We start from the raw sequence: 144,179 nt of genomic DNA on the forward strand, positions 1-144,179 counted from the left end.
TTTATAAAATGAGTGTTTCTTATACCTGTTAGCAGCTGTTCAGGAATAAGCACACTAAGCCCTTAGTACTTTTCTGCCTATCTTTATCAGTCTACCAAGATGAAGAAGGCAGGGAGTAAGGCATGTGGTCGTGGGCGTGGGCGTGGAGTTTCTGCAGGGAGAGGACGTGAGGATTCTGTGCCTGCAGGGAGAGGACGTGGGGATTCTGTGCCTGCTGCAGGCACCAGTGACTCAGCATCCCCCAGTTTTACCAGGGAACAGTCCTTTATGCGCAGCATTGTAGGAGCTAGCCGTACCCCACTGCTGCGCGAGGACCAAATTGAATCCGTTGTCGGATGGATGGCAGCTAACGCATCAACTTCAATTAGTTCCAGATCCTCTCAGGTCCTGAGCACTGAAGAGCACCCATCTGTCTCTTCACCACCTGCCAAATTGCCCAGGCAGTCAGAGAGCCCTGGACAGGAGCCATCTCTACTTCTGTTCTCTGAATCTCTTGGCTTGGAAAGAGGGGGCCAGCCAAGCAGAATTCTAGAATTTGAAGTAGAGGTAGTATGCAGTGATGCGCAACCGTTTTGTCTCTCTGAATCTGAAGAGGCGGGTGGGCCAGTGCCTATGGTCAGCAGCACACCTCAGTACGCATCTGATGATGAGACTCAGGTGCCACTTTCTGGTGCGTACTGTGCTGTCGAGACTACCCAGGAGAAGCAGTTGTTTGAAGAGGGTGGTGTAGATGATGAGGTCCTTGACCCATCATGGCGTGAGGGACAGGAAGGTGGTGGGAGCAGCTCTGAGGAAGAGATTCCCCGAACGGCCCAAAAAGGAGGGAGAGGGAGGGGGCAGACTTGGTTGCCTGTAGCCTCCACTTCGGCACCCATTAGGAGCATGGCTCTTCCAAAATCCAAAGCGGGCGCTCCCAAGACTTGCAGTGCCTGGTCCTTTTTTGACACAGTTGCAGATGACATTTGCTTTGTCAAATGCAAGCTGTGTAATCAGAAGGTGAAAAGAGGGAAAAGTGTCAGCAACCTCAATACCACAAATATGTGGAAACATGTGCGGACCAAGCACGTGGTGGAGTTACAAAGACACACTGAAGACCTAGGCCAACCTACAGCGCCACCTACCACCTCTTCAGCTCGTGTTGTAGCCTCTTCCTCCAGCTCACACACAGCTGGTTCGGCTTCCTCACAGGATCGCCATGGAAGAATTTCTGGCACTGTTGTACAGAGACACAATGTAATTCCACCCACAGCACCACTTTCCTAGTCATCCTCACACTCCCAGGCCAGTCTACAGCCATCGTTAGCACAGGCATGGGAGAAAAGGCGCCCATACTCGGCAAACCACCCCCGAGCACAGGCTCTGAATGCTGGCATTGCTAAACTACTGGCCCTTGAAATGCTATCATTCAGGCTGGTGGAGACTGACACATTCCGTAACTTTATGGCATTGGCAGTCCCACAATACAACGTGCCCAGCCGCTTTTATTTCAGCAGGCAAGCCGTCCCTGCCCTGCAACATCATGTGGAGGGAAAAATTAAACATGCGCTACAAAACGCCGTCAGTAGCAAGGTCCACCTGACCACCGATGCGTGGACCAGTAAGCATGGACAGGGACGATACCTTTCCCTCACTGCCCATTGGGTAAATGTTGTGGAGCCGGGTACAAATCTTGAGAGTGGCGCTGTACGTGTTCTGCCAACTCCAAGGATTGCAGGAATCCAGTCTGTACACATTGACTCCTCCTCATACTCCAGTTCCTCTGAATCAGCGCTGCAGGAGCCGTCACGGTCTACCTCCACATCGACCCGTGAACGGTTACCTGTTATGATGACCGATATGAGCACAGCCGTGGCCAAACGTCAACAGGCCGTATTAAAATTAATTTCTTTGGGGAATCGAAGCCACACAGCGCAGGAGCTCTGGAATGCCATCAAGCAGCAGAGCGACGTGTGGTTTGTGCCAGCGAATCTCCAGCCAGGCATGGTAGTGTGTGACAATGGCCGAAATCTGGTGGCAGCTCTGGGCCTAGGCAACCTCACTCACATCCCATGTCTGGCACATGTGCTCAACTTGGTCGTGCAGAGTTTTTTGAGGGACTATCCGGATCTTGATGCACTGCTTCACAAGGTCCGCATAGAGTGTGCTCACTTGCGGCGTTCCAGCAATGCAAGATCACGCATTGCAGCTCTGCAGCGCCGATTACGTCTTCCGAAACATCGCATCATATGTGACCTACCCACCAGGTGGAATTCAACGTTACATATGTTGGAGAGGTTGTCTGAGCAGCAGGCAGCAGTAATGGAGTACCAGCTGCAGCAGGCGCAAACAAGTCGCAGTGCGCGCCGTTCACACTTCACCACCACTGAGTGGGCCTCTATGAAGGACATTTGCCACGTTTTGCGTGCCTTCAATTATTCCACGCGGATGGCGAGTGCAGATGATGCACTAGTCAGCATGACTATCCCCCTTATCTGCCTGCTTGAAAAAACACTGCAAGCACTAAGGGACGAGGTTTTGGAAGAGGTGGAGGATGAGGAGTCACAAATGGCATCTGCTTCTCTACAGTCTGCGCAACGTGGTTCCTCAGAAAGGCCTAGGCAGGGGACACTTTGTGAGGAGGATGAGGAGGAGTCAATGGATGAGGAAGACATCTGTCCAGAGGAGGGAGGTACACAATGCTCTAGTAGTCAGTATCTAGAGCGAGGGTGGGGTGATGCAGAGCAGGCAGAGATCACGCCTCAAGCAGGGGACAGCGTTTCTTGGCCAGTTGGCAGTCTGCAGCACATGGTTGATTTCATGCTGCAGTGCCTGAGAAATGACCGCCGCAACGCCCACATTCTCAACACGGCTGATTATTGGGTGTCCACCCTCCTAGATCCTCGCTACCGGGACAACTTACAAAGCCTCATAACACCGTTGAACCGGGAGCGTAAAATGCGGGAGTACCAAGACGCACTGGTGCATTCCATCATGTTCTCCATTCCAACCGAGAGCAGTGCTGCTAGTGCTTTACAAAGCAGCTCAGTGCGTCGAGGCAGTGGAGGAAGCTCTGCACAAAGAGGGAGCAGAAGCAGCGCCTCAGCACAAGGCAAGACCAGTATGGCCGAAATGTGGCAAAGTTTTGTGTCCCCGCCGCCACAAATGTCTACACCATCACAGACGGCTCCAGTCAGCAGGAGGCAACGTTTCCGTCAGATGGTGACAGACTACATGTCTTGCCCTCTTAGTGTACTCCCAGACGGCTCTTCTCCCTTCAAGTTTTGGGTCTGTAAGCTGGATACATGGCCAGAGCTTAGTCATTATGCATTGGAGGTGCTAGCTTGCCCTGCTGCTAGTGTATTATCGGAACGCGTCTTTAGTGCCGCAGGTGGTGTACTAACAGACCGTCGCATGCGACTATCCTCCGATAACGTTGACCGGCTTACTTTTCTCAAAATGAACAAGGCCTGGATCTCTCATGAATTTGCTAGTCCTCTTCCAGAATAAATAATTGGTTGGCAACAGTATCCAGGTCTCCTGTTCTGTTCATGTTTCTACCACCTGAACTGTAAACCCTGAGCTCCAACACCGCCAGTTGGCGCTCGGAAGTGCCGTCTGCACAGTCAACACTTGCTGCCGTGTTATTGGGGTTCAGTAACGTCAGCTGTTCCCCTGCTGTGCGGACGGCAATTTCTCTTGCTCTGTCCACATTCTCACTACTACAGATTTGAAAGTTTCTCCAATTACACCTCTGGCTCCTCTGTTTTCAGCATTATCCCTGAGCTCCAACACCGCCAGTTGGCGCTCGGAAGTGCCGTCTGCACAGTCAACACTTGCTGCCGTGTTATTGGGGTTCAGTAACGTCAGCTGTTCCCCTGCTGTGCGGACGGCAATTTCTCCTGCTCTGTCCACATTCTCACTACTACAGATTTGAAAGTTTCTCCAATTACACCTTTGGCTCCTCTGTTTTCAGTATTATTCCTGAGCTCCAACACCGCCAGTTGGCGCTCGGAAGTGCCGTCTGCACAGTCAACGCTTGCTGCCGTGTTATTGGGGTTCAGTAACGTCAGCTGATCCCCAGCTGTGTGTCCGGCAAATTCTCCTGCTTTGTCCACATCCACTGTACTACGGATTTAAAACCTCCTCCAAATACACCTCTGGCTCCTCCGTTTTTAGTATTTACCCTGGGCTCCAATACCGCTAGTTGCTGCTCAGAAGTGCTGTCTGCACAGTCAACGCTTGCTCCAGTGTTATTGGGGTTCAGTAACGTCAGCTGATCCCCAGCTGTGTGTCCGGCAAATTCTCCTGCTTTGTCCACATCCACTGTACTACGGATTTAAAACCTCCTCCAAATACACCTCTGGCTCCTCCGTTTTTAGTATTTACCCTGGGCTCCAATACCGCTAGTTGCTGCTCAGAAGTGCTGTCTGCACAGTCAACGCTTGCTCCAGTGTTATTGGGGTTCAGTAACGTCAGCTGATCCCCAGCTGTGTGTCCGGCAAATTCTCCTGCTTTGTCCACATCCACTGTACTACGGATTTAAAACTTGCTCCAATTACACCTCTGGCTCCACTCTGTTTTTAGTATTTACCCTGGGTTCCAGCACCGCCAGCTGGTTCTCGGTAGTTCCATTTGCTCTTGTACCTTCTACTACCCATCCGGGTTCCAGTACCGTCAGCTGGTTCTCGGCAGTGACTTTGGCACGGGTACTCACTCCTGCCCAGCCTGGTTCCAGCACGCCAGCTGTTTCCGGGTAGTGTCAACGTCACTTTGCCTCCAATGCGTTGTCCTGTCGTGTTGCGGTCGTGTTAGCCGACTCTATGGTGCCTGCAGTTTAGGTGACTCCTATGTGGGCTGCGGGATCTGGCAATGAAGGCTGGTTCCATAGTGCCAATAGGACAAGCACCCTCTGTAGGACTGTGGGTTTTGGTAACTGCGGCCGGCTCGCGGCCTTGAACTTTTTTTTACATGGGTACCTTCTGCTACCCATCCGGGTTCCAGTACCGTCAGCTGGTTCTCGGCAGTGCCTTTGGATTAGGTGCCTCCTTCTCGGTATCCAAGTTCCACCAACGTCTGCTGGTCCTTGGTAGTGCTTTCTGGCACAGGTACCTCCTACTTAGTAACCGAGTTCCAGTACCGTCAGCTGGTCTTCGGCAGTTCCATTGGCTCTTGTACCTTCTGCTACCCATCCGGGTTCCAGTACCGTCAGCTGGTTCTCGGTAGTTCCTCAGCTTTCTTGTACCTTCTGCTACATTTCCAAGTTCAAGCTTTTTGAAATGGTTCTTGGTAATCACTCTAGATCTCCCTGACGAGGACCCTGAAGACGAGGACCCCGAAGACCAACCCTAAGAAGACGAGGACCCCGAAGATGACGACCCTGAATACGAGGACCCTGAAGACCACCCCGAAGAAGACGAGGACCCTGAAGACCACCCCGAAGAAGACGATGACCCTGAAGACCACCCCGAAGAAGACGAGGACCCCGAAGACGAGGACCCAGAAGACCAACCCGAAGAAGACGAGGACCCCGAAGACGAGGACCCCCGAAGACGACGACCCTGAATACGAGGACCCTGAAGACCAACCCTAAGAAGACGAGGACCCCGAAGACGACGACCCTGAATACGAGGACCCTGAAGACCACCCCGAAGAAGACGAGGACCCTGAAGACCACCCCGAAGAAGACGAGGACCCTGAAGACCACCCCGAAGAAGACGAGGACCCTGAAGACCACCCCAAAGAAGACGAGGACCCCGAAGATGAGGACCCAGAAGACCAACCCGAAGACGAGGACCCCGAAGACGAGGACCCCCGAAGACGACGACCCTGAAGACCACCCCGAAGAAGACCAAGAAGATGACCCTGAAGAAGTTGACCAAGAGGACAAAGAAGAGAAGACAAGCACCAAGATACAGAAAAACAAGAGACAGAAAGCCAAGAAGCAGAAATACAAGAAGCTGCATAAGACTAAAAATCAGAGCAAAAGATAATATCTAAATTATAAGCAGAAGATGACTAAGCAGTGTATGGGGGTGAGTCCGTTCCTCCTCGTGGTGCCCCTGGAAAAGACCTGCTGCTGCAGGCCAAACTGAACGCGGACAAATCCTGTTGTAAATCTTTTGTGACGGGCAGAACGAAAGGTGTAATGTCCAACCTTTTATAGATAACAACTACAGGAATGCCTGCCACAAATAAGAATATGATGAAGAAGAAGAAGATGAAGAAGTAGAATATGAAGAATGTAAAAAAAAAGAATAATACGAAGAAGGTGAAGAAGAAGAAGATGAAGAAGGTGAAGAAGAAGTGGATGAAAAAGATGCTGAAGATGATGAAAGAGAAAGTGTGGGAGAAGTAAAAAAGAAGGTGAAGAGCATGGAAGTAGTGAAACATAAATATATAAAAATACTTAACATAGTCAATATTTCCGTAACTCAGAACGTCTTAAAAAAATATATTAATTCCTGCTATTCCATTTGATTGGGCTAAACCTCTAGGCCTTTATTGTCTCCCCCACCTCCCCCAATACATTCTACATTATTCTTAGTTGTTTTCCTTCATGTAGAATTAACCTACAAGGAAAGAAAGGGTTTATTTTCATTCCGATATTTCTGTCCCATTGACTTGCATTGGTTTCCGGTATCGGAATCGGCGATATCCGATACTTTTTCGGTATCGGTCCGATCCAATCCGATCTGATATTTCCCGATATCGGAAGGTATCGCTCAACACTTCTTCGTATTATTCTTTTTTTTTACATTCTTCATATTCTACTTCATCTTCTTCATCTTCTTCTTCATCATATTCTTATTTGTGGCAGGCATTCCTGTAGTTGTTATCTATATAAGGTTGGACATTACACCTTTCGTTCTGCCCGTCACAAAAGATTTACAACAGGATTTGTCCGCGTTCAGTTTGGCCTGCAGCAGCAGGTCTTTTCCAGGGGCACCACGAGGAGGAACGGACTCACCCCCATACACTGCTTAGTCATCTTCTGCTTATAATTTAGATATTATCTTTTGCTCTGATTTTTAGTCTTATGCTTAATGTTCTTCCGCTTTTTGTTCTGAAGCTTCTTGTATTTCTGCTTCTTGGCTTTCTGTCTCTTGTTCTTCTGTATCTTGGTGCTTGTCTTCTCTTCTTTGTCCTCTTGGTCAACTTCTTCAGGGTCATCTTCTTGGTCTTCTTCGGGGTGGTCTTCAGGGTCGTCGTCTTCGGGGGTCCTCGTCTTCGGGGTCCTCGTCTTCTTCGGGTTGGTCTTCTGGGTCCTCGTCTTCGGGGTTCTCGTCTTCTTCGGGGTGGTCTTCAGGGTCCTCGTCTTCTTCGGGGTGGTCTTCAGGGTCCTCGTCTTCTTCGGGGTGGTCTTCAGGGTCCTCGTATTCAGGGTCGTCGTCTTCGGGGTCCTCGTCTTCTTAGGGTTGGTCTTCAGGGTCCTCGTATTCAGGGTCGTCGTCTTCGGGGGTCCTCGTCTTCGGGGTCCTCGTCTTCTTCGGGTTGGTCTTCTGGGTCCTCATCTTCGGTGTCCTTGTCTTCTTCGGGGTGGTCTTCAGGGTCCTCGTCTTCTTCGGGGTGGTTTTCAGGGTCCTCGTCTTCTTCGGGGTGGTCTTCAGGGTCCTCGTATTCAGGGTCGTCGTCTTCGGGGTCCTCGTCTTCTTAGGGTTGGTCTTCGGGGTCCTCGTCTTCAGGGTCCTCGTCAGGGAGATCTAGAGTGATTACCAAGAACCATTTCAAAAAGCTTGAACTTGGAAATGTAGCAGAAGGTACAAGAAAGCTGAGGAACTACCGAGAACCAGCTGACGGTACTGGAACCCGGATGGGTAGCAGAAGGTACAAGAGCCAATGGAACTGCCGAAGACCAGCTGACGGTACTGGAACTCGGTTACTAAGCAGGAGGTACCTGTGCCAGAAAGCACTACCAAGGACCAGCAGACGTTGGTGGAACTTGGATACCGAGAAGGAGGCACCTAATCCAAAGGCACTGCCGAGAACCAGCTGACGGTACTGGAACCCGGATGGGTAGCAGAAGGTACCCATGTAAAAAAAGTTCAAGGCCGCGAGCCGGCCGCAGTTACCAAAACCCACAGTCCTACAAGGGGTGCTTGTCCTATTGGCACTATGGAACCAGCCTTCATTGCCAGATCCCGCAGCCCACATAGGAGTCACCTAAACTGCAGGCACCATAGAGTCGGCTAACCCGACCGCAACACGACAGGACAACGCATTGGAGGCAAAGTGACGTTGACACTACCCGGAAACAGCTGGCGTGCTGGAACCAGGCTGGGCAGGAGGGAGTACCCGTGCCAAAGTCACTGCCGAGAACCAGCTGACGGTACTGGAACCCGGATGGGTAGCAGAAGGTACAAGAGCCAATGGAACTGCCGAAGACCAGCTGACGGTACTGGAACTCGGTTACTAAGCAGGAGGTACCTGTGCCAGAAAGCACTACCAAGGACCAGCAGACGTTGGTGGAACTTGGATACCGAGAAGGAGGCACCTAATCCAAAGGCACTGCCGAGAACCAGCTGACGGTACTGGAACCCGGATGGGTAGCAGAAGGTACCCATGTAAAAAAAAGTTCAAGGCCGCGAGCCGGCCGCAGTTACCAAAACCCACAGTCCTACAGGGGGTGCTTGTCCTATTGGCACTATGGAACCAGCCTTCATTGCCAGATCCCGCAGCCCACATAGGAGTCACCTAAACTGCAGGCACCATAGAGTCGGCTAACCCGACCGCAACACGACAGGACAACGCATTGGAGGCAAAGTGACGTTGACACTACCCGGAAACAGCTGGCGTGCTGGAACCAGGCTGGGCAGGAGGGAGTACCCATGCCAAAGTCACTGCCGAGAACCAGCTGACGGTACTGGAACCCGGATGGGTAGTAGAAGGTACAAGAGCAAATGGAACTACCGAGAACCCAGGGTAAATACTAAAAACAGAGTGGAGCCAGAGGTGTAATTGGAGCAAGTTTTAAATCCGTAGTACAGTGGATGTGGACAAAGCAGGAGAATTTGCCGGACACACAGCTGGGAATCAGCTGACGTTACTGAACCCCAATAACACTGGAGCAAGCGTTGACTGTGCAGACAGCACTTCTGAGCAGCAACTAGCGGTATTGGAGCCCAGGGTAAATACTAAAAACGGAGGAGCCAGAGTTGTATTTGGAGGAGGTTTTAAATCCGTAGTACAGTGGATGTGGACAAAGCAGGAAAATTTGCCGGACACACAGCTGGGGATCAGCTGACGTTACTGAACCCCAATAACACGGCAGCAAGCGTTGACTGTGCAGACGGCACTTCCGAGCGCCAACTGGCGGTGTTGGAGCTCAGGGATAATACTGAAAACAGAGGAGCCAGAGGTGTAATTGGAGAAACTTTCAAATCTGTAGTAGTGAGAATGTGGACAGAGCAGGAGAAATTGCCGTCCGCACAGCAGGGGAACAGCTGACGTTACTGAACCCCAATAACACGGCAGCAAGTGTTGACTGTGCAGACGGCACTTCCGAGCGCCAACTGGCGGTGTTGGAGCTCAGGGATTACAGTTCAGGTGGTAGAAACATGAACAGAACAGGAGACCTGGATACTGTTGCCAACCAATTATTTATTCTGGAAGAGGACTGGCAAATTCATGAGAGATCCAGGCCTTGTTCATTTTGAGAAAAGTAAGCCGGTCAACGTTATCGGAGGATAGTCGCATGCGACGGTCTGTTAGTACACCACCTGCGGCACTAAAGACGCGTTCCGATAATACACTAGCAGCAGGGCAAGCTAGCACCTCCAATGCATACTGACTAAGCTCTGGCCATGTATCCAGCTTACAGACCCAAAACTTGAAGGGAGAAGAGCCGTCTGGGAGTACACTAAGAGGGCCAGTAGTTTAGCAATGCCAGCATTCAGAGCCTGTGCTCGGGGGTGGTTTGCCGAGTATGGGCGCCTTTTCTCCCATGCCTGTGCTAACGATGGCTGTAGACTGGCCTGGGAGTGTGAGGATGACTGGGAAAGTGGTGCTGTGGGTGGAACTACACTGTGTCTCTGTACAACAGTGCAAGAGATTCTTCCATGGCGATCCTGTGAGGAAGCCGAACCAGCTGTGTGTGAGCTGGAGGAAGAGGCTACAACACGAGCTGAAGAGGTGGTAGGTGGCGCTGTAGGTTGGCCTAGGTCTTCAGTGTGTTTTTGTAACTCCACCACGTGCTTGGTCCGCACATGTTTCCACATATTTGTGGTATTGAGGTTGCTGACACTTTTCCCTCTTTTCACCTTCTGATTACACAGCTTGCATTTGACAAAGCAAATGTCATCTGCAACTGTGTCAAAAAAGGACCAGGCACTGCAAGTCTTGGGAGCGCCCGCTTTGGATTTTGGAAGAGCCATGCTCCTAATGGGTGCCGAAGTGGAGGCTACAGGCAACCAAGTCTGCCCCCTCCCTCTCCCTCCTTTTTGGGCCGTTCGGGGAATCTCTTCCTCAGAGCTGCTCCCACCACCTTCCTGTCCCTCACGCCATGATGGGTCAAGGACCTCATCATCTACACCACCCTCTTCAAACAACTGCTTCTCCTGGGTAGTCTCGACAGCACAGTACGCACCAGAAAGTGGCACCTGAGTCTCATCATCAGATGCGTACTGAGGTGTGCTGCTGACCATAGGCACTGGCCCACCCGCCTCTTCAGATTCAGAGAGACAAAACGGTTGCGCATCACTGCATACTACCTCTTCTTCAAATTCTAGAATTCTGCTTGGCTGGCCCCCTCTTTCCAAGCCAAGAGATTCAGAGAACAGAAGTAGAGATGGCTCCTGTCCAGGGCTCTCTGACTGCCTGGGCAATTTGGCAGGTGGTGAAGAGACAGATGGGTGCTCTTCAGTGCTCAGGACCTGAGAGGATCTGCAACTAATTGAAGTCGATGCGTTAGCTGCCATCCATCCGACAACGGCTTCAATTTGGTCCTCGCGCAGCAGTGGGGTACGGCTAGCTCCTACAAAGCAGCGCATAAAGGACTGTTCCCTGGTAAAACTGGGGGATGCTGAGTCACTGGTGCCCGCAGCAGGCACAGAATCCCCACGTCCTCTCCCTGCAGGCACAGAATCCTCACGTCCTCTCCCTGCAGAAACTCCACGCCCACGCCCACGCCCACGACCACATGCCTTACTCCCTGCCTTCTTCATCTTGGTAGACTGATAAAGATAGGCAGAAAAGTACTAAGGGCTTAGTGTGCTTATTCCTGAACAGCTGCTAACAGGTATAAGAAGCACTCATTTTATAAAGTGTGGACTAGACTTTAATATGAGCTAATGTGGCCTACACAACTGTAAAGTGGAGTGTTTGGTGAACTTTATTTTTTTTTTGTCACAAAAAGACACTGGATGTGCCTAAAGATGTAATAACGATAGTATCACAAACTTTTTGTAGCTATTACAATGTAGGAAGGTAACCTACAATGCAATAGATGAGGCTACAAAAAATAGGCTAATACTAATCTGGCTGGGGCTGCAGGGCCCAATGCTGCAGAAAGGCTCCTCTAACTACTCCTATATAGTGTGTTTGGAAGCAATTTAGCTGAATACGGATGTAACCACCACACTAATAGGAGATATCAGGAAAAATTATGAATTGGCAAAAAAGGACAATGTATGAGGCAGTGACACACACTGAGTGCACTACAACCAGACGTGGCTGAAGCACACACTACAGGGTGAGCTGCACTCACAAACAGAGACCTTGCAGACAGCGGTGAACAGCACAGAGAACTGTGCACTAGCACTGCAAGGCACAGCGATTTATAAAGTAGCTTGGGTAAAGCAGAATAGACCAAATAGGTAGCTAAAACTGTCCCTCAGAACAACAGCGTCCTATCCCTAACTGAATTCACAGCAGAGTGAGCTCAAAATGGCGGCGGCGGCTTTTATAGTGCATCATGACATCATTTCAGCAGCCAATCACAGCCATGCCATTAGTTAAGATGCCTACATGCCTAACCGGATGTGCCCACACTTCTTAGGATCCTCATTGGCTGAATAAAATGAAAATGTCTCATTGCATTATGGGAACTTCCGATTCCGGTATACGATATTGCAAAAGTATCGGAATTAAGTATCGGAATTCCGATACCGTGAATATCGGCCGATACCCGATAATTCAGTATCGGAATGCTCAACACTACCCGTGACCTGTCCATAGGACATAGAGTATCCTGGTATGAGGAAAGCAAGTGTAGAAGTAATAATGGGAAGCCCTTGTTTCTTGTTATAAACTGAACCATAAACCAAAGTCTGTAGTGACCTCCTGCTGCAAGACAGTAGAGCTGTAGACGTTACTAAGGAGTCAATGGGCTGAGACTGGACTGCCACAAGAATCGCACACGAATTATGACAAGTACAAGTTTTAGAGAAGAGTAATTGTGTTGTTTCTGCTCTCAGTAAGATGCTTCACTTTAATCTTGGGCTTGAACTGTATTGGCCACATGGTAGTCAGGAAGCACACCGCAGGATGACACAAGTCTTGGTGGGATGTGCTATATGTTTCTACATCCACAAGACATGGACAGTAAGGAGGGATGAGATAAGTAGCAGTCTGACAGTTGTGAGGACATTTAGTAGATGCATTGTATACAAGAGGCTGGTGCAAATCTATAATCTTCTCCACTGTGGACAGAAGGTTGCGCTTCTAAGACTCAAAGCAGCACAAAGAGTCAGGTGAGAACCATCCGAAATCCCAGGAAACTAGTGGTCGGGTGCTCTGCCCTCTGTGCCGGTATAGTGACTGAGATAAATCAAAATTTTGGATCTGTTTATATATTTAGGTTCAAGTCTAACAAAGTGTGAGAGTAACTACTAAGCACATATCATAAAGTCACAGTAAATGATAAGCGTGTGCCTCTGCGTGCACCAAAACCCAAAACCCCAAGACAAGACTAAGCATCTTGTGCCTTTGTATGTACAAAAAAAACCACTATGCTTGTTGTGCCATTGTGTGCACTGGAAACCGCTAAGCGTGTTGTGCCATTGTGTGCACTGGAAACCACTAAGCGTGTTGCGCCATTGTGTGCACTGGAAACCGCTAAGCGTGTTGTGCCATTGTGTGCACTGGAAACCGCTAAGCGTGTTGCGCCATTGTGTGCACTGGAAACCGCTAAGCGTGTTGTGCCATTGTGTGCACTGGAAACCGCTAAGCGTGTTGTGCCATTGTGTGCACTGGAAACCGCTAAGCGTGTTGCGCCATTGTGTGCACTGGAAACCGCTAAGCGTGTTGTGCCATTGTGTGCACTGGAAACCACTAAGCGTGTTGCGCCATTGTGTGCACTGGAAACCGCTAAGCGTGTTGTGCCATTGTGTGCACTGGAAACCGCTAAGCGTGTTGTGCCATTGTGTGCACTGGAAACCACTAAGCGTGTTGCGCCATTGTGTGCACTGGAAACCGCTAAGCGTGTTGCGCCATTGTGTGCACTGGAAACTGCTAAGCGTGTTGCGCCATTGTGTGCACTGGAAACCGCTAAGCGTGTTGTGCCATTGTGTGCACTGGAAACCGCTAAGCGTGTTGTGCCATTGTGTGCACTGGAAACCGCTAAGCGTGTTGTGCCATTGTGTGCTCTGGAAACCACTAAGCGTGTTGCGCCATTGTGTGCACTGGAAACCGCTAAGCGTGTTGCGCCATTGTGTGCACTGGAAACCGCTAAGCGTGTTGTGCCATTGTGTGCACTGGAAACCGCTAAGTGTGTTGTGCCATTGTGTGCTCTGGAAACCGCTAAGCGTGTTGTGCCATTGTGTGCACTGGAAACCGCTAAACGTGTTGTGCCATTGTGTGCACTGGAAACCACTAAGCGTGTTGTGCCATTGTGTGCACTGGAAACCACTAAGTGTGTTGTGCCATTGTGTGCACTGGAAACCACTAAGCGTGTTGCGCCATTGTGTGCACTGGAAACCGCTAAGCGTGTTCTGCCATTGTGTGCACTGGAAACCGCTAAGCGTGTTGCGCCATTGTGTGCACTGGAAACCGCTAAGCGTGTTGTGCCATTGTGTGCACTGGAAACCACTAAGCGTGTTGTGCCATTGTGTGCACTGGAAACCGCTAAGCGTGTTCAGCCATTGTGTGCACTGGAAACCGCTAAGCGTGTTGTGCCATTGTGTGCACTGGAAACCGCTAAGCGTGTTGTGCCATTGTGTGCACTGGAAACCGCTAAGCGTGTTGTGCCATTGTGTGCTCTGGAAACCGCTAAGCGTGTTGTGCCATTGTGTGCACTGGAAACCGCTAAGCGTGTTGCGCCATTGTGTGCACTGGAAACCGCTAAGCGTGTTGTGCCATTGTGTGCACTGGAAACCACTAAGCGTGTTGCGCCATTGTGTGCACTGGAAACCGCTAAGCGTGTTGTGCCATTGTGTGCACTGGAAACCGCTAAGCGTGTTGTGCCATTGTGTGCACTGGAAACCGCTAAGCGTGTTGTGCCATTGTGTGCACTGGAAACCGCTAAGCGTGTTGTGCCATTATGTGCTCTGGAAACCGCTAAGCGTGTTGTGCCATTGTGTGCACTGGAAACCGCTAAGCGTGTTGTGCCATTGTGTGCACTGGAAACCACTAAGCGTGTTGTGCTATTGTGTGCACTGGAAACCTGTTAGAACCTTGCTGTTAGGTTTTTTTTCCTTTGCTGGTCACATGACCTTGTTGGCCTATTTAATCCTGCTCCGCCCTTCTGGCTTTGCTGGACTTCATTGTATATCTACTTTCTAGCTAGCCTGTGCTCTGTATCTAACTCTGTTAGTTTGCTTGGTCTACGGACCTCTATGTTCTATCTATTTTGTTTGTTCGTCTGTCTGCTACTATTTCTGTTAGGAGGTGTCCCATATTCCTCCCAGTCCTTAGTACTTGTAGGGATTCCCTCCTCACATCTATAGGTCTCCGTACAGACTAGATTAGGACTTTAGCAGGTCTGATCGCAGGATCAGGTTCCCTGTTACATCGTAGGGATTCAGCTGAGTCTTATAGTAGGGACAGATCTCCTCTCTTTCCTTAGCTTTGGTAGCAGAACATAACAGTAAGTCCAGCCTGCAAATTCTCTAAGGAAAGATTTTTTTTTTTTTTTTGTTCCATCATGGTGTCGGTTCAGGATTTGGCTAAACACCTGCAGGGACTCTCTCTGGAAGTGGCCGAGCTCCGTCAGCACGTGAGTAACTGTCCTGGAGCATATTTCTTGGAGCCTAAGGTATGTTTGCCGGATTTATTTTTTGGTGAACATCGAGAATTTTTTTCATTTAAAAATGCTTGCTTATTGTATTTTCGTTTGAGACCCAAGTCCTCTGGGGATGAATCCCAGCGCGTAGGGTTCATAATGTCACTTTTGCGCAAAGAGCCTCAGGAGTGGGCCTTTTCTTTGCAACCTAGTGATACATGCTTCAGATCAGTGGATAGTTTTTTTTCTGCTTTAGGACTATTATATGATGATCCTGACCGTGTGGCATCAGCTGAGACTGAGTTAAGACGTTTAAAACAAGGATCAGGTAATGTCGAAAAATATTGTACTCATTTTCGTCGTTGGTCCACTCAAACAGGGTGGAACGATTCTGCTCTGAAAAGTCTATTTCTTGCTGGGCTCAGTGAAAGGGTTAAAGACCTGCTAATTGCTTATCCTACACCTGAGGATTTGCAACAGGCTATGCAATTAGCTATACGGGTGGATAGAAGACTGCGTGCTAGGGTTAATGAGAGCAAATCCTCTGCTATGTCAGTTTCTGGTTATGATAATGTGTGTACTAACAGTGGTGAACCGATGGAGATTGGATCGGTGGCACCTCGCTCTCAAGAAAAAGACCGTCGTTTTTCAGAAGGCTTGTGTTTCTATTGCGGAAAATCTGGTCATTTGATTAAAGGCTGTGAGCTTCGTATGAAGAAAGAAAAAAAAAATGGTCAGTCACGCCCGTATTGCCTGTTTAAATTCCAAGGGTATATTTTTAGCTGCTTCCACGATTGCTCAGGAAAAATTAATGGAATTTCGGGTGTTTGTTGATTGCGGGTCTACACTGAATGTAATTGATGGGGGATTCGTGGAAAAACTCAATTTAAAACCTGAACCTTTATCATCCCCCATTGCTGTGGTTTCTGTGGATGGCTCCCCTTTGAAGAATATTACTCTCAAGGTCAGTGAATTTCCTCTCACTATTAATGGTGTTCACCATGAGAAATTGGATTTGGTAGTGTTGAATAACTTGCCTTCTCCAGTAATATTGGGTTTGCCCTGGTTAAAATTTCACAATCCTGTACTGGATTGGTCTACCAGTGAAATTAAATCCTGGAGCCATAAATGTTATGACAAGTGTTGTAACGGGCGTATTGCAGCTTTGGATAGGGGAGAATTGCCTGTTCCTATTCAGGATTTTTGGAGAGTTTTTTCTGAGAAGGAATCGCAGGTTTTGCCTCCCCATAGAGACTATGATTGTTCTATTGAATTTGTCCCTGGAGCGACTCTTCCTAAAAGTCGTTTATTTAACCTTACCATTCCTGAGAGGAAGGCTTTGGAGGAATACATACAGACAAGTTTGGCCGCCGGTCACATTAGGCCCTCTAAGTCTCCTGTGGCGGTTGGATTTTTTTTTGTAAAAAAAAAGGACGGTGGTTTACGTCCTTGTCTGGATTTTCGTGAGATTAACAAAATTACGGTACGCAATCCTTACCCACTGCCATTGATTCCTGATCTGTTTAACCAGTTATTGGGGGCCAAGTGGTTCTCTAAAATTGACCTTAAGGGGGCATACAATCTGTTGCGCATGAAGGAGGGTGATGAATGGAAGACTGCTTTTAACACTCCTGTGGGTCATTTTGAGAATCTGGTTATGCCTTTTGGTCTCACTAATGCTCCTGCATTTTTTCAGAATCTGATTAATGACATCCTTAGACCTTTGATCGGTAAAAATGTAGTTGTGTATTTGGATGACATTTTGATTTATTCGCCAGATCTGGAGTCTCATTGGCGGAGCGTGCGTGAGGTATTACAGTTATTAATGGACAATTCGCTTTTTGCTAAGCTGGAGAAATGTGAGTTCGCTGTACAGAGAATTAGTTTTTTGGGCTACATTATCTCCAGCAAAGGTTTTGAGATGGATCCGGTTAAGGTTCAGGCTGTGCAGGAATGGCCTAGGCCTATTGGTTTGAAATCGATACAGAGGTTTTTGGGTTTCGCCAATTACTACAGAAAATTCATAAAAAATTTTTCTAGTATTGTCAAACCTCTGACTGATCTCACCAGGAAAGGTGCTGATGCGGTTCAGTGGTCTTCTGAGGCCATTGAAGCTTTTGTGTATCTCAAGGAGAGGTTCACCTCTGCTCCCATCCTTATGCAGCCTGATGTTACTAGGCCGTTTTTGGTTGAGGTTGATGCTTCCTCTGTGGGGGTTGGCGCAGTATTGTCTCAGGATAACGGGGATGGATTACATCCCTGTGCCTTTTTTTCAAAAAAATTTTCGGAGACTGAACTGAATTACGATATTGGTAATCGGGAATTATTGGCTATTAAACTCGCATTTGAACACTGGCGCCACTTCTTGGAAGGTGCGGAATTTCCCGTTCAGGTTCTTACGGATCATAAAAATCTGATATATCTTGATGCTGCCAAGCGCCTGAATGCCCGTCAGGCTAGGTGGGCACTGTTTTTCTCGCGGTTTAATTTCTCCGTTACTTACATCCCTGGTACTAAGAATGTTAAGGCGGATGCCTTGTCTCGCAGTTTTTCTCCCATAGTCGGTGCTGAGAAAGAGGAAAACATTTTACAAGAAGGTGTTGTGATAGCTGCTTTAGACTCCGTTTTGGAAGATGAGATTCTTAAAGCACAGGAGAATGCCCCATCTAACACTCCTCATGGGAGGTTGTTTGTGCCTGGGACCTTTAGGAGAGATTTGTTTGTTGAGTGTCACGAATCTCGGTTGGCAGGTCATCCCGGAATCTCTGAGACCAAGAGACTGGTGGGTCGCAGTTTTTGGTGGCCTGGATGGCAGAAGGAAGTCATTAAGTGGGTGCGCCAATGTACTATATGTGCTAGATCTAAGTCCTCACATACTCCTGCTGCGGGGTTGCTTTGTCCTTTGGAGGTCCCCAGTGCTCCTTGGACACATTTGGCTATGGACTTTATAACTGACCTTCCCTCCTCTGAGGGTTTTACTGTCATCTGGGTGGTCGTGGACCGTTTTAGCAAGATGTGTCACTTGGTTCCCTTCGTCAAACTGCCCTGCGCTAAAACTCTCGCTAAGGCCTTTGTCAAGGAAATTGTCAGACTTCATGGCGTTCCTACTGACATTGTTTCTGATAGGGGTCCTCAGTTCGTGGCTCGTTTTTGGCGTGCCTTTTGTGACAGGTTGGGAATTCATTTGTCGTTTTCGTCCGGATATCATCCTGAATCTAATGGCCAGACAGAAAGGAAAAACCAGGATGTTGAGCAGTTCTTGCGTTGTTTTGTGGCAGACAATCAAGAGGGGTGGTCTGAGTTTCTGCCACTTGCCGAATTTGCTCTGAACAATCATACATCTTCTTCTGCTGGTTGTTCGCCTTTTTTTTGTTGTTCTGGGAGACATCCGTCGTTTGGGTCGTTCTCCAAGTTGGGATCTGCCGTGCCTGAGGAGGAGAATTTTTCCGGTGATTTGGAAAGAGTTTGGACGGATGTGCGTGGTAATCTTCAGGAGGCCAACAGAAAATCTAAAGACTACTTTGATAGGAAACGACAGGAGGTTTTGTTCGCTGTTGGTGACATGGTTTGGTTGTCCTCTAGGAATCTGCGGTTGAGGATTCCTTCTAAGAAATTGGGTCCCAAGTTTGTAGGGCCCTTTAAGGTGCTTCAGGTTGTCAACCAATCTGCTGTTAGGTTGGAGGTTCCTACCTCCTGGAGAATTAATCCGGTCTTTCATGTCTCTCTGTTAAAAAAAGCTGTTGTGTCGGATGGTGACGCCTCTGCCTCTGTTCCTCCGGTGGTGGAGGACGGGGAATATGAAATTTCTCGCATCCTTGACTCTAGACGGTATAGAGGTAGTTTGCAGTATCTTGTGGCCTGGAAAGGTTTCGGACCCGAGGATAACTCTTGGGTGAGGTCAGATGATGTTTCCGCGTCCAGACTTATCAGAGCGTTTCACAGGAGATTTCCTGATAAGCCTGGTCCTAGGGGATCCGGAGGATCCTCTTAGAAGGGGGGGTACTGTTAGAACCTTGCTGTTAGGTTTTTTTTCCTTTGCTGGTCACATGACCTTGTTGGCCTATTTAATCCTGCTCCGCCCTTCTGGCTTTGCTGGACTTCATTGTATATCTACTTTCTAGCTAGCCTGTGCTCTGTATCTAACTCTGTTAGTTTGCTTGGTCTACGGACCTCTATGTTCTATATATTTTGTTTGTTCGTCTGTCTGCTACTATTTCTGTTAGGAGGTGTCCCATATTCCTCCCAGTCCTTAGTACTTGTAGGGATTCCCTCCTCACATCTATAGGTCTCCGTACAGACTAGATTAGGACTTTAGCAGGTCTGATCGCAGGATCAGGTTCCCTGTTACATCGTAGGGATTCAGCTGAGTCTTATAGTAGGGACAGATCTCCTCTCTTTCCTTAGCTTTGGTAGCAGAACATAACAAAACCACTAAGCGTGTTGTGCCATTGTGTGCACTGGATACCACTAAGCGTGTTGCGCCTCTGCGTTTAACAGAAACCACTAAGCGTGTTGTGCCATTGTGTGCACTGGAAACCACTAAGCGTGTTGTGCCATTGTGTGCACTGGAAACCACTAAGCGTGTTGTGCCATTGTGTGCACTGGAAACCGCTAAGCGTGTTGCGCCATTGTGTGCACTGGAAACCGCTAAGCGTGTTGTGCCATTGTGTGCACTGGAAACCACTAAGCGTGTTGTGCCATTGTGTGCACTGGAAACCGCTAAGCGTGTTGCGCCATTGTATGCACTGGAAACCGCTAAGCGTGTTGTGCCATTGTGTGCACTGGAAACCGCTAAGCGTGTTGTGCCATTGTGTGCACTGGAAACCGCTAAGCGTGTTGTGCCATTGTGTGCTCTGGAAACCACTAAGCGTGTTGTGCCATTGTGTGCACTGGAAACCGCTAAGCGTGTTGTGCCATTGTGTGCACTGGAAACCACTAAGCGTGTTGTGCCATTGTGTGCACTGGAAACCACTAAGCGTGTTGCGCCTCTGCGTTTAACAGAAAGCATTAAGCGTGTTGTGCCATTGTGTGCACTGGAAACCACTAAGCGTGTTGTGCCATTGTGTGCACTGGAAACCACTAAGCGTGTTGTGCCATTGTGTGCACTGGAAACCGCTAAGCGTGTTGCGCCATTGTGTGCACTGGAAACCGCTAAGCGTGTTGTGCCATTGTGTGCACTGGAAACCGCTAAGCGTGTTGTGCCATTGTGTGCTCTGGAAACCACTAAGCGTGTTGTGCCATTGTGTGCACTGGAAACCGCTAAGCGTGTTGTGCCATTGTGTGCACTGGAAACCACTAAGCGTGTTGTGCCATTTTGTGCACTGGAAACCACTAAGCGTGTTGTGCCATTGTGTGCACCAAAAACCACTAAGTGTCTTGTGCCTCTGTGTGAACCAGAAACTACTAAGCGCATTGTGGCTCTACATGCACCAAAAAGTCCACATATTCTTTAAGTTTAGGCTTCTAAAGTATGTACACAACGCCATGTTGTGACTATGTTCTGATAAGACAATGCTGTAAAGTCGCGAAAATAGTCAAAGATGTATATCTGAGATTTTCTCCAGAAATAGAGCTGCTCTTATCTACAGCTTATGTCTGATATTGTAGCTCAGCTCCATTTATGAGAATAGGACTGTAATACCACACAGTGCCTGTAGACAAGGGTGGCACTGTTCTGTACCATCCATACTTTATAGAACGGAAATCTTCTCCAAAGAGTCTTATTTGAGATACATTCTTTCCATTTACATTGAAGTCTATGTATGATGTATAATATAACTATGCGGCATATAGTAATATACGCGGGGGAGGGGGGGGGGTTCAGAAATGTCCTCAATGTCAGATAAAATAATGAAATGTGACCAGGGCTTTAGAGATAAGGATTAGTTCTGTAGCACAGATCATGATATTTCATATTCTCGGCGCGTACGATGACTACGTGGAGCCGCAGTCGTGTCTATGGGGTTTATGAGCTGTTACATGCCATTATTATGCACCATTAGTTCCATTTCAAGAGACTGCCTTAAAGGGATTTTCTTATCTGTAGCAGCCGCATTAAGTTCTCTTTTAACAGTGGAAAGTTTTCTGTTTGTAAACGATCCCGGTAATGAGGGATCAGCAGCCGCTCCCTTTACAGCCGCCATCTGATTTATGAATTATGAGCGATCGCTATCTCCTGTGGCTTTAATGCGCTTTTACTGCTTATGAATTTCATCTCAGCTTCTTATCGGAGAAAAGAGAACATGGAAACACGACAGGTTTTTCTCATTTCAGCTAATGTTCTATGTAACGCGGCCAAAATACTTGGAAAGAAATTGAAATCCAAACTTTTTTTTTTTCTTTTTTTTTCCAGTGATGGGAATCTATAACGCGAAGGCAATGAAGGGATTGTTAAATCCAATTATTTTATAGTTATGGTTTATGCTCCACTCACATCCAGAGCTGATTATAAAAGAAACGCGGATATCCTCGGAAACAGACAGAAGTTTAGCGCCGCTCTCATGTCACCTAATGGTGCGTGACTCCTTGCAGAAGAATTGTGGATGCAGCTTTGGATGTGATTGGAGTACTTAAAGGGCTTGTATCAAAGTAGTAAAATGTCCCCTAGTTGTCCATAGGATAGTTGATAACTTACTAATCTCCTTATGGCCAACTGATGGGGCTTCAACCATGGGCGTACCCACCGTGGGGCAGGGCCGCACGCCGTACACCAGGGCCGGCGTCAGCACCCGGCGCACCCGGGCAAATGCTGGGGCCCTGAGCAGGCGGGGGGGGACCCTCACCATCGCGCGCTATGGTACCCGTGAGCGGAGGAGAGCGGTGTCAGCGCCCGCTCCACCCTGCTTGCTCAGGGCCCCAGCACCCGGCACAATACTTACCCCTCCCCGTGCCTCCGCAGCAGCTCCTGCATCCTCCGCGGCTGCTGCACTGTGACGTCTCAGGTCAGAGGGCGCGGTGACGTCTTTACACTGCGCTCTCTCCAGAGCAGTCACAGCGCAGAGCGGGATGAGGCCGGCGACGCTGAGGAGTCCGGAGCAGCGGCAGCAGGTGAGACATGAGGTGAGTAATTGATTTTTTTTATTGTGTGGAGGCCTGTGGCAGTATAAGGGAGGGGGGTGAGGTGGGGGTGTGTGACATCCTGCATGGGGCATTATAAGGGGGGGGTGTGACATCCTGCATGGGGCATTATAAGGGAGGGGTGTGTGACATCCTGCATGGGGCATTATAAGGGAGGGGGGGGTGACATCCTGCATGGGGCATTATAAGGGGGGGTGACATCCTGCATGGGGTATTATAAGGGTGGGGGGGTGACATCCTGCATGGGGCATTATAAAGAGAGGGGGGTGACATCCTGCATGGGGCATTATAAGGGAGGGGAGTGTGTGTGACATCCTGCATGGAGCATTATAAGGGTGGGGGGGTGACATCCTGCATGGGGCATTATAAAGAGAGGGGAGGGTGACATCCTGCATGGGGCATTATAAGGGAGGGGGTGTGTGTGACATCCTGCATGGGGCATTATAAGGGGGAGGGTGACATCCTGCATGGGGCATTATAAGGGGTGGGGGTGAGATCCTGCATGGGGCATTATAAAGAGAGGGGGAGACATCCTGCATGGGGAATTATAAGGGAGGGGGGTGTGACATCCTGCATGGGGCATTATAAGGAAGGGGGGTGTGTGTCATCCTGCATGGGGCATTATAAGGGGGGTGACATCCTACATGGGGCATTATATGGGGGGGATGACAGCCTGCATGGGGCATTATGTGTGGGGAACAGCCTGCGTGGGGCATCATGTGGGGGGAACAGCCTGCGTGGGGCATTATGTGGGGGGGAACAGCCTGCATGAGGCATTATGTGTGGGGAGCAGCCTGCATGGAGCATTATATGGGGGCCAGTATCCTGCATGGAGCGTTATATGGGGCCAGTATCCTGCATGGAGCGTTATATGGGGGCCAGTATCCTGCATGGAGCGTTATATGGGGGCCAGTATTCTGTATGGAGCGTTATATGGGGGCCAGTATCCTGTATCGAGAGTTATATGGGCGCCAGTATTCCGTATGGAGCGTTATATGGGGGCCAGTATCCTGTATGGAGTGTTATATGGTGGCCGGTATTTCGTATGGAGCGTTATATGGAGCGTTATATGGGGGCCAGTATTCTGTATGGAGCATTATATGGGGGCCAGTATCCTGTATGGAGCGTTATATGAGAGCCAGTATTCTGTATGGAGCGTTATATGGGGGCCAGTGTCCTGTATGGAGCGTTATATGGGGGCCATTATCCTGTATGGAGCGTTATATGGGGACCAGTATCCTGTATGGAGCATTATATGGGGACCAGTATCCTGTATGGAGCATTATATGGGGGCCAGTATTCTGTGTGGAGCCTTATATGGGGGCCAGTATTCTGTGTGGAGCGATTCGCCGGTTTCTGAGCTATCGTGGAATTTACAATAGATATCACTCACGTAATGTAAGAAGTGAAATCTTTGCATTGTACTATATATATTTCTCTTCGATATCTGTGACCATGGCTTGCCCCCCCCTAGTTTTGATCCTGGGTACGCCCATGGCTTCAACTAACATTGGCAATGGGGGTCCAAATGCAGAGGAGGTCGAATATGTGCACCCCCAAGCCCTTCATGTGCTATGTGTCTGTGGGAGAAAGCCAAAAGCTGGGCAATCTATTACAAAATCAGTCTGGCAGACTACAAGTTTGACCTCCGCTCCAATCAGGGAGCTCTATGGGGATCAGTCGGCGCCCAAGCAATCAATAAGAAATCGATGGATATGGGTTAACTTAGTAATGTGGAACCATCCCTTTAAAAGGTTATATTTTTAATAAAGGGATTTTTACTTCAACCCCTTTTTATTAGACAGCGGTGACAGACCACCTATTGCGATATATTTAAATGGCCGCCATGTAATACTATATTTCATAAAGGATATGAGCATCTTTAGGGAAATTTTTTTACTTAAATGTATGAGTTTCTGGCTAAAAATATTTTTTTTTACTTGGTTTAATAAAAAATTAGCACCTTTAATAAAAAAAAATTGTGTCTTAACACATTTGTTATTATCCTGTTTATTGCTTTGATGCAGAATGAGTTAAGTGATGCATGAATTAGACCTGAATTTAATACTATGTATACAGACTGCATCTTGACATCTGTAACCATGGCCCTCTAATCAGCATGTCCATTTATCTAATCTTACAGGTATCTCATCACCCAGCTCTCCAACTGTCTGAGAAATCTTACCTCCTCTGTTCACTAACCCAGTATGTTTGTAAGCGGACCCTGCATGACCCCGTTCACCACTTTTCTTTATGACCAGCCTGTTTTACTTTGCCTGTGCTTTATATCCTGCATCTGGATCAATTTGTCCTTATCTGACAAAGATGGGTCAGAGGCCTCTCCCCTCTACTTCACACCTGAATGCATTTGCTAGCATATATATTGTGAGTAGTGAGTCTTCTGATGTAGGTGTATCCGACAAGTGTGTTGCATGAATTAGACCTGAATTGGAACTGAAGGAAACTGGATAGCCAGGCAAAGTAAACAATGTTTGTTTATTTTGACTATCTCTCCTATAGTCCTCCACTTTCTACTAACCTCCCTAACCCCAACACCTAGTAAGGAACTGGTCATCTATCCCTCCACCCTCCCCATCCATCTCACCTCCTCCTCAGAACTATTTCTCAACATTCAATACTGTGTCCTCCAAACACAGAGAGCCACCTCATGCCCTCTCCTGCTCCCACCTGCTAACACTTTCTCTGCTCCTCCTCACTGACGACGATATCTCTCCAAATCCTGGTCCTCCTCACAACATCCCCACAGTCACTTCTACCTCTCATCCATGATCTATCACAAGCTCTCGCATCCTCTCTAACCTTTTACCCATCCGCCCAGCCCTTGCTTCCCCAGTCCCACTAACGAACTCTCTGGAACGCTCGCTCCATCTGCAACAAACTTTCCTACATCCATGATCTTTTCATTACTGACAAACATTCCTTCCTCAGCATCACCAAAACCTGGCTCACCCCCTCTGACACAGCCACTGCAGATGCACTTTCGTACAGTGGATTCCACCTTTCCCACACCCCCTGCCGCAGCGGCAAGCATGGTGGAAGAGTAGGTTTTCTCCTGTCAGGTAACTGCTCCTTCACCCAAATCCCACTGCCACCCTCCGTTTCTCTCTACTCTTTTGAGGTGCACTGTGTGCGTATCTACTCCCCCTCCAACCTCCAACTGCCTGTCATTTACTGCCCCCCAGGGCCAGCCATCACCTTTTTCGACCACTTCACCACCTGGCTACTTCACTTCCTTTCTGTTGACATCCCCACTATCATCATGGTTGACTTCAACATTCCCATTGACACTTCCCTCTCAGCTGTCTTTAAGCTTCTATCTCTCACTTCCTCCTTCAGCCTCACTCAATGGTCTTCCGCAGCCACTCACAAAGATGGCCACACTCTGGACTTCATCTTCACCTGCTTCTGTTTCCTATCTAACCTCTCCAACTCACCTCTCCCTCTTTCTGACCACAACCTACTTACTTTCGCTTCCCTCTGCTCTCCAGATCCACAATCCCTAATCCACAAACTTGCACACCCTCGCAGAAATCTGAAACACCTTGACCTACACTCACTCTCTGAATCCCTCCTCGCTCTTACAGATATAAGTTCCTTACACGATGCAGATGCTGCTGCCACTTTATATAACACCACAAGAGCTGCAGCTCTCGAATCGGCCATCCCTTTCACGCATACCAAAGCTCGCACACTCAACAGGCAACCCTGGCACACCAACCTGACTAAAGAAATGAGACGGGCTTCCAGTGTTGCTGAGAGGAGATGGAGAATGTCCCACTCCAACGAGCACTTCATCGCATTCAGTCCTTCACTACTTTCAAGTCCACACTCACAGCAGCAAAAGTAACATACTTCTCATCTCTCATATCCTCCCTGTCTCACAACCCTAAACAGCTATTCAACACTTTCAATTCTCTCCTCCGTCCCCCAGTGCCTCCTCCCTCCCCTCTCATCTCAGCCGAAGCCTTTGCCTCATTCTTCAAACAGAAGATTGACACCATCAGACAAAGCTTTTGCCTAAAGTCCCCACAACCCCTCCTCATATCTACTCAATCCTCCTCCTCCAAAATCAGTTTCTCCACCGTTACGAAAGATCAACATTCCTCTTTACTCTCCAAGTCTCACGTCACCACTTGCGAACTTGACCCAATCCTGATACCACCTCATCCCTAATCTTACCACAATCTTCATCCCAACCCTAACCCACCTTTTCCACCTGTCACTAACAACTGGTGACTTCCATACATGCTTCAAATGTGCCTCGATCACACCCATTCTCAAAAAGCCCTCCCTTGTCCCATCCTTTCTGATTAGCTATCGACCCATATTATTTCTCCCCTATGCCTTAAAAATACTGGAACAACACGTCCATTTTGAACTGTCCTCCCACCTCTCCTCCTGCTCCCTCTTTGACCGCTTACAAACTGGCTTCCGACTGCATCACTCCACTGAAACTGCCCTGACTAAAGTCACCAATGACCTACTAACTGCCAAATCTAAGCGACACTACTCTGTCTTCCTCCTCCTGGACCTGTCATCTGCCTTAGACACAGTGGACCATTCCCTCTTACTACAGATTCTCTCATCTCTCAGCATCACAGACTTGGCCCTATCCTGGATCTCCTCATACCTAACGGACTGGACATTCAATGTCTCCCACTCACACACCACCTCCTCATCTCGCCCCCTATCTGTCGCTGTCCCCCAAGGTTCAGTCCTAGGACCCCTGCTCTTCTCCATTTACACATTCGGCCTGGGAAAGTTCATAGAGTCTCACGGCTTTCAGTATCACCTCTATGCTGATGACACACAGATCTACCTCTCTGGACCCGATATCACCTCCTTACTAACCAAAATCCCACAATGTCTGTCCACTGTCTCATCCTTCTTGTCTGACAGATTTCTAAACCTTAATATGTATAAAACAAAATTCATCATCTTTCCCCCACCTCACTCAACCACCCAACTGACCATCAAAGTCAATGGCTGCCCACTCTCCCCAGTCTTGCAAGCTCGCTGCCTCGGGGTAATCCTGGACTCTGATCTCTCCTTCACACCACATATCCAAGCCCTTTCCACCTCCTGCTGACTCCAACTCAAAAAAATCTTCAGGATCCGCACATTCCTCAACCATGAATCTGCAAAAACACTAGTGCACGCCCTCGTCATCTCCCGCCTTGACTACTGCAACCTCCTGCTCTGTGGCTCCCCATTGCCCAGAGACTCCAGGTCAAGACCCTGGCATACAAAGCCATCCACAACCTGTCTCCTCCATACATCTGTGACCTAGTCTTCCAGTACTTACCTGCACGCAACCTCTGATCCTCACAAGATCTCCTTCTCTACTCCCCTCTTATCTCCTCTTCCCACAATCGCATACAAGATTTCTCCCGCGCATCCCCCCTACTCTGGAAGTCTCAACCCCAACATATCAGGCTCTCGCCTACCGTGGAAACCTTCAAAAGGAACCTGAAGACCCACCTCTTCCGACAAGCCTACAACCTGCAGTAACCACCGTCCCACCATACCGCTGCACGACCAGCTCTATCCTCACCTACTGTATCCTCACCCATCCAGTGTAGACTGTGAGCCCTCGCGGGCAGGGTCCTCGCTCCTCCTGTACCAGTCGCCGTCGCGTTTTTGTTCAAGATTTCGGTAATTGTTGTTGTATTATACCCCTTTTTCACATGTAAAGCGCCATGGAATAAATGGCGCTATAATAATAAATAATAATAACTGAGAATCCGTCAGTGAGCTGTTGCTGTAATGAGAATTTATAACTTTTTTATCAGTCTTTTTTAGAACTCCTGTGAGATTATTTATGACCACAAGAAAGTTTAGCTCAACTTTGATATGGTCGGGGCTGTGATCATGAAGAGGCCAAGAGGAACTTAGTAAAGGAAAGATAAAGAATTATAAACTATACAGTCAGAAGCTCACGATCACATCAAAGATGAGCTGAACTTTCTTATGGTCATTGTAAGCCTAAAATACATTCATTAAAGTAAAAAAAAATGTTCCCAAAAGTATCTATGTCCTTTAAAACCAATATTATTACAGTACAAGACATTCAGGTGCTGTGTATTGGGTAGAAATGTATTTTAGCTCCACACCTTTTGCATTTGAGCCAAATACAGGATTATTTTTCTACCCAAAGCTAAATGTGATAAAATAACTACTACTACTGCTACTAATAATAATCTTGTAAAACTTTTTCTAACACACAATTAATCATTCTATTTATATTACATGTCAGAAATGTTATATTTTCCTTTACGTTTAAGTTACAAATATTGAAAAAAAAAAATATCCAAAAAAATGCCCCAATATTTTATGTTTTATGGAAATAAAAACTATGGAAGTTTTTTTAAAATGCATTTTTCTTTAGGTAACAAAACTGTAATATTCTGTCCTCGCTCCTTGTAAACTAATGAAATTAAAAAAATGAAGATAAGAAACTTCAATAATGCCCAGATGTGACGGTGTACTGGACTCTCTTCCTGCCGGTTCTGGAACTTGTCCCTCTCGTCTATCGATGTTTCTCTGTCCGTTCGGAGCCTAAAATTAACACAATGTACAAAATAATTAAAGGAAAATCAAAGCCTAAGACAATTACTGTGATGAAACCTTGTAACAACCCAGTTGGAGGCCTCCATGCAATATCCTGATCCTCAAATCTCTGACGAATTCGCCGCCACATTCCTTCGAGCTTTTTACAGTCCGGCGGTTGCGCATTACAGGAAGTACCATTGTAATTTCCATTTGGTGTACCAGAATACAAAAATTCCTGTGGTTTGTCTCCGGGTAGACAAGTTCTCAGGCTATTTATAGTGAGTGGTTCATGCCAAATTAGATGGGTGAACATGTGCTCCTGTGAGGTGGGCGGCCGTAGCTGGGACCTACATGTTTGCTCTCACGTTTGTATTGTATCTGAAGCCATCGGCCTCGCTTATTCTGGTGGGAGTCATGGAGGGCTCGATTGTTCCACTTCAGAAAGGAAATATCAGAAATGATTGGATTCATTTATAAAGTTGTGTTCCATAATAACTGGAGACTCAGCCTGATCGTTGGGGTCCGACTACTGGGACTGGGCACTGCTAGTGGTATTGTGGCCGCCCCTTTATTCATTCCCTATGGTGCTGCTGTCGGCTCTTTCCGGTAACCCCATAGACAATGAGTGGAGCAGCAGTGGTCGAGCGTCCAGTCTATCGCTCCAATTGGTATAAGGAGTAAACATGCCCCGTTGGGGATAAAAATTAATCGGGTCCAGTGGTAGGACCACCGCCGATCAGCTAGCTATCACCTATCCGATCGATTTCCACTTGACAATCCCTGTGATGGACATGTATCTTGGTTTTAACTGTATCAATTATGTAACTGCTGTCTGTAACAATGTAACTAGTTTCTGGAAGTGTGGGGAGGTTCATAGTCATCCTACACATGGAGCACGGGGACTGACTGGAAGTTATGGAAGATAATACTGGTTCCAAATAAGATATCTTGTATCACTTATGCACATTATCTTATATATTATGTATCCAATCACTTGCACGACTGATACACATTACATATTGCTACTACAGTAGAATTCAGAGGTCGCGGATTCTCCAAATACATTGGACAGGGCTGAGTAATAAAAGACAGACGCCATATAAGTGATTAATGAGTAAAATCTACAATACGGCACTCAGAGCCGATAACCCCGCAGCTTATTAGGCTGGGAACCTAAGAATAAAACATCTGTATGGACGGCAGGAGCGTGAAACCAAGACACAGTCTCCTGTAAAGCAAAGCAATGGAAAAACTCTCTCATAAATCCTCCGAGCCGTCCATCCAGGCTTGTAGGACATGGCAGGATTTTGGCTCTCCCTTGTTCAGAGATTCCTTATTTTGTCAGTGTAAAATTAATCAAAATTCAAACCTTGCGGAGGTAAAAATAACAGGACGGGGGGGTGACGGGGGGGACGGGGGGACGCGGCTGCGGTGAGATCCAGGATCCGCTCTGGCGCTAGCACAATCGAGGGATATTTTTAGCCCTGGGGACCCTCATTGGCTGTTTTTGAACTTGAAATATTCCCGGATTATTATTTTTTCTTCCCTTCCATTGCGGTTTCCTAAAACAACGGAGCATTTACTAATCTTGGATTGGCTCGTGTCGTGAATGAAGCAGCTATCGGGAAGATGGCGTTCTCCGCCTTTGAAATGATTAATGTCCGTGTTTTGTCGATGCTCAATATAGGAATCTTTTGCTTCATGCTAATAGATGAGATCACTGTTAAAACAGCCGGTCTGGTACAGTATTTGGAAAGGCGGAATGTGTGTGGTATGGAAGTAGTGAGACAACGCACAGAATATTCCAGGAAAACACCACCATGACCTTGGGCTCGTAGGACGTGGCCTTAACTACAACTCCTAATATTTTCTGATAGCAAAGAATTTAGGAAGCTGAGTTGATTTGGGTACGAGCAGCATCAACCGTCTGGTCTCGCAGGGGCTCAGCTATGGCATACAATGGGTGAGTCCGGCAATGGGCACACCGCTTTCTTACAATGTATCCAATGGTTTGGACCAATGTAAATAGTTTAATGAAACTATAGAGGAGCAAATGGATCTATCTGATATATATATATAAAACACACCTGCTAGCGGGGCATCCAAAGAGGGGCTAATGGGGGCATCTACTCCTGCACCAAATGACTCCTGCCTGGATCAATTAGGCAGTTAGTCAAGAAAAGATTACTGAAAAGTCAGAGCTAATCTTATGTGCCATGGGATCTCGAAGAGCAAAAAAACACATACAATGAATATAATTACCTTCATAGAATCAGAGGATGGAATATGGTGGATGCGGACTAAGTTAAATAGCACCATTCATTTCCACCGTGATTTAAAGACACCATCATCTCTGTCCCCATAGGAGCTCACAATCTAAATTCCTCATCAGTCTTTAACGTGTGGGAGGAAACCTATGCCAAAACCCACAGGAAGAACTTGTGAACTCCTTGCAGATGTCGTCCTTCCTTAGTGGATTTGAACCCAGGACCCTGGTGCTGCAAAGCAACAGTGCTGACCACTGAGCCACTGTGCTGTCCTATATATAGTACAGAGCTAATCACTGAGCCACCGTGCTGTCCTATATATAGTACAGTGCTAACCACTGAGCCACTGTGCTGTCCTATATATAGTACAGAGCTAATCACTGAGCCACCGTGCTGTCCTATATATAGTACAGTGCTAACCACTGAGCCACTGTGCTGCCCTATATATATAGTACAGAGATAATCACTGAGCCACTGTGCTGCCCTATATATATAGTACAGAGCTAATCACTGAGCCACTGTGCTGCCCTATATATATAGTACAGAGCTAACCACTGAGCCACTGTGCTGCCCTATATATATAGTACAGAGCTAATCACTGAGCCACTGTGCTGTCCTATATATATAGTACAGAGCTAACCACTGAGCCACTGTGCTGCCCTATATATATAGTACAGAGCTAATCACTGAGCCACTGTGCTGTCCTATATATATAGTACAGAGCTAATCACTGAGCCACTGTGCTGTCCTATATATATAGTACAGAGCTAACCACTGAGCCACTGTGCTGTCCTATATATATAGTACAGAGCTAATCACTGAGCCACTGTGCTGCCCTATATATATAGTACAGAGCTAATCACTGAGCCACTGTGCTGCCCTATATATATAGTACAGAGCTAACCACTGAGCCACTGTGCTGCCCTATATATAGTACAGAGCTAATCACTGAGCCACTGTGCTGCCCTATATATAGTACAGAGCTAATCACTGAGCCACTGTGCTGCCCTATATATATAGTACAGAGCTAACCACTGAGCCACTGTGCTGCCCTATATATATAGTACAAAGCTAATCACTGAGCCACTGTGCTGCCCTATATATATAGTACAGTGCTAACCACTGAGCCACTGTGCTGTCCTATATATATAGTACAGAGCTAATCACTGAGCCACTGTGCTGCCCTATATATAGTACAGAGCTAATCACTGAGCCACTGTGCTGCCCTATATATATAGTACAGAGCTAACCACTGAGCCACTGTGCTGCCCTATATATATAGTACAGAGCTAATCACTGAGCCACTGTGCTGCCCTATATATATAGTACAGAGCTAATCACTGAGCCACTGTGCTGCCCTATATATAGTACAGAGCTAATCACTGAGCCACTGTGCTGTCCTATATATAGTACTGTGTTAACCACTGAGCCACTGTGCTGTCCTATATATAGTACAGAGCTAATCACTGAGCCACTGTGCTGCCCTATATATAGTACAGAGCTAATCACTGAGCCACTGTGCTGCCCTATATATAGTACAGAGCTAATCACTGAGCCACTGTGCTGTCCTATATATATAGTACAGAGCTAATCACTGAGCCACTGTGCTGCCCTATATATATAGTACAGAGCTAACCACTGAGCCACTGTGCTGTCCTATATATATAGTACAGAGATAATCACTGAGCCACTGTGCTGTCCTATATATATAGTACAGAGCTAATCACTGAGCCACTGTGCTGCCCTATATATAGTACAGAGCTAATCACTGAGCCACTGTGCTGCTCTCTATATATATATATATTTACAGTACAGACCAAAAGTTTGGACACACCTTCTCATTTAAAGATTTTTCTGTATTTTCATGACTATGAAAATTGTACATTCACACTGAAGGCATCAAAACTATGAATTACCACATGTGGAATTATATACTTAACAAAAAAGTGTGAAACAACTGACAATATGTCTTATATTCTAGGTTCTTCACAGTAGCCACCTTTTGCTTTGTTGACTGCTTTACACACTCTTGGCATTCTCTTGATGAGCTTCAAGAGGTAGTCACCGGAAATGGTTTTCACTTCACAGGTGGGCCCTGTCAGGTTTAATAAGTGGGATTTCTTGCCTTATAAATGGGGTTGGGACCATCAGTTGTGTTGTGCAGAAGTCTGGCGGATACACAGCTGATAGTCCTACTGAATAGACTGTTAGAATTTGTATTATGGCAAGAAAAAAGCAGCTAAGTAAAGAAAAACGAGTGGACATCATTACTTTAAGAAATGAAGGTCAGTCAGTCCGAAAAATTGGGAAAACTTTGAAAGTGTCCCCAAGTGCAGTTGCAAAAACCATCAAGCGCTACAAAGAAACTGGCTCACATGAGGACCGCCCCAGGAAAGGAAGACCAAGAGTCACCTCTGCTTCTGAGGATAAGTTTATCCGAGTCACCAGCCTCAGAAATCGCAGGTTAACAGCGGCTCAGATTAGAGACCAGGTCAATGGCACACAGAGTTCTAGCAGCAGACACATCTCTACAACAACTGTTAAGAGGAGACTTTGTGCAGCAGGCCTTCATGGTAAAATAGCTGCTAGGAAACCACTGCTAAGGACAGGAAACAAGCAGAAGAGACTTGTTTGGGCTAAAGAACACAAGGAATGGACATTAGACCAATGGAAATCTGTGCTTTGGTCTGATGAGTCCAAATTTGAGATCTTTGGTTCCAACCACCGTGTCTTTGTGCGACGCAGAAAAGGTGAACGGATGGACTCTACATGCCTGGTTCCCACTGTGAAGCATGGAGGAGGAGGTGTGATGGTGTGGGGGTGCTTTGCTGGTGACACTGTTGGGGATTTATTCAAAATTGAAGGCATACTGAACCAGCATGGCTACCACAGCATCTTGCAGCGGCATGCTATTCCATCCGGTTTGCGTTTAGTTGGACCATCCTTTATTTTTCAACAGGACAATGATCCCAAACACACCTCCAGGCTGTGTAAGGGCTATTTGACCAAGAAGGAGAGTGATGGGGGGCTACGCCAGATGACCTGGCCTCCACAGTCACCAGACCTGAACCCAATCGAGATGGTTTGGGGTGAGCTGGACCGCAGAGAGAAGGCAAAAGGGCCAACAAGTGCTAAGCATCTCTGGGAACTCCTTCAAGATTGTTGGAAGACCATTTCCGGTGACTACCTCTTGAAGCTCATCAAGAGAATGCCAAGAGTGTGCAAAGCAGTCATCAAAGCAAAAGGTGGCTACTTTGAAGAACCTAGAATATAAGACATATTTTCAGTTGTTTCACACTTTTTTGTTAAGTATATAATTCCACATGTGTTAATTCATAGTTTTGATGCCTTCAGTGTGAATGTACAATTTTCAAAGTCATGAAAATACAGAAAAATCTTTAAATGAGAAGGTGTGTCCAAACTTTTGGTCTGTACTTTATATATATATATATATATATATATTTCTATATATATATATATATATATATATATATATATAGTTAGTATAGAGGTAACCACTGAGCCACCGTGATTACATATATATAGTACAGTGCTAACCACTGAGCCACCATGCTGCCCTATATATAGTACAGAGTTAACCACTAAGCCACCGTGCTGACCTGTATATAGTACAATGCTAACCACTGAGCCACAGTCCTGCCCTATATATAGTACAGTGATAACCACTGAGCCACCATACTGTCCTATATATAGTACAGAGCTAACCACTGAGCCACAGTGCTGTCCTATATTTAGTACACTGCTAACCACCGAGTCACCTTGCTGTCCTACATATAGTACTGTGCTAACCACTGAGCCAACCATACTGCCCTATATATAGTACAGTGCCAACCACTGAGCCACCGTGCTACTCTATATATAGTTCAGCGCTAACCACTGAACCACTATGCTGCCACAGCCATTTGCAACCTTCAATATTCCTTCAGAGCATAAAAGTCCTTAAAAACGGACAAAGTTGTGAACCTCGAATCCAGTGGGTTGATTTTCAGAATGCTCGATCACATAAAAACCAGCTACTGCTACAAAATATAATACTGATCTGATTTACCCAGGAGAACGTTCCCAGATCTGTATGTTCCACCAATCTTCTAATGCCAATTTATTATAGAACTAAATGATAACATTCTGGCTCGCAAAAGCCACCACTAGAGGGAGCCAATGTATCAACAGTGTTTGGTCATCTCCTGAGCTCCCCCTAGTGGTTGCTGTAGTCAGATAGAATTTTCTCCTGTAACTTCATGTTTATGCTGGTAATTAGAAGCTGTGTATAAGAAAAACTGATCTCCGACCCCTATAAAGATATATGGAGAATTATATTAACACAAAAAATGTATTAAAAAAAATAGGTGCACGATAACTTTGTTAATTATCCTGCGCTATTTCACGCTGTGCAATTATTTTTGGGAAGGTGAAATATTTTATAGCCTGGTTTTTAGCATATATTTATTGCCTCTTTAAAATAAATTATGCACACGTGAACATGTGGTTGAGATAACACTACAAAAAAAATAATAGAAAAAAAAATGCTGACTTGGCCTTGGTAAGCGATACATTGCGCGCTATATTTTTCATCCCCTTCAGCTGGTTTTAATCATGTAATAAGACAGAGGGTTTAACAAAATCTGGAAAATAAAGAAACGTTTCCACGGTGTAATGATTTTTTGGCAAAGTCACATGATCACCCCAGTGTTGTGAGCACATAAATCACTCAAAACTCAAATTGCTAATGTGTTAAGACGTCGTATAATGCATAGGGGATAAAGCGAAAATAGCATAGAATAAAATATCAGATTTAAAAAAAAATAAAAATCTGCTGAATTGTATAAGATTATATCTTCTGTTGAACTTGTAGGTTACTTCCCCCAAAAATATACTACAAGTGCATTAAAGGACATAAATAGAAAATTTAGAAATTAATAATAAAATTACATTTTATTTCCGCAAATTGAACTCAAATATAAATCAATCAATTAATCAAAAAACAACAATAAAACTAATTTATTAAACTAAACAATGAAATAACTCTAAAATGTTAAAATATATTGATTCCAAAAAATAATAAATAATTAAAAAGATGACATAAAACATGATTACATTCACTAAATCCATAAAATAAAATTAAAAATCAATAATGTTTTTTAACTAAAATAATAAAACAATAAATAAGTAAATCAACACTGATCATTTTGATGCTATAAAATATATATAAACTAAATAAAGAAAATAATTAAATTAGTTTTAAAATTAATACTCTGTTATATTTTGGTAGATTTACGAAACTTTTTAGACAGAGTAAAGTTAGACTGGACCGTTTTAAAGTGTATCACAGAGGCTCAGGCTGTTTGGTCATTTGGTGCATCTGTCCAGTGTCCGGTTGGCATCACTTACTGGTTGCTTTACTTTGTGCCAGAGATTTGCCCCCTAAATTTTGTTGCAATATTAGCGAATGGTGTCGCACCTCTAGTATCAACCATTGTCACAGCCTCTTTACATTGAAATCATGCCCCCAAGTCGGAAAAAAGAGTTTAAAACAATTAATAAAAGTTTTCTAATGTAGGTATGTTTGACAGTTTTTTTGGTGCAATTTAAGCCTTAATTCCGGCATATTTAGCTCAGTAAGTTCCCCCCCAATATCTCTTTTCGCTGTGCTAATATCTCAGTGTTCTCCATATACAAATAATGCTGATGTTTCCCAGTTTTTACACTATTGGCGCATAGTAACAGGTTGAGGTTTCCTACTGAAAACTTTTCAGCTTTGTTGTGTAGACTCAGCAGTCATCTCGATATCATTAAAAGACAGGATACTATGTAACAGACGACAGCTGAGATGGATTCTTAGATGAGACAGTGTAGCCGCCTCCTATGTTATAAACCTGTGTGCCTCTCCTCTGCTTCTTGCTGCTCCTTGGGGGCAGGATTGCACTTTACCTATTCCTGGACACTGAGTTATTCTATGGACACTTTTCTGTCATTTTATCTCCCATTCACACTTTGCTTCAGTGCCTAACAGACGAGGCTGAGAATTAATGCGCTCCTCCTATTTGTTTGCACCGAGAGACGACTTTTAAATAACAAAAATACATAAATAACTAAAGGAATTAAGATACAAAACAAAATGATTTGACTCCTACAGATGGAAATCAAATGATTGAGGCTAAAATTAAATAGAAGAGACAATCCCTGTAAGATTCTGCTGGTCTTTCTGTCTGGAGGGATGATCCTACCCATGATCATTCCTCCTGAGCTGCCTCCTCTAGTTTACCACACAGCGTGTTAATGGCTCCCACATGGTGGAACCACCTGAAGGTCGATCCTTCTCTTCAGCTGCCAAAACTAATACAACGATCAGTGAATCTTTTATTTTGGGAAGGATTCCTTCATGTGCCTGGTTCACGAGATCACGGATGATATTCTCATTGCAGACCACGTAGCAGTCGGCCGCTTTCTCCTCCGTGATGTGTTTATTAGAAAGTGACTTCAGGCCGACGGCCAATGTTATGGCTTCTTTCTGTTAGATTTTTTTTTTTTTTATTCTTCTTTAATGAAAAAAATTATCTCAAAATTGCTTAACATGTTTTGACTTAGCAGAAACAATTCCTCTGGTTTTACACTCGATTAACAATGTAAGGAAAATATGAAAAATATTCAATTGGGAGAAATCAGATACTAAAGTGAAAGATGCTGATAGAGGAGAGGACTCCTTAATCAGGGCCATTATCAAATGGCTGAAAAGAGCAGCACCAAGGAATATCTCTCTCTCTTTCTCTCTCTCTTTTACTCTATTCTCGCTCCTTTCCTCCCTGCCCACCCCTCCTTCTCTCTCTCCCTCCTTCCCTTCATTCTCTCACCCCTCCATTTTCTCTCTTTCTTTTACTCTCTTTCACTCTCCCCTCACTCTTTCACTTCCATCCCTATCTTTCTCGTTCCCTTGCTCTATTTCAATCTCCCTCTCTCTTTCTCATTCTCTCTCTTAATCCCTCTCTTTCTCTATCTCTTCCACTCTCTTTCTTTTTCTCTCTTTCACTCTTCCCTTACTCCTTCCTTCCCTACCCCTCTCTCTCTATCTCATTCTCTCTCTTAATCCCTCTCGTTCTCTCTCCCTCCGACCACTTTCTCTCTTTCTCTATCTCTTCCACTCTCTTTCTCTTTCTCTCTTTCACTCTTCCCTCGCTCCTTCCTTCCCTACCCCTCTCTCTCTGTCTCATTCTCTCTCTTAATCCCTCTCGTTCTCTCTCCCTCTATCCACTTTCTCTCTTTCTCTTTCTCTTCCATTCTCTTTCTTTTTCTCTCTTTCACTCTTCCCTTACTCCTTCCTTCCCTACCCCTCTCTCTCTGTCTCATTCTCTCTCTTAATCCCTCTCGTTCTCTCTCCCTCTATCCACTTTCTCTCTTTCTCTTTCTCTTCCGCTCTCTTTCTTTTTCTCTCTTTCACTCTTCCCTCGCTCCTTCCTTCCCTACCCCTCTCTCTCTGTCTCATTCTCTCTCTTAATCCCTCTCCCTCTCATTCTCTCTCCCTCAGTCCCTTCCTCTTTCTCATCTCTCATCACTAGACATAAATTATTTTGATTTCCGTAGCTTTATCCCTCTGTAGTGACACTTTTATATGGTTCCCCTTTATGTCAATGCCGACCCCCATACTGACTCAACATTTGAGTTCTTTGGGTAAATTCCAAACTTTTATAAAATAATTCACCTGTACCTATCCAGTATCTTTCTGAATCTTATTGGAGGCAGCTCTGATCTCAGTCCTTTTGAGATATGTTTAGTTGTCATCACAAACGTTTCTAAGTTTGTTTTTTTTCATTAGCCATGCGTTACTGCAGCCTCCTGGGGTCTCCATAGTTCAGCTTGGCTGTACTTCTTCCTCATTTTCATTTTATTCTTCTGGCAAATTAAAGCAGATTTGTCACCAGATTCCACAATGCAAACTGCACACATATACATTATTAAATAGGTCTCATGAACCTGGTGGAGCAGGTGTATTTACTTTGAAAATCCATGTTAGAGCGAATATGTGATACTTTTTTAATGTTTAAACTCAATCTCCACCCACCTGGCCGAAGTGACAGCTTCTCATCATCCCTCTTCCCTGCAGCTATCCCTGCTGAATCACTGCTCGCCCAGTCTGATGAACGAATCCTCACTGGCCCTCTTCCCTGCTGAATCCCTGCTCGCCCAGTCTGATGAACGAATCCTCACTGGTCTTCTTCCCTGCTGAATCCCTGCTCGCCCAGTCTGATGAACGAATCCTCACTGGCCCTCTTCCCTGCTGAATCCCTTTGCGCCCAGTCTGATGAACGAATCCTCACTGGCCCTCTTCCCTGCTGAATCCCTTTGCGCCCAGTCTGATGAACGAATCCTCACTGGCCCTCTTCCCTGCTGAATCCCTTTTCGCCCAGTCTGATGAACGAATCCTCACTGGCCCTCTTCCCTGCTAAATCCCTGCTCGCCCAGTCTGATGAAAGAATCCTCACTGGCCCTCTTCCCTGCTGAATCCCTGCTCGCCCAGTCTGATGAACGAATCCTCACTGGCCCTCTTCCCTGCTGAATCCCTGCTCGCCCAGTCTGATGAACGAATCCTCACTGGCCCTCTTCCCTGGTCGCTCGGTCTGATGAACGACTTCTCACTTTCCCTACTTGCTCATTTAAATATTAGGATTATGTAGCCATTCTGAAATGGAATTTCACTGTAAGTATTACTGTCTCATCAGGTCTAACAGATCTATGTAATACTGCATACAGTTAATATCTGGTGACAGATCTGCTTTAATGTTAGCTAAGAAGGAAAGTAAACCGGCTTAAGGGTCACTCCGCAGATGGGTAAACAAGAACTGGGGTCTCTCGCCAGGAGCAAGTTGGGTGGCAATGTTTCCTAGCTTTTAAGAAACTTGTTTGGAGTTGTCATATCCCAAAAAAATGGACAGCCACAGAATAGATATAATGTATTTCCAATGTGCAACAAGTAAGTGTTTCAGCCCTCTCTTTATAAGCTGGAAAAGCTTCAGATTCTCTCAATTGATCCTGTAATATACTTTTTATTATTTAAGTAAATTTAAAAAAAATATATTACTTTATCAACATTTTAAAAACAATTGTTTTTAATTTTTGTTGAAAAAAAATGTTGCTTTTTATATCTCTTTACTAGATGTTTTGGTTCCCAGCATTTTTTTTACAGCCAGAAAAGCAATAGTACTAATTATCAAACTTTACTGCAATGAAGAGTTCAAAGTCTCATGAGCAACGACGCTAATTAATTCAGTATTTCTACTCACATTTTCATAATTACCAAAATCAGTTTTAATTTTGGATCGTTGTTAAAATCTTTCAATATTCCTTCATGACAGGTTAGGTCCCAATAGTAGAATCCACACTTGTGGAGCAGAAACATTCCCAGAAATGACCATTCAGGTATAATATAAGTTCTGTCCTCTTTATGGTCAGTTTCCTGCCAAATCATCTCGCACCCCCCCCAAAAAAAAAACAAATAAACAAAAAATATTACTTTATCAATCAAGATATTGATCCTGTAATATACTTTATTATTTAAGTAAATTAAAAAAATATATATTACAAACAAACAAATAAACAACAAATATTACTTTATTAATCAAGATTTTAATTAAAAAAATATCTTACTTGGAATCTTCCTATTTTTAATTCTTTCTAGATTTTTTAAATTGTAAAACTTTTTCAGCAGAGAAAGTAGTCAATTCCTTTCACCTCTATTACTTTTGTGCTGACAAGTTCAAACTTTTTTTTTCTTAGTCTACTCCGTTTTCATGATTATATTGGGTGATTCTGGATTTTAGAACTTTTTCAGACTCTTTAAACTTTGGTCACCTTCAGTTTAATTATTTATTCTAGTTTGATACATTGTATCATGTTGGTATTCATTAACATTGACACTGGTTGACATATTTCCATATTTTGGTTTATTTTTACCAGGAAACTTGGGTTCTATCACAGGTTCATGATTATCTAATCTACAAACAAATAGCAGAACTGACTATTCATGAACTTACAATTGTAATAATTACCGGTAATTAAAAAGCACATTTCAAAAATGTTCATGGTTCTACTTGAAAGCTTTGAATTCTTGCACTTTATTGGCTGGTTAAAGCTTTAGCATCCAGTCCCACCTGCCGTCTGGGTGATGGCAGGTTCGTCATTATCTTTTTGGCTATTTATTTACATTTTGATTAGATTCTTATAACAAAACACAATAATATTTTGATACATTGTACTGGTAAGGTTCCAGCACTGTCTACACACTGTTAACTTCTCTTGCTCCTGAAATCACACGTTTGTCCAACTCCATGCAAAATAGAAATACCATTGAATACAATGAATTAGTCAATTAGTTGCTTTTGGGTTTAGGTTCATTTAGCTCAAGAGATGACCAGACCCATTACTTGATCATCTGGTGGACACTCACTAACAGACCCAAACTCTCACGTTTAAAACATTGGGAGCTAAATTTGCAGACAATCACCAGATTTTGTTTCTTATGGGCTGATTCGTGATTTCATGAGTGCGGTGAAAACAACAATCATTGTCTAAATAGATGGAGGAGGCACTAGGATCTTTTCTTCTGGTGGACCCAAGGAACCTCAGCTGAACAGATCATATTAAACTATTGATCTCTCATCCAGCCAATCAAATTTTCTAGAAAACCTATGACATCACTAAAGCACGATGACTTCATACAACCTCTTGATTATAGACTTATATGATGAAACACTGAACTTAAGTGTACCTCTAAGGGAGGAGATTATTTTCAGACTCTTTCTTAGTCTTGTAGACTGTGTACCGGGGTGGTCTCCGTAAGAGAATGAGAAGTCCTAATTTTCTGAGCAGCCATGTTAAACCTAGCAGCCATCTTGTTCAGAAGTTTGAGAACTGAGTTTTGCAGCTAATGAGATGCATGTCCTACACACGTCCACAATGGAGCGATAAAATGATGTCAATGCCATTAGCAAGTATGGTTAGTATACACAAAGGTTAATGGGAACAGCTGCAGGTCATTGTGAGAGTAAATAAGTGGTGTTATAGGGTAGTAAATAATGTTATTGTAATTGTGGTATAGAAATTAGGACAATATAGTTGTCAATATGTCGAAAATTATTAGGAAGCTGTCATTTCTTTAGTAAGGACATGGAAATTTATGGATTTAATGGAGTTTGGTAAACATACTCATGAATATTATCATGCTGCATTATCACATTGTTGTTCTAAAATGCACGTCCTCCCTGCAGTGTGATGTTATCATGTTAAACGCCTTTTGCCGCAATATGTAGTTCCTTTGTTTAAGCTATGTATAAAAAGGCTCTGATACTGTTGATCGGGGCCATTCTATCGCCAGTCTACAGGCAGTCTACAGGCAGTCCACCGCCAAGACCACACCATGGCCAGACCGAAACCACACCATGGCCAGACCATCGCCAGATATCTCAATGCTGTTTTGCTTATCTAGACACCTGCGAGTGTCAAGTGTATTTTCCCTGCCTGTATTTTGAACTGTTCTGCTGCGTACCTCTGAATAAACTTCATTCTTTGCTTTGAAGAGTTATCTACACTGTTTTCCAGGATCTTTCAGCTCTTAGTAAGGACTTTCTTACAGTCCCTCCCAGAATGCAGCGGGCCGAGGACAAAGAATACGACCAGGCAATTTGTTAAGAAACTAATTTTTACTAACAACAAAAACAGTGTTACCCCGGAAACGTAAGAAAGAAACACAGTTAACTATCACACACACCTAGCCCAGATCAGCTATGACCCCGGCGCTGCACAACCGATAGGCCCAGTATGTTCTATCAGATACACTATAATTTGACTGACCTGTGGTTATGCCTAATGCGATAACCGGAAGTTTCAAGAGGCGGCCCCTGCAGTGGTGCAGTGCAGAGATTCACAAACGTAACAATTCTCTAAAATTACAATTCAGTTATGGTCTCTATACACAAGCTCACCTTCTGATAGGAGTATCTAGCTAATATTCACACAGCCCTATTAGCAAACAATGTCTCCAACTGAGAATTTATGTTTGGCGCCAAACTCTCTCTATAGACTACATGCATACGCCCACCGGGATCCCTGTGGTGAGACCGAAGCTCGGGACTTACCGGCTGTTAACTGATCACTGAAAAGGCTGTCTGATTGTCTGAACGGCCGTTTAGCTTGGAGACCGTGAAGTGGATCCTGGGCTTGTCCCCTGAAGCGCAGTTTTGGCCTGGCAGGCTAGCAGAAGACCCTTCACGTCACAGGCGATGCTTTTGGGGGAAATCCAACTCTGCATCCAACTGTAGTCGTCCCCCCAATGTGTTTCTTCTTCTCTGACAAGAATAACAGGAACAGTCTGTCTCTGACAGGAACCCTCTCACGTCTTTCTCTACTCACTGTCTCTTACAACTGCGCTCTAAGATGGCTGCCTTCAACTCTCAGAAATCCTTCAGTTTTCAACTGTCGCTTGGGGCGGCTCGAACTGGTTATTTCCATGTGTACCAACTGACACACAGGTGACCCAAATAACATATTATATGTTTATGCATGTAATACATATCTGCTAAACACCAATAACATCTTTTATGTTTACACAGGTAATCATATCTACTAAAACAGCTTTAGATGGGAGTGAAGTGGGAATCTTCAACCACCCCCTCACAGTCTTATAGGGAAAAAATATAGGCATGCTGTATACAGCTATGGGGAGATTAGAAGCTTACAGCATGCAGATTATACAGCAAACTCAATGCTAATGCAGTCTACAAGGAGCTCCCTCTAGTGGTGGCTACAGGCATTCAGCTTTATACTTTTTTATGCATGAGATTCGGGGCTCTACAGAGCTCCAAAACTTTGCATGGGCATAGATATCAGAGTGTAAAGTCTGTAGCCACCACTAGAGGGAGCTCCTTGCAGACTGCATCAGTATTGAATTCACTGTATAATCTGTGTATATATACACATATATATTGTATATACATATATGCTGTATATGTGAAATTTATCAGCACAGAATATTGAACCGGTAAATGTCATAGTTTTAATTTTGGAGATTTTTACTTTATGTCTGAGAAAATTGCAGTCCCTCGTTCATGGATTTAATGGTTTTATTGACAGAGGAACAATCTTCCGAGCTTATAGATAATGATTGTATATGGAATGAGAAGAATGGGAAATATTCCTCGTCATGGTTTCTAGCCTGTTTACATTGTGATATATCCATGGCAGCCGCAGATGTTTGGGTAAGACGATGATTGGACCTTACTGATCTCCGTGTGCGTTGACAGAGTGTATTAATCTGCGTCTTTGATGTGAACTTAAGTCGGATTAAATAGCAACGCGTCGTAAAGGAAAATATGTCCCGAGATTCAGTTCTTTGGAAAAAAAAGACCTAAAAATGGCCCCAACATGTTCACAACTGATTGCCCATGTTCCCAATGACAGTGAAGGAGGAGGGTGAGGACTGGCGAGACGGCACATGATCCAGGGTGCATGAATACAGAGTTAGCTTCAACCTTAAGGGGGTTACGTACCACAGTATTGTAGTTTACAGATGGGCCCATGGTGGTCTTACAACATAGAAAAAAACAAACCTATACTTGGACTCACCGTGTCATCCACCGGGCGTCTTGCTGTTGTTCTGGTGGAAGAACGTCACACAACTACTACAGCCAAGCAGCAGTCTTCACTTTCCATCTGAGGTGAAGAAGTCTCGTACCTCGCTCTTCCAGGTTGGATGGAAAGTAAAGGCTGCCGGCACTTGGTGCAACCATCACTGGATGTCACCCTAGATCCACCGCAGGGTTCTCTCATACTTTGGTTGCGAGTCTGACCTTAGATTACTGAATGTCGAGAAATTAGGGCTACCAGAGGATGCTATAACTCTGTAATGGGCCAGGACAACTGTTTGTTTTTAGTTTTTCTAAAGTCATCTATATATATAATCGTCTTATCCCATCTGTCTGTCTGTCTGTCTGTCTGTCTGTCTGTCTTTCTGTCTTTCTGTCTGTCTGTCCAGGAAATCCCGCGGCGCTCATTGGTCCGGCAGCAGCCAATCAGCGCCGCGGGATTTCTGAAAAAAGATGGCGGTCGTTAGCGGCTCATCTGCGGGACGGAGCTCAGCGGCGATGCAGCAGGGAGATGACCGGCGCGAGGCGCTCATCTCCCGACCGCCGGTGCCGCTGACCTCCATGCGGCTAGGGTGTGAAGGGAGGACCGGGGAGCGGCGCTGCGGGTCGGGATACTTCTGCTGCGAGCGCCCGCTCATGTCCCGGGTTCTCGCAGCGGAAGTAGCCGCACAGGCAGCGGCGCTCCCCGGTCCTCACCAATACGATTCGCTGATTGGTCGCGATCTCTCGCCGCGACCAATCACTGATCTTGGCCCAAAAATTAAACACTGCTGTGCTGATTGGTCATGGACGCTGCCCGCGACCAATCACCGATTTGGGCGCCACATTTAAATAGCGTCCGCGACCAATTAGCGAGATTGGCGCCAAATTTAAACAACGCTCTGCTGATTGGTCGCGGTTGCCAGCTGCGACCAATCAGCGAGATTGGCGCCAATTTTAAACAACGCTCTGCTGATTGGTCGCGGACGCCAGACGCGACCAATCAGTGAGATTGGCGCAAAATTTAAACAACGCTCTGCTCATTGTTCGCGGCTGCCAGCCGCGACCAATCAGCGAGATTGGCTCCAAATTTAAACAACGCTCTGCTGATTGGTCGCGGCCATGACCAATCACCATTATTGGCGCCAAATTTAAATACCACTCTGCTGATTGGTCGCGACCGCCGGCCGCAAACAATCAGCATTATTGCCGCCAAATTTAAACCCCGCTCTGCTGATTGCGCCCGGTCGGCCGCATACATATTCTAGAATACCCGATGCGTTAGAATCGGGCCACCATCTAGTTTATTCATATTATGACCCAATTGTCTGGTCTTTTCTATAGTAACCTACGGATGCAAAACCTGGATAATAAAGAAACAAGACAGAAGAAGAACTGACGCCTTGGATATGTGATGCTGGAGAAGGATGTTATCAATACCATGGATGGCAAGAAGAACAAATCAAGTCAGACATGTCAGTGGAGGCAAGGATCACAGAGCTATGACTTGTCTACTGTGGACACATCATACGAAGAGAGCAATCACTGGAGAAGATCATCATGGTAGGGAGAATAGAAGGAACAAGATGTAGAGGTAGAATAGAAGGAACAAGATGAAGAGGAAGACCAGCAACCCGATGGCTTGATACTATCAAGATAACGGCGGAGAAGACCATGGTGGACCTATCTAGGCTGCACAAGATCGATCTTCCTACAGAGCGTTCATCCATCAAGTCACCATGGCTCGAGATCAAACCAAAGGCCGTTAAAGAACAATAATGATTGAATTACATCCTTTTTCTTATCGTCGCAGTCTGTCCTCTGACAAAATCTGAACTTCCGCTGTCACTTGTGGATTTCTCTTAGGACTAAAACATTGGAAGATCGTAAAGAGATTTTGCCGTTTTTCATATAAAAAAAAAATCCCTCCGTGGAGTATGAAGACGGATATTGTCTTGTCCCGAGGTGCTCGTGCTCTGAAAGAACTTGCAGTTGGTTTTTCCAATGTGGTGTGCCAGAATTGAAAAAAGAAACATGTCCATATGAATCTGATAACACAGATAAAGGGTGGACAGCGAACCAAAGACTAAGAAGATCAAGTTGCATCCAATGTAACAAATGAACAGGAAGTGAGAATATAATAGGTATTATTTTTATTTCTTTCCCTTCCTTTCGTTTTTAATACTTTGGGGTCTGGAGAGATCACAGAGCAGAATAAATGTGTTTTCACTTTCAATTTGCACAATGTTATTCTGACACAGTTGATTCTTTTGGATAAATGGAGCAAATTTCCCAAATCAAATTTTGGGAAATTCATTCATGTCTAATTTCTAGCCAAAAGAAAAAGACACTTTCTGCAAAGTAGCAATCCCCAAAAGGTGGCACTAGACCGTCAGCCATTTTCCCTTTGGGGGAAGGTTATTTACTTTTTTTTCCGCAGGGAGCATCGCCTGTTCTGTACATCTCCCCGTGCCAGCTGGCGGTCTCCACAAGGAAGAGCAGAGCCCCCCCCCGTCCCTTTAAGATGTCCCTTCTCTCTGCTGTGCAGGGACGTATTATTGTAGAATATTTCCTCATATCCTGTTTTATATAAAGTGATGAATATTTTTCCTTCTGGCAATTCAATATTTTTTCTTCTACACTGACTTGATGTAGGTGTCAGACTCACTTTGATGAAAACCTTTGGAAGGACATGGTCACGTTTAGAAGTCAATTTCTCCTTTGCGTTGAGTTGTGAATATGACAAGAGTCCACCCGCCGCAAACTTTCCGCACATTGCAAAAGACCACACTCTAAAATATCTTCCATAAACTGGTGGAGAAGCTCTGCCAAGCCAAATGCCTCATGGCTGCACTTTCCGTGGGTGACCGCAGTTATACGATTTATTAAATGTGGTGTTCACTGACGAGGGCTTGATACATTCAGGAGGGCACGGCCTGGGCAGCGAGGACAGGTGCCCACATCCTCACCTGTCACTGACCGCACTTAAAGGGAAACTTCAGACTAAACAGAAAAATCCATAGAAATGTATCACAAATCTGTCAGAGGTTTTGCCATTTCTCTCTTCGCCTCCTCCCTTCTCTCAGTGTTACAGATAGCAGGAGGAGGAGGATGGAGGATAGAGATGTATATAGATCAGAAAATAGAAAGGTTAAAACATGTAAGGTACTAGAGAGGGCATCCCATTCTGGCTGGAGATAAGGAGGAAAGCAGACGATCCTTTAAGAAGACGGAATTAGGCTGAGCTAAAAAGTAAAGACCAGATCCAGCCTGTATTACTGGGAGGAACACGTCCACATGACAAAAAGCTGAAACTTAAATCAGGCTGCAAACTGCATAAAAAGAAGTCTGAAAATGAATGCAGGAATGAAGATGGTGGAAGCAAACTAAACCAAAGTCAAAGCTGACGTAAAAACAATATTTCCATAAAGGTCTCCAATATAGTGCAGTGACATCTAATCTATCCCCTTAAAGCCATTAATTCAGCCGCAGAGAAGCAGATACTTTATACATAAGGAATGTTGAGTATATATTGTGCAGAGCACTTCATATCTCTATGAGTATAGAGCTGTGCTCGCTCCATCTGGAACATTTTGCATCCGCTCCGACCTTATCTAATATATTGGCTGTTAAATTAGTTATAAGAAAAACATTATAGAATGTTTTGTAACTAATGATTTTTAATACATTGCTTAGAAAATCTGTTTTAGTCGAGTTTCTATATTGTAGCAGTGAACTCCATGCAGGAAACTGAAGATTTAGAGAACAGCAGGGGGATGTCCAGAGGTTGAATCTGATGATACCCATAAATTACAACGAAGGTAATGGTGCTGTCCTGCAGTACCACACACAGCCTGTGAGCAGATGTGGCGCTGTTTTTGAAAGGAAGTTGCCTTGTTTTTCTAATTCAGGACAACTTCTTTTATAATCTTGCATTGTTTTTTTGCATAAAGCTGTTATAATATCTGTAAAGAGCTGTGGAGTTAACGGCGCTATATAAGTGAGTAAAATAAATAAATAAATAGATACAGACTTGTGTCACTTTGGTAACACATAAAATACAGATCCTGTGTAGTCGGATCCTGCAGTCAGGTGTTACTGGGTTGCATCTCCCTACTCCTCTACGGACTGTAGTTTTACAGAGTTATTTTGTAATAATCATTATTGTTTTATTTCCTCTGATGCAGAATTCAAACCTTTTGCAAAAATTTCTTCCCACTAGTGGTGACTGCAGACAGGATCTTATCATGTATCTCTGTATACAGGGAGCTCCCCCTAGTGGTGGCTGCAGACAGGATCTTATCATGTATCTCTGTATACAGGGAGCTCCCCCTAGTGGTGGCTGCAGACAGAATCTTATCATGTATCTCTGTATACAGGGAGCTCCCCCTAGTGGTGGCTGCAGACAGGATCTTATCATGTATCTCTGTATACAGGGAGCTCCCCCTAGTGGTGGCTGCAGACAGGATCTTATCATGTATCTCTGTATACAGGGAGCTCCCCCTAGTGGTGACTGCAGACAGAATCTTATCATGTATCTCTCTATACAGGGAGCTCCCCCTAGTGGTGGCTGCAGACAGAATCTTATCATGTATCTCTGTATACAGGGAGCTCCCCCTAGTGGTGGCTGCGGACAGAATCTTATCATGTATCTCTGTATACAGGGAACTCACCCTAGTGGTGGCTGCAGACAGGATCTTATCATGTATCTCTGTATACAGAGAGCTCCCCCTAGTGGTGACTGCAGACAGGATCTTATCATGTATCTCTATATACAGGGAGCTCCCCCTAGTGGTGGCTGCAGACAGAATCTTATCATGTATCTCTGTATATAGGGAGCTCCCCCTAGTGGTGACTGCAGACAGGATCTTATCATGTATCTCTATATACAGGGAGCTCCCCCTAGTGGTGACTGCAGACAGGATCTTATCATGTATCTCTGTATACAGGGAGCTCCCCCTAGTGGTGACTGCAGACAGGATCTTATCATGTATCTCTATATACAGGGAGCTCCCCCTCTAGTGGTGGCTGCAGGCAGGATCTTATCATGTATCTCTATATACAGGGAGCTCCCCCTAGTGGTGACTGCAGACAGGATCTTATCATGTATATCTGTATACAGGGAGCTCCCCCTAGTGGTGGCTGCAGACAGTATCTTATCATGTATCTCTGTATACAGGGAGCTCCCCCTAGTGGTGGCTGCAGACAGGATCTTATCATGTATCTCTATATACAGGGAGCTCCCCCTAGTGGTGACTGCAGACAGAATCTTATCATGTATCTCTGTATACAGGGAGCTCCCCCTAGTGGTGGCTGCAGACAGGATCTTATCATGTATTTCTGTATACAGGGAGCTCCCCCTAGTGGTGGCTGCAGACAGGATCTTATCATGTATCTCTGTATACAGGGAGCTCCCCCTAGTGGTAGCTGCAGACAGGATCTTATCATGTATCTCTGTATACAGGGAGCTCCCCCTAGTGGTAGCTGCAGACAGTATCTTATCATGTATCTCTGTATACAGGGAGCTCCCCCTAGTGATGGCTGCAGACAGAATCTTATCATGTATCTCTGTATACAGGGAGCTCCCCCTAGTGGTGGCTGTACACAGGATCTTATCATGTATCTCTGTATACAGGGAGCTCCCCCTAGTGGTAGCTGCAGACAGAATCTTATCATGTATCTCTGTATACAGGGAGCTCCCCCTAGTGGTGGCTGCAGACAGAATCTTAGCATGTATCTCTGTATACAGGGAGTTCCCCCTAGTGGTGGCTGCAGACAGTATCTTATCATGTATCTCTGAATACAGGAAGCTCCTGCTAGTGATGGCTGCAGTTAAAATAATTGTATAATTTTATTTTACGTTGTTGAAGTTAATTTTGAAGGAATTAATCAGCACAGAATAATGGATCCACAAAACTTGACTTTAAAAGGAAATGCTCTTTTTGGGTTGACTTGTTGTCTATGACCTTGTGTCGTGGCGGCTGCCAGGTGACTAAGGAAAGATGGAAATTTTACACCTCGTCATAACAACACCTTGAAGAATTTTCCTTAACACTTAACATCTCTCGGCTAATACTCATAATGCTGTTTGTCAGCATCAGGCAATTAAGGGATTTGTTACTGAGAGGCTAAGGTTTTGGGGTCATTGAATTTGCTATGAGCTCAGAGGGGGGGGAGGAGACAACTTCAAGCCAAAAACTTATAGCTTATCCTTTCGACGAGTCAAGCAACGGATCCAATCTCAACCCCCTCCCAGAACTGGACTCTCTCCAGCAAGACTCTGATGGAAAGGGCTTAGCTGCCACTCCGAGCACATCCTAATAAACTCTTAAGTCTTTTATAAGATCTGTGTCTTGTCCGGGTGAATCCTGAGTGCATTAACATTTTTTTTGACTGCCAGGCTGCACCACTGAAAGATTTATAGAGCTGACTTCACTTGCTTTTTTGTAGGACATTAAATCTACAATACACTACCTATCTCTGTGCTGAGATACTTAAAGGGGATCGCCGCAATCAGATAAAATATATTAAAGTGTATACATTTTAAACTACTAATGTCAAGTTCTTAATTCTGATGAAAATATAGTCTCATCCATTTCACATAAATTCTACTAGAAATTAAATTTACTAGTAATACCATCTTTCTCCACCGCTGGTAACATTGGATTTACATAGACTCTATTGCAACAGCGCCCCCCCCGGCTCGGAACTAAATTGTTTTTATACTTACTTGGAATTGCAAAGTCTCAGAAAGGAGGCAGAGATATAATTTTAATCAGCAAGAGAGACTTTATAATAAGGGAAATTCTCAAGACTAATGTAAACTAGTTCTGAATTTATTAATAATAATAATAATAATTATATTGCATGGTCTGGTCCATTGAATCCTCCAGTCCTATATCTGAATATCTGGAGTAGGTTTTTTGTGTGCTGCCCCCTTCTGGACTCAGCACCTGGGGATCATGCTCCACAGCTTTGCCCGATCACAGACGATCACATTCTGCTTTCTTGTTTTTCATATAATTGAGGTCGGTATGAGTAATAGAAAAATGTTAAAACTGCCCGTGCCTATAACAATGTATCCAATGGTTCACTCCACCCGAAACTGTGACATTAGTTGTTTTATGGAAGAAATATTTGGCCTCATATAGGAAATTGTCAGGTTAAGTCAGAGCCCAAAATTAGTCCGATAATGTGATTATGACGCATGTGATATAAGTGCATGTTATTAGGTTTTATTCTCTAGCAATAAATTAATTCCAGAACACAAGCCGCACAAATCCACCCTAAAATCTCTGGTGGGCTGCAATATTAACACTCAGGGTCATAATAACTTGATGTTTGCAGTAATAGGGCTGTGCAGGAGGCTGCCACCTAGTGGTGGTTATAGCAACCACATTCTGGAGAGGGCAGAAGATACTGTAATCACTAGGACTACACATAACTATATAGACTGGCTCTAGAAGGCCACTGTGGGTATAACATGAGCATCATGTGTGAGCAATTATTTATGTAAAACGTGCATAACCTGGGCATTTCCTGTATATAATTATATATGTACAGCTGCTATAACCTGGGCATCTCCTGTATATAATTATATATGTACAGCTGGTATAACCTGGGCATCTCCTGTATATAATTATATATGTGCAGCTGGTATAACCTGGGTATCTCCAGTATATAATTATATATGTGCAGCTGGTATAACCTGGGCATCTTCTGTATATAATTATATATGTACAGCTGGTATAACCTGGACATCTCCTGTATATAATTATATATGTACAGCTGGTATAACCTGGGTATCTCCAGTATATAATTATATATGTACAGCTGGTATAACCTGGGTATCTCCAGTATATAATTATACATGTACAGCTGGTATAACCTGGGTATCTCCAGTATATAATTATATATGTGCAGCTGGTATAACCTGGGCATCTCCTGTATATAATTATATATGTACAGCTGGTATAACCTGGGTATCTCCAGTATATAATTATATATGTACAGCTGGTATAACCTGGGTATCTCCAGTATATAATTATACATGTACAGCTGGTATAAACTGGGTATCTCCAGTATATAATTATATATGTGCAGCTGGTATAACCTGGGCATCTCCTGTATATAATTATATATGTACAGCTGGTATAACCTGGGTATCTCCAGTATATAATTATATATGTACAGCTGGTATAACCTGGGTATCTCCAGTAAATAATTATACATGTACAGCTGGTATAACCTGGGTATCTCCAGTATATAATTATATATGTGCAGCTGGTATAACCTGGGCATCTCCTGTATATAATTATATATGTACAGCTGGTATAAACTGGGTATCTCCAGTATATAATTATACATGTACAGCTGGTATAACCTGGGTATCTCCAGTATATAATTATACATGTACAGCTGGTATAACCTGGGTATCTCCAGTATATAATTATATATGTACAGCTGGTATAACCTGGGCATCTCCTGTATATAATTATATATGTACAGATGATATAACCTGGGCATCTCCTGTATATAATTATATATGTACAGCTGGTATAACCTGGGCATCTCCTCTATATAATTATATATGTACAGCTGGTATAACCCGGGCATCTCCTGTATATAATTATATATGTACAGCTGGTATAACCTGGGCATCTCCTGTATATAATTATATATGTACAGCTGGTATAACCTTGGCATCTCCTGTATATAATTATATATGTACAGCTGGTATAACCTGGGCATCTCCTGTATATAATTATATATGGACAGCTGGTATAACCTGGGCATCTCCTGTATATAATTATATATGTACAGTTGGTATAACCTGGACATCTCCTGCATATAATTATATATGTACAGCTGGTATAACCCGGGCATCTCCTGTATATAATTATATATGTACAGCTGGTATAACCTGGGCATCTCCTGTATATAATTATATATGTACAGCCGGTATATCCTGGGCATCTCCTGTATATAATTATATATGTACAGCCGGTATAACCTGGGCATCTCCTGTATATAATTATATATGTACAGCCGGTATAACCTGGGCATCTCCTGTATATAATTATATATGTACAGCTGATATAACCTGGGCATCTTCTGTATATAATTATATATGTACAGCTGATATAACCTGGGCATTTCCTGTATATGATTGCATGTATACGGCTGGTATAACCTGGGCATCTTCTGTATATAATTATATATGTACAGCTTGTATAACCTGGGCATCTCCTGTATATAATTATATATGCACAGCTTGATTAACCTGGGCATCTCCTGTATATAATTATATATGTACAGCCGGTATAACCTGGACATCTCCTGCATATAATTATATATGTACAACTGGTATAACCCGGGCATCTCCTGTATATAATTATATATGTACAGCTGGTATAACCTGGGCATCTCCTGTATATAATTATATATGTACAGCCGGTATAACCTGGGCATCTCCTGTATATAATTATATATGTACAGCCGGTATAACTTGGACATCTCCTGTATATAATTATATATGTACAGCTGATATAACCTGGGCATCTTCTGTATATAATTATATATGTACAGCCGGTATAACCTGGGCATCTCCTGTATATAATTATATATGTACAGCCGGTATAACCTGGACATCTCCTGTATATAATTATACATGTACAGCTGGTATAACCTGGGCATCTCCTCTATATAATTATATATGTACAGCTGGTATAACCCGGGCATCTCCTGTATATAATTATATATGTACAGCTGGTATAACCTGGGCATCTCCTGTATATAATTATATATGTACAGCTGGTATAACCTTGGCATCTCCTGTATATAATTATATATGTACAGCTGGTACAACCTGGGCATCTCCTGTATATAATTATATATGTACAGATGGTATAACCTGGGCATCTCCTGTATATAATTATATATGCACAGCCGGTATAACCTGGACATCTCCTGCATATAATTATATATGTACAGCTGGTATAACCCGGGCATCTCCTTTATATAATTATATATGTACAGCTGGTATAACCTGGGCATCTCCTGTATATAATTATATATGTACAGCTGGTATAACCTGGGCATCTCCTGTATATAATTATATATGTACAGCCGGTATAACCTGGACATCTCCTGTATATAATTATATATGTACAGCTGATATAACCTGGGCATCTTCTGTATATAATTATATATGTACAGCCGGTATAACCTAGGCATCTCCTGTATATAATTATATATGTACAGCTGGTATAACCTGGGCATCTCCTGTGTATAATTATATATGTACAGCTGGTATAACCTGGGTATCTTCTGTGTATAATTATATATGTACAGCCGGTATAACCTGGACATCTCCTGTATATAATTATACATGTACAGCTGGTATAACCTGGGCATCTCCTGTATATAATTATATATGTGCAGCTGGTATAACCTGGGCATCTCCTGTATATAATTATATATGTGCAGCTGGTATAACCTGGGCATCTCCTGTATATAATTATATATGTACAGCTGGTATAACCTGGGTATCTCCAGTATATAATTATATATGTGCAGCTGGTATAACCTGGGCATCTCCTGTATATAATTATATATGTACAGCCGGTATAACCTGGGCATCTCCTGTATATAATTATATATGTACAGCCGGTATAACCTGGGCATCTCCTGTATATAATTATATATGCACAGCTGGTATAACCTGGGCATCTCCTGTATATGATTGCATGTATACGGCTGGTATAACCTGGGCATCTTCTGTATATAATTATATATGTACAGCTGGTATAACCTGGGTATCTCCTGTATATAATTATATATGCACAGCCGGTATAACCTGGGCATCTCCTGTATATAATTATATATATACAGCCGGTATAACCTGGGCATCTCCTGTATATAATTATATATGTACAGCTGGTATAACCTGGGCATCTCCTGTATATAATTATATATGTACAGATGATATAACCTGGGCATCTCCTGTATATAATTATATATGTACAGCTGGTATAACCTGGGCATCTCCTGTATATAATTATATATGTACAGCTGGTATAACCTGGGTATCTCCAGTATATAATTATATATGTGCAGCTGGTATAACCTGGGCATCTTCTGTATATAATTATATATGTACAGCTGGTATAACCTGGACATCTCCTGTATATAATTATATATGTACAGCTGGTATAACCTGGGTATCTCCAGTATATAATTATATATGTACAGCTGGTATAACCTGGGTATCTCCAGTATATAATTATACATGTATATATGTGCAGCTGGTATAACCTGGGTATCTCCAGTATATAATTATATATGTGCAGCTGGTATAACCTGGGCATCTCCTGTATATAATTATATATGTACAGCTGGTATAACCTGGGTATCTCCAGTATATAATTATATATGTACAGCTGGTATAACCTGGGTATCTCCAGTAAATAATTATACATGTACAGCTGGTATAACCTGGGTATCTCCAGTATATAATTATATATGTGCAGCTGGTATAACCTGGGCATCTCCTGTATATAATTATATATGTACAGCTGGTATAAACTGGGTATCTCCAGTATATAATTATACATGTACAGCTGGTATAACCTGGGTATCTCCAGTATATAATTATACATGTACAGCTGGTATAACCTGGGTATCTCCAGTATATAATTATATATGTACAGCTGGTATAACCTGGGCATCTCCTGTATATAATTATATATGTACAGATGATATAACCTGGGCATCTCCTGTATATAATTATATATGTACAGCTGGTATAACCTGGGCATCTCCTCTATATAATTATATATGTACAGCTGGTATAACCCGGGCATCTCCTGTATATAATTATATATGTACAGCTGGTATAACCTGGGCATCTCCTGTATATAATTATATATGTACAGCTGGTATAACCTTGGCATCTCCTGTATATAATTATATATGTACAGCTGGTATAACCTGGGCATCTCCTGTATATAATTATATATGGACAGCTGGTATAACCTGGGCATCTCCTGTATATAATTATATATGTACAGTTGGTATAACCTGGACATCTCCTGCATATAATTATATATGTACAGCTGGTATAACCCGGGCATCTCCTGTATATAATTATATATGTACAGCTGGTATAACCTGGGCATCTCCTGTATATAATTATATATGTACAGCCGGTATATCCTGGGCATCTCCTGTATATAATTATATATGTACAGCCGGTATAACCTGGGCATCTCCTGTATATAATTATATATGTACAGCCGGTATAACCTGGACATCTCCTGTATATAATTATATATGTACAGCTGGTATAACCTGGGTATCTCCAGTATATAATTATATATGTACAGCTGGTATAACCTGGGTATCTCCAGTATATAATTATACATGTACAGCTGGTATAAACTGGGTATCTCCAGTATATAATTATATATGTGCAGCTGGTATAACCTGGGCATCTCCTGTATATAATTATATATGTACAGCTGGTATAACCTGGGTATCTCCAGTATATAATTATATATGTACAGCTGGTATAACCTGGGTATCTCCAGTAAATAATTATACATGTACAGCTGGTATAACCTGGGTATCTCCAGTATATAATTATATATGTGCAGCTGGTATAACCTGGGCATCTCCTGTATATAATTATATATGTACAGCTGGTATAAACTGGGTATCTCCAGTATATAATTATACATGTACAGCTGGTATAACCTGGGTATCTCCAGTATATAATTATACATGTACAGCTGGTATAACCTGGGTATCTCCAGTATATAATTATATATGTACAGCTGGTATAACCTGGGCATCTCCTGTATATAATTATATATGTACAGATGATATAACCTGGGCATCTCCTGTATATAATTATATATGTACAGCTGGTATAACCTGGGCATCTCCTCTATATAATTATATATGTACAGCTGGTATAACCCGGGCATCTCCTGTATATAATTATATATGTACAGCTGGTATAACCTGGGCATCTCCTTTATATAATTATATATGTACAGCTGGTATAACCTTGGCATCTCCTGTATATAATTATATATGTACAGCTGGTATAACCTGGGCATCTCCTGTATATAATTATATATGGACAGCTGGTATAACCTGGGCATCTCCTGTATATAATTATATATGTACAGTTGGTATAACCTGGACATCTCCTGCATATAATTATATATGTACAGCTGGTATAACCCGGGCATCTCCTGTATATAATTATATATGTACAGCTGGTATAACCTGGGCATCTCCTGTATATAATTATATATGTACAGCCGGTATATCCTGGGCATCTCCTGTATATAATTATATATGTACAGCCGGTATAACCTGGGCATCTCCTGTATATAATTATATATGTACAGCCGGTATAACCTGGGCATCTCCTGTATATAATTATATATGTACAGCTGATATAACCTGGGCATCTTCTGTATATAATTATATATGTACAGCTGATATAACCTGGGCATTTCCTGTATATGATTGCATGTATACGGCTGGTATAACCTGGGCATCTTCTGTATATAATTATATATGTACAGCTTGTATAACCTGGGCATCTCCTGTATATAATTATATATGCACAGCTTGATTAACCTGGGCATCTCCTGTATATAATTATATATGTACAGCCGGTATAACCTGGACATCTCCTGCATATAATTATATATGTACAACTGGTATAACCCGGGCATCTTCTGTATATAATTATATATGTACAGCTGGTATAACCTGGGCATCTCCTGTATATAATTATATATGTACAGCCGGTATAACCTGGGCATCTCCTGTATATAATTATATATGTACAGCCGGTATAACTTGGACATCTCCTGTATATAATTATATATGTACAGCTGATATAACCTGGGCATCTTCTGTATATAATTATATATGTACAGCCGGTATAACCTGGGCATCTCCTGTATATAATTATATATGTACAGCCGGTATAACCTGGACATCTCCTGTATATAATTATACATGTACAGCTGGTATAACCTGGGCATCTCCTCTATATAATTATATATGTACAGCTGGTATAACCCGGGCATCTCCTGTATATAATTATATATGTACAGCTGGTATAACCTGGGCATCTCCTGTATATAATTATATATGTACAGCTGGTATAACCTTGGCATCTCCTGTATATAATTATATATGTACAGCTGGTACAACCTGGGCATCTCCTGTATATAATTATATATGTACAGATGGTATAACCTGGGCATCTCCTGTATATAATTATATATGCACAGCCGGTATAACCTGGACATCTCCTGCATATAATTATATATGTACAGCTGGTATAACCCGGGCATCTCCTTTATATAATTATATATGTACAGCTGGTATAACCTGGGCATCTCCTGTATATAATTATATATGTACAGCTGGTATAACCTGGGCATCTCCTGTATATAATTATATATGTACAGCCGGTATAACCTGGACATCTCCTGTATATAATTATATATGTACAGCTGATATAACCTGGGCATCTTCTGTATATAATTATATATGTACAGCCGGTATAACCTAGGCATCTCCTGTATATAATTATATATGTACAGCTGGTATAACCTGGGCATCTCCTGTGTATAATTATATATGTACAGCTGGTATAACCTGGGTATCTTCTGTGTATAATTATATATGTACAGCCGGTATAACCTGGACATCTCCTGTATATAATTATACATGTACAGCTGGTATAACCTGGGCATCTCCTGTATATAATTATATATGTGCAGCTGGTATAACCTGGGCATCTCCTGTATATAATTATATATGTGCAGCTGGTATAACCTGGGCATCTCCTGTATATAATTATATATGTACAGCTGGTATAACCTGGGTATCTCCAGTATATAATTATATATGTGCAGCTGGTATAACCTGGGCATCTCCTGTATATAATTATATATGTACAGCCGGTATAACCTGGGCATCTCCTGTATATAATTATATATGTACAGCCGGTATAACCTGGGCATCTCCTGTATATAATTATATATGCACAGCTGGTATAACCTGGGCATCTCCTGTATATGATTGCATGTATACGGCTGGTATAACCTGGGCATCTTCTGTATATAATTATATATGTACAGCTGGTATAACCTGGGTATCTCCTGTATATAATTATATATGCACAGCCGGTATAACCTGGGCATCTCCTGTATATAATTATATATATACAGCCGGTATAACCTGGGCATCTCCTGTATATAATTATATATGTACAGCTGGTATAACCTGGGCATCTCCTGTATATAATTATATATGTACAGATGATATAACCTGGGCATCTCCTGTATATAATTATATATGTACAGCTGGTATAACCTGGGCATCTCCTGTATATAATTATATATGTACAGCTGGTATAACCTGGGTATCTCCAGTATATAATTATATATGTGCAGCTGGTATAACCTGGGCATCTTCTGTATATAATTATATATGTACAGCTGGTATAACCTGGACATCTCCTGTATATAATTATATATGTACAGCTGGTATAACCTGGGTATCTCCAGTATATAATTATATATGTACAGCTGGTATAACCTGGGTATCTCCAGTATATAATTATACATGTATATATGTGCAGCTGGTATAACCTGGGTATCTCCAGTATATAATTATATATGTGCAGCTGGTATAACCTGGGCATCTCCTGTATATAATTATATATGTACAGCTGGTATAACCTGGGTATCTCCAGTATATAATTATATATGTACAGCTGGTATAACCTGGGTATCTCCAGTATATAATTATACATGTACAGCTGGTATAAACTGGGTATCTCCAGTATATAATTATATATGTGCAGCTGGTATAACCTGGGCATCTCCTGTATATAATTATATATGTACAGCTGGTATAACCTGGGTATCTCCAGTATATAATTATATATGTACAGCTGGTATAACCTGGGTATCTCCAGTAAATAATTATACATGTACAGCTGGTATAACCTGGGTATCTCCAGTATATAATTATATATGTGCAGCTGGTATAACCTGGGCATCTCCTGTATATAATTATATATGTACAGCTGGTATAAACTGGGTATCTCCAGTATATAATTATACATGTACAGCTGGTATAACCTGGGTATCTCCAGTATATAATTATACATGTACAGCTGGTATAACCTGGGTATCTCCAGTATATAATTATATATGTACAGCTGGTATAACCTGGGCATCTCTTGTATATAATTATATATGTACAGATGATATAACCTGGGCATCTCCTGTATATAATTATATATGTACAGCTGGTATAACCTGGGCATCTCCTCTATATAATTATATATGTACAGCTGGTATAACCCGGGCATCTCCTGTATATAATTATATATGTACAGCTGGTATAACCTGGGCATCTCCTGTATATAATTATATATGTACAGCTGGTATAACCTTGGCATCTCCTGTATATAATTATATATGTACAGCTGGTATAACCTGGGCATCTCCTGTATATAATTATATATGGACAGCTGGTATAACCTGGGCATCTCCTGTATATAATTATATATGTACAGTTGGTATAACCTGGACATCTCCTGCATATAATTATATATGTACAGCTGGTATAACCCGGGCATCTCCTGTATATAATTATATATGTACAGCTGGTATAACCTGGGCATCTCCTGTATATAATTATATATGTACAGCCGGTATATCCTGGGCATCTCCTGTATATAATTATATATGTACAGCCGGTATAACCTGGGCATCTCCTGTATATAATTATATATGTACAGCTGGTATAACCTGGACATCTCCTGTATATAATTATATATGTACAGCTGATATAACCTGGGCATCTTCTGTATATAATTATATATGTACAGCTGATATAACCTGGGCATTTCCTGTATATGATTGCATGTATACGGCTGGTATAACCTGGGCATCTTCTGTATATAATTATATATGTACAGCTTGTATAACCTGGGCATCTCCTGTATATAATTATATATGCACAGCTTGATTAACCTGGGCATCTCCTGTATATAATTATATATGTACAGCCGGTATAACCTGGACATCTCCTGCATATAATTATATATGTACAACTGGTATAACCCGGGCATCTCCTGTATATAATTATATATGTACAGCTGGTATAACCTGGGCATCTCCTGTATATAATTATATATGTACAGCCGGTATAACCTGGGCATCTCCTGTATATAATTATATATGTACAGCCGGTATAACTTGGACATCTCCTGTATATAATTACATATGTACAGCTGATATAACCTGGGCATCTTCTGTATATAATTATATATGTACAGCCGGTATAACCTGGGCATCTCCTGTATATAATTATATATGTACAGCCGGTATAACCTGGACATCTCCTGTATATAATTATACATGTACAGCTGGTATAACCTGGGCATCTCCTCTATATAATTATATATGTACAGCTGGTATAACCCGGGCATCTCCTGTATATAATTATATATGTACAGCTGGTATAACCTGGGCATCTCCTGTATATAATTATATATGTACAGCTGGTATAACCTTGGCATCTCCTGTATATAATTATATATGTACAGCTGGTATAACCTGGGCATCTCCTGTATATAATTATATATGTACAGCTGGTATAACCTGGGCATCTCCTGTATATAATTATATATGCACAGCCGGTATAACCTGGACATCTCCTGCATATAATTATATATGTACAGCTGGTATAACCCGGGCATCTCCTTTATATAATTATATATGTACAGCTGGTATAACCTGGGCATCTCCTGTATATAATTATATATGTACAGCTGGTATAACCTGGGCATCTCCTGTATATAATTATATATGTACAGCCGGTATAACCTGGACATCTCCTGTATATAATTATATATGTACAGCTGATATAACCTGGGCATCTTCTGTATATAATTATATATGTACAGCCGGTATAACCTGGGCATCTCCTGTATATAATTATATATGTACAGCTGGTATAACCTGGGCATCTCCTGTGTATAATTATATATGTACAGCTGGTATAACCTGGGTATCTTCTGTGTATAATTATATATGTACAGCCGGTATAACCTGGACATCTCCTGTATATAATTATACATGTACAGCTGGTATAACCTGGGCATCTCCTGTATATAATTATATATGTGCAGCTGGTATAACCTGGGCATCTCCTGTATATAATTATATATGTGCAGCTGGTATAACCTGGGCATCTCCTGTATATAATTATATATGTACAGCTGGTATAACCTGGGTATCTCCAGTATATAATTATATATGTGCAGCTGGTATAACCTGGGCATCTCCTGTATATAATTATATATGTACAGCTGGTATAACCTTGGCATCTCCTGTATATAATTATATATGTACAGCTGGTATAACCTGGGCATCTCCTGTATATAATTATATATGGACAGCTGGTATAACCTGGGCATCTCCTGTATATAATTATATATGTACAGTTGGTATAACCTGGACATCTCCTGCATATAATTATATATGTACAGCTGGTATAACCCGGGCATCTCCTGTATATAATTATATATGTACAGCTGGTATAACCTGGGCATCTCCTGTATATAATTATATATGTACAGCCGGTATATCCTGGGCATCTCCTGTATATAATTATATATGTACAGCCGGTATAACCTGGGCATCTCCTGTATATAATTATATATGTACAGCCGGTATAACCTGGACATCTCCTGTATATAATTATATATGTACAGCTGATATAACCTGGGCATCTTCTGTATATAATTATATATGTACAGCTGATATAACCTGGGCATTTCCTGTATATGATTGCATGTATACGGCTGGTATAACCTGGGCATCTTCTGTATATAATTATATATGTACAGCTTGTATAACCTGGGCATCTCCTGTATATAATTATATATGCACAGCTTGATTAACCTGGGCATCTCCTGTATATAATTATATATGTACAGCCGGTATAACCTGGACATCTCCTGCATATAATTATATATGTACAACTGGTATAACCCGGGCATCTCCTGTATATAATTATATATGTACAGCTGGTATAACCTGGGCATCTCCTGTATATAATTATATATGTACAGCCGGTATAACCTGGGCATCTCCTGTATATAATTATATATGTACAGCCGGTATAACTTGGACATCTCCTGTATATAATTATATATGTACAGCTGATATAACCTGGGCATCTTCTGTATATAATTATATATGTACAGCCGGTATAACCTGGGCATCTCCTGTATATAATTATATATGTACAGCCGGTATAACCTGGACATCTCCTGTATATAATTATACATGTACAGCTGGTATAACCTGGGCATCTCCTCTATATAATTATATATGTACAGCTGGTATAACCCGGGCATCTCCTGTATATAATTATATATGTACAGCTGGTATAACCTGGGCATCTCCTGTATATAATTATATATGTACAGCTGGTATAACCTTGGCATCTCCTGTATATAATTATATATGTACAGCTGGTATAACCTGGGCATCTCCTGTATATAATTATATATGTACAGCTGGTATAACCTGGGCATCTCCTGTATATAATTATATATGCACAGCCGGTATAACCTGGACATCTCCTGCATATAATTATATATGTACAGCTGGTATAACCCGGGCATCTCCTTTATATAATTATATATGTACAGCTGGTATAACCTGGGCATCTCCTGTATATAATTATATATGTACAGCTGGTATAACCTGGGCATCTCCTGTATATAATTATATATGTACAGCCGGTATAACCTGGACATCTCCTGTATATAATTATATATGTACAGCTGATATAACCTGGGCATCTTCTGTATATAATTATATATGTACAGCCGGTATAACCTGGGCATCTCCTGTATATAATTATATATGTACAGCTGGTTTAACCTGGGCATCTCCTGTGTATAATTATATATGTACAGCTGGTATAACCTGGGTATCTTCTGTGTATAATTATATATGTACAGCCGGTATAACCTGGACATCTCCTGTATATAATTATACATGTACAGCTGGTATAACCTGGGCATCTCCTGTATATAATTATATATGTGCAGCTGGTATAACCTGGGCATCTCCTGTATATAATTATATATGTGCAGCTGGTATAACCTGGGCATCTCCTGTATATAATTATATATGTACAGCTGGTATAACCTGGGTATCTCCAGTATATAATTATATATGTGCAGCTGGTATAACCTGGGCATCTCCTGTATATAATTATATATGTGCAGCTGGTATAACCTGGGCATCTCCTGTATATAATTATATATGTACAGCTGGTATAACCTGGGTATCTCCAGTATATAATTATATATGTGCAGCTGGTATAACCTGGGCATCTCCTGTATATAATTATATATGTACAGCTGGTATAACCTGGACATCTCCTGTATATAATTATATATGTACAGCTGGTATAACCTGGGTATCTCCAGTATATAATTATACATGTACAGCTGGTATAACCTGGGTATCTCCTGTATATAACTATATATGTACAGCTGGTATAACCTGGGCATCTCCTGTATATAATTATATATGTACAGCCGGTATAACCTGGGCATCTCCAGTATATAATTATACATGTACAGCTGGTATAACCTGGGTATCTCCAGTATATAATTATATATGTACAGCTGGTATAACCTGGGCATCTCCTGTATATAATTATATATGTACAGCTGGTATAACCTGGGCATCTCCAGTATATAATTATACATGTACAGCTGGTATAACCTGGGTATGTCCAGTATATAATTATATATGTACAGCTGGTATAACCTGGGTATCTCCAGTATATAATTATACATGTACAGCTGGTATAACCTGGGCATCTCCTGTATATAATTATACATGTACAGCTGGTATAACCTGGGTATCTCCTGTATATAATTATATATGTACAGCCGGTATAACCTGGGCATCTCCAGTATATAGTTATATATGTACAGCTGGTATAACCTGGGTATCTCCAGTATATAATTATACATGTACAGCCGGTATAACCTGGACATCTCCTGTATATAATTATATATGTGCAGCTGGTATAACCTGGGTATCTCCAGTATATAATTATATATGTACAGCTGGTATAACCTGGTTATGTCATACATCTTCTTGTCTATAGTGATATATTTTGGATCAGACTGATTATGATGATGCTTTCTGTATTGATCTCTCCGCCTCCTCACGCGTTTGGAAGGTTCCCAGTAACCTCGGCTTGACGCTCAGTCGCTCCTTGCAGTTTTCGGCTGTTTGACTAGTGGGTGTTGCTACTTGCTGGGCAGGTTATAAATGGATACACTGCTGTATATGCAGCGCTGCCAGCTGCCTGTCCCAGTGACCTTCTGTGGCACCAGCAGAGAGGAGAGGCTCAGGTACAGGAGCCGCCCGGTGCAAACTGAGCAAACACTGCGGGGTCACCAAAGGCAACACATAATCTTATTTGTAGGGCAGCACAGTGGCTCAGTGGTTAGCACATGGTGGCTCAGTGGTTGGCACATAGTGGTTTGCATTGTTGCTTTGCAGCACTGGGGTCCTGGGTTCAAATCCAACTAAGGATGGTATCTGCAAACAGTTTGTATGTTCTCCCCATGTTTGCCCAGGTTTCCTCCCACATTCCAAAGACATACTGATAGGAAAATGAGATTGTGAGCCCCCAATGGGGACAGTGATGATGTCTGTAAAGCGCTGCGGAATTAATGGCACTAAATACAGTTGTGCTCAAAAGTTTACATACCCCAGAATTTTTCCTTTCTTCTCCTTGTTTCAGAGAATATGAATGATAACAAAAAAGCTTTTTCTCCACTCATGGTTATTGGTTGGGTGAAGCCATTTATTGTCAAACTACTGTGTTTTCTCTTTTTAAATCTTAATGACAACCAAAAACATCCAAATGACCCTGATCAGAAGTTCACATACCCCAGTTCTTAATACCGTGTATTGCCCCCTCTACCATCAATGACAGCTTGAAGTCTTTTGTGGTAGTTGTGGATGAGGTTCTTTATTTTCTCAGATGGTAAAGCTGCCCATTCTTCTTGGCAAAAAGCCACCAGTTCCTGTAAATTCCTGGGCTGTCTGTTATGACCTGCGCGCTTGAGATCTCCCCAGAGTGGCTCAATGATATTGAGGTCAGGAGACTGAGATGGCCACTCCAGAAACTTCACTTTGTTCTGTTGTAGCCAATGACAGGTCGACTTGGCCTTGTGTTGTTGATCGTTGTCATGTTGGAACGTCCAAGTACGTCCCATGCGCAGCTTCTGGGCTGATGAGTGCAAATTTGCCTCCAGTATTTGCTGATAACGTGCTGCATTCATTTTTCCTTCAACTTTTACCAAGTTTCCTGTGCCTTTGTAGCTCACACATCCCCAAAACATCAGCAATCCACCTCCATGCTTTACTGTAGGAATGGTGTTCCTTTCATCATAGGCCTTGTTGACCTCTCTCCAAATGTAACGTTTATGGTTGTGGCCAAAAAGTTCAATTTTGATCTCATCACTCCAAATTACCTTGTTCCAGATGTTTTGAGGCTTGTCTCTGTGCTGTTTGGCGTATTGTAGACGAGATACTTTGTGGCATTTGCGCAGTAATGGCTTTCTTCTGACGACTCGACCATGCAGTCCATTTTTCTTCAAGTGCCTCCTTATTGTGCATCTTGAAACAGCCACACCGCTAGTTTTCAGAGTCCTGAATTTCAGCTGATGTTATTTGTGGGTTTTTCTTTGCATCCCAAACAATTTTCCTGGCAGTTGTGGCCAAAATCTTTGTTGGTCTACCTGACCGTGGTTTGGTGTTTACAGAACCCCTGATTTTCCATTTGTTAATCACAGTTTGAACGCTGCTGACTGGCATTATCAATTCCTTGGATATCTTTTTGTATCCCATTCTGTGTTCTACAGTTCAACTACCTTTTCCCGTAGATCCATTGACAATTCTTTTGCTTTCCCCATGACTCACAATCCAGAAATGTCAGTGGCTGGAGGAAAGATGCAAGAGTCTGTCTGGATCCCAGAAACTCACTCAGCTTTTATGCACACACACTGTTTACAAGCTAACAGGTCACAGATGAGGATGTTACCTTTAGTAGCCATACAAACCCATTTGTGTCAAATTCTGTGCATGTTATCAGGCCAAAATCACCCGGGTATGTGAACTTCTGATCATAACCATGAGGAGACAAAAAGTTTTTTTGTTATCATTTATATACTCTGAAACAAGGCCAAGAAAGGAAAAATTCTGCCGGGGTGTGTAAACTTTTGAGCACAACTGTAAGTAAAATAAATTAATAAATAAAATAAGTTAGTACAATACAAGATCCCCAGCACTACAATCCCCTTCATGTATCATCCATCATATAGTAATCTCTAGGTACGGTGTGCATCCGAGTCACTGTATCTAACCCCGTACTGTCCATACATTTACATGTGTTTATATGTTGCATATGCAAAATTACCTGAAAGTGTTCAAGATTATGTAGTAAACCCCAAAAGTATTTATGTCCTCATTACAGGGGAAAAATGTTAGAATTACATACATTGGCACCTATCTACCACCTATCATGTGTGATACTGTGTGCTTCTCTGGTGTATCTAAGCCTATTTTGTGTTAAGATTGTCTGAGCGACTGTAGTGTATTTATTGCTGTTGAATCAATGTATCTAAGCCTGCCAAGTACATTTTTATCTGGGTCAGTGCATTTAAGCATATCATGGGTGATACTCTGCTGAGCTCATGTAGCTAAGCTATTCATTTATTTATTTTACTCACTTATATAACGCCATTAATTCCACAGAACTTTACAGACATTATTTATCATGTGTTACTGCGTATCGTCTGCTGAGCAGTGTATCTAAGCCTATTACGTGTGATAACATCCTTACAGTTCATGTATCTAATCCTATCCTGTGTGATACTGTCTGCTGAGCCGTGTATCTAATCCTATCCTGTGATACTGTCTGCTGAGCTGTGTATCTAATCCTATCCTGTGTGATACTGTTTGCTGAGCCGTATATCTAATCCTATCCTGTGTGATAATCTCTGCTGAGCCGTGTATCTAATCTTATCCTGTGTGATACTGTCTGCTGAGCCGTGTATCTAATCCTATCCTGTGATACTGTCTGCTGAGCTGTGTATCTAATCCTATCCTGTGTGATACTGTTTGCTGAGCCGTATATCTAATCCTATCCTGTGTGATAATCTCTGCTGAGCCGTGTATCTAATCCTATCCTGTGTGATACTCTCTGCTGAGCCGTGTATCTAATCCTATCCTGTGTGATACTCTCTGCTGAGCTGTGTATCTAATCCTATCCTGTGTGATACTCTCTGCTGAGCCGTGTATCTAATCCTATCCTGTGTGATACCCTCTGCTGAGCTGTGTATCTAATCCTATCCTGTGTGATACTGTCTGTTCAGCTGTGTATCTAATCCTATCATGTGTGATACTGTCTGCTGCGCTGTGTATCTAATCCTATCCTGTGTGATACTGTCTGCTGAGCTGTGTATCTAATCCTATCCTGTGTGATACTGTCTGCTGAGCTGTGTATCTAATCCTATCCTGTGTGATACTGTCTGCTGAGCTGTGTATCTAATCCTATCCTGTGTGATACTGTCTGCTGAGCTAAGTATCTAATCCTATCCTATGTGATACTGTCTACTGAGCTGTGTATCTAAGTCTATTATGTGTTATGCCATCTTTGAATTTCACGTATCTAAGCTTGTGTATGGTACTGTCTTTTGTACAAGTGTATCTAATCATGAGTGATTCAATATTTAGAGTTCAAGTATCTTTTCTTAGCATGTGTGATACTGTATACTGAGCCAATGTATCTAAGCCAATAATGAGTGATACCATCTTCAGTAGAATTGAGCAGTTAGACCTTGGAGTCCATAGATACCGACGTGGCTTTTCCACCACGGTCCTGCAAATGTTTTTGCTCCACTCCAATCTTCAGGGTTCATGTATCTAAGCTCATCATGTGTGATCCTGTCTTCGGGGTTCATGTACCTAAGCTAATCATGAGCGATACATTCTCAGTGAATCCCATAGCACTACATTCTCCACTGCAAACATCTCCTGCCCTTCGTAGAAGAAGCAGGAACTTTCCACCATGGGATATGATGTGTTGAGGACACGCTGGCGCGTTTCGCAGCCTGACCTCATCTATAATAATCAGCAGTTATAGGCGGGGGATGGGGTGTTTTCTTTGTAGCGCAGAGATGGGTGTGCGATCAGAAATGAATAATAAAGAAATAACAGAACGAATACTTGTAAACGCGTCGTCATCTGTTTGACCAACTAATCCGCATGTGAGCAAATATTTACTGGCCCTCTGCAGCAGCTCGCGTTCCGCCTGTGGCCTGCGGATGACGTGATCTCGGGGCGGCAGGAAGCCTGCGAGCTTTTTTGGAATGTAGCGGAGAATTGTCCGATGATGCTGGGGCTCCTTATTGTTTCTGATGACCACATCACTGTAGCCACCTCAGAGCAAGGAATTCTCTGCCCTAAGTCGATGGTCTCCTCCTGTTCCTCTCCAGCTGTTGCAAAAACTACAACTCCCAGCATGCCATCACAGCAATCCTTGACAGACATACTGTGAGTTGTAGTTTCATAACAACTGGAGAACCACAGGTTGGAGATCGCTCCTCTGGTACCTCCACCAAAACATCATCTCTCCTCTGCTCCATAACTGTCCTGTGCAAATTACAGTCCAGCAACTCAATAATTTACAGAGAGCAAATATTTACAAAATTGTAATAAACCAGAAAATACCCATTATCCAGCGTCTCGTGAAGAATGTTCTATAGAAAGAAAAGCTTTTATCTCTGTACCAGACCATGAAGTCTCCGCAGCCGGGAGGAGTGCGGGAAGAGATGGAAGATGCTAAGCAAATACATATATATATATATATAGTAGACAAGCAAAATATGTGTGAGATAGATGGTAACACTGGAACAAACCTTCGAGTCTGCATGTTTCCATTCACTGGCAACAAGCAGAGTTTTGTAAACTTGTTATTTCTCACTCTTGGTGATTAGTGATACATTGTGGTTGTTCTGTGGTTTTCTGCATTTGTGCCGCACATTCTATGGAACGCACGAGTCGTGTTGGAATGTTCGGACTCTTGATGGATACATTGTATCGGTTGTATCCTCTGATAAAACTCATGGAGGTTTTCTGAGTGTAATCTTCATTCTATAAAAACCCCATTATTATCACCACCGTTTAGGATGGTTCTGCAGTTTTATGTCAGGTACATAACGACGTACGGTTCATCGGCCTTACCCTGAGACTACATTAGAGCACTTAACAGTATATCGAGGACAGGGCCTTTTGTCATCTTGGTTGCTGCTTTCAGAGCACAGCAGCCGATGACAAACTCATCTTTAATGTCAGAACAGGAGGCGGCGACCAATATGACAAAGCTCTCAGTGTAATGACGTGATCTTTGTCATGTTGACTGCTGCACTCTGCATAGGCAGTAATTAGTGGTGAGCGGATCATTTAAAATTCAAATTCACCAGCTTTGCTGAATTTTCACATTAACAATTGATTTACTGTGAATTTCAATACTGCAAAACCTCTATTGAAATATGAGAAATGTGAATAAAACTCTGAGGTCTCCTAGGACTGTATTGAAACCCTTTTGACCTCTATAACGCAATTACTGCCTCAGTGATTGTGTTATAGGGGCAGTGGTTATAGTTGGTTACCCCCAGTTCCCATCATTCTTCCCTATCTGTCTAGGGAAGAATGATGGGAACTGGGGGTAACCAACAGTCAATTTAACAACACTATGTAGCATCGGACTTTTATGACTTCTTAAATTGTAATAACAGTCTAAAAATTATCCATTTTGGGGGGCAGATGCCTTCCCTGCCGGTATTTATACACAGGTGGAAGAAGCCATGACATTTTCACAAGAGTTGGTTTCGAAGTAGGTTCATGTCCAAAAAGTAAGCACATGCATCAGGCCGCTGTATTCAAGTAGCATGTACTAGGGTAATATTGGACAAGGAAACATGAGAAAATATATATTTTATTTACAACATGTGCACTTTATTAGGCAGACTGATGCGTTTAAATTTCTGAAATGTGGAGATTTTTCATTTATGTTTAAAAGAAAAAAAAGCAAAGGAAATGAAAAAAAAATTAAGCTTATGGCTCATCTGTCTCATAATATGGGACACAATTTCTCTGACACACAAGCCTAGGTTTTCTGGATTTGTTTTCAGCAGGAAAATTAGGACAGAGGAGTATTAAACTTTCCTCCTTGTTTGTATTACGTGAAGAATTATAAAATTCTGTTTTTAGGTTTTGTTACTGCAGTAAATCTTACATCAATCAGTTCACAGTCACACTGACTCTGCAGGTCCAGAACTTTTCTATCACTTGAATCTTTTGATTGTTTTTCACTGAGACTATCACCCTCATTTTCAATGCTCTTCAGCACTACAGTAGTGCACAACAATCAGATCAGGCCTTTTTCTTTCAATATGGCAAATGAGCTGTGTGCTCTGACATCCTATCTCAAGTCTGTAAAAGCCTAAAATTGCACTGATTGGCTGTTCCTTATTTTCTTTAGTCCCTGTAATAGCCCCTATTGGCTGTACTAGACCATAGGGAACTGATTGCTGCAGGTCATCATGGGGACCTTGCAATATTAGCCCAATTCAATTTGCAGCAGATCAATCTGCTCATTTTGAGCAGTGACCAACATAACTAATGCTGAGCAAGACAGTATCGAGCTATGTGCCCCGCACATGTGCTGCGCTGCTCTCTGACTTAGCTTTATGCCTCTCATCTCACTTACTTTTTGAGAGAATAGAAAAAGACCAGCTGGGAAATTTGTTCCAGAGTAAAGTGTCCTATAAATAATTGACTAACATTATAATACATTTTAAGTTTTTACACACTTTTTCAAATCCAAACTAGAAGCAGGGTTAAAGGTTTAGGTTTAGGTCTTGGGCTAGGGTTACGTCAGTAGTTAGAGCTTAGGCTGTGGTTAGGATATGCTAGGGCAAGGGTTATGGCCAGGACACTGGTTAGGTTTAGTCAGTGGTATAACTAGAGTCTGATGGGTCCCGCTGTAAGATTTGGACCGTGCCCCCCAAATCCTGAATATATTATATATATATATATATATATATATATATATATATATATATATATATATTATCCTGGGCCCCATCCTGGTACATATATCCCACATCCTGGCTCTGTTCTTTAATGTATAGAAAAAAAACAAAACATTATACTCACCAGGGGCGTACTTAGAAGTCATGGGGCCCCATAGCATAAGTATAATGCACTCCCCATAGTCCTCCATATAGTATAATGCACTCCCCATAGTCCTCCATATAGTATAATGCATTCCCCATAGTCCTCCATATAGTATAATGCACTCCCCATAGTCCTCCATATAGTATAATGCAATCCCCATAGTTCTCCATACAGTATAATGCACTCCCCATAGTCTTCCATACAGTATAATGCACTCCCTAAAGTCCTCCATATAGTATAATGCACTCCCCATAGTCCTCCATACAGTATAATGCACTCCCCATAGTCCTCCATATATTATAATGCAATCCCCATAGTTCTCCATATAGTATAATGCATCCCATAGTTGTCCATATATAATGCACAGCCCATAGTCCTCCACATAGTATACTGCATCACATAGTCCTCCATATAGTATAATGCACCCTCCATAATCCTCCATATAGTATAATGCCCCCTATAGTCCTCCATATAGTATAATGCACAGCCCATAGTCCTCCACATAGTATAATGCCCCACCCATAGTCCTCCATATAGTATAATGCCCCACCCATAGTCCTCCATATAGTATAATGCACAGCCCATATCCTCCATATAATATATAGCCCATAGTCCTCCATATAGTATAATGCATCCCATAGCCCTCCATATAATATACAGCACAGCCCACAGTCCTTCATATACTATAATGCATCCTTCATAGTCCTCCATATTAGTATAATACACAACAAAGCCCATATGCTTCATATAGTATAATGCACAGCCCATAGTCCTCCATATAGTATAATGCACTCCCCATAGTCCTCCATATAGTATAATGCACTCCCCATAGTCCTCCATACAGTATAATGCACTCCTCATAATCATCCATATAGTATAACGCACTCCCCATAGTCCTCCATATAGTATAATACACACCCCATAGTCCTCCAAATAGTATAATACACACTCCATAGTCCTCCATATAGTATAATGCACTCCCCATAGTCCTCCATACAGTATAATGCACTCCTCATAATCGTCCATATAGTATAACGCACTCCCCATAGTCCTCCATATAGTATAATACACACCCCATAGTCCTCCATACAGTGTAACGCACTCCCCATAGTCCTCCATATAGTATAACGCACTCCCCATAGTCCTCCATATAGTATAACGCACTTCCCATAGTCCTCCATAAAGTATAATACACACCCCATACTCCTCCATATAGTATAATGCACTCCCAATAGTCCTCCATATATTATAATGCATTCCGCATAGTCCTCCATACAGTAGTATAATGCACTCCCTATAGTCCTGCATATAGTATAATGCACTCCCTATAGTCCTCCATACAGTATAATGCACTCCCCATAGTCCTCCATATAGTATAATGCACAGCCCATAGTCCTCCATATAGTATAATGCACTCCTCATAGTCCTCCATACAGTATAATGCACTCCCCATAGTCCTCCATATAGTATAATGCACAGCCCATATTCCTCAATACAGTATAATGCACTCCCCATTGTCCTCCATACAGTATAATGCACTCCTCATAATCCTCCATACAGTATAACGCACTCCCCATAGTCCTCCATATAGTATAATACACACCCCATAGTCCTCCATACAGTATAATGCACTCCCCATAGTCATCCATATAGTATAATGCACTCCCCATAGTCCTCCATATATTATAATGCACTCCCCATAGTCCTCCATACAGTATAATGCACTCCTCATAATCGTCCATATAGTATAACGCACTCCCCATAGTCCTCCATATAGTATAATACACAGCCCATAGTCCTCCATATAGTATAATGCACTCCCCATAGTCCTCCATACAGTATAATGCACTCCACAAAGTCCTCCATATATTATAATGCACTCCCCATAGTCCTCCATACAGTATAATGCACTCCCCATAGTCCTCCATATAATATAATGCACAGCCCATATCCTCCATATAGTATAATGCACTCCCCATAATCCTCAATACAGTATAATGCACTCCCCATAGTCCTCCTACAGTATAATGCACTCCTCATAATCCTCCATATAGTATAACGCACTCCCCATAGTCCTCCATATAGTATAATACACACCCCATAGTCCTCCATACAGTATAATGCACTCCCCATAGTCCTCCATATAGTATAATGCACTCCCCATAGTCCTACATATATTATAATGCATTCCCCATAGTCCTCCATACAGTAGTATAATGCACTCCCTATAGTCCTCCATATAGTATAATGCACTCCCTATATTCCTCCATATAGTATAATGCACTCCCCATAGTCCTCCATATAGTATAATGCACAGCCCATAGTCCTCCATATAGTATAATGCACTCCCCATAGTCCTCCATACAGTATAATGCACTCCCCATAGTCCTCCATATATTATAATGCACTCCCCATAGTCCTCCATACAGTATAATGCACTCCCCATAGTCCTCCATATAATATAATGCACAGCCCATATCCTCCATATAGTATAATGCACTCCCCATAATCCTCAATACAGTATAATGCACTCCCCATAGTCCTCCTACAGTATAATGCACTCCTCATAATCCTCCATATAGTATAACGCACTCCCCATAGTCCTCCATATAGTATAATACACACCCCATAGTCCTCCATACAGTATAATGCACTCCCCATAGTCCTCCATATAGTATAATGCACTCCCCATAGTCCTCCATATATTATAATGCACTCCCCATAGTCCTCCATACAGTATAATGCACTCCTCATAATCGTCCATATAGTATAACGCACTCCCCATAGTCCTCCATATAGTATAATACACACACCATAGTCCTCCATATAGTATAATGCACAGCCCATAGTCCTCCATATAGTATAATGCACTCCCCATAGTCCTCCATACAGTACAATGCACTCCCCATAGTCCTCCATATAGTATATTGCACAGCCCATATCCTCCATATAGTATAATGCAATCCCCATAGTCCTCAATACAGTATAATGCACTCCCCATAGTCCTCCATACAGTATAATGCACTCCTCACAATCCTCCATATAGTATAACGCACTCCCCATAGGCCTCCATATAGTATAATACACACCCCATAGTCCTCCATATAGTATAATGCACTCCCCATAGTCCTCCATATAGTATAATGCACTCCCCATAGTCCTACATATATTATAATGCATTCCCCATATTCCTCCATACAGTAGTATAATGCACTCCCTATAGTCCTCCATATAGTATAATGCACTCCCTATATTCCTCCATATAGTATAATGCACTCCCCATAGTCCTCCATATAGTATAATGCACTGCCCATAGTCCTCCATATAGTATAATGCACTCCCCATAGTCCTCCATACAGTATAATGCACTCCCCATAGTCCTCCATATAGTATAATGCACAGCCCATATCCTCCATATAGTACAATGCACTCCCCATAGTCCTCAATACAGTATAATGCACTCCCCATAGTCCTCCTACAGTATAATGCACTCCTCATAATCCTCCATATAGTATAACGCACTCCCCATAGTCCTCCATATAGTATAATACACACCCCATAGTCCTCCATATAGTATAATGCACTCCCCATAGTCCTCCATATAGTATAATGCACTCCCCATAGTCCTCCATATATTATAATGCACTCCCCATAGTCCTCCATACAGTATAATGCACTCCTCATAGTCGTCCATATAGTATAACGCACTCCCCATAGTCCTCCATATAGTATAATACACACCCCATAGTCCTCCATGCAGTATAATGCACTCCCCATAGTCCTCCATACAGTATAATGCACTCCCCATAGTCCTCCATATAGTATAATGCACAGCCCATATCCTCCATATAGTATAATGCACTCACCATAGTCCTCAATACAGTATAATGCACTCCCCATAGTCCTCCATACAGTATAATGCACTCCTCATAATCCTCCATATAGTATAACGCACTCCCCATAGGCCTCCATATAGTATAATACACACCCCATAGTCCTCCATATAGTATAATGCACTCCCCATAGTCCTCCATATAGTATAATGCACTCCCCATAGTCCTCCATACAGTATAATGCACTCGCCATAGTCCTCCATATAATATAATGCACAGCCCATATCCTCCATATAGTATAATGCACTCACCATAGTCCTCAATACAGTATAACGCACTCCCCATAGTCCTCCATACAGTATAATGCACTCCTCACAATCCTCCATATAGTATAACGCACTCCCCATAGGCCTCCATATAGTATAATACACACCCCACAGTCCTCCATATAGTATAATGCACTCCCCATAGTCCTCCATATAGTATAATGCACTCCCCATAGTCCTACATATATTATAATGCATTCCCCATATTCCTCCATACAGTAGTATAATGCACTCCCTATAGTCCTCCATATAGTATAATGCACTCCCTATATTCCTCCATATAGTATAATGCACTCCCCATAGTCCTCCATATAGTATAATGCACTGCCCATAGTCCTCCATATAGTATAATGCACTCCCCATAGTCCCCCATACAGTATAATGCACTCCCCATAGTCCTCCATATAGTATAATGCACAGCCCATATCCTCCATATAGTACAATGCACTCCCCATAGTCCTCAATACAGTATAATGCACTCCCCATAGTCCTCCTACAGTATAATGCACTCCTCATAATCCTCCATATAGTATAACGCACTCCCCATAGTCCTCCATATAGTATAATACACACCCCATAGTCCTCCATATAGTATAATGCACTCCCCATAGTCCTCCATATAGTATAATGCACTCCCCATAGTCCTCCATATATTATAATGCACTCCCCATAGTCCTCCATACAGTATAATGCACTCCTCATAATCGTCCATATAGTATAACGCACTCCCCATAGTCCTCCATATAGTATAATACACACCCCATAGTCCTCCATGCAGTATAATGCACTCCCCATAGTCCTCCATACAGTATAATGCACTCCCCATAGTCCTCCATATAGTATAATGCACAGCCCATATCCTCCATATAGTATAATGCACTCACCATAGTCCTCAATACAGTATAATGCACTCCCCATAGTCCTCCATACAGTATAATGCACTCCTCATAATCCTCCATATAGTATAACGCACTCCCCATAGGCCTCCATATAGTATAATACACACCCCATAGTCCTCCATATAGTATAATGCACTCCCCATAGTCCTCCATATAGTATAATGCACTCCCCATAGTCCTCCATACAGTATAATGCACTCGCCATAGTCCTCCATATAATCTAATGCACAGCCCATATCCTCCATATAGTATAATGCACTCACCATAGTCCTCAATACAGTATAACGCACTCCCCATAGGCCTCCATATAGTATAATACACACCCCATAGTCCTCCATATAGTATAATGCACTCCCCATAGTCCTCCATATATTATAATGCACTCCCCATAGTCCTCCATACAGTATAATGCACTCGCCATAGTCCTCCATATAATATAATGCACAGCCCATATCCTCCATATAGTATAATGCACTCCCCATAGTCCTCAATACAGTATAATGCACTTCCCATAATCCTCCATACAGTATAATGCACTCCCCATAGTCCTCCATACAGTATAATGCACTCCTCATAATCCTCCATATAGTATAACGCACTCCACATAGTCCTCCATCTATATATATAATTGTCTTATCCCGTCTGTCTGTCTGTCTGTCTGTCTGTCCAGGAAATCCCGCGTCGCTCATTGGTCCGGCAGCGGCCAATCAGCGCCGCGGGATTTCTGAAAAAAGATGGCGGCCGTTAGCGGCTCATCTGCGGGACGTAGCTCAGCGGCGATGCAGCCGGGAGATGAGCGCCGCGAGGCGGTACCAGCAGAAGGACCCCGACCGCAGGACCCATCTGCGGGACGGAGATGCAGCCGGGAGATGAGCGGCGCGAGGCGCTCATCTCCCGGCCGGTAGCAGCGGAAGGACCGCCGGCGTTGCTGACCTCCATGCGGAAGGGAGGACCGGGGAGCGGCGCTGCGGGTCGGGATACTTCTGCTGCGAGCGCCCGCTCATGTCCCGGGTTCTCGCAGCGGAAGTAGCCGCACAGGCAGCGCCGCTCCCCGGTCCTCACCAAGACGATTCGATGAATGGTCGCGGTCTTCGGACCCGACCAATCACTGATCTTAGCGCAAAAGTTAAATACCGCTGTGCTGATTGGTCGCGGACGCTGCCCGTGACCTATCACCGATTTGGGCGCCACATTTAAATATCGGCCGCGACCAATCAGCACAGCGGTGTTTAACTTTGGCCGCAAGATCAGTGATTGATCGCGGGCCAAGACCGCGACCAATCACCGATTTGTGCGGCACATTTAAATAGCGGCCGCGACCAATTGGATGTCAGCGCCGCTCCCCGGTCCTCCCTTCACACCCTAGCCGCATGGATGTCAGCGCCGCTGCCTGTGCGGATACTTCCGCTGCGAGAACCCGGGACATGAGCGACTGCTCGCAGCAGAAGTATCCAGACCCGCAGCGCCGCTCCCCGGTCCTCCCTTCACACCCTAGCCGCTGATCTCCCCACAGTATCCGCATGGTGTTACAAAGGTCCGGACATTTGTGTTAAAAATCGCTGATTGGTCGCTGGCGCTGCCCGCGACCAGTCACCGATTTCGGCGCCAAATTTAAATATCGGCTGCGACCAATCACCGATCTTGGTTCCACATTTAAACACCGCTGCACTGATTGGCCGCGGACGCTATTTAAATGTGCCGCCAAAATCGGTGATTGGTCGCGCACAGCGTCGGCGACCAATCAGCACAGCGGTGTTTAACTTTAGCGCCAAGATCACTGATTGGTCACGTGCGGAGAGCGCGACCAATCAGCGAATCGTATTGGTGAGGAGCGGGGAGCGGAATCGTATTAGTGAGGACCGGGGAGCGCCGCTGCCTGTGCGGATACTTCCACTGCGAGAAGCCTGGAGATGAGCGACTGCTCGCAGCAGAAGTATCCCGACCCGCAGCGCCGCTCCCCGGTCCTCCCTTCACACCCTAGCCGCTGATCTCCCCACAGTATCTGCATGGTGTTACAAAGATCCGGACATTTGTGTTAAAAATTGCTGATTGGTAGCTGGCGCTGCCCGCGACCAATCATCGATTTGGGCGCCAAATTTAAATATCGGCCGCGACCAATCAGCACAGCGGTGTTTAAATCTGGAGCCAAGATCGGTGATTGGTCGCGTCCGATATTTAAATTTGGCACCCAAATTGGTGATTGGTCGCGGGCAGCGCCAGCGACCAATCAGCGATTTTTAACACAAATGTCCGGACCTTTGTAACACCATGCGGATACTGTGGGGACATCAGCGGCTAGGGTGTGAAGGGAGGACCGGGGAGCGCCGCTGCCTGTGCGGATACTTCCGCTGCGAGAACCAGGGACATGAGCGGGCGCTCGCAGCAGAAGTATCCCGACCCGCAGCGCCGCTCCCCGGTCCTCCCTTCACACCCTAGCCGCTGATGTCCCCACAGTATCAGCATGGTGTTACAAAGGTCCGGACATTTGTGTTAAAAATCGCTGATTGGTCGCTGGCGCTGCCCGCGACCAATCACCGATTTGGGCGCCAAATTTAAATATCGGCCGAATATTGCCGCCAAATTTAAACACCTCTTTGCTGATTGGTCGCGGTTGCCGAACGCGACCAATCAGCGATTTTGGCGCAAAATTTAAACACCGCTCTGCTAATTCGCTGATTGGTCGCAGCCGCCGCCCGCGACCAATCAGCGATTTTGGCGCCAAATTTAAACACCGCTCTGCTGATTGGTCGCGGCCGCCATCCGTGACCAATCAGCGAGATTGGCGCCAAATTTAAACAACGCTCTGCTGATTGGTCGAGGCCGGCGACCGCGACCAATCAGCAGAGCGATGCAGAGCGGGGTTTAAATTTGGCCCCAAAGTCGCTGATTAGTCGCGGCTGACGGTCGCGATCAATCAGCAGAGCGTTGTTTAAATTTTGTGCCAAAATCGCTGATTGGTCGCGGATGGCGGCCGCGACCAATCAGCAGAGCGGTGTTTAAATTTGGCGCCAATCAGCAGTATTGGCGCCAAATTTAAACACCGCTCTGCTGATTGGTCGTGACTAATCAGCGATTTTGGTGCCAAATTTAAACACCCTCTCCAGTCCTCACTAACACGGTTCCCTGATTGGTCGCGGCCGCCGCACGCGACCAATCACCAATATTGCCGCCAAATTTAAACACCTCTTTGCTGATTGGTCGCGGTTGCCGAACGCGACCAATCAGCGATTTTGGCGCAAAATTTAAACACCGCTCTGCTAATTGCGCCCGGTCGGCCGCATACCTATTCTAGAATACCCGATGCATTAGAATCGGGCCACCATCTAGTATAGTATAATAAACACCCCATAGTCCTCCATATAGTATAATGCACTCCCCATAGTCCTCCATATAGTATAATGCACTCCCCATAGTCCTCCATATATTATAATGCACTCCCCATAGTCCTCCATACAGTATAATGCACTCCCCATAGTCCTCCATATATTATAATGCACTGCCCATAGTCCTCCATACAGTATATTACACACCCCATAGTCCTCCATACAGTATAATGCACTCCCCATAGTCCTCCATACAGTATAATGCACTCCCCATAGTCCTCCATATAGTAATATGGCCACTGTGTACTCACTGATTTAAACAAAAAAAATACTCACCTTCCCTCCACTCCCCCCTGTGCGGCGTCCTCTTCTGACGCCGGCAGCTGACTTCAGCGTGCAAGCGATGGGAGCGCATGATGTCACTGCCATGCGCCCCCAGTCACGTGCACTCCGACGTCAGCTGCTGACCTCTGATTGGCCGGCAGCGTCTATTGTCATGCACTGACCCGATGGGTCTGTGACCCGCAATACACTTCAACTGGATGTGCATCCTAGGGCTAGGGCAATAGAAGTGGCAAGGGTTAGGTTTAGGGCTAGGGTCATAAAATAATTCCATACATTAACACAAAAAAAATTAAAATTAAAAATACATATAAAAATGAATATAACAATTTTCTAAATTTTAGGTTGGATTTTAGCAAAAAGAAATAAACTAATGAGCCAAAGGGAAAAATTTAGTTGCATCAGTATTTTCTTGAAATATGGTACAGCTGCTTGGCGGTTTAAGAGTTTTAATAACAGACTGGTGGACGGGACTCAGGGGTGCTAGTGGTCCATGGACTGGGGTGTGCACAATTCTTGCCTTGTTTGGGTGCTGGCAACCCATCCTGCGTCATGGCTCAGATTCAGTGCACATGCCCGGGGAGCCGGCGGTCACCGGACGCTCTGAAGCTGGACTGTTCAGGATCCTGCACCTCCCACTTCACTGGGAGCAGGTAATTAACATACAGTAAAAGTGCAGAAAATGCATTGGAGGTTTTACATTGCACAGGCATGTATAGAGTCACAGATGAAAGGCGTATGCCGTACTAGGATTACAGGGCCAACATGAAGTGACAGGTTCCCTTTAAAGAGCCTAAATCTCCGGGACATAAATAAGAAGCCTATACCCTCGCTTTAATCACATGCTGGGAGTTGTAGTACTAGTTAGCTGCTGAGCAACAGGTTGACGGCCATGACCCTATAGTCTAGATGAGTTTTCTCATTGACATAAATAGGGCCACATTGTAATAGATGACGGCCTCACCAGAGACATCTCGTACCTAAGGGGGACCTTCAGTCCAGGAGAGCGTTGCCCTGTAGCAGTGAAGGAGGAGGATGGGACCTGCTCCAAAACACAAGATGTCAAGGTAGAATCTAAAGTTCACCACATTCCGCACTGCGCACCATGTTCTTATTTTCCTGCTACATGACGGAGGATTGGGGACACTCGGCACAAAGGTACCGATCCCACACCTCCCAAACATCCCTTCAAGGACAATTTACAGATCTGGTGACATCTTTCCTCCATGGTGGCTTCATTTCTAGACAGACACATCATTATTTTGGGTAATTTTCTAGGTATTTTGTCCCGAGAAATCAACATAAAACAGAATATTCCCGGAGGTCGATACGACGTGTTCTTATGGGAGATCACAACAGAGCGCAGCTTTGGGAACTGTGTGATACCGCTCGGTGTTTTGATCTTTTGCTTGGAGTAGCGAGTCCGGCTCATCGCGTACTCGTCAGGTCAATACATTCAGGTTTTGCTTTTGTTTTGGGGGAGATAAGAAATGTATTTTGGAAAGAATGAGACTTTATAGCATAAATCCTGATACACGGCTTATTATCTGAGCTCCGAGCTTGTGTGAACGTCACTCCTCCAAACTTCTTCCAAACTTCCAGTGTTTGCAGTCAGTGGCTGATGTGGAGGACAGGGGCCCAGATGCACGGATAATGCAGGGGCCCGGAGGCACGGATAATGCAGTGGCCTGGATGCACGGATAATGCAGTGGCCCGGATGCACGGATAATGCAGGGGCCCGGATGCACGGATAATGCAGGGGCCCGGATGCACGGATAATGCAGGGGCCCGGATGCACGGATAATGCAGGGGCCCGGTCAGGAGCAAATTGACACCAGCAGTGTTATAGCATGGGGAGGGGCAGATGGTGGTTGTTAAGGTGCCAAATTTAATGGGGTGTAAAATGTAGCCCCCCCATGATACCACTGTTAGTGTTCACTAAGCGTCCAGCGGTTTTGGTAAGTAAAGTACCCACAGGCTGATTTGGCATCTCGATCAGTGTCAAGGCTCCTATGCAGAGCACAACAGTTGGTTGTCATTGGCTGTGCTGTGCAAGTTGACAAAAGCTATAAGTATGATAAACTGAGGATCCTGGTGGCTGCCTATGCAGAGTACAACAGATGATGACAAACTCATATACACATCTGCGCTCTACATAGGCAACAACTGAGATGATAAAAGTTGCATTTTGCTCTCCCACAGTTTCCCAAAAGGGAAACTTTATCACAAGTTTCACCTATAAAAAACAAACAAACACACTGATGTTATATGATAAAATTCAAGTTTTTAGATTATTTTTCTCACTCAAAATAGGGTAAAGGCTAAGGATTGGGTTAGAGTTAGCGGGATTGACAGGAGATGATACACTACCGTTCAAAGGTTTGGGGTCATCCAGATAATTTTGTGTTTTCCATGAAAACTCATACTTTTATTTATCATATGAGTTGCAAAATGATTAGAAAAGATCGTCCAGACATTGACAAGGTGAGAAATAATGATTTTTATTAGAAAGAATAATTTTCTCCTTCACACTTTGCTTTGGTCACAGAATGCTCCTTTGCAGCAATTCCAGCATTACAGACCTTTGTCATTCTAGCTGTTAATTTGCTGAGGTCATCTTGAGACATCCCCCCCCCCCCCCCATGCTTCCTGAAGCCCCTCCACAAGTTGGATTGGCTTGATGGGCACTTTTTGCACCATACGGTCAAGCTGCTCCCACAACAGCTCAATGGGGTTGAGATCTGGTGACTGCGCTGGCCACTACATTACAAATAGAATACCAGCTGCCTGCTTCTTCCCTATGTTTCCTGCATAATTTGGAGGTGTGCTTTGGGTCATTGTCCTGTTGTTGCATGAAATTGGCTCCAATCAAGCGCTGTCCACAGGGTATGGCATGGCACTGCAAAATGGAGTGATAGCCTTCCTTATTCAAAATCCCATTTACCTTATACAAATCTCCCACTTTACCAACACCAAAGCAACCCCAGACCATCACATTACCTCCACCATGCTTGACAGATGGCGTCAGACACTCTTCCAGCATCTTTTCAGTTGTTCTGCGTCTCACAAACGTTCTTCTGTGAGATCCAAACATCTCAAACTTTGATTCATCTGTCCATAAAACTTTTTTCCAATCTTCCTCTGTCCAATGTTTGTGTTCTTTTGCCCATATTAATCTTTTCCTTTTATTAGCCAGTCTCAGATATGGCTTTTTCTTTGCCACTTTGCCCTGAAAGCCAGCATCCCGGAGTCTCCTCTTCACTGTAGACGTTGACACTGGCGTTTTGCGTGTACTATTTAATGAAGCTGCCAGTTGAGGAGCTGTGAGGAGTCGATTTCTCAGACTAGAGACTCTAATGTACTTGTCTTGTTGCTCAGTTGTGCAGCGGGGTCTCCCACTTCTCTTTCTACTCTGGTTAGAGCCTGTTTGTGCTCTCCTCTGAAGGGAGTAGTACACACCGTTGGAGGAAATCTTCAGTTTCTTGGCAAGTTCCCGCATGGAATAGCCTTAATTTCTAAGAACAAGAATAGACTGTTGAGTTTCACATGAAAGTTCTCTTTTTCTGGCCATTTTGAGAGTTTCATAGAACAAACAAATGTAATGCTCCAGATTCTCAACTAGCTCAAAGGAAGGTCAATGTTATAGCTTCTCAAATCAGCCAAACCGTTTTCAGCAGGGCTAACATACTTGTGCAAGGGTTTTCTAGGGTTTTCTATACATCCATTATCCTTCTTACACAGTTAGCAAACACAATGTACCATTAAAACACTGGAATGGTGGTTGTTGGAAATGGGCCTCTATACACCTATGTAGATATTGCAATAAAAACAAGACGTTTGCAGCTAGAATAGTCATTTACCACATTAACAATGTATAGAGTGGATTTCTGATTCATTTAATGTTAGCTTCATTGAAAAAATAATTTGCTTTTCTTTCAAAAATAATACAATTTCTAAATGATCCCTACCAGATTTGTTAGAAAACCTTTAGTTTCCAAATCAACATTTCTATGAAACACTATAACTACAAAATGCTTTCACAAATGTCGGCCATTGATTGAAAACAAGATTTGTTATTTTGCACACCCAAAAAGTAATTTTCCTAACAAATTCATTCAAGACCATGTTGCAAAAATGAGTACACCCCAATGAAAGTCTTAGGAGAAAAGCTAAAGTTTAGGCTGCAAAATTCAAATTTACAAGGGTTCAACACACAGGTAAGTCTAATTAGTCATTAATCAGGTTTCCAGCAGAGGGCGATACTTATAAAGACAACTCCTTCCCATTTCATGCTGTCAGCAATGGCACCAAATGGAAGAGAAGTGTCACCAGACATGAGAAAGAAAATCATTTATTTTCACCAGCTGCTGGTGTCGGGGTCTACATGTCATTGATGGGATCATGAAGTCACAGATGTACTGCTCTATAGTGACAGAGAAGATGCCGCCATCAATTCGGCCCTCTGTAGATGGCACTTCTCCAACACGACAATGATCCAAAACTCACATCTGCTGCATTTCTGAAGAAAAACAGGTGACAGTGACTCAGTGGCCAAGTGTCTCCTGACAACCGGACCCCTATGATGAGTTCTGGAGACAAGTTGTCACCACTCTCCCTCCGGCAGCCAGGCTCCAGAGCTCCTTCTGAAGAAAGATCGATGTTGTAGTATGTCGCCAACTCATTCATTCCAGGCCTAGAAGACTCGGTGCTATCCTTACAAATCATGGAAGTAACACACGATACTAGATGGAGGAGTTTTTGATGTGGGGTGTACTCAGTTTTGCATCGACAAATTTGAGTAAAACTGAAGAATCATAGAATCATAGAATCATAGAATGGTAGAGTTGGAAGGGACCTCCTGGGTCATCTGGTCCAACCCCCTGCTCAAAGCAGGATTCACTAGATCATCTCAGACAGATGTCTGTCCAGCCTCTGTTTGAAGACGTCCATTGAAGGGGAACTCACCACCTCTCATGGTCGCCTGTTCCACTCATTAATCACCCTAACTGTCAAAAAGTTTTTTCTAATATCTAATCTGTGTCTCCTCCCATTTAGTTTCATCCCATTGCTTCTAGTCTTTCCTTGTGCAAATGAGAATAAAGATGATCCTTCTACAATGTGACAGCCCTTGACATATTTGTAGACAGCTATTAAGTCTCCTCTCAGTCTTCTTTTTTGCAAGCTAAACATTCCCAAATCCTGCAACCGTTCCTCATAGGACAGGGTTTGCAGACCAGTCACCATTCCGGTCGCTCTTCTCTGAACTTGCTCCAGTTTGTCTATGTCTTTTTTAAAATGTGGTGCCCAAAACTGTACACAGTATTCCAGATGAGGTCTGACCAAAGAGGAGTAAAGACCGATAATGACTTCACGTGATCTAGACTGTATGCTTCTGTTAATACATCCCAGAATTGTATTTGCCTTTTTTGCTGCTGCATCACACTGTTGACTCATGTTCAGTCTATACCTAAGTCTTTTTCACATGTACTGTTGCTTAGCTCTATTCCTCCCATTCTGTATATGCTTTTTTCATTTTTATTGCCCAGATGTAGTACTTTGCATTTTTCCCTGTTAAAAATCATTCTGTTGGTTGCTGCCCACTGCTCCAGTTTATTTAGGTCTTTTTGAATCCTCTCTCTCTCTTCTCTAGTATTAGCTATCCCTCCTAGCTTTGTGTCATCAGCAAATTTAATCAGTTTACCTTCAATTCCTTCATCTAAATCATTGATAAAGATGTTGAACAATACAGGTCCCAGGACGGAGCCCTGTGGTACCCCACTTGAGACATTCATCCAGCTGGATGTGAAGCCATTTACAACCACCCTTTGAGTCCGATCACTAAGCCAGTTATGAATCCACCTAACAGTTGCCTGGTCCATTGCATACTTGGTCATTTTTTCAATAAGGATGGTGTGAGATACTTTGTCAAATGCTTTGCTGAAGTCAAGATATACTATATCTACAGCATTTCCCTGATCCACCCAGTCAGTGATTCTGTCATAGAAGGAAATTAAGTTAGTCTGACATGACTTGTTAGTTACAAACCCATGCTGACTCTGGTTAATCACTTCATTCTTATCCAGGTACTTACATACATGTTGTTTAATAATTTGTTCAAAGATCTTTCCTGGTATAGAAGTCAGACTCACCGGCCTATAGTTCCCTGGGTCCACCTTCTTCCCCTTTTTGAAGATAGGAACAACATTTGCTCTTCTCCAGTCTTCTGGGACTTCTCCTGTTCTCCAAGAATTTTCAAAGATTATGGAGAGTGGTTCTAAAATTTCTTCTACGATCTCCTTCAGTACTCTGGGGTGTAATTTATCTGGACCTGGAGACTTGAACTCATTTATGTTAGCTAAATATTCCCTCACAATCTTTCTGTTTACAGATAACTTGGATTCTTCTATTCCTTTAAAAGGACAGTGAAGATCAGTTGATGTTACATTTTCTTTCTGAGAGAAAACAGATGCAAAATAGGAATTAAAAAGTTTGGCCTTCTCAACATCCTCTCTTACCATTTCTCCATTTTCATCCTGTAAAAATCCTATAGCATCTTTGACTTTTCTTTTACTTTTGACATACCCCCAAAATCCTTTTTTATTGCTTTTGACATCTCTTGCAAGCCTTAATTCATTGTCAGCTTTAGCTAACCTGATACGTGCCCTGCAGGATCTGCAGACTGCATTATAATCTTCTTTAGATATGCCTCCCTCTTTCCATTTAATAAACATTTCTTTCTTTCTTTTTAGCATGTTTTTAAGTTCTGTGTTCATCCATCCTGGTTTCCTTAAATGCTTCCCATTCTTCCTACTTTTCGGGATTGTTAACGATTGTGCTTTGAGAATCTCATTTTTAAAAATTTCCCATCCTTCCTGGACATTTTTGTCCTTAAGGACATCCAGCCATTGGATCCCTCCTATTCTCTTTCTGAGTCTCTTAAAATCTGCCTTTCTAAAATCTAACCTTGAAGTTTGAGTCTTCACATGTCTTCCTCCTCTAGTTATCCAAAATTCTATAATAGCATGATCGCTGCCTCCTAGGGTCCCAGCCACCTTTACCTCCTCAACCATTTCCTCCCTGTTTATAAGGATTAGATCCAAAGTAGCAGATCCCCTTGTTTTCTCCCCTACCTTTTGGAAGATAAAGTTGTCAGCAAGAGAGGATAAGAATTTGCTTGACCTGTTAGCTTTACTTGAGAGAGATTCCCAAGAAATGTCTGGATAGTTGAAATCTCCCATGACCACTACATCATATTTTTTGGAGAACTTGGTCATTTGATGCATAAAGAGTTCATCCATATCTTCAGCTTGCCCAGGTGGCCTGTAGTAAATGCCTACAATGGTGTCCTTTCCGTTGTTCTCTCCTTGTATTCTTACCCAAACAGTTTCCACAGAACTCCCAGTCTCTGAAGCTTCAATCTCTGTGCAGATATACGCTTTTCTAACATACAATGCGACACCTCCTCCTCGTTTATCAAGTCTGTTTCTTGCAAATAAGTTGTATCCTTTTAGCCTTTTATTCCAATCATGTGTATCGTCCCACCAAGTTTCAGTGATTCCAATGACATCATATTCCTTTTCCTGCATTAGTAGTTCCAATTCTCCTTGTTTGTTGCCCATGCTTTGTGCATTTGTATAAAAACATTTTAGTTTGTGATTGGTTTCTCTTCCTCCCATATTTTTATTATTTAAATTGTTTTGTCTTTGTTCTTCTTTTCCACTTCCAGTAGCAGAGATCTCAATAGTATTTGTCAGCTGTATGGCTTTTTCTGGCCTTTTGCTTCCCTTCCCACATTGTTCTAGTTTAAAGCTCTTCTGATGAGTGTAGCAAGGCGACTTCCAAATACATGTTTTCCAGTCTTCGTAAGGTGCACCCCATCTCTAGCAAGTAGTCCATCGTATAGGTAATTCATTCCGTGATCCAGAAATCCAAATCCTTGTTGACGGCACCATCGACGTAGCCAGTTGTTCACCTGTAGAATCTTATTCCACCTCATTGTTCCATGGCCATCCACTGGGATGATGGATGAGAAGACCACCTGCGCTCCCAATTCTTTCACTTTCTTGCCTAAGTCTTCAAAGTCTCTGCAGATGGTTTCCAGGTCCTTTCTTGCGGTGTCATTTGTCCCCACATGTATTAGCAGGAATGGGTAGTGATCTGTAGGTCTGAAGAGTCTTGATATCCTGTCAGACACATCTTTAATTTTTGCTCCTGGAAGACAGCACATTTCTCTTGAGGTTATGTCTGGTCTGCAGATAGCGGCCTCTGTTCCTCTTAGCAGGGAATCCCCCATGACCACCACTCTCCGTTTTTTCTTCACAACATTCTTCTTTCTCCATCCAGGAGGATTCTGAGGGCTTACAAGGTTATTCATTGCTGGCAAAGTCTTATCTTGCTGTATTTCTTCATGGTTCTCCTGCGTGAGAGCCTGGTACTGGTTCCTGAGCAGTATGGGTGCTGACTGCCTCTCAATCCTCCTGCTTCTGTGGGTCACATGCTTCCATTCCTCTGTTTCCTCAGGTGCAGTTCGAATTTCTTCTCTTTCTGAATCATGAAGAGATAATTCTGCTCTGTCTAAGAACTCTTCACCTTCCTTAATGATTTTCAAGGTAGTTAACCTCTCTTCTAGATTTCGCAACTTTTCCTCCAACAGGGACACAAGCTTGCATTTCTGGCATGTGAAGTTTGGCTTTTCCACTGGCAAGTCTGTGAACATGTAGCAGGATATGCAGCTCACCAAATGGCTCCTGGACTCTTCCATGTTCTTACTGTTAATGTTCTGAAAACAGTGAAAAAAGCTTAAAAAAAAGCTTCAAAATACGCGCGCCTACCGGCGCGCGGTTTACCGATGTCCTCTTTTCAGCTCCAACAGCCAAAATCCAGTGTTCTTTGAGCTCGCGGAGACTCTTCACTTACCCCAAAATGCAGTGGGAATATGCAAATTATCTCCTCAGGACTCCTCCCCTGGTTTACCGATGTGCAATTTTTTGAAAATCAATGTAAAAAATGAATTTGTAGCAAAAAAAATAACCAACAAAAAAAACACATCTAGAAAATGTGCACGAAGCCTAAGGGCGCCGTCCATGTTATTAATAAATCTTTTGATGACTCTTTTTTCATGTTTTCTTCTTCACAGACTGTTCTCAGTTCGAGGGTGAGATCTAATTTGTTGCAAATGTTCACCAGATTCATGAAGTGAACACGTTCCACGCTAAAAAAAAAAAGGGTCAGCGGCCGGCACCGCACTAATTGGACGTAGTGAATACTTTTATAATTGCGCCAAATTTGAACCCAACGGAGTGCAACACTTGTGGTGAACGTCATGTGCAAATACAACAATGTCAGCAGGTGCGAAAAGGTCTATAAAATGAGACTTTTTTTTTTTACATGTGCAGAGTCCAAGCTCAGGGCTGGTTTTGGGTGGAACAAAGTAGATAATTGCACAGTTATCCTCCCCCAAGACGAGGACCCAATTGCAGAACCATGTAAACTTTCACGCACGGGTTTTATTATCCAACAGGATTCTCGTGAAAAATCCACATCAGGACTCCATGTGGTTTCTGGTCGAGCTTTTCACAATTGACGCAGTTTTTGAAAAGTATTTTTCCAAATGTTTTTTTGAATTGACATCGTATCGCACGGAAGCGGAATCCACATCAGAAAAGTGACACGAACACTTTCTTACCACATGAGGTTTTCAAACCTTGTCAGAAAAGAGTCAGTAAAAAAAACAAACATGCGAACAACAATATTGATTTCTCATTGAAATGAGCAGGAAGAGGATTTGAAGCAGGTTTTGATGTGGAGTTTAAAGCGGATCCGTTATAAAACCCATGTGAAAAAAAACTACATCTGATCAGACCCAAAAGGCATGATTTTTAACAAGGAAAAAGACCTCATTTGTGTCACTTCTTCGATGTGGATTCCTCAAGGAATCTGATACAAAAATTCACACTGTCAAATGTAAAGGCTACATTTACACGAATCCCCCCCAACTTCAGAGATAATTCTGACTTTTTTTTTACGATTCTTATAAAATAATGTAATTCATGAATCTCATCTACACATCAGCACTCGCACGGCGAAACACGTCCACTTTCCCACCCACTTTTTAAAAGTGTTTTAACATCATAAAAAGTACTAAAATGTTACACAAAATTATATGTGACTATTAGTCAATTCTCAACAATGAAGATAATGGGGCAAATAAGTACAAAACAACAAAGGGAAGCCATAAGCGAAGCCGTGAGCTTCAAAAACAGTGACTGGGATTTTATAAAACTTTGATTGCTACAATGTAACTTTCCAAAAAAGACACAACGTATTTCCTTTACATAAAAAAAAAAGGTGTTTTCATCGCCGGCACTGTTGTCTTTCTTGGAAGGATATTTACAAAGTAGATTAGGCATTTTTTTGGCTTAGAATATTACGGCAGGTGGCTAATTCCCGAAAATGTGTGCAATTTTAATGACAAATCATTGTAAAGAAAGAAATATGAAAAATTCGGAGAAAAGATGTCATTTCTGCAGCGGGGTCTTATTATTTCCAAGACAACGGATATGCCAGCTCAGCTGAGCTCACGAGCCGTGCCAAGTATCTTGCTAATGGGCACGTATTAGAAAGCAGAAAATAAAGACGCCGGGAGACAGAAGGGAGCTATTTCCGTCCGCTGATGATGAAACTGCTGATCTCTGTATGGAAAGTGCAGTTGAGCACGGAGCTTAAGAGTTCATGACTAGTGCTCAACAGAACATTGCTGTGTCACAGCTGAAAACCGCCGCACCGCCATTATACAGCACCAATTATCTGCCCGGCACCGGGACTTTCTGTGTGACTGAATCGTGCAAATGGAACAGAAAACACCAGGAAAGAGTTTAATAAAGAGACTTTATCGCATGAATTATCTACAAACATTACACAACTCACAACCAGCCCTGCCCTCACCTGCTGTATCCTCACCCATCCCTTGTGGACTGTGAGCCCTCGCGGGCAGAGTCCTCTCTAGTGATGGGCGAGCACTAAAATGCTCGGGTGCTCGTTGCTCAGGTCGAGCACATTGGAATACTCGGGTGATCGACCCGAGCAACGAGCCCAATGTAAGTCTATGGGAAACTCGAGCATTTTTCAGGCGGCTCCCCCCGGTGGTCTGCAGAGGCCTAAAAATTGCTCAAATCGACGGGAACAGTGCTCAAATGACATGGGGACAGCATGGGGAAGACCCCTGGAAGCATCTCTGACTCCCAGGTCACTGCTGTCAACAACGTGGTCAGAGTATTACACCACTTTTACGGACTCACAATAAAACATGTAAAAAAGAAACCAAAATGGATTTTCCTGTGAAATATGTTAAGGAACATCCTTTCCAGGGTAATGACTTGTATATAAAGCAAAATAAATAACCAAAATACACCTCCACACCTTGGGCTATGTTTACACGTAGCGTTTTTGATGCGTTTTTGCACTTTTGAATTGCTTTCAACCATGACAAATGCATTCACCGGGAAATGTCATTTTAACATTTTACAATCTTATCTGGCCATGTGCTGTATGACACATCATCAGACACATCGTGTTTCATTTATGAAGGAGGGACTCTGAAAGTCACAAAGCATATTTTTATAGGGTCATCAGGCACCTTTACTATTCTTAAGGGGCCAGCAGTTGGCCCTCACTATTCTTAGAGAGCCATTAGCCGGCTATGTTTTATTGTTCCCATTACTAAAGAGTGGGTCTCCTATACTGTTATTGCCCAAAATTTGGACACACCCCAATACCCCTTTGAAGAGACTTAGAGGAGGGCCTCCTGAAAACAATGTTCCCATTATTAGGAAGTAGGTCTCCCATTGTGTTTGCCTATGCAGTGGATGCAAGGGTTGCCAAAAATTGGGAGGCACTTGCTCCATCTCATCGTGCTCCGCCTGCAATGCATCCTCTTTGATTGTGAGCAAAGAGCGTTTCAGAAGACAGAGAAGTGGGATGGTGACGCTAATTAAGGCAGTCTTGGTGGAGTCCTCAAAGTTTTGGAGGATGGTACATATGTCTGACATCCATGTCCACTCCTGAGGTCTTATGTGTGGAGTCTGAACTGAATACCGATGTTGATGCTGGTACTCAACAACTGCCCTCTTCTGCTCACAAATCCTTCCCAACATCGGCAGTGTAGAGTTCCAACGCGTGGGGACATCACACACCAGTCTGTGAGCCGGAAGCTGCAAACGTTGCTGAAACATGACAAGGACGGCAGAAGCTGTAGCTGACTTTCTAAAATGGGCACACAGGCGGTGTACTTTAACAAGCAGATCCGGCAGCTCCGGGTAGGATTTGAGAAACCACTGAACCCTGTTGGGGTGCTCTGCCTCCCTCCCCCTGTGTGCTGCTGTCCTCGCTCTGCATGTCCTCCTGCCAGGTTGGGTCAGTTACTATATCATCCACCACCTCGTCTTCCACTTGCGCACCCTGGTCCTCCTCCTGAATTTCTGGCAATTGTGTCTCTTCATCGTCCACCTCTTGTGACACTTTCCCACCGTTGCCTTCGTGTGACCGTGGCTGCTCAAATATTTGGGCATCGCTACACGCGATCTCCTTTTTCCCCCCTTCAAGTGGAATGGGCAAGAGGCTCGAATCTATAAATGGAAAAGTGAACAGCTCTTCAGAGTGTCCAAGTGTGGGATCAGTTGTCTCCGGGTACTCGGCATGGTGGGAGGAAGGAGGATCAGGGTGAGGAATATGCGGTCAAGACTCACGGCTACTGAGACTTGACCGTGTGGAAGACAGGGTGGTGGTGGTGGTGGCTAAGTAACTGGAAGCATTATCCGCTATCCAACCAACAACCTTTTGACACTGCTCTGTGTTCAATAGTGGTGTGCTGCGGTCCCCTAGGAATTGGGACAGGAAAGTCAGGCGAGAAGATTTGGGTGTCTTGTCCTCGGCCTCTGCATGCACCATTACCATCACGTCCAGTTCCCCGTCCCTTGCCACATGCCTTGCCCATTTTAAATGGAAAACAATATCTTCCACGCTCACTACAAATGGCTGAATTTGGAGCGAAGTTATATGTAATCCGTGTGATTGAGAAACCACAGTTTTAAATACCTGGCCTGTAGGTAATTATTTTGAACAGCAAACCGGTGGCAAAAACTTTGCTGACACACTGAAAAAATATTTGAACGGAGTCCAAAAATGTCAGTATTTTCAGCGCAATTATATGTGATCTGTGTGACGGACAAACCACAGTTTTAAATAGCTGGATTTTTAGTGCTGTAATATGGAAAGGACCTGGCTGTATTCTGCAGTGCCAACAAGCAAATGGTGAAGAAAAACGGTGTTCTCTGGATTGCTTTTTAAGCAAATAATGAGGATTAAGATCCAAAGAAAAGTATTCCTGGCCCCTGAGACCTGGGCCTTTGTCTAGAAATATCTAACAGCAGCAGAAGGCAGAACTGGAATGGAGCCTCTTGTGCTATATGCTCTGCAGTCTGCTATATACACTGCCTGCCTGCCTATATACACTGCCTGCCTGCCTATATACACTGCCTGCCTGCCTATATACACCGCCTGCCTGATATCTCTGCAGATGGATTAGTCCTCAGAAGGACTGTTTGTTGAGATGGATATGTGTAATGTACGGTTTTTCTCCCTACACTACCTAATACACAAGCAAATCTCTCACTGACGCAGCAGCAGCTCTCCCTACACTGTCTGATCCGGAGTGGCAGGCAGTCCCTGCATGTTCATTGGCTCTGTAAAGAGCGCCAAACATGCAGGGAGGGGACCCGAGCATCTTGCAAGTTCTCGGCAAGCTCCAAGCATCTCGAGTACTGAGATGCTTGGGCAAGTACCGAGTACTTGCGAGTATGCTCGCTCATGACTAGTCTTCTCTCCTCCTGTACCAGTCGCTGACTTGTAATGTTTAAGATTATTGTAACTTTTTTTTTTATTATGTATATCCCAATCACCAGTAAAGCGCCATAGAATAAATGGCGCTATAATAAAAAATAATAATAATAACAGCCAAATAATACCTTAATTTTACTCTAAATGTCCCTTGCATCATTTATCAGGATAGAAAACAGGTTATATAATCTTTTCATTGTGAGAGATTTCCTTCCACAAAATTATGCACGACTAAAATGTTTTATATAAGTATATAAAATCACTGACCAAATATCGTGGATGTGGAAAAAAATGTCTATAATACTGTCCTCTTTCTAAATCAACTTTAATGACGATAACGCTGCTAATTATATACAAGAATATAACTACTATAATACTGCTCCCTAGGTACAAGAATATAACTAGTATAATACTGCCCCTATTGACAAGAATATAACTACTATAATACTGCTCCTATGTACAAGAATATAACTACTATAATACTGACTCCTATGTACAAGAATATAACTACTATAATACTGTCTCCTATATACAAGAATATATCTACTATAATACTGCTCCTATGTACAAGAAAATAACTACTATAATACTGCTCCTATGTACAAGAATATAACTACTATAATACTGCCCCCTATCTACAAGAATATAACTACTATAATACTGCCCCTATGTACAAGAATATAACTACTATAATACTGTCCCCTATGTACAAGAATATTACTACTATAATACTGCCCCCTATGTACAAGAATATAACTACTATAATACTGCCCCCTATGTACAAGAATATAACTACTATAATACTGCTCCTATGTACAAGAATATAGCTACTATAATACTGCCCTCTATGTAAAAGAATATAACTACTATAATACTGCTCCTATGTACAAGAAAAAAACTACTACAATACTGCTCCTATGTACAAGAATATAACTACTATAATACTGCCCCTATGTACAAGAATATAACTACTATAATACTGCTCCAATGTACAAGAATATAACTACTATAATACTGCTCCTACGTACAAGAATATAACTACTATAATACTGCCCCTATATACAAGAATATAACTACTATAATACTGCCCCTATGTACAAGAATATATCTACTATAATACTGCCCCTATATACAAGAATATAACTACTATAACACTGCTCCTACGTACAAGAATATAACTACTATAATACTGCCCCTATATACAAGAATATAACTACTATAATACTGCCCCTATGTACAAGTATATATCTACTATAATACTGCTCCTATGTACAAGAATATAACTACTATAATACTGCTCCTATGTACAAGAATATAACTACTATAATACTGCCCTCTATGTACAAGAATATAACTACTATAATATTGCTCCTATGTACAAGAAAATAACTACTATAATACTGCTCCTATGTACAAGAATATAACTACTATAATACTGCTCCTATGTACAAGAATATAACTACTATAATACTGCTCCAATGTACAAGAATATAACTACTATAATACTGCTCCTATGTACTAGAATATAACTACTATAATACTGCTCCTATGTACTAGAATATAACTACTATAATACTGCTCCCTATGTACAAGAATATAACTACTATAATACTGCTCCTATGTACAAGAATATAACTACTATAATACTGCTCCTATGTACTAGAATATAACTACTATAATACTGCTCCTATGTACTAGAATATAACTACTATAATACTGCCTCCTATGTACAAGAATATAACTACTATAACACTGCTCCTATGTACAAGAATATAACTACTATAATACAGCCCCTATGTACAAGAATATAACTACTATAATACTGCTCCTATGTACAAGAATATAACTACTATAATACTGCCCCCTATGTACAAGAGTATAACTACTATAATACTGCTCCTATGTAGAAGAATATAACTACTATAATACTGCTCCAATGTACAAGAGTATAACTACTATAATACTGCTTCTATGTACAAGAATATAACTACTATAATACTGCTCCTATGTACAAGAATATAACTACTATAATACTGCTCCTATGTACAAGAATATAACTACTATAATACGGCTCCTATGTACAAGAATATAACTACTATAATACTGCTCCTATGAACAAGATTATAACTACTATAATACTGCCCCTATGTACAAGAATATAACTACTATAATACTGCCCCTATGTACAAGATTATAACTACTATAATACTGCTCCTATGTACAAGAATATAACTACTATAATACTGCCCCCTATCTACAAGAATATAACTACTACAATACTGCCCCTATGTACAAGAATATAACTACTATAAAACTGCCCCCTATGTACAAGAATATAGCTACTATAATACTGCTCCTATGTACAAGAATATAACTACTATAATACTGCTCCTATGTACAAGAATATAACTACTATAATACTGCTCCTATGTACAAGAATACAACTACTATAATACTGCTCCTATCTACAAGAATATAACTACTATAATACTGCTCTAATGTACAAGAATATAACTACTATAATACTGCCCCTATGTACAAGAATACAACTACTATAATACTGCTCCTATCTACAAGAATATAACTACTATAATACTGCTCTAATGTACAAGAATATAACTACTATAATACTGCCCCTATGTACAAGAATATAACTACTATAATACTGCTCCTATGTTCAAGAATATAACTACTATAATACTGCTCCTATGTACAAGAATACAACTACTATAATACTGCTCCTATGTACAAGAATGTAACTACTATAATACTGCTCCTATGTACAAGAGTAAAACTACTATAATACTGCTCCTATGTACAAGAATATAACTACTATAATACTGCTCCTATGTACAAGAATATAACTACTATAATACTGCCCCCTATGTACAGGAATAAAACTACTATAATACTGCCCCCTATGTACAAGAATATAACTACTATGATACAGCTCCTATGTACAAGAATATAACTACTATAATACTGCTCCTATGTACAAGAATATAACTACTATAATACTGCTCCTATGTACAAGAATATAACTGCTATAATACTGCTCCAATGTACAAGAATATAACTACTATAATACTGCCCCTATGTACAGGAATATAACTACTATAATACTGCCTCCTATGTACAAGAATATAACTACTATAATACCGCCCCCTATGTACAAGAATACAACTACTATCATACTGCGCCTATGTACAAGAATATAACTACTATAATACTGCCACCTATGTACAAGAATATAACTACTATAATACCACTCCTATGTACAAGAATATAACTACTATAATACTGCCCCCTATGTACAAGAATATAATTACTATAATACTGCTCCAATGTACAAGAATATAACTACTATAATACTGCTCCAATGTACAAGAATATAACTACTATAATACTGCCCCTATGTACAAGAATATAACTACTATAATACTGCCTCCTATGTACAAGAATATAACTACTATAATACCGCCCCTTATGTACAAGAATACAACTACTATCATACTGCTCCTATGTACAAGAATATAACTACTATAATACTGCCACCTATGTACAAGAATATAACTACTATAATACCGCTCCTATGTACAAGAATATAACTACTATAATACTGCCCCCTATGTACAAGAATATAACTACTATAATACTGCTCCTATGTACAAGAATATAATTACTATAATACTGCTCCAATGTACAAGAATATAACTACTATAATACTGCTCCAATGTACAAGAATATAACTACTATAATACTGCCCCTATGTACAAGAATATAACTGCTATAATACTGCCTCCTATGTACAAGAATATAACTACTATAATACTGATCCTATGTACAAGAATATAATTACTATAATACTGCTCCAATGTACAAGAATATAACTACTATAATACTGCTCCAATGTACAAGAATATAACTACTATAATACTGCCCCTATGTACAAGAATATAACTACTAAAATACTGCCTCCTATGTACAAGAATATAACTACTATAATACCACCCCCTATGTTCAAGAATACAACTACTATCATACTGCTCCTATGTACAAGCATATAACTACTATAATACTGCCACCTATGTACAAGAATATAACTACTATAATACCGCTCCTATGTACAAGAATATAACTACTATAATACCGCTCCTATGTACAAGAATATAACTACTATAATACTGCCCCCTATGTACAAGAATATAACTACTATAATACTGCTCCTATGTACAAGAATATAATTACTATAATACTGCTCCAATGTACAAGAATATAACTACTATAATACTGCCCCTATGTGCAAGAATATAGCTACTATAATACTGCCCCTATGTACAAGAATATAACTACTATAATACTGCCCCTATGTACAAGAATATAACTACTACAATACTGCCTCCTATGTACAAGAATATAACTACTATAATACCGCCCCCTATGTACAAGAATACAACTACTATCATACTGCTCCTATGTACAAAAATATAACTACTATAATACTGCCCCCTATGTACAAGAATATAACTACTATAATACCGCTCCTATGTACAAGAATATAACTACTATAATACTGCCCCCTATGTACAAGAATATAACTACTATAATACCGCTCCTATGTACAAGAATATAACTACTATAATACTGCTCCTATGTACAAGAATATAACTACTATAATACTGCCTCTATGTACAAGAATATAACTACTATAATACTGCTCCTATGTACAAGAATATAATTACTATAATACTGCTCCAATGTACAAGAATATAACTACTATAATACCGCCCCCTATGTACAAGAATACAACTACTATCATACTGCTCCTATGTACAAGAATATAACTACTATAATACTGCCACCTATGTACAAGAATATAACTACTATAATACCGCTCCTATGTACAAGAATATAACTACTATAATACTGCCCCCTATGTACAAGAATATAACTACTATAATACTGCTCCTATGTACAAGAATATAATTACTATAATACTGCTCCAATGTACAAGAATATAACTACTATAATACTGCTCCAATGTACAAGAATATAACTACTATAATACTGCCCCTATGTACAAGAATATAACTGCTATAATACTGCCTCCTATGTACAAGAATATAACTACTATAATACTGGTCCTATGTACAAGAATATAATTACTATAATACTGCTCCAATGTACAAGAATATAACTACTATAATACTGCTCCAATGTACAAGAATATAACTACTATAATACTGCCCCTATGTACAAGAATATAACTACTATAATACTGCCTCCTATGTACAAGAATATAACTACTATAATGCCGCCCCCTATGTACAAGAATACAACTACTATCATACTGCTCCTATGTACAAGAATATAACTACTATAATACTGCCACCTATGTACAAAAATATAACTACTATAATACCGCTCCTATGTACAAGAATATAACTACTATAATACCGCTCCTATGTACAAGAATATAACTACTATAATACTGCCCCCTATGTACAAGAATATAACTACTATAATACTGCTCCTATGTACAAGAATATAATTACTATAATACTGCTCCAATGTACAAGAATATAACTACTATAATACTGCCCCTATGTGCAAGAATATAGCTACTATAATACTGCCCCTATGTACAAGAATATAACTACTATAATACTGCCCTTATGTACAAGAATATAACTACTATAATACTGCCTCCTATGTACAAGAATATAACTACTATAATACCGCCCCCTATGTACAAGCATACAACTACTATCATACTGCTCCTATGTACAAAAATATAACTACTATAATACTGCCCCCTATGTACAAGAATATAACTACTATAATACCGCTCCTATGTACAAGAATATAACTACTATAATACTGCCCCCTATGTACAAGAATATAACTACTATAATACCGCTCCTATGTACAAGAACATAACTACTATAATACTGCTCCTATGTACAAGAATATACCTACTATAATACTGCCTCTATGTACAAGAATATAACTACTATAATACTGCTCCTATGTACAAGAATATAATTACTATAATACTGCTCCAATGTACAAGAATATAACTACTATAATACTGCCCCTATGTGCAAGAATATAGCTACTATAATACTGCCCCTATGTACAAGAATATAACTGCTATAATACTGCCTCTATGTACAAGAATATAAGTACTATAATACTGCTCCTATGTACAAGAATATAATTACTATAATACTGCTCCAATGTACAAGAATATATCTACTATAATACTGCCCCTATGTGCAAGAAAATAGCTACTATAATACTGCCCCTATTGACAAGAATATAACTACTATAATACTGCTCTCTAGGTACAAGAATATAACTAGTATAATACTGCCCCTATTGACAAGAATATAACTACTATGATACTGCTCCTATGTACAAGAATATAACTACTATAATACTACCCCTATGTACAAGAATATAACTACTATAATACTGTCCCATATATACAAGAATATAACTACTATAATACTGCCGATATGTACAAGAATATATCTACTATAAAACTGCTCCTATGTACAAGAATATAACTACTATAATACTGCTCCTATGTACAAGAATATAACTACTATAATACTGCTCCTATGTACAAGAATATAACTACTATAATACTGCTCCTATGTACAAGAATATAACTACTATAATACTGCCCCTATGTACAAGAATATAACTACTATAATACTGCCCCCTATGTACAAGAATATAACTACTATAATACTGCCCCCTATGTACAAGAATATAACTACTATAATACTGCTCCTATGTACAAGAATATAACTGCTATAATACTGCCCTCTATGTACAAGAATATAACTACTATAATACTGCTCCTATGTACAAGAAAATAACTATTATAATACTGCTCCTATGTACAAGAATATAACCACTATAATACTGCCCCTATGTACAAGAATATAACTACTATAACACTGCTCCTATGTACAAGAATATAACTAATATAATACTGCCCCTATATACAAGAATATAACTACTATAATACTGCCCCTATGTACAAGAATATAATTACTATAATACTGCTCCTATGTACAACAATATAACTACTATAATACTGCTCCTATGTACAAGAATATAACTACTATAATACTGCTCCTATGTACAAGAAAATAACTACTATAATACTGCTCCTATGTACAAGAATATAACTAATATAATACTGCTCCTATGTACAAGAATATAACTACTATAATACTGCTCCAATGTACAAGAATATAACTACTATAATACTGCTCCTATGTAAAAGAATATAACTACTATAATACTGCTCCTATGTACAAGAATATAACTACTATAACACTGCTCCTATGTACAAGAATATAACTACTATAATACAGCCCATATGTACAAGAATATAACTACTATAATACTGCCCCCTATGTACAAGAATATAACTACTATAATACCGCTCCTATGTACAAGAATATTACTACTATAATACTGCCCCCTATGTACAAGAATATAACTACTATAATACCGCTCCTATGTACAAGAATATAACTACTATAATACTGCTCCTATGTACAAGAATATAACTACTATAATACTGCCTCTATGTACAAGAATATAACTACTATAATACTGCTCCTATGTACAAGAATATAATTACTATAATACTGCTCCAATGTACAAGAATATAACTACTATAATACCGCCCCCTATGTACAAGAATACAACTACTATCATACTGCCCCTATGTACAAGAATATAACTACTATAATACTGCCACCTATGTACAAGAATATAACTACTATAATACCGCTCCTATGTACAAGAATATAACTACTATAATACTGCCCCCTATGTACAAGAATATAACTACTATAATACTGCTCCTATGTACGAGAATATAATTACTATAATACTGCTCCAATGTACAAGAATATAACTACTATAATACTGCTCCAATGTACAAGAATATAACTACTATAATACTGCCCCTATGTACAAGAATATAACTGCTATAATACTGCCTCCTATGTACAAGAATATAACTACTATAATACTGGTCCTATGTACAAGAATATAATTACTATAATACTGCTCCAATGTACAAGAATATAACTACTATAATACTGCTCCAATGTACAAGAATATAACTACTATAACACTGCTCCTATGTACAAGAATATAACTGCTATAATACTGCCTCCTATGTACAAGAATATAACTACTATAATACTGCTCCAATGTACAAGAATATAACTACTATAATACTGCTCCTATGTAAAAGAATATAACTACTATAATACTGCTCCTATGTACAAGAATATAACTACTATAACACTGCTCCTATGTACAAGAATATAACTAATATAATACAGCCCATATGTACAAGAATATAACTACTATAATACTGCCCCCTATGTACAAGAATATAACTACTATAATACCGCTCCTATGTACAAGAATATAACTACTATAATACTGCCCCCTATGTACAAGAATATAACTACTATAATACCGCTCCTATGTACAAGAATATAACTACTATAATACTGCTCCTATGTACAAGAATATAACTACTATAACACTGCCTCTATGTACAAGAATATAACTACTATAATACTGCTCCTATGTACAAGAATATAATTACTATAATACTGCTCCAATGTACAAGAATATAACTACTATAATACCGCCCCCTATGTACAAGAATACAACTACTATCATACTGCCCCTATGTACAAGAATATAACTACTATAATACTGCCACCTATGTACAAGAATATAACTACTATAATACCGCTCCTATGTAAAAGAATATAACTACTATAATACTGCCCCCTATGTACAAGAATATAACTACTATAATACTGCTCCTATGTACAAGAATATAATTACTATAATACTGCTCCAATGTACAAGAATATAACTACTATAATACTGCTCCAATGTACAAGAATATAACTACTATAATACTGCCCCTATGTACAAGAATATAACTGCTATAATACTGCCTCCTATGTACAAGAATATAACTACTATAATGCCGCCCCCTATGTACAAGAATATAACTACTATAATACCGCCCCCTATGTACAAGAATACAACTACTATCATACTGCTCCTATGTACAAGAATATAACTACTATAATACTGCCACCTATGTACAAGAATATAACTACTATAATAACGCTCCTATGTACAAGAATATAACTACTATAATACCGCTCCTATGTACAGGAATATAACTACTATAATACTGCCCCCTATGTACAAGAATATAACTACTATAATACTGCTCCTATGTACAAGAATATAATTACTATAATACTGCTCCAATGTACAAGAATATAACTACTATAATACTGCCCCTATGTGCAAGAATATAGCTACTATAATACTGCCCCTATGTACAAGAATATAACTAATATAATACTGCCCCTATATACAAGAATATAACTACTATAATACTGCCCCTATGTACAAGAATATAATTACTATAATACTGCTCCTATGTACAAGAATATAACTACTATAATACTGCTCCAATGTACAAGAATATAACTATTATAATACTGCCCCTATGTACAAGAATATAACTGCTATAATACTGCCTCCTATGTACAAGAATATAACTACTATAATACTGGTCCTATGTACAAGAATATAATTACTATAATACTGCTCCAATGTACAAGAATATAACTACTATAATACTGCTCCAATGTACAAGAATATAACTACTATAACACTGCTCCTATGTACAAGAATATAACTGCTATAATACTGCCTCCTATGTACAAGAATATAACTACTATAATACTGCTCCAATGTACAAGAATATAACTACTATAATACTGCTCCTATGTAAAAGAATATAACTACTATAATACTGCTCCTATGTACAAGAATATAACTACTATAACACTGCTCCTATGTACAAGAATATAACTAATATAATACAGCCCATATGTACAAGAATATAACTACTATAATACTGCCCCCTATGTACAAGAATATAACTACTATAATACCGCTCCTATGTACAAGAATATAACTACTATAATACTGCCCCCTATGTACAGGAATATAACTACTATAATACCGCTCCTATGTACAAGAATATAACTACTATAATACTGCTCCTATGTACAAGAATATAACTACTATAATACTGCCTCTATGTACAAGAATATAACTACTATAATACTGCTCCTATGTACAAGAATATAATTACTATAATACTGCTCCAATGTACAAGAATATAACTACTATAATACCGCCCCCTATGTACAAGAATACAACTACTATCATACTGCCCCTATGTACAAGAATATAACTACTATAATACTGCCACCTATGTACAAGAATATAACTACTATAATACCGCTCCTATGTACAAGAATATAACTACTATAATACTGCCCCCTATGTACAAGAATATAACTACTATAATACTGCTCCTATGTACAAGAATATAATTACTATAATACTGCTCCAATGTACAAGAATATAACTACTATAATACTGCTCCAATGTACAAGAATATAACTACTATAATACTGCCCCTATGTACAAGAATATAACTGCTATAATACTGCCTCCTATGTACAAGAATATAACTACTATAATGCCGCCCCCTATGTACAAGAATATAACTACTATAATACCGCCCCCTATGTACAAGAATACAACTACTATCATACTGCTCCTATGTACAAGAATTTAACTACTATAATACTGCCACCTATGTACAAGAATATAACTACTATAATAACGCTCCTATGTACAAGAATATAACTACTATAATACCGCTCCTATGTACAGGAATATAACTACTATAATACTGCCCCCTATGTACAAGAATATAACTACTATAATACTGCTCCTATGTACAAGAATATAATTACTATAATACTGCTCCAATGTACAAGAATATAACTACTATAATACTGCCCCTATGTGCAAGAATATAGCTACTATAATACTGCCCCTATGTACAAGAATATAACTACTATAATACTGCCCCTATGTACAAGAATATAACTACTATAATACTGCCTCCTATGTACAAGAATATAACTACTATAATACCGCTCCCAATGTACAAGCATACAACTACTATCATACTGCTCCTATGTACAAAAATATAACTACTATAATACTGCCCCCTATGTACAAGAATATAACTACTATAATACCGCTCCTATGTACAAGAATATAACTACTATAATACTGCCCCCTATGTACAAGAATATAACTACTATAATAGCGCTCCTATGTACAAGAATATAACTACTATAATACTGCTCCTATGTACAAGAATATAACTACTATAATACTGCCTCTATGTACAAGAATATAACTACTATAATACTGCTCCTATGTACAAGAATATAATTACTATAATACTGCTCCAATGTACAAGAATATAACTACTATAATACTGCCCCTATGTGCAAGAATATAGCTACTATAATACTGCCCCTATGTACAAGAATATAACTGCTATAATACTGCCTCTATGTGCAAGAATATAAGTACTATAATACTGCTCCTATGTACAAGAATATAATTACTATAATACTGCTCCAATGTACAAGAATATAACTACTATAATACTGCCCCTATGTGCAAGAAAATAGCTACTATAATACTGCCCCTATTGACAAGAATATAACTACTATAATACTGCTCCCTAGGTACAAGAATATAACTAGTATAATACTGCCCCTATTGACAAGAATATAACTACTATGATACTGCTCCTATGTACAAGAATATAACTACTATAATACTACCCCTATGTACAAGAATATAACTACTATAATACTGTCCCATATATACAATAATATAACTACTATAATACTGCCCATATGTACAAGAATATATCTACTATAAAACTGCTCCTATGTACAAGAATATAACTACTATAATACTGCTCCTATGTACAAGAATATAACTACTATAATACTGCTCCTATGTACAAGAATATAACTACTATAATACTGCTCCTATGTACAAGAATATAACTACTATAATACTGCCCCTATGTACAAGAATATAACTACTATAATACTGCCCCCTATGTACAAGAAAATAACTACTATAATACTGCTCCTATGTACAACAATATAACTACTATAATACTGCTCCTATGTACAAGAATATAACTACTATAATACTGCTCCTATGTACAAGAAAATAACTACTATAATACTGCTCCTATGTACAAGAATATAACTAATATAATACTGCTCCTATGTACAAGAATATAACTACTATAATACTGCTCCAATGTACAAGAATATAACTACTATAATACTGCTCCTATGTAAAAGAATATAACTACTATAATACTGCTCCTATGTATAAGAATATAACTACTATAACACTGCTCCTATGTACAAGAATATAACTACTATAATACAGCCCATATGTACAAGAATATAACTACTATAATACTGCCCCCTATGTACAAGAATATAACTACTATAATACCGCTCCTATGTACAAGAATATAACTACTATAATACTGCCCCCTATGTACAAGAATATAACTACTATAATACCGCTCCTATGTACAAGAATATAACTACTATAATACTGCTCCTATGTACAAGAATATAACTACTATAATACTGTCTCTATGTACAAGAATATAACTACTATAATACTGCTCCTATGTACAAGAATATAATTACTATAACACTGCTCCAATGTACAAGAATATAACTACTATAATACTGCCCCCTATGTACAAGAGTATAACTACTATAATACTGCTCCTATGTACAAGAATATAACTGCTATAATACTGCCCTCTATGTACAAGAATATAACTACTATAATACTGCTCCTATGTACAAGAAAATAACTATTATAATACTGCTCCTATGTACAAGAATATAACCACTATAATACTGCCCCTATGTACAAGAATATAACTACTATAACACTGCTCCTATGTACAAGAATATAACTAATATAATACTGCCCCTATATACAAGAATATAACTACTATAATACTGCCCCTATGTACAAGAATATAATTACTATAATACTGCTCCTATGTACAACAATATAACTACTATAATACTGCTCCTATGTACAAGAATATAACTACTATAATACTGCTCCTATGTACAAGAAAATAACTACTATAATACTGCTCCTATGTACAAGAATATAACTAATATAATACTGCTCCTATGTACAAGAATATAACTACTATAATACTGCTCCAATGTACAAGAATATAACTACTATAATACTGCTCCTATGTAAAAGAATATAACTACTATAATACTGCTCCTATGTACAAGAATATAACTACTATAACACTGCTCCTATGTACAAGAATATAACTACTATAATACAGCCCAGATGTACAAGAATATAACTACTATAATACTGCCCCCTATGTACAAGAATATAACTACTATAATACCGCTCCTATGTACAAGAATATAACTACTATAATACTGCCCCCTATGTACAAGAATATAACTACTATAATACCGCTCCTATGTACAAGAATATAACTACTATAATACTGCTCCTATGTACAAGAATATAACTACTATAATACTGCCTCTATGTACAAGAATATAACTACTATAATACTGCTCCTATGTACAAGAATATAATTACTATAATACTGCTCCAATGTACAAGAATATAACTACTATAATACCGCCCCCTATGTACAAGAATACAACTACTATCATACTGCCCCTATGTACAAGAATATAACTACTATAATACTGCCACCTATGTACAAGAATATAACTACTATAATACCGCTCCTATGTACAAGAATATAACTACTATAATACTGCCCCGTATGTACAAGAATATAACTACTATAATACTGCTCCTATGTACAAGAATATAATTACTATAATACTGCTCCAATGTACAAGAATATAACTACTATAATACTGCTCCAATGTACAAGAATATAACTACTATAATACTGCCCCTATGTACAAGAATATAACTGCTATAATACTCCCTCCTATGTACAAGAATATAACTACTATAATACTGGTCCTATGTACAAGAATATAATTACTATAATACTGCTTCAATGTACAAGAATATAACTACTATAATACTGCTCCAATGTACAAGAATATAACTACTATAACACTGCTCCTATGTACAAGAATATAACTGCTATAATACTGCCTCCTATGTACAAGAATATAACTACTATAATACTGCTCCAATGTACAAGAATATAACTACTATAATACTGCTCCTATGTAAAAGAATATAACTACTATAATACTGCTCCTATGTACAAGAATATAACTACTATAACACTGCTCCTATGTACAAGAATATAACTAATATAATACAGCCCATATGTACAAGAATATAACTACTATAATACTGCCCCCTATGTACAAGAATATAACTACTATAATACCGCTCCTATGTACAAGAATATAACTACTATAATACTGCCCCCTATGTACAAGAATATAACTACTATAATACCGCTCCTATGTACAAGAATATAACTACTATAATACTGCTCCTATGTACAAGAATATAACTACTATAATACTGCCTCTATGTACAAGAATATAACTACTATAATACTGCTCCTATGTACAAGAATATAATTACTATAATACTGCTCCAATGTACAAGAATATAACTACTATAATACCGCCCCCTATGTACAAGAATACAACTACTATCATACTGCCCCTATGTACAAGAATATAACTACTATAATACTGCCACCTATGTACAAGAATATAACTACTATAATACCGCTCCTATGTACAAGAATATAACTACTATAATACTGCCCCCTATGTACAAGAATATAACTACTATAATACTGCTCCTATGTACAAGAATATAATTACTATAATACTGCTCCAATGTACAAGAATATAACTACTATAATACTGCTCCAATGTACAAGAATATAACTACTATAATACTGCCCCTATGTACAAGAATATAACTGCTATAATACTGCCTCCTATGTACAAGAATATAACTACTATAATGCCGCCCACTATGTACAAGAATATAACTACTATAATACCGCCCCCTATGTACAAGAATACAACTACTATCATACTGCTCCTATGTACAAGAATATAACTACTATAATACTGCCACCTATGTACAAGAATATAACTACTATAATACCGCTCCTATGTACAAGAATATAACTACTATAATACCGCTCCTATGTACAGAAATATAACTACTATAATACTGCCCCCTATGTACAAGAATATAACTACTATAATACTGCTCCTATGTACAAGAATATAATTACTATAATACTGCTCCAATGTACAAGAATATAACTACTATAATACTGCCCCTATGTGCAAGAATATAGCTACTATAATACTGCCCCTATGTACCAGAATATAACTACTATAATACTGCCCCTATGTACAAGAATATAACTACTATAATACTGCCTCCTATGTACAAGAATATAACTACTATAATACCGCCCCCAATGTACAAGCATACAACTACTATCATACTGCTCCTATGTACAAAAATATAACTACTATAATACTGCCCCCTATGAACAAGAATATAACTACTATAATACCGCTCCTATGTACAAGAATATAACTACTATAATACTGCCCCCTATGTACAAGAATATAACTACTATAATACCGCTCCTATGTACAAGAATATAACTACTATAATACTGCTCCTATGTACAAGAATATAACTACTATAATACTGCCTCTATGTACAAGAATATAACTACTATAATACTGCTCCTATGTACAAGAATATAATTACTATAATACTGCTCCAATTTACAAGAATATAACTACTATAATACTGCCCCTATGTGCAAGAATATAGCTACTATAATACTGCCCCTATGTACAAGAATATAACTGCTATAATACTGCCTCTATGTGCAAGAATATAAGTACTATAATACTGCTCCTATGTACAAGAATATAATTACTATAATACTGCTCCAATGTACAAGAATATAACTACTATAATACTGCCCCTATGTGCAAGAAAATAGCTACTATAATACTGCCCCTATTGACAAGAATATAACTACTATAATACTGCTCCCTAGGTACAAGAATATAACTAGTATAATACTGCCCCTATTGACAAGAATATAACTACTATGATACTGCTCCTATGTACAAGAATATAACTACTATAATACTACCCCTATGTACAAGAATATAACTACTATAATACTGTCCCATATATACAAGAATATAACTACTATAATACTGCCCATATGTACAAGAATATATCTACTATAAAACTGCTCCTATGTACAAGAATATAACTACTATAATACTGCTCCTATGTACAAGAATATAACTACTATAATACTGCTCCTATGTACAAGAATATAACTACTATAATACTGCTCCTATGTACAAGAATATAACTACTATAATACTGCCCCTATGTACAAGAATATAACTACTATAATACTGCCCCCTATGTACAAGAATATAACTACTATAATACTGCCCCCTATGTACAAGAAAATAACTACTATAATACTGCTCCTATGTACAACAATATAACTACTATAATACTGCTCCTATGTACAAGAATATAACTACTATAATACTGCTCCTATGTACAAGAAAATAACTACTATAATACTGCTCCTATGTACAAGAATATAACTAATATAATACTGCTCCTATGTACAAGAATATAACTACTATAATACTGCTCCAATGTACAAGAATATAACTACTATAATACTGCTCCTATGTAAAAGAATATAACTACTATAATACTGCTCCTATGTACAAGAATATAACTACTATAACACTGCTCCTATGTACAAGAATATAACTACTATAATACAGCCCATATGTACAAGAATATAACTACTATAATACTGCCCCCTATGTACAAGAATATAACTACTATAATACCGCTCCTATGTACAAGAATATAACTACTATAATACTGCCCCCTATGTACAAGAATATAACTACTATAATACCGCTCCTATGTACAAGAATATAACTACTATAATACTGCTCCTATGTACAAGAATATAACTACTATAATACTGCCTCTATGTACAAGAATATAACTACTATAATACTGCTCCTATGTACAAGAATATAATTACTATAATACTGCTCCAATGTACAAGAATATAACTACTATAATACCGCCCCCTATGTACAAGAATACAACTACTATCATACTGCCCCTATGTACAAGAATATAACTACTATAATACTGCCACCTATGTACAAGAATATAACTACTATAATACCGCTCCTATGTACAAGAATATAACTACTATAATACTGCCCCCTATGTACAAGAATATAACTACTATAATACTGCTCCTATGTACAAGAATATAATTACTATAATACTGCTCCAATGTACAAGAATATAACTACTATAATACTGCTCCAATGTACAAGAATATAACTACTATAATACTGCCCCTATGTACAAGAATATAACTGCTATAATACTGCCTCCTATGTACAAGAATATAACTACTATAATGCCGCCCCCTATGTACAAGAATATAACTACTATAATACCGCCCCCTATGTACAAGAATACAACTACTATCATACTGCTCCTATGTACAAGAATATAACTACTATAATACTGCCACCTATGTACAAGAATATAACTACTATAATACCGCTCCTATGTACAAGAATATAACTACTATAATACCGCTCCTATGTACAGGAATATAACTACTATAATACTGCCCCCTATGTACAAGAATATAACTACTATAATACTGCTCCTATGTACAAGAATATAATTACTATAATACTGCTTCAATGTACAAGAATATAACTAATATAATACTGCCCCTATGTGCAAGAATATAGCTACTATAATACTGCCCCTATGTACAAGAATATAACTACTATAATACTGCCCCTATGTACAAGAATATAACTACTATATTACTGCCTCCTATGTACAAGAATATAACTACTATAATACCGCCCCCAATGTACAAGCATACAACTACTATCATACTGCTCCTATGTACAAAAATATAACTACTATAATACTGCCCCCTATGTACAAGAATATAACTACTATAATACCGCTCCTATGTACAAGAATATAACTACTATAATACTGCCCCCTATGTACAAGAATATAACTACTATAATACCGCTCCTATGTACAAGAATATAACTACTATAATACTGCTCCTATGTACAAGAATATAACTACTATAATACTGCCTCTATGTACAAGAATATAACTACTATAATACTGCTCCTATGTACAAGAATATAATTACTATAATACTGCTCCAATGTACAAGAATATAACTACTATAATACTGCCCCTATGTGCAAGAATATAGCTACTATAATACTGCCCCTATGTACAAGAATATAACTGCTATAATACTGCCTCTATGTGCAAGAATATAAGTACTATAATACTGCTCCTATGTACAAGAATATAATTACTATAATACTGCTACAATGTACAAGAATATAACTACTATAATACTGCCCCTATGTGCAAGAAAATAGCTACTATAATACTGCCCCTATTGACAAGAATATAACTACTATAATACTGCTCCCTAGGTACAAGAATATAACTACTATAATACTACCCCTATGTACAAGAATATAACTACTATAATACTGTCCCATATATACAAGAATATAACTACTATAATACTGCCCATATGTACAAGAATATATCTACTATAAAACTGCTCCTATGTACAAGAATATAACTACTATAATACTGCTCCTATGTACAAGAATATAACTACTATAATACTGCTCCTATGTACAAGAATATAACTACTATAATACTGCTCCTATGTACAAGAATATAACTACTATAATACTGCCCCTATGTACAATAATATAACTACTATAATACTGCCCCCTATGTACAAGAATATAACTACTATAATACTGCCCCCTATGTACAAGAAAATAACTACTATAATACTGCTCCTATGTACAAGAATATAACTGCTATAATACTGCCCTCTATGTACAAGAATATAACTACTATAATACTGCTCCTATGTACAAGAAAATAACTATTATAATACTGCTCCTATGTACAAGAATATAACCACTATAATACTGCGCCTATGTACAAGAATATAACTAATATAACACTGCTCCTATGTACAAGAATATAACTAATATAATACTGCCCCTATATACAAGAATATAACTACTATAATACTGCCCCTATGTACAAGAATATAATTACTATAATACTGCTCCTATGTACAACAATATAACTACTATAATACTGCTCCTATGTACAAGAATATAACTACTATAATACTGCTCCTATGTACAAGAAAATAACTACTATAATACTGCTCCTATGTACAAGAATATAACTAATATAATACTGCTCCTATGTACAAGAATATAACTACTATAATACTGCTCTAATGTACAAGAATATAACTACTATAATACTGCTCCTATGTAAAAGAATATAACTACTATAATACTGCTCCTATGTACAAGAATATAACTACTATAACACTGCTCCTATGTACAAGAATATAACTACTATAATACAGCCCATTTGTACAAGAATATAACTACTATAATACTGCCCCCTATGTACAAGAATATAACTACTATAATACTGCTCCAATGTACAAGAATATAACTACTATAATATTTCTTCTATGTACAAGAATATAACTACTATATTCCTGCTCCTATGTATAAGAATATAACTACTATAATACTGCTCCTATGTACAAGAATATAACTACTATAATACTGCTCCTATGTACAAGAATATAACTGCAATAATACTGCTCCTTTGTACAAGAATATAACTACTATAATACTGCCGCCTATGTACAAGAATATAACTACTATAATACTGCTCCTATGTACAAGAATATAACTACTATAATACTGCTCCTATGTACAAGAATATAACTACTATAATACTGCTCCAATGTACAAGAATATAACTACTATAATACTGCTCCTATGTACTAGAATATAACTACTATAATACTGCTCCCTATGTACAAGAATATAACTAATATAATACTGCTCCTATGTACTAGAATATAACTGCTATAATACTGCTCCTATGTACTAGAATATAACTACTATAATACTGCCTCCTATGTACAAGAATATAACTACTATAACACTGCTCCTATGTACAAGAATATAACTACTATAATACAGCCCCTATGTACAAGAATATAACTACTATAATACTGCTCCTATGTACAAGAATATAACTACTATAATAATGCCCCCTATGTACAAGAGTATAACTACTATAATACTGCTCCTATGTAGAAGAATATAACTACTATAATACTGCTCCAATGTACAAGAGTATAACTACTATAATACTGCTTCTATGTACAAGAATATAATTACTATAATACTGCTCCAATGTACAAGAATATAACTACTATAATACTGCTCTAATGTACAAGAATATAACTACTATAATACTGCCCCTATGTACAAGAATATAACTACTATAATACTGCCTCCTATGTACAAGAATATAACTACTATAATACTGCCCCCTATGTACAAGAATACAACTACTATCATACTGCTCCTATGTACAAGAATATAACTACTGTAATACTGCCACCTATATACAAGAATATAACTACTATAATACCGCTCCTATGTACAAGAATATAACTACTATAATACTGCCCCCTATGTACAAGAATATAACTACTATAATACTGCTCCTATGTACAAGAATATAACTACTATAATACTGCTCCTATGTACAAGAATATAACTACTATAATACTGCTCCTATGCACAAGAATATAACTGCTATAATACTGCTCCAATGTACAAGAATATAACTACTATAATACTGCCCCTATGTACAAGAATATAACTACTATAATACTGCCTCCTATGTACAAGAATATAACTACTATAATACCGCCCCCTATGTACAAGAATACAACTACTATCATACTGCGCCTATGTACAAGAATATAACTACTATAATACTGCCACCTATGTACAAGAATATAACTACTATAATACTGCTTCTATGTACAAGAATATAATTACTATAATACTGCTCCAATGTACAAGAATATAACTACTATAATACCGCTCCTATGTACAAGAATATAACTACTATAATACTGCCGCCTATGTACAAGAATATAACTACTATAATACTGCTCCTATGTACAAGAATATAATTACTATAATACTGCTCCAATGTACAAGAATATAACTACTATAATATTGCTCCAATGTACAAGAATATAACTACTATAATACTGCCCCTATGTACAAGAATATAACTACTATAATACTGCCTCCTATGTACAAGAATATAACTACTATAATACTGCCCCCTATGTACAAGAATATAACTACTATAATACTGCTCCTATGTACAAGAATATAATTACTATAATACTGCTCCAATGTACAAGAATATAACTACTATAATACTGCTCCAATGTACAAGAATATAACTACTATAATACTGCCCCTATGTACAAGAATATAACTACTATAATACTGCCTCCTTTGTACAAGAATATAACTACTATAATACCGCCCCCTATGTACAAGAATACAACTACTATCATACTGCTCCTATGTACAAGAATATAACTACTATAATACTGCCACCTATGTACAAGAATATAACTACTATAATACCGCTCCTATGTACAAGAATATAACTACTATAATACTGCCCCCTATGTACAAGAATAAAACTACTATAATACTGCTCCTATGTACAAGAATATAATTACTATAATACTGCTCCAATGTACAAGAATATAACTACTATAATACTGCTCCAATGTACAAGAATATAACTACTATAATACTGCCCCTATGTACAAGAATATAACTGCTATAATACTGCCTCCTATGTACAAGAATATAACTACTATAATACTGGTCCTATGTACAAGAATATAATTACTATAATACTGCTCCAATGTACAAGAATATAACTACTATAATACTACTCCAATGTACAAGAATATAACTACTATAATACTGCCCCTATGTACAAGAATATAACTGCTATAATACTGCCTCCTATGTACAAGAATATAACTACTATAATACCGCCCCCTATGTACAAGAATACAACTACTATCATACTGCTCCTATGTACAAGAATATAACTACTATAATACTGCCACCTATGTACAAGAATATAACTACTATAATACCGCTCCTATGTACAAGAATATAACTACTATAATACCGCTCCTATGTACAAGAATATAACTACTATAATACTGCCCCCTATGTACAAGAATATAACTACTATAATACTGCTCCTATGCACAAGAATATAATTACTATAATACTGCTCCAATGTACAAGAATATAACTACTATAATACTGGCCCTATGTGGAAGAATATAGCTACTATAATACTGCCATTATGTACAAGAATATAACTACTATAATACTGCCCCTATGTACAAGAATATAACTACTATAATACTACCTCCTATGTACAATAATATAACTACTATAATACCGCCCCCTATGTACAAGAATACAACTACTATCATACTGCTCCTATGTACAAAAATATAACTACTATAATACTGCCCCCTATGTACAAGAATATAACTACTATAATACCGCTCCTATGTACAAGAATATAACTATTATAATACTGCCCCCTATGTACAAGAATATAACTACTATAATACCGCTCCTATGTACAAGAACATAACTACTATAATACTGCTCCTATGTACAAGAACATAACTACTATAATACTGCTCCTATGTACAAGAATATAATTACTATAATACTGCTCCTATGTACAAGAATATAATTACTATAATACTGCTCCAATGTACAAGAATATAACTACTATAATACTGCCCCTATGTGCAAGAATATAGCTACTATAATACTGCCCCTATGTACAAGAATATAACTGCTATAATACTGCCTCTATGTACAAGAATATAAGTACTATAATACTGCTCCTATGTACAAGAATATAATTACTATAATACTGCTCCAATGTACAAGAATATAACTACTATAATACTGCCCCTATGTGCAAGAAAATAGCTACTATAATACTGCCCCTATTGACAAGAATATAACTACTATAATACTGCTCCCTAGGTACAAGAATATAACTAGTATAATACTGCCCCTATTGACAAGAATATAACTACTATGATACTGCTCCTATGTACAAGAATATAACTACTATAATACTACCCCTATGTACAAGAATATAACTACTATAATACTGTCCCCTATATACAAGAATATAACTACTATAATACTGCCCATATGTACAAGAATATATCTACTATAAAACTGCTCCTATGTACAAAAATATAGCTACTATAATACTGCTCCTATGTACAAGAATATAACTACTATAATACTGCTCCTATGTACAAGAATATAACTACTATAATACTGCTCCTATGTACAAGAATATAACTACTATAATACTGCCCCCTATGTACAAGAATATAACTACTATAATACTGCCCCCTATGTACAAGAATATAACTACTATAATACTGCCCCCTATGTACAAGAATATAACTACTATAATACTGCTCCTATGTACAAGAATATAACTGCTATAATACTGCCCTCTATGTACAAGAATATAACTACTATAATACTGCTCCTATGTACAAGAAAATAACTATTATAATACTGCTCCTATGTACAAGAATATAACCACTATAATACTGCCCCTATGTACAAGAATATAACTACTATAACACTGCTCCTATGTACAAGAATATAACTAATATAATACTGCCCCTATATACAAGAATATAACTACTATAATACTGCCCCTATGTACAAGAATATATCTACTATAATACTGCTCCTATGTACAAGAATATAACTACTATAATACTGCTCCTATGTACATGAATATAACTACTATAATACTGCCCTCTATGTATAAGAATATAACTACTATAATACTGCTCCTATGTACAAGAAAATAACTACTATAATACTGCTCCCATGTACAAGAATATAACTAATATAATACTGCTCCTATGTACAAGAATATAACTACTATAATACTGCTCCAATGTACAAGAATATAACTAGTATAATACTGCTCCTATGTAAAAGAATATAACTACTATAATACTGCTCCTATGTACAAGAATATAACTACTATAACACTGCTCCTATGTACAAGAATATAACTACTATAATACAGCCCATATGTACAAGAATATAACTACTATAATACTGCCCCCTATGTACAAGAATATAACTACTATAATACTGCTCCTATGTACGAGAATATAACTACTATATTCCTGCTCCTATGTAGAAGAAAATAACTACTATAATACTGCTCCAATGTACAAGAATATAACTACTATAATATTTCTTCTATGTACAAGAATATAACTACTATATTCCTGCTCCTATGTACAAGAATATAACTACTAAAGTACTGCTCCTATGTACAAGAATATAACTACTATAATACTGCTCCAATGTACAAGAATATAACTACTATAATACTGCTCCTATGTAAAAGAATATAACTACTATAATACTGCTCCTATGTACAAGAATATAACTACTATAACACTGCTCCTATGTACAAGAATATAAATACTATAATACAGCCCATATGTACAAGAATATAACTACTATAATACTGCCCCTATGTACAAGAATATAACTACTATAATACTGCTCCTATGTACGAGAATATAACTACTATATTCCTGCTCCTATGTAGAAGAAAATAACTACTATAATACTGCTCCAATGTACAAGAATATAACTACTATAATATTTCTTCTATGTACAAGAATATAACTACTATATTCCTGCTCCTATGTACAAGAATATAACTACTATAGTACTGCTCCTATGTACAAGAATATAACTACTATAATACTGCTCCTATGTACAAGAATATAACTACTATAATACTGCTCCTATGTACAAGAATACAACTACTATAATACTGCTCTTATCTACAAGAATATAACTACAATAATACTGCTCCTTTGTACAAGAATATAACTACTATAATACTGCTCCTATGTACAAGAATATAACTACTATAATACTGCCGGCTATGTATAAGAATATAACTACTATAATACTGCTCTTATGTACAAGAATATAACTACTATAATACTGCTCTTATGTACAAGAATATAACTACTATAATACTGCCCCTATGTACAAGAATATAACTACTATAATACTGCTCCTATGTACAAGAATATAACTACTACAATACTGCTCCTATGTACAAGAATATAACTACTATAATACTGCTCCTATGTACAAGAATACAACTACTATAATACTGCTCCTATCTACAAGAATATAACTACTATAATACTGCTCTTATGTACAAGAATATAACTACTATAATACTGCTCCTATGTACAAGAATACAACTACTATAATACTGCTCCTATCTACAAGAATATAACTACTATAATACTGCTCCTATGTACAAGAATATAACTACTATAATACTGCTCCGATGTACAAGAATATAACTACTATAATACTGCTCCTATGTACAAGAATATAACTACTATAATACTCCTCCTATGTACAAGAATATAACTACTATAATACTGCCCCCTATGTACAGGAATATAACTACTATAATACTGCCCCCTATGTACAAGAGTATAACTACTATAATACTTCTCCTATGTACAAGAATATAACTACTATAATACTGCTCCTATGTACAAGTATATAGCTACTATAATACTGATCCTATGTACAAGAATATAACTACTATAATACTGCTCCAATGTTCAAGAATATAACTACTATAATACTGCCCCTATGTACAAGAATATAACTACTATAATACTGTTCATATGTACAAGAATATAACTACTATAATACTGCCTCCTATGTACAAGAATATAACTACTATAATACCGCCCCCTATGTACAAGAATATAACTACTATCATACTGCTCCTATGTACAAGAATATAACTACTATAATACTGCCCCCTATGTACAAGAATATAACTACTATAATACCGCTCCTATGTACAAGAATATAACTACTATAATACTGCCCCCTATGTACAAGAATATAACTACTATAATACCGCTCCTATGTACCAGAATAAAACTACTATAATACTGCCTCTATGTACAAGAATATAACTACTATAATACTGCTCCTATGTACAAGAATATAATTACTATAATACTGCTCCAATGCACAAGAATATAACTACTATAATACTGCCCCTATGTACAAGAATATAACTACTATAATGCTGCTCCTATGTACAAGAATATAACTACTATAATACTGCCCCCTATGTACAAGAATATAACTACTATAATACCGCTCCTATGTACAAGAATATAACTACTATAATGCTGCCCCCTATGTACAAGAATATAACTACTATAATACCGCTCCTATGTACAAGAATATAACTACTATAATACTGCTCCTATGTACAAGAATATAACTACTATAATACTGCTCCTATGTACAAGAATATAACTACTATAATACTGCTCTTATGTACAAGAATATAACTACTATAATACTGCTCCAATGTACAAGAATATAACTACTACAAAACTGCCCCTATGTGCAAGAATATAACTACTATAATACTGCTCCTATGTGCAAGAATATAACTACTTTAATACTGCCCCCTATATATAAGAATATAACTACTATAATACTGCTCCTATATACAACAATATAACTACTATAATACTGTCCCTATGTACAAGAGTATAACTACTATAATACTGTCCCTATGTACAAGAATATAACTACTAAAATACTGTCCCTATGTACAAGAATATAACTACTATAAAACTGCTCCTATATACAAAAATATAACTACTATAATACTATCCCTATGTACACGAATATAACTACTATAATACTGCTCCTGTGTACAAGAATATAACTACTATAATACTGCCCCTATGTACAAGAATATAACTACTATTATACTGCCCCCTATGTACAGGAATATAACTACTATAATACTGCTCCTATGTACAAGTATATAACTACTATAATACTGCTCCTATGTACAGGAATATAACTACTATAATACTGCTCCTATCTACAAGAATATAACTACTATAATACTGCCCCTATGTACAAGAATATAACTACTATAATACTGCCCCTATGTACAAGAATATAACTACTATAATACCGCTCCTATGTACAAGAATACAATTACTATAATACTGCTCCTATCTACAAGAATATAACTACTATAACACTGCTCCTATGTACAAGAATATAACTACTATAATACTGCAGCCTATGTACAAGAATATAACTACTATAATACTGCTCTTATGTACAAGAATATAACTACTATAATACTGCTCTTATGTACAAGAATATAACTACTATAATACTGCCCCTATGTACAAGAATATAACTACTATAATACTGCATCTATGTACAAGAATATAACTACTATAATACTGCTCTTATGTACAAGAATATAACTACTATAATACTGCCATTTTGTACAGGAATATAACTACTATAATACTGCTCCTATGTACAAGAATATAACTACTATAATACTGCTCCTATGTACAAGAATATAACTACTATAATACTGCCCCCTATGTACAGGAATATAACTAATATAATACTGCCCCCTATGTACAAGAATATAACTACTATAATACTGCTCCTATGTACAAGAATATAACTACTATAATACTGCTCCTATGTACAAGAATATAACTACTATAATACTGCTCCTATGTACAAGAATATAACTACTATAATACTACTCCAATGTTCAAGAATATAACTACTATAATACTGCCCCTATGTACAAGAATATAACTACTATAATACTGCTAATATGTACAAGAATATAACTACTATAATACCGCCTCTTATGTACAAGAATATAACTACTATAATACCGCCCCCTATGTACAAGAACATAACTACTATCATACTGCTCCTATGTACAAGAATATAACTACTATAATACTGCCCCCTATGTACAAGAATATAACTACTATAATACCGCTCCTATGTACAAGAATAAAACTACTATAATACTGCTCCTATGTACAAGAATATAATTACTATAATACTGCTCCAATGTACAAGAATATCATTACTATAATACTGCCCCTATGTACAAGAATATAACTACTATAATACTGCTCCTATGTACAAGAATATAACTACTATAATACTGCCTCCTATGTACAAGAATATAACTACTATAATACCGCCCCCTATGTACAGGAATATAACTACTATAATAATGCTCCTATGTACAAGAATATAACTACTATAATACTGCCCCCTATGTACAAGAATATAACTACTATAATACCACTCCTATGTACAAGAATATAACTACTATAATACTGCCCCCTATGTACAAGAATATAACTACTATAATACCGCTCCTATGTACAAGAATATAACTACTATAATACTGCTCCTATGTACAAGAATATAACTACTATAATACTGCTCATATGTACAAGAATATAACTACTATAATACTGCTCCTATGTACAAGAATATAACTACTATAATACCGCTCCTATGTACCAGAATAAAACTACTATAATACTGCCTCTATGTACAAGAATATAACTACTATAATACTGCTCCTATGTACAAGAATATAATTACTATAATACTGCTCCAATGCACAAGAATATAACTACTATAATACTGCCCCTATGTACAAGAATATAACTACTATAATGCTGCTCCTATGTACAAGAATATAACTACTATAATACTGCCCCCTATGTACAAGAATATAACTACTATAATACCGCTCCTATGTACAAGAATATAACTACTATAATGCTGCCCCCTATGTACAAGAATATAACTACTATAATACCGCTCCTATGTACAAGAATATAACTACTATAATACTGCTCCTATGTACAAGAATATAACTACTATAATACTGCTCCTATGTACAAGAATATAACTACTATAATACTGCTCTTATGTACAAGAATATAACTACTATAATACTGCTCCAATGTACAAGAATATAACTACTACAAAACTGCCCCTATGTGCAAGAATATAACTACTATAATACTGCTCCTATGTGCAAGAATATAACTACTTTAATACTGCCCCCTATATATAAGAATATAACTACTATAATACTGCTCCTATATACAACAATATAACTACTATAATACTGTCCCTATGTACAAGAGTATAACTACTATAATACTGTCCCTATGTACAAGAATATAACTACTATAATACTGTCCCTATGTACAAGAATATAACTACTATAAAACTGCTCCTATATACAAAAATATAACTACTATAATACTATCCCTATGTACACGAATATAACTACTATAATACTGCTCCTGTGTACAAGAATATAACTACTATAATACTGCCCCTATGTACAAGAATATAACTACTATTATACTGCCCCCTATGTACAGGAATATAACTACTATAATACTGCTCCTATGTACAAGTATATAACTACTATAATACTGCTCCTATGTACAGGAATATAACTACTATAATACTGCTCCTATCTACAAGAATATAACTACTATAATACTGCCCCTATGTACAAGAATATAACTACTATAATACTGCCCCTATGTACAAGAATATAACTACTATAATACCGCTCCTATGTACAAGAATACAATTACTATAATACTGCTCCTATCTACAAGAATATAACTACTATAACACTGCTCCTATGTACAAGAATATAACTACTATAATACTGCAGCCTATGTACAAGAATATAACTACTATAATACTGCTCTTATGTACAAGAATATAACTACTATAATACTGCTCTTATGTACAAGAATATAACTACTATAATACTGCCCCTATGTACAAGAATATAACTACTATAATACTGCATCTATGTACAAGAATATAACTACTATAATACTGCTCTTATGTACAAGAATATAACTACTATAATACTGCCATTTTGTACAGGAATATAACTACTATAATACTGCTCCTATGTACAAGAATATAACTACTATAATACTGCTCCTATGTACAAGAATATAACTACTATAATACTGCCCCCTATGTACAGGAATATAACTAATATAATACTGCCCCCTATGTACAAGAATATAACTACTATAATACTGCTCCTATGTACAAGAATATAACTACTATAATACTGCTCCTATGTACAAGAATATAACTACTATAATACTGCTCCTATGTACAAGAATATAACTACTATAATACTACTCCAATGTTCAAGAATATAACTACTATAATACTGCCCCTATGTACAAGAATATAACTACTATAATACTGCTAATATGTACAAGAATATAACTACTATAATACCGCCTCTTATGTACAAGAATATAACTACTATAATACCGCCCCCTATGTACAAGAACATAACTACTATCATACTGCTCCTATGTACAAGAATATAACTACTATAATACTGCCCCCTATGTACAAGAATATAACTACTATAATACCGCTCCTATGTACAAGAATAAAACTACTATAATACTGCTCCTATGTACAAGAATATAATTACTATAATACTGCTCCAATGTACAAGAATATCATTACTATAATACTGCCCCTATGTACAAGAATATAACTACTATAATACTGCTCCTATGTACAAGAATATAACTACTATAATACTGCCTCCTATGTACAAGAATATAACTACTATAATACCGCCCCCTATGTACAGGAATATAACTACTATAATAATGCTCCTATGTACAAGAATATAACTACTATAATACTGCCCCCTATGTACAAGAATATAACTACTATAATACCACTCCTATGTACAAGAATATAACTACTATAATACTGCCCCCTATGTACAAGAATATAACTACTATAATACCGCTCCTATGTACAAGAATATAACTACTATAATACTGCTCCTATGTACAAGAATATAACTACTATAATACTGCTCATATGTACAAGAATATAACTACTATAATACTGCTCCTATGTACAAGAATATAACTACTATAATACTGCTCCAATGTACAAGAATATAACTACTATAATACTGCCACTATGTGCAAGAATATAAGTACTATAATACTGCTCCTATGTACAAGAATATAACTACTTTAATACTGCCCGATATGTATAAGAATATAAGTACTATAATACTGCTCCTATATACAAGAATATAACTACTATAATACTGTCCATATGTACAAGAATATAACTACTATAATACTGTCCATATGTGCAAGAATATAACTACTATAATACTGCTCCTATATACAAAAATATAACTACTATAATACTGTCGCTATGTACAAAAACATAACTACTATAATACTGCCCCTATGTACAAGAATATACCTACTATAATACTGCTCCTGTGTACAAGAATATAACTACTATAATACTGCCCCTATGTACAAGAATATAACTACTATAATACTGCCCCCTATGTACAGTAATATAACTACTATAATACTGCTCCTATGTACAAGAATATAACTACTATAATACTGCTCCTATGTACAATAATATAACTACTATAATACTGCTCCTATGTACAAGAATATAACTACTATAATACTGCTCCTATGTACAAGAATACAACTACTATAATACTGCTCCTATCTACAAAAATATAACTACTATAATACTGCTCTAATGTACAAGAATATAACTACTATAATACTGCCACTATGTACAAGAATATAACTACTATAATACTACTCCTATGTACAAGAATATAACTACTATAATACTGCTCCTATGTACAAGAATATAACTACTATAATACTGCTCCTATGTACAAGAATACAACTACTATAATACTGCTCCTATGTACAAGAATATAACTACTATAATACTGCTCCTATGTACAAGAATATAACTACTATAATACTGCTCCTATGTACAAGAATATAACTACTATAATACTGCTCCTATGTACAAGAATATAACTACTATAATACTGCCCCCGATGTACAGGAATATAACTACTATAATACTGCCCTTTATGTACAAGAATATAACTACTATAATACTGCTCCTATGTACAAGAATATAACTACTATAATACGGCTCCTATGTACAAGAATATAACTACTATAATACTGCTCCTATGTACAAGAATATAACTACTATAATACTGCTCCAATGTACAAGAATATAACTACTATAATACTGCCCCTATGTACAAGAATATAGCTACTATAATACTGCCTCCTATGTACAAGAATATAACTACTATAATACCGCCCCCTATGTACAAGAATACAACTACTATCATACTGCTCCTATGTACAAGAATATAACTACTATAATACTGTCCCTATGTACAAGAATATAACTACTATCATACTGTCCCTATGTACAAGAATATAACTACTATAAAACTGCTCCTATATACAAAAATATAACTACTATAATACTATCCCTATGTACAAGAATATAACTACTATAATACTGCTCCTGTGTACAAGAATATAACTACTATAATACTGCCCCTATGTAAAAGAATATAACTACTATTATACTGCCCCCTATTGTACAGGAATATACCTACTATAATACTGCTCCTATGTACAAGAATATAACTACTATAATACTGCTCCTATGTACAGGAATATAACTACTATAATACTGCTCCTATCTACAAGAATATAACTACTATAATACTGCCCCTATGTACAAGAATATAACTACTATAATACTGCCCCTATGTACAAGAATATAACTACTATAATACCGCTCCTATGTACAAGAATACAATTACTATAATACTGCTCCTATCTACAAGAATATAACTACTATAACACTGCTCCCTTGTACAAGAATATAACTACTATAATACTGCTCCTATGTACAAGAATATAACTACTATAATACTGCTCTTATGTACAAGAATATAACTACTATAATACTGCTCTTATGTACAAGAATATAACTACTATAATACTGCCCCTATGTACAAGAATATAACTACTATAATACTGCTCCTATGTACAAGAATATAACTACTATAATACTGCTCTTATGTACAAGAATATAACTACTATAATACTGCCCCTTTGTACAGGAATATAACTACTATAATACTGCTCCTATGTACAAGAATATAACTACTATAATACTGCTCCTATGTACAAGAATATAACTACAATAATACTGCTCCTATGTACAAGAATATAACTACTATAATACTGCCCCCTATGTACAGGAATATAACTACTATAATACTGCCCCCTATGTACAAGAATATAACTACTATAATACTGCTCCTATGTACAAGAATATAACTACTATAATACTGCTCCTATGTACAAGAATATAACTACTATAATACTGCTCCTATGTACAAGAATATAACTACTATAATACTGCTCCAATGTTCAAAAATATAACTACTATAATACTGCCCCTATGTACAAGAATATAACTACTATAATACTGCTAATATGTACAAGAATATAACTACTATAATACTGCCTCTTATGTACAAGAATATAACTACTATAATACCGCCCCCTATGTACAAGAACATAACTACTATCATACTGCTCCTATGTACAAGAATATAACTACTATAATACTGCCCCCTATGTACAAGAATATAACTACTATAATACCGCTCCTATGTACAAGAATAAAACTACTATATTACTGCCACCTATGTACAAGAATATAACTACTATAATACCGCTCCTATGTACAAGAATAAAACTACTATAATACTGCTCCTATGTACAAGAATATAACTACTATAATACAGCATCTATGTACAAGAATATAACTACTATAATACTGCTCCTATGTACAAGAATATAATTACTATAATACTGCTCCAATGTACAAGAATATCACTACTATAATACTGCCGCTATGTACAAGAATATAACTACTATAATACTGCTCCTATGTACAAGAATATAACTACTATAATACTGCCTCCTATGTACAAGAATATAACTACTATAATACCGCCCCCTATGTACAGGAATATAACTACTATAATACTGCTCCTATGTACAAGAATATAACTACTATAATACTGCCCCCTATGTACAAGAATATAACTACTATAATACCGCTCCTATGTACAAGAATATAACTACTATAATACTGCCCCCTATGTACAAGAATATAACTACTATAATACCGCTCCTATGTACAAGAATATAACTACTATAATACTGCTCCTATGTACAAGAATATAACTACTATAATACTGCTCCTATGTACAATAATATAACTACTATAATACTGCTCCTATGTACAAGAATATAACTACTATAATACTGCTCCAATGAACAAGAATATAACTACTATAATACTGCCACTATGTGCAAGAATATAAGTACTATAATACTGCTCCTATGTACAAGAATATAACTACTTTAATACTGCCCGATATGTATAAGAATATAAGTACTATAATACTGCTCCTATATACAAGAATATAACTACTATAATACTGTCCCTATGTACAAGAATATAACTACTATAATACTGTCCATATGTGCAAGAATATAACTACTATAATACTGCTCCTATATACAAAAATATAACTACTATAATACTGTCGCTATGTACAAAAACATAACTACTATAATACTGCCCCTATGTACAAGAATATACCTACTATAATACTGCTCCTGTGTACAAGAATATAACTACTATAATACTGCCCCTATGTACAAGAATATAACTACTATAATACTGCCCCCTATGTACAGTACTATAACTACTATAATACTGCTCCTATGTAGAAGAATATAACTACTATAATACTGCTCCTATGTAGAAGAATATAACTACTATAATGCTGCTCCAATGTACAAGAGTATAACTACTATAATACTGCTTCTATGTACAAGAATATAACTACTATAATACTGCTCCTATGTACAAGAATATAACTACTATAATACTGCTCCTATGTACAAGAATACAACTACTATAATACTGCTCCTATCTACAAGAATATAACTACTATAATACTGCTCTAATGTACAAGAATATAACTACTATAATACTGCCACTATGTACAAGAATATAACTACTATAATACTACTCCTATGTACAAGAATATAACTACTATAATACTGCTCCTATGTACAAGAATATAACTACTATAATACTGCTCCTATGTACAAGAATACAGCTACTATAATACTGCTCCTGTGTACAAGAATATAACTACTATAATACTGCTCCTATGTACAAGAATATAACTACTATAATACTGCTCCTATGTACAAGAATATAACTACTATAATACTGCTCCTATGTACAAGAATATAACTACTATAATACTGCCCCCTATGTACAGGAATATAACTACTATAATACTGCCCTTTATGTACAAGAATATAACTACTATAATACTGCTCCTATGTACAAGAATATAACTACTATAATACGGCTCCTATGTACAAGAATATAACTACTATAATACTGCTCCTATGTACAAGAATATAACTACTATAATACTGCTCCAATGTACAAGAATATAACTACTATAATACTGCCCCTATGTACAAGAATATAACTACTATAATACTGCCTCCTATGTACAAGAATATAACTACTATAATACCGCCCCCTATGTACAAGAATACAACTACTATCATACTGCTCCTATGTACAAGAATATAACTACTATAATACTGCCACCTATGTACAAGAATATAACTACTATAATACCGCTCCTATGTACAAGAATATAACTACTATAATACTGACTCCTATGTACAAGAATATAACTATTATAATACTGTCCCCTATATACAAGAATATATCTACTATAATACTGCTCCTATGTACAAGAATATAACTACTATAATACTGCTCCTATGTACAAGAATATAACTACTATAATACTGCTCCTATGTACAAGAATTTAACTACTATAATACTGCTCCTATTTACAAGAATATAACTACTATAATACTGCCTCTTATGTACAAGAATATAACTACTATAATACCGCCCCCTATGTACAAGAACATATCTACTATCATACTGCTCCTATGTACAAGAATATAACTACTATAATACTGCCCCCTATGTACAAGAATATAACTACTATAATACCGCTCCTATGTACAAGAATAAAACTACTATAATACTGCCACCTATGTACAAGAATATAACTACTAAAATACCGCTCCTATGTACAAGAATAAAACTACTATAATACTGCTCCTATGTACAAGAATATAACTACTATAATACTGCCTCTATGTACAAGAATATAACTACTATAATACTGCTCCTATGTACAAGAATATAATTACTATAATACTGCTCCAATGTACAAGAATATAACTACTATAATACCGCTCCTATGTACAAGAATATAACTACTATAATACTGACTCCTATGTACAAGAATATAACTATTATAATACTGTCCCCTATATACAAGAATATATCTTCTATAATACTGCTCCTATGTACAAGAATATAACTACTATAATACTGCTCCTATGTACAAGAATATAACTACTATAATACTGCTCCTATGTACAAGAATATAACTACTATAATACTGCTCCTATTTACAAGAATATAACTACTATAATACTGCCTCTTATGTACAAGAATATAACTACTATAATACCGCCCCCTATGTACAAGAACATATCTACTATCATACTGCTCCTATGTACAAGAATATAACTACTATAATACTGCCCCCTATGTACAAGAATATAACTACTATAATGCCGCTCCTATGTACAAGAATAAAACTACTATAATACTGCCACCTATGTACAAGAATATAACTACTATAATACCGCTCCTATCTACAAGAATAAAACTACTATAATACTGCTCCTATGTACAAGAATATAACTACTATAATACTGCCTCTATGTACAAGAATATAACTACTATAATACTGCTCCTATGTACAAGAATATAATTACTATAATACTGCTCCAATGTACAAGAATATAACTACTATAATACTGCCCCTATGTACAAGAATATAACTACTATAATACTGCTCCTATGTACAAGAATATAACTACTATAATACTGCCTCCTATGTACAAGAATATAACTACTATAATACCGCCCCCTATGTACAGGAATATAACTACTATAATACTGCTCCTATGTACAAGAATATAACTACTATAATACTGCCCCCTATGTACAAGAATATAACTACTATAATACCGCTCCTATGTACAAGAATATAACTACTATAATACTGCCCCCTATGTACAAGAATTTAACTACTATAATACCGCTCCTATGTACAAGAATATAACTACTATAATACTGCTCCTATGTACAAGAATATAACTACTATAATACTTCTCCTATGTACAAGAATATAACTACTATAATACTGCTCCTATGTACAAGAATATAACTACTATAATACTGCTCCAATGAACAAGAATATAACTACTATAATACTGCCACTATGTGCAAGAATATAAGTACTATAATACTGCTCCTATGTACAAGAATATAACTACTTTAATACTGCCCGATATGTATAAGAATATAAGTACTATAATACTGCTCCTATATACAAGAATATAACTACTATAATACTGTCCCTATGTACAAGAATATAACTACTATAATACTGTCCATATGTGCAAGAATATAACTACTATAATACTGCTCCTATATACAAAAATATAACTACTATAATACTGTCGCTATGTACAAAAACATAACTACTATAATACTGCCCCTATGTACAAGAATATACCTACTATAATACTGCTCCTGTGTACAAGAATATAACTACTATAATACTGCCCCTATGTACAAGAATATAACTACTATAATACTGCCCCCTATGTACAGTACTATAACTACTATAATACTGCTCCTATGTAGAAGAATATAACTACTATAATACTGCTCCTATGTAGAAGAATATAACTACTATAATACTGCTCCAATGTACAAGAGTATAACTACTATAATACTGCTTCTATGTACAAGAATATAACTACTATAATACTGCTCCTATGTACAAGAATATAACTACTATAATACTGCTCCTATGTACAAGAATACAACTACTATAATACTGCTCCTATCTACAAGAATATAACTACTATAATACTGCTCTAATGTACAAGAATATAACTACTATAATACTGCCACTATGTACAAGAATATAACTACTATAATACTACTCCTATGTACAAGAATATAACTACTATAATACTGCTCCTATGTACAAGAATATAACTACTATAATACTGCTCCTATGTACAAGAATACAGCTACTATAATACTGCTCCTGTGTACAAGAATATAACTACTATAATACTGCTCCTATGTACAAGAATATAACTACTATAATACTGCTCCTATGTACAAGAATATAACTACTATAATACTGCTCCTATGTACAAGAATATAACTACTATAATACTGCCCCCTATGTACAGGAATATAACTACTATAATACTGCCCTTTATGTACAAGAATATAACTACTATAATACTGCTCCTATGTACAAGAATATAACTACTATAATACGGCTCCTATGTACAAGAATATAACTACTATAATACTGCTCCTATGTACAAGAATATAACTACTATAATACTGCTCCAATGTACAAGAATATAACTACTATAATACTGCCCCTATGTACAAGAATATAACTACTATAATACTGCCTCCTATGTACAAGAATATAACTACTATAATACCGCCCCCTATGTACAAGAATACAACTACTATCATACTGCTCCTATGTACAAGAATATAACTACTATAATACTGCCACCTATGTACAAGAATATAACTACTATAATACCGCTCCTATGTACAAGAATATAACTACTATAATACTGACTCCTATGTACAAGAATATAACTATTATAATACTGTCCCCTATATACAAGAATATATCTACTATAATACTGCTCCTATGTACAAGAATATAACTACTATAATACTGCTCCTATGTACAAGAATATAACTACTATAATACTGCTCCTATGTACAAGAATTTAACTACTATAATACTGCTCCTATTTACAAGAATATAACTACTATAATACTGCCTCTTATGTACAAGAATATAACTACTATAATACCGCCCCCTATGTACAAGAACATATCTACTATCATACTGCTCCTATGTACAAGAATATAACTACTATAATACTGCCCCCTATATACAAGAATATAACTACTATAATACCGCTCCTATGTACAAGAATAAAACTACTATAATACTGCCACCTATGTACAAGAATATAACTACTAAAATACCGCTCCTATGTACAAGAATAAAACTACTATAATACTGCTCCTATGTACAAGAATATAACTACTATAATACTGCCTCTATGTACAAGAATATAACTACTATAATACTGCTCCTATGTACAAGAATATAATTACTATAATACTGCTCCAATGTACAAGAATATAACTACTATAATACCGCTCCTATGTACAAGAATATAACTACTATAATACTGACTCCTATGTACAAGAATATAACTATTATAATACTGTCCCCTATATACAAGAATATATCTACTATAATACTGCTCCTATGTACAAGAATATAACTACTATAATACTGCTCCTATGTACAAGAATATAACTACTATAATACTGCTCCTATGTACAAGAATATAACTACTATAATACTGCTCCTATTTACAAGAATATAACTACTATAATACTGCCTCTTATGTACAAGAATATAACTACTATAATACCGCCCCCTATGTACAAGAACATATCTACTATCATACTGCTCCTATGTACAAGAATATAACTACTATAATACTGCCCCCTATGTACAAGAATATAACTACTATAATACCGCTCCTATGTACAAGAATAAAACTACTATAATACTGCCACCTATGTACAAGAATATAACTACTATAATACCGCTCCTATGTACAAGAATAAAACTACTATAATACTGCTCCTATGTACAAGAATATAACTACTATAATACTGCCTCTATGTACAAGAATATAACTACTATAATACTGCTCCTATGTACAAGAATATAATTACTATAATACTGCTCCAATGTACAAGAATATAACTACTATAATACTGCCCCTATGTACAAGAATATAACTACTATAATACTGCTCCTATGTACAAGAATATAACTACTATAATACTGCCTCCTATGTACAAGAATATAACTACTATAATACCGCCCCCTATGTACAGGAATATAACTACTATAATACTGCTCCTATGTACAAGAATATAACTACTATAATACTGCCCCCTATGTACAAGAATATAACTACTATAATACCGCTCCTATGTACAAGAATATAACTACTATAATACTGCCCCCTATGTACAAGAATTTAACTACTATAATACCGCTCCTATGTACAAGAATATAACTACTATAATACTGCTCCTATGTACAAGAATATAACTACTATAATACTGCTCCTATGTACAAGAATATAACTACTATAATACTGCTCCTATGTACAAGAATATAACTACTATAATACTGCTCCAATGAACAAGAATATAACTACTATAATACTGCCACTATGTGCAAGAATATAAGTACTATAATACTGCTCCTATGTACAAGAATATAACTACTTTAATACTGCCCGATATGTATAAGAATATAAGTACTATAATACTGCTCATATATACAAAAATATAACTACTATAATACTGTCGCTATGTACAAAAACATAACTACTATAATACTGCCCCTATGTACAAGAATATACCTACTATAATACTGCTCCTGTGTACAAGAATATAACTACTATAATACTGCCCCCTATGTACAGTAATATAACTACTATAATACTGCTCCTATGTAGAAGAATATAACTACTATAATACTGCTCCTATGTAGAAGAATATAACTACTATAATACTGCTCCAATGTACAAGAGTATAACTACTATAATACTGCTTCTATGTACAAGAATATAACTACTATAATACTGCTCCTATGTACAAGAATATAACTACTATAATACTGCTCCTATGTACAAGAATACAACTACTATAATACTGCTCCTATCTACAAGAATATAACTACTATAATACTGCTCTAATGTACAAGAATATAACTACTATAATACTGCCACTATGTACAAGAATATAACTACTATAATACTACTCCTATGTACAAGAATATAACTACTATAATACTGCTCCTATGTACAAGAATATAACTACTATAATACTGCTCCTATGTACAAGAATACAGCTACTATAATACTGCTCCTGTGTACAAGAATATAACTACTATAATACTGCTCCTATGTACAAGAATATAACTACTATAATACTGCTCCTATGTACAAGAATATAACTACTATAATACTGCTCCTATGTACAAGAATATAACTACTATAATACTGCCCCCTATGTACAGGAATATAACTACTATAATACTGCCCTTTATGTACAAGAATATAACTACTATAATACTGCTCCTATGTACAAGAATATAACTACTATAATACGGCTCCTATGTACAAGAATATAACTACTATAATACTGCTCCTATGTACAAGAATATAACTACTATAATACTGCTCCAATGTACAAGAATATAACTACTATAATACTGCCCCTATGTACAAGAATATAACTACTATAATACTGCCTCCTATGTACAAGAATATAACTACTATAATACCGCCCCCTATGTACAAGAATACAACTACTATCATACTGCTCCTATGTACAAGAATATAACTACTATAATACTGCCACCTATGTACAAGAATATAACTACTATAATACCGCTCCTATGTACAAGAATATAACTACTATAATACTGACTCCTATGTACAAGAATATAACTATTATAATACTGTCCCCTATATACAAGAATATATCTACTATAATACTGCTCCTATGTACAAGAATATAACTACTATAATACTGCTCCTATGTACAAGAATATAACTACTATAATACTGCTCCTATGTACAAGAATATAACTACTATAATACTGCTCCTATTTACAAGAATATAACTACTATAATACTGCCTCTTATGTACAAGAAAATAACTACTATAATACCGCCCCCTATGTACAAGAACATATCTACTATCATACTGCTCCTATGAACAAGAATATAACTACTATAATACTGCCCCCTATATACAAGAATATAACTACTATAATACCGCTCCTATGTACAAGAATAAAACTACTATAATACTGCCACTTATGTACAAGAATATAACTACTATAATACCGCTCCTATGTACAAGAATAAAACTACTATAATACTGCTCCTATGTACAAGAATATAACTACTATAATACTGCCTCTATGTACAAGAATATAACTACTATAATACTGCTCCTATGTACAAGAATATAATTACTATAATACTGCTCCAATGTACAAGAATATAACTACTATAACACTGCCCCTATGTACAAGAATATAACTACTATAATACTGCTCCTATGTACAAGAATATAACTACTATAATACTACCTCCTATGTACAAGAATATAACTACTATAATACCGCCCCCTATGTACAGGAATATAACTACTATAATACTGCTCCTATGTACAAGAATATAACTACTATAATACTGCCCCCTATGTACAAGAATATAACTACTATAATACCGCTCCTATGTACAAGAATATAACTACTATAATACTGCCCCCTATGTACAAGAATTTAACTACTATAATACCGCTCTTATGTACAAGAATATAACTACTATAATACTGCTCCTATGTACAAGAATATAACTACTATAATACTGCTCCTATGTACAAGAATATAACTACTATAATACTGCTCCTATGTACAAGAATATAACTACTATAATACTGCTCCTATGTACAAGAATATAACTACTATAATACTGCTCCAATGTACAAGAATATAACTACTATAATACTGCCACTATGTGCAAGAATATAAGTACTATAATACTGCTCCTATGTACAAGAATATAACTACTTTAATACTGCCCGATATGTATAAGAATATAAGTACTATAATACTGCTCCTATATACAAGAATATAACTACTATAATACTGTCCCTATGTACAAGAATATAACTACTATAATACTGTCCATATGTGCAAGAATATAACTACTATAATACTGCTCCTATATACAAAAATATAACTACTATAATACTGTCGCTATGTACAAAAACATAACTACTATAATACTGCCCCTATGTACAAGAATATACCTACTATAATACTGCTCCTGTGTACAAGAATATAACTACTATAATACTGCCCCTATGTACAAGAATATAACTACTATAATACTGCCCCCTATGTACAGGAATATAACTACTATAATACTGCTCCTATGTAGAAGAATATAACTACTATAATACTGCTCCTATGTAGAAGAATATAACTACTATAATACTGCTCCAATGTACAAGAGTATAACTACTATAATACTGCTTCTATGTACAAGAATATAACTACTATAATACTGCTCCTATGTACAAGAATATAACTACTATAATATTGCTCCTATGTACAATAATATAACTACTATAATACTGCTCCTATGTACAAGAATGTAACTACTATAATACTGCTCCTATGTACAAGAATACAACTACTATAATACTGCTCCTATCTACAAGAATATAACTACTATAATACTGCTCTAATGTACAAGAATATAACTACTATAATACTGCCACTATGTACAAGAATATAACTACTATAATACTACTCCTATGTACAAGAATATAACTACTATAATACTGCTCCTATGTACAAGAATATAACTACTATAATACTGCTCCTATGTACAAGAATACAACTACTATAATACTGCTCCTATGTACAAGAATATAACTACTATAATACTGCTCCTATGTACAAGAATATAACTACTATAATACTGCTCCTATGTACAAGAATATAACTACTATAATACTGCTCCTATGTACAAGAATATAACTACTATAATACTGCCCCCTATGTACAGGAATATAACTACTATAATACTGCCCCTTATGTACAAGAATATAACTACTATAATACTGCTCCTATGTACAAGAATATAACTACTATAATACGGCTCCTATGTACAAGAATATAACTACTATAATACTGCTCCTATGTACAAGAATATAACTACTATAATACTGCTCCAATGTACAAGAATATAACTACTATAATACTGCCCCTATGTACAAGAATATAACTACTATAATACTGCCTCCTATGTACAAGAATATAACTACTATAATACCGCCCCCTATGTACAAGAATACAACTACTATCATACTGCTCCTATGTACAAGAATATAACTACTATAATACTGCCACCTATGTACAAGAATATAACTTCTATAATACCGCTCCTATGTACAAGAATATAACTACTATAATACTGACTCCTATGTACAAGAATATAACTATTATAATACTGTCCCCTATATACAAGAATATATCTACTATAATACTGCTCCTATGTACAAGAATATAACTACTATAATACTGCTCCTATGTACAAGAATATAACTACTATAATACCGCCCCCTATGTACAAGAATACAACTACTATCATACTGCTCCTATGTACAAGAATATAACTACTATAATACTGCCACCTATGTACAAGAATATAACTACTATAATACCGCTCCTATGTACAAGAATATAACTACTATAATACTGACTCCTATGTACAAGAATATAACTATTATAATACTGTCCCCTATATACAAGAATATATCTACTATAATACTGCTCCTATGTACAAGAATATAACTACTATAATACTGCTCCTATGTACAAGAATATAACTACTATAATACTGCTCCTATGTACAAGAAAATAACTACTATAATACTGCTCCTATGTACAAGAATATAACTACTATAATACTGCCCCTATGTACAAGAATATAACTACTATAATACTGCCCCCTATGTACAAGAAAATTACTACTATAATACTGCCCCCTATGTACAAGAATATAACTACTATAATACTGCCCCCTATGTACAAGAATATAGCTACTATAATACTGCTCCTATGTACAAGAATATAACTACTATAATACTGCCCTCTATGTACAAGAATATAACTACTATAATACTGCTCCTATGTACAAGAAAATAACTACTATAATACTGCTGCTATGTACAGGAATATAACTACTATAATGCTGCCCCTATGTACAAGAATATAACTACTATAATACTGCTCCAATGTACAAGAATATAACTACTATAACACTGCTCCTACGTACAAGAATAGAACTACTATAATACTGCCCCTATATACAAGAATATAACTACTATAATACTGACCCTAAGTACAAGAATATATCTACTATAATACTGCTCCTATGTACAAGAATATAACTACTATAATACTGCTCCTATGTACAAGAATATAACTACTATAATACTTCCCTCTACTGTATGTACAAGAATGTAACTACTATAATACTGCTCCTATGTACAAGAAAATAACTACTATAATACTGCTCCTATGTACAAGAATATAACTACTATAATACTGCTCCTATGTACAAGAATATAAAAACTATAATACTGCTCCAATGTACAAGAATATAACTACTATAATACTGCTCCTATGTAATAGAATATAACTACTATAATACTGCTCCCTATGTACAAGAATATAACTACTATAATACTGCTCCTATGTAGTAGAATATAACTACTATAATACTGCTCCTATGTACTAGAATATAACTACTATAATACTGCCTCCTATGTACAAGAATATAACTACTATAACACTGCTCCTATGTATAAGAATATAACTACTATATTTCTGCTCCTATGTACAAGAATATAACTACTATAATACTGCTCCTATGTACAAGAATATAACTACTATAATACTGCTCCTATGTACAAGAATATAACTACTATAATACTGCTCCTATGTACAAGAATACAACTACTATAATACTGCTCCTATCTACAAGAATATAACTACTATAATACTGCTCTAATGTACAAGAATATAACTACTATAATACTGCCCCTATGTACAAGAATATAACTACTATAATACTGCTCCTATGTACAAGAATATAACTACTATAATACTGCTCCTATGTACAAGAATATAACTACTATAATACTGCTCCTATGTACAAGAATACAACTACTATAATACTGCTCCTATGTACAAGAATATAACTACTATAATACTGCTCCTAAGTACAAGAGTATAACTACTATAATACTGCTCCTATGTACAAGAATATAACTACTATAATACTGCTCCTATGTACAAGAATATAACTACCATAATACTGCCCCCTATGTACAGGAATATAACTACTATAATACTACCCCCTATGTACAAGAATATAACTACTATAATACTGCTCCTATGTACAAGAATATAACTACTATAATACTGCTCCTATGTACAAGAATATAACTACTATAATACTGCTCCTATGTACAAGAATATAACTACTATAATACTGCTCCAATGTGCAAGAATATAACTACTATAATACTACCTCCTATGTACAATAATATAACTACTATAATACCGCCCCCTATGTACAAGAATACAACTACTATCATACTGCTCCTATGTACAAAAATATAACTACAATAATACTGCCCCCTATGTACAAGAATATAACTACTATAATACCGCTCCTATGTACAAGAATATAACTACTATAATACTGCCCCCTATGTGCAAGAATATAACTACTATAATACTGCCCCTATGTACAAGAATTTAACTACTATAATACTGCTCCTATGTACAAGAAAATAACTACTATAATTCTGCTCCTATGTACAAGAATACAACTACTATAATACTGCTCCTATGTACAAGAATATAACTACTATAATACTGCTCCTAGGTACAAGAGTATAACTACTATCATACTGCTCCTATGTACAAGAATATAACTACTATAATACTGCCCCTATGTACAAGAATATAACTACTATAATACTGCCCCCTATGTACAAGAATATTACTACTATAATACTGCCCCCTATGTACAAGAATATAACTACTATAATACTGCCCCCTATGTACAAGAATATAGCTACTATAATACTGCTCCTATGTACAAGAATATAACTACTATAATACTGCCCTCTATGTACAAGAATATAACTACTATAATACTGCTCCTATGTACAAGAAAATAACTACTATAATACTGCTCCTATGTACAGGAATATAACTACTATAATGCTGCCCCTATGTACAAGAATATAACTACTATAATACTGCTCCAATGTACAAGAATATAACTACTATAACACTGCTCCTACATACAAGAATAGAACTACAATAATACTGCCCCTATATACAAGAATATAACTACTATAATACTGCCACTAAGTACAAGAATATATCTACTATAATACTGCTCCTATGTACAAGAATATAACTACTATAATACTGCTCCTATGTACAAGAATATAACTACTATAATACTTCCCTCTACTGTATGTACAAGAATATAACTACTATAATACTGCTCCTATGTACAAGAAAATAACTACTATAATACTGCTCCTATGTACAAGAATATAACTACTATAATACTGCTCCTATGTACAAGAATATAAAAACTATAATACTGCTCCAATGTACAAGAATATAACTGCTATAATACTGCTCCTATGTAATAGAATATAACTACTATAATACTGCTCCCTATGTACAAGAATATAACTACTATAATACTGCTCTTATGTAGTAGAATATAACTACTATAATACTGCTCCTATGTACTAGAATATAACTACTATAATACTGCCTCCTATGTACAAGAATATAACTACTATAACACTGCTCCTATGTATAAGAATATAACTACTATATTCCTGCTCCTATGTACAAGAATATAACTACTATAATACTGCTCCTATGTACAAGAATATAACTACTATAATACTGCTCCTATGTACAAGAACATAACTACTATAATACTGCTCCTATGTACAAGAATACAACTACTATAATACTGCTCCTATCTACAAGAATATAACTACTATAATACTGCTCTAATGTACAAGTATATAACTACTATAATACTGCCCCTATGTACAAGAATATAACTACTATAATACTGCTCCTATGTACAAGAATATAACTACTATAATACTGCTCCTATGTACAAGAATATAACTACTATAATACTGCTCCTATGTACAAGAATACAACTACTATAATACTGCTCCTATGTACAAGAATATAACTACTATAATACTGCTCCTAAGTACAAGAGTATAACTACTATAATACTGCTCCTATGTACAAGAATATAACTACTATAATACTGCTCCTATGTACAAGAATATAACTACCATAATACTGCCCCCTATGTACAGGAATATAACTACTATAATACTGCCCCCTATGTACAAGAATATAACTACTATAATACTGCTCCTATGTACAAGAATATAACTACTATA

Source organism: Phyllobates terribilis, unplaced genomic scaffold (assembly GCF_046119375.1).
Source record: "Phyllobates terribilis strain yellow unplaced genomic scaffold, ASM4611937v1 Scaffold_9__5_contigs__length_417890890, whole genome shotgun sequence".
Lineage (NCBI taxonomy): Eukaryota > Metazoa > Chordata > Amphibia > Anura > Dendrobatidae > Phyllobates > Phyllobates terribilis.